The 116,109-nt window shown below is 47.3% G+C and overlaps 1 protein-coding gene and 1 long non-coding RNA gene across 2 annotated transcripts; one reads left to right on the top strand and one right to left on the bottom strand.

Moving 5' to 3' along the window:
- Nucleotides 1–31,250: 31,250 nt before the first annotated feature.
- Nucleotides 31,251–115,019, bottom strand: LOC119394921 (neurofilament heavy polypeptide-like). Its single transcript, XM_049416019.1, has 5 exons — nucleotides 114,878–115,019; nucleotides 93,737–93,802; nucleotides 38,602–38,655; nucleotides 34,533–37,040; nucleotides 31,251–31,357 (listed from the first exon to the last, which is right to left on the bottom strand). Exons 1-5 carry the CDS (start codon nucleotides 114,915–114,917, stop codon nucleotides 31,251–31,253), a joined length of 2,775 nt encoding a protein of 924 aa, XP_049271976.1. The 5' UTR covers nucleotides 114,918–115,019.
- Nucleotides 83,096–90,611, top strand: LOC125758445 (uncharacterized). Its single transcript, XR_007416080.1, has 3 exons — nucleotides 83,096–83,106; nucleotides 85,543–85,599; nucleotides 90,505–90,611. It is a non-coding gene; the product is annotated as an uncharacterized LOC125758445 (long non-coding RNA).
- Nucleotides 115,020–116,109: the final 1,090 nt, after the last annotated feature.

Genomic DNA, 116,109 nt, shown 5'->3' with positions numbered 1-116,109 from the left:
GCATGGTGGCCACGCATGAGCGCTCGAGGCAAATTCACGCTGATGATACTGTCGTGCTGTCCGGTTCACGGCACGAAGGAAGGAAAGAACAGAGGAGGGGCCCTGACGTCACTCTCGGTGAAGCCCAAGGAGGTTAAAAAAAGTTTTTTAACCTCCTTGGTGAAGCCTCGATGAAGCCGGAAGTCGGTCATATTAACCGGGCAGGTCCTCCTCTCTTGTTTACGTGCGAACAGCCAGCGCCCTGAACAGCGCAGTAGAAGGCACGTCGCCCTCTCCGGCTCGAAAAGCACATGGGCTGCGCGGCGCGCGTGCCATGGCGATCCGAAACCAACTCAACGGAATTCAACATGCTGGGCCAGCGCGATACCGCTGGCGAAAACATTTCGTGCATTGCAGTTGCGCACGAGCCCACGCGTTCACCGGCTCGTCTGTCCACCCTCCGAATGCCCTTCCTCAGCGTCCGAGGTGAAAACGCAAGGAGCGCGCGGGCGTCTGTTCGTGGTTTAGGGGTCTGGCGTTTCTCGCGTCGACTACGGCGACGGCTTCCGTAAATGACGAAACGACTGTAGTGAGTTTACGCAGTACGGAACGTTCGACTAGCCATATCGTTCGGTTGGCAAGCTGTACGAGGGTAAACAAGTAGAACCAAGTAAAAAAAACTTTCGCTTGCATAACCGAACTTAGCCTAGCTAAGCCGCAGCCATTATTTTAAACGCTTGAGTATTACGCTGTTGCTTTGTTTTCCTCTATTCGGGCTATCAGCCCCAATGCGAGCTTGACGCGGCGATAGAGTACAAATAAAATCCGCGTAATCTCACGGCACTTAAAAATCGGTGATGACCGACAGAGCACGTACTTCACGTACTTCACGTACGTACGTACTGCATACATTCCGGCATACAGACCCATAGCTAAACGAACGGAAGTTTACGAGCACAGACACGTATTTTCGTCATGGCCAATTGAGGAATCGCTTTAACTTAATGAACAAGGCCGCCACGCACCGGGGAAATGTGCTTCAAATACGTACGTCATCTGCTTTATCCGCTGCACGGTACGTGAATACGCGCTTGTTCCACGCACTGTTGAGCTCCCGTGGCTACCAACAGGATTTTTAAACGTTGCTCGGTACATTAACCACCGGTTTAACATTGCGTAACGAACAACGCGGCACAAAAAATGGATATCCGCCATGGTTCGGTACGAGATACATAGAAGTGCTCAAGCCGCCGCCGCTAAGCCAGCTACATTGCACAACACGGCGCGGCACGTAACCATATAACGCCGCCGTTGTGCCCTGTGGATATGGCCGCCATAACGTCATTTCCTCCACACTTTTCTGCCAGCGCACCGCCTGGGCATGCCCTCTCCTCAGTTCTTTGCTTCCTCCGTGGGTTCACAGCGTGTGTGTGGCTCGCGCGATTAATTGGAGGGGTTTCAGAGACGCGGGCAGTATTTGGCTGCGGGAAGGGCAAGGCGAAGCGGATCCACCATCAATGCTACGCTGAACCACTTCAGCGTCCGATCAAGGGTAGTTTTGTGCTATCCGCTGCTACCATGAATGTTCCGCGCACGTACAAAATACCAGAAAGTTTGAGAATTGCGGCCCCAAGCAGCCCCAAGACGTTTGCGAGCCGCAGGGCTCATGGGCAGAACCGAAGCCACTCTTGGGCTCTCGCACTCGTGTTGACCTAAGACCCAAAAATCGAAAACTAGCGTCGGTCCCCAAGGCGTCTTGAGTCGCCAACGAGACAGCGCAGACGCAGCGCCGGGGCCACAAAGCAGCATGGCCCGCGTCTCGCATGATTTTAATTTCGCCACGTATGGCGCCCCGTGCGTCTGACCAAACGCAGCTTGCGTTTGACCCAATTCTCAAACTCTCATGCTGCTCCGAACGCAAGAGCAGCCTAACCAACGCATCTTGGGGACCCAGTGTCTTGGGTCATCAATTCTAATAGACAGTTTTAGAATAGGGTACGCGAAGCTTTGCGTTAGCGTTTGTCGCCACTGCGCATGCGTCATAGGCTATCCTACGCTACAACCGGAAACACTAGCGTTCCTGCCCAGCTTCTGTAGATATGCACTTGTCAAGCCAAAGGAGGTGTTGGTCAAGCTAAAGCTATTTCCCTGAGCTCCGACCAACGCTTTTTCCGTCCGTCTCATCCAAAAAAATTCTGGAGTGGAAGCTCTCACAACGCCTTGCCAACAAAAGTGAAGCCAGCTTTTGCCCACGAAAGTGCTCGGAAACAAGCTTTTCTGGTGGTGCCAGCTTAGAGATCAAATGGCTTTGATCTGTTAGTGCAAATACTACGTTAATTATGAAATAAAAGATCGTTGTTGCCGACAAAATTAACCCGTCGAGAGGAGTATTGGCGATTGATCTCTAATTGATTTTGCCAAGACTTTGAGGCTTCATAACAAAAACCGATAACACAAAGACACACTTGGATCAGTATCTGACCCGTTTTAAACTCCTTTGGCGTGCGCGGAAAACGCTCGCTTTTTGCCAAACGCTGATGCTTTATCGTGCCCGTACTAAGATAGCAGGCGCAGCCGCCATCATTTGGCGGGCACGGCTTCACTCTTGCGCAATAATCGCCACTCCAGCAATATTTTAGGGGCGAAGCTCCTTAAGGCGGCACCCGTTCGTCCCTCGTCGTGCTCGTAGTAGTGAGTAACAAGTCTTACCCTTTGACCTCCAAGGTGGTGCCGGTGGGAGATTTCTCCTGTGCGTTGTTGAACAATAAAAAATTCGCAGCGTGCGCGTTAACTAAAAGCCGAATTCTTCTGTCTCTGTAGAAGTGTAAGTGTTAGCTAAAAGCCGACTTCTTCTGTCTCTCATTCCCATTAGCAGCCATTGTTTACCTCCAAGGTAGTGCCTGGTGAGATTTCTCCTGTGCGTGATTAAACAATAAAAATTTTGTTCAAAACGCCGTTGATTGATGAAATAAACCAACGAAAGACGCCAGATGTTTTGTAAAAACAAAACGAAAGAACGCCAGATGTTTCTAAAGCAAAACGAAAAAGACGCCAGCTGCTTAACGAAAGACGCAAGGTGTTTTCTAAAGCAATGGTTTTCTAAACAATCAAAATTCACAGCGTACATGTAAAATTAAAGTGAGCTGCAAGTCGTCATAACTCATCGAACCTTTAGTATAAACGCGCCCGATCTCACGTCGGTGATGATGTACTGGGCAGAATTCACGGAAGATTCACGGTTTACCGATGAACCTCCGCAGCTTCGCCCACTCATCATCATTCACTCCGTGGATATGCTGTGATTTTTAGACGCGAAGCTTCTTATGGCAGAGTTCAAATCGGTGGTGTGCGGCGTTACCACCCTTACTGCGCATGCGCACACCCTCTCCCCACACCTCCTCTCCGCTCCCCCTCTCCCATCCCCTTCTCCACTCACTTCCCCCTCTCCACTCCCCCCTCGCCCTCTCCACTCCTCCTCTGAAACGCGGGCTTGACGTGCCGAAACACTGCTTCGCATCACCTGATGGTCCCCTTTAGCGGGAGATGGTGTAATTTTTAGGGGCGAAGCCCCTTAAGGCGGCACCCGTTCGTCCCTCGTAGTCGTCGTGGTCGTAGCAGAGAACACCCATACACTTAGAGAAGGGAAACTGTACCTTTGACAGTGCAACGGAAATAAGGGTAGCGGTGGCGTTGCGAACTAAAGTAGCCGACCAAGAGATGCCGTTGTACAACAGGAAACGGAAATGAGTTTTATGCAATATGGCTGCCGTCGCTCGTTTTTGGTTGCTGTGCAGTGCGCTCCGGTCGCCCGTGCTCCTACAAAAGAAATAAATGTATATGCCACGTTTTGTTCACTTACCGAGCCCTGCGAGTGTCGTAATGAATCTTCTGAACTGTCTTTCGTGTGTATTCCGTGCCCCAACTGTGTGAAATGCTACGAAGGTGCCAGGAGACGCCAATGCCTCAACTGGCATTAACGCACACAACACCGGCGATGTGTAAGCCTGATAATGTTTTATTACATATTCATAAATCATTACAAGAGAAAGTACACCACTGAGCGTTCACACAAGCAAACAACGCGGTTACATCGTGAAGTAGTGGCTCATAAAACGCGAACGCACGAGCAAGAAGAGCTACGAAACCTATGTATACGCTCGTGTACACTATAATTATTTTCCTATTTCCTCGTGCCAATTTTATGCAGCCTCTTTGGGACATTACCTGGCCGGTAGCCTTGCGGAGAGAATACGATAGCTTGCAGCGCAAAACTCAGTGGCTGGCAAAACTCACTTCTCCAGACCTTTTGACTTCACATTGTGAAACCACCCGAATACGTGTTTTCCTTACTACTGGCTTGTTTCTTGACAAGCTTAGCATAGCAGGTAAGGTGCCGCGCTGGTAAATGCGAGGACGTGGGTGTGAATTCCCTCCACGACGGCCGAATTTGTTTTGTTTTATCACTTAAATAAACTAGGCGACAAAATGGATGCGGCCGCCGTGACGGGCATTTCGGTGGGGTGCGAAAACCGAAAACACGTGTACTTAGATTAAGGTGCACATTAAAGAGCCCCAGGTGGTCAAAACTGATGCGGAGTGCCCACTATGATGCGCGTCATAATCGCATCGTGGTTTCAGCACGTAATTCTCCAAAAACAATTCATATATTAAATTTCTATGGATTCAAAACTATTTTAACTGGTGGAGCGAACCTACAATAAATTCGCCCTGGATGAAAAATTATCCTAAACTCTAGTTTCTCTCTGCAGAGGCAATCGGCTAAGTTGTGTCCAAAGAGGCAAGTAATGACTCGGAGTAGCACAAAATTTGTTTCAGCTTGCAGCTGACCGCAGACATGTGGGCTGGGAAAATTCGAACCTTTCTTGGTAAAGAGCCCACTTGACAGCACGGCAAGTGCCCAGAAATTAATAGGTATGGTCTAATCATTCCGTGCGTTCCCACATTGTAAGTAACCAGCTTAATTCACAACACAGATACATAACAAACACTTCATGGTCCCAACAATACTGTAGGAAATATCAGTACATTGCTTGTAAACACATGGACAACAAGTAAAATTGTACAACCAAGTCATGAGCTCCTTGGATTGCTTATCCTTTTTGCTTAGAACAAATATAACACAGCAGTGCATGAGCACAAAAACAATAGTCTTGAACTGCTAAGTCAATTTTTGCAGCAGACTTCCAAGTCTTTGCGTGGCTTAATTCTCTATTTTTGAATTCCAAATACCAAAGAATCCTAATATGTACAAACTAGGGGTGTGCGAATATTCGAGTGTCGAATTCGAATCAAATAGTACCTAATCGAATAATTCGATTCGACTTTCGAATAGCTAGTATTCGAAGTTTCGAATAATTCGACAGGACAAATATCTAAAGCGCGACAAAGGCCGATGGTGCAACTTGGTTAGGGTGGGGTGGCAGAAGCTAACGCTAACGTCGTTACACTAGGCCTTCCTTTAAAACTTTCACTGACATCCTGGTTCAAAAGCGAGCGCACGCTCATCTTAAAAGAGATTGTCATTTCCGCACGTAGGAAAAGACATGAGAATACTGTCAAGCCCTTCACAACTTCGTTCCCAAAACGAAGGCATGGACTTCTTGCGCAGTTCGGTCGCGTATGCTGCAAGTGCCGTAAAACGTCCCGACTTTGACCTACGAAACCCTCTGTCATTGGCTTTGCTTGTAAAAGTTTGTTCACGCTGGGCAGTCGCCACTGCCACACCGAACCACTCGTTCAGAAACTTCCATCGTTGCGGCACGCAGTTGAAACGCTGCTGTGAACGGGCGCCCGAAGATTTTTGGGCACGGAGCACCCATGGCGATGAAGCGCAACATTACCGTTGTCAGATGAGCCGTATTGCGCGACCATGGGGAAATAACTAGCCACCATACCCCCCTCTCTTAGTCTTTAGGAGGTTCGGAGTGGCGCTGCTGACTGGAATGGCGGCTCTTCTATCAACATGCTTGCGTGCCCATAGAAACTGAAACAAAAGCCACTCTCGAACAAGTGCGTAATGAAACTGTCGGCACGCCGTAGCGTCCCTGATTTGTCCTTTGTCTTGCCGTAACTGGCGGTACACATTTTGTGTAAGTATACTATTCGATATTCGATATTTTTGGCCACTATTCGATTTGATTTGAGGTGAAATTTCACAATTTGCACACCCCTAGTACAAACATTTGCAGAAACAATTTGCGACAGTGAGCACTGGCAAATGGGCCATTAGTCACCTCCATCATAATACGAAGCAGTTTCTCCGACACCCCTCTCAAGTGTGCTACAGCACCTATTTGAACAGAGAATGCTTCTTCCAATTTTCTGACAAAATTGAAAGCTGCTTCTGTGGGCACTGTTAAATTACCTAGAGTCTTGTCATGCACCTCCACTGCTTTGAACATCATGGAGATTTGGTTTGGTGAAGACAAATCTTGGCTTTTGTCTTTCAAGAGATCCTTGCACTGTAAGCATGGTGCTCTTTTCAGAAATGCTTGTACTAGGTATACTGACACGTAACAAACTATGTTTGATTCAAGTACATCTGCTGGTTCTTCGGTGTCTGAAAGGTTTGAGCTGAAGGTGTCGGCCACAGTAGGACTTTCTTGATCGAGTCTTAATTTCTTTAGCTCAGTTAGAAGAACAGCCTTATCTGCTTGGCAGTTGCTGCCATCTGAAAGCTTGAAGAGCTTCCCGACAATGATATGCCTGAGACCGGCAAACTGGAATGCGTTTGCAGTCTCGTTACAGCTGTGCTGCTGCCGAATGATCCCAAACAAGTTCTCCAAGGGATCCTGATTCAGATGATGAGCAAGCAAAAACTTGAAGTTATAGGATTCCTGCAGATCTGCCCACAGCATACAAACCGCTTTAATTGTCACCTGCCAGCCCTAAATGGTTCTTGGTTGCCTAGGTTCTTTGAATTTCCAAGATTTAGTCCATGCAATCCAAGAATGCAAGAATTCAATGTGCCCTGTAGAAGTATTAATTGTATACCTCATTTTCTCTCAGCTATCTTTACACAAGAACTGTTTAATGAATCAAACTGATCTATTTTCACAACAAACTCAGCTCTGCTTGTGGCTTCTGGTGGAGAACATTAAATGCTGTGAATGCTTCTATTGCTAGATAGACACTGTTGCTGAGCACCCACTTTACTTTCATGTTACCAAATGCACTTTCATAGATGTGCCCTCAGTCAGTTTAAGTAGGCATTTTAGTTTCAGGTGATGTGTTGATTCATACAAAGTCTTAATATGCCCCCAGGAAGCAACCTTATCACCAACAGGAATATCATGCTTCCTCAGATTATTCCTCATACATTTCAACAGGTGGGGGACGTCAAAAATGAAGGAAATCTTCTATTTATCAGCAATAAAGAAAGGCCTGTCAGGGCTCACACCCAGTGTCCTTGCAATAACGCAATTGCTGCTACCCTGGTCACAAACCAATGCTTTGACGAAGAGGCCACATGCCTTTAGCTCAATGATTAGCTTTTTCAATGACATTAAAAGGGGCCCTGCGTGAACTGTCCCCTCTCTTCTCAAAAAGGCTACTGGCTGTATCCATTTCTTCGCTATCCCAGAGACCACAAGTGCTGCAGTGTGTGCTGTGCCATTTGTTCTTTCTCTGGCATTATCAACATATCCATGTATGATGTCTTCCTTAGGGTCATACTGCAGATTTCTTTTTAATGAAATTTTGTCAAAAATTAGGCAGCAAGCTCTGTCTTGAATTTCCCAATTTTTTTTGCCTTTTCTTTGAATAACTCGAGAATCTGAGGCAGAACTCCTGTCTTTATATTTACGGCCGACAGCCACGTCCTCCAGAACTTTACTGTGGGAAGGCTCAGTACTAGGGGTGTGCGAAAATTTGAGTTTTGAATTCAAATAGAATACTAACTAGCCGAATAAATTCGATTCGACTTTCGGATAGCTAGTATTCAAACTTTCGAATAATTCGACAGTACGAATATCTAAAACGCGACAAAGGCCAATGGTGCAACTTGGTGAAGGTGGGGTAGCTAAAACTAACGCTAACGTCGTTACAATATGCCTTCGTTAAAACTTTCACCGATTTCCTGGTTCGAAAATGAGTGCGTGTTTACTTTAGAGGAGGCTGTTATTTCAGCACGTAAAAAAAAAGAAAGACAAGAAAAGTGGCAAGCCCTTCTCAACTTCACTTCCGAAACAAAGGTACGGACTTTTGAATAGTTCGGTCGTGTATGCCGCAAGTGCCGTAGAACGTCCCGAATTTTAGAATAACAGAGAGCTGAGCTAGTTGGTAAGTATTCATTCTAAATAAGAAGAAACGTGTCGTAGGTATACCGTACATTCATCGCGTATCTCACAGGCTAAAGAAAGTAGGAACTAGATACGGCGTTAATGTTGTTTTCACGGCTGCCAATAAGCTAGGTAAGATTTGTGCCGCTGTGCAGAGGAAGAATGAGGCAGTAAAAGACAAGAAGCGGACCGATATTTGTTTCGTGAAACACACCAACAAATTCACTGATTGCCGTACGAGTGTGGTGTATAAGATCCCTTTTAGCTGCGGCCGCTTCTACGTAGGACAGACGGGCCGATGCATCAACCAGAGATTATAGAACATAGAGATCGCTAACAGGAGGCTCACCTTCTAATCTATCCTTACATTGTCGAGATTGTAAGTGCACGCCAAAACTTGATGAATGCGTAGTGTTGTACCGGCATAGAAATGAAGAAACGCGCCTGATGATTGAAGCATGGCATATGGAGAATAGTGGTAGCGCATGCGTGAGCGTCGATTAACTTGCATAAAGATGAAATCAAATGCCTTAACAGTTATCTTCCACGTAGACCGCCACGCGTGCCGGATTGATAGGTTCGCCTGTTGGATGGGCATGCGCAGATAAGTTTTCGTGCCTTCTTTCTTTTCAGCCGCTGTGCGTCTCTTCAGTTGTTAGTCGGCGTTTGTGGTGTCCTGACTTCTTTCTTGTGTCCATGTTTGCACGCCCTGTCTTTTTAGAATGAGTCCCGAATTTGGCATGCGAAACCCTTGAGGATTGGCTTCACATGTGAAAATTTGATCATGCTGCACATTTGCCACTGCCGTACTGCACCACTCGTTCAGAAACTCCCATCGTTCCGGTGCTCCAACAAAACGTTGCTGTGAACGGGCGCCTGAAGATTTTTGGGCCCAGAGCATGGCCATGGAGCACAATAACGTGACAGTTGTCAGATGAGCCGTATTGTACAATTATACGAAAAAAAAAACTAGCTACCGTACCACCACCCTCTGTTGCCCAAGAGGTTAAGAGTGGCACGGCTAACTGGAATGGCAGCTCTTCTATCAACATGGTTGCGCGCCCATAAAACCTGAAAAAAAAAAAACTCCCGAACAAGCACCTAACAAACCTGTCACCACGCCGTAGCTTTCTTGATTTTTCCTTTCTCTTGCCGTTACTGACAGTGCACTCTTCGATACTATTCGATATTTTCGGCCACTATGCGGCACTATTCGATTCGACATGAAATTTCACTATTCACACACCCCTACTTAGTACCTTTGATAGATATTTATATGCCTCAGGGCTTGTAAAGTAAAGACTGAGGGCAAACTGTCTAAGTTGCATCGGCCATCGCCTCCCATGTTTTTTCAGTGGTTGCAGATGCATTTGCACTCTTAGAATTTCCAAAAAGTCCTTCTTTAGGTACCTGCCTGCTTCAAGAAGAAGCTGCGCATGAGATGCAATTGGTTTCTTGGACTTTTTAAGTCTTGCAACAGTTTGATAGAGGTGGGAGTTCTCGTCGCAGTAGTGCTGAAGCCTCTTCATGTAACATGGAGTGAGCACTTTCCGGGTCCTGGTCCTGGCTCTTGGGGTTCCTGGAAAATCAAAAAGCCACATCACTAATGTTAAGTCTAAGCAAGAGGCTTTAACACCTACACTTTGGTTAAATGGTTTGCTAAGTTTGGTACACTAGAAACACATACATTTGTATTTTATTGCAACATATTACCTGGAATTTTGTGTGCATCCTTTACAAAATTTGCAAGTTATGCCCAAATTGAAATACCAGGTCAGGCTAGTGTAAAAGGCTAATTTGGTATTTTTGCATGTTATGAGAACAAAATAAACACAGGCAAAATGTATTTTTTGTCACACAGCCACGTATATGACTGGCCAAAGGTAGGCACACACCCAGTGGCGTATAGTAAAACGTTAAAACAAAAGTGCATTTATTTAATGAAAACATCTATTTAATGTAATGAGCTGTATCATTAACCAGTTGTAGTGCCAATATTTATATATTGGGGACGCATGTGGGAATAATTCCTTTTGTTTTGTAGAATGAAGACACACTTACTGGAATTACTATGTAATCTTGCATTAATCTTGCTTTAATAAGAGGAAGAATACCTACTCTGTGTAGTTGGTGCTGTTGGCAATGGCTCCTGTGCCCCCTGGGATGCTGGCTCTTGTATTGGTGGAGAGATATTGAGGGGCACTGGAAAAGAATGCTGTATATCACTATATAAATTTAAGCAGGAACAATGGCATTGTGCTTTATTTTTGGAAAGCTCCCACTTACTGGTCTCACGCCTTGATTCTGAGAGCTCTGGAGAGAAGTCGGGCAAATCTTGGTATTCTGAAAGTACACATCATTACATTAACTCTATATCCGCTTTAGAAAAAAATACAACAGATGAAATACACACTTTCGATCAAGTAAACAATGAAAATTACCATCTATGGAAGCAGCGAAACGAAGCTTCGACACTTGTGACATAAGAAATATTATTCGCGAAACCACTGCCGTTACAGGGTGGAAGGTACAAAATACTCATGAGGCAAAATTCGTTACAAAATTTAGATTTTATAGTAATCGTGAAACCAAGGAAAATGATAAGAGTTTCTGAACAATCTCGACGGTCCGAACACACACACACCCCTACATTCTGGCAAGGTGGGTCTTAGATCTCAATATCGGTGGCAGGGGCATAGCCAGAAATTTTTTTCGGGGGGAGGGGGTTCAACCATACTTTATGTATGTTCGTGAGTGCGTTTGTAGTGCGCCTGTATATATACGCAAGCAAAACTGAAAAATTTCGGGGGGGGGGGGGTTGAACCCCCCCCCCCCCCCCGGCTACGCCCCTGATCGGTGGAGGGGTATAAGACCCCCAGAGACCGCATTAACTTGAAGCCCCCTTGACTTTAAGGACTGCTGATAATAATCTAAATGTTTAACACAATCTAATCATTCATGAAGAACCCCAAAGCACTTAAACGTTCTCTTTCACCTAATGCAATTACCATTACGTTCAATAATCACCGCTGTTCGCGCCCCTCGCAGATATAAAATCTCGTTTAAAAAAACTTGTGCTCGATTATTAGAAACGCTGCACGCATAGCCACTCCAAATTGCCTAGGCGTCCTATTGAAAAATCACGCGCAATCCCTTTAGGTACAGTATACCGAAATCACAGACCAGACGTGTCGCGTGTGCAAGTTACACGGCAATGCAAAGCTGACACTGAACAATATGTGGTTTATGTATTCGTCATTATAGCAATATATTAGTTGATGTAAAAACTATGTCAAAGAAACGACGACGGACCATTGAACAAGAGCATAACTGACGCTCCGGCTTACCTGTTTACGGTGCGGAATCAACAGATCGACTCCATGAAAGCGTCAAACGTACCCCTCGATCTCGATCGCTGCGGCATTCCTAAATTCGCGGGTAAACTGAGTCAGCTACTATTGCTGTAAAGATAAAAGGGCGTCTGCGAACTGAAGCGAAAGGTGCTTCCGCATCATGTTCCGCATTTACGTTGCCGCCGAACAATTTGAACGCCAACGGCCACGGAAAAGATGGATACAAATTGGATTTTGGTCCAGTTAGTCATCACTGAAGTCTTAAAACGTTGACACTTCAATCAAAAAGCAGCTATACATATTAAGTCTAAACATAAGTAATTCTCTAGCTATCCAAAGCAAAATAACATGTTTGAATGATTCATTGGCTTGCGCAAAACAATTTCTTAAAGTGTAAAATTTGGGTGGTTTAGCGCCCCTAGCAGGGAAAATGCAAACTAAGATAGCCGACCGCTAAAAGAGGAGTCAGTAGCTCCACTCTGCGCGCATATCGATGGAACTCGCCGCGGTCGATTTTTTCGCCCTCTACGGCGATCGCTAGAACTTGAGACTTTCCGGGGCCTGGTCGTAGTAGTGAGTAACAAGTCTTACGCTTTGACCTCCAAGGTGGTGCCGGTGGGAGATTTCTCCTGTGCGTTGTTGAACAAAAAAAAAATTCGCAGCGTGCGCGTTAACTAAAAGCCGAATTCTTCTGTCTCTCATTCCCCATTAGCAGCCATTGGCATGTTCCAGTAGGAAACGTTAGTAGAAGTAGAAGTGTAAGTGTTAGCTAAAAGCCGACTTCTTCTGTCTCTCATTGCCATTAGCAGCCATTGTTTACCTCCAAGGTAGTGCCTGGTGAGATTTCTCCTGTGCGTGATTAAACAATAAAAATTTTGTTCAAAACGCCGTTGATTGATGAAATAAACCAACGAAAGACGCCAGATGTTTTGTAAAAGCAGAACGAAAGAACGCCAGATGTTTTTCTTAAAGTGTAGTAGTAGTAGTAGTCCACCTCGCCCGATCGTCAACGGGCGAGGTGGACCGGCAACGGCGCGAGGACCCTGCCGTACGAGAGTTAAATCACACTAAAAGACATACTTTGCGGGCGATACACTCTAGTGAGCTTTCAACTTTTCGTCTTAATGTACATGATAAAGAAATTATTTCTACGAAAAACGCAAGGCACACCTTGAGCAATATGTTTGGTTTTGGGACGCTAAATGGAACCATGAGGCGATGCGAAGCCGGAGCGCTTGCACGATCGCGTTCCGTTGGCTTTCGTTGGGCATGCCACCGACCTCGCGTCGTGGAACGCGCGTCCTGTCTTCCCTCTAGCCTTGCCTTTAATTCGCACAGGGCGAGCGGGGAATGCGGTCGCTCTTGGCGCTCTTTCGCTCGGGAGCGGACTTCTTCCTTGCATTTCACCGATCACAAGTGATAATGAAAGGACCACGTAAACCAACAGTACAGTAAAAGTTTGATGTTTAATATATACACGATGTTTCACACTCTTTATATTATGTACTGGGCGCATTTCACGGAAGAGTTTCACGGTTTACAGATGATTCCCTCCGTAGCTTCGCCCCACTCATCATCATTCACCCCGTGGATATGCTGTGATTTTTTTTTAAACCTCCTTGGCCTCATCCCGTGCACCATCGAGGCGCGACGCCTACAAGGACGCAGGTGACGCTCAACATGCCAGCGTTGTGAGACGCTTGGTGGTGCTCCTTCTATGCAGCAAGAGCTGCCCTGCGTGCTCCTGAGTACTGCCACATTCGTTCCTTCGGCTGGCCGTTTTCAAACACTCTGAAACACTTCTTATGGGCCAAATCGTTTTTTTTTATTCACTGAAATGACTCATGCGCGAAATGTTCAGACTAAATTTTCATGTTTTTTTTTTTCGATGACTGAGTTGCTATTGTTTGTGCTCGTGTAACTAATCGATCCTCCAGGTGGTGCGCCAGTGTTTGTATGGAGGCAATATCAACATCGCTAAAATAATTTATTTTATACAAAGAAACATGTAACCGTTCGCAAGTCAGTGCCCCGGTTATAGTGTACTTATTCTAGTACACTATAGCCCCCGGTAATTCCTGGTTCTTCTTCTTCCTCTGCTGCATACCATAAACTTCGTCGTCTTTATTGGCCGTCGTCTTGAGTATGACCTATAGCCAACGGAATATACAAACGTGCTTTGTTTCTGCTTAAGCCATAGAGATTTAAAAGCTTACAAGCGGAAATGGACACGAACTATCCATCTCACGTTTGAGCGCTCCCTCTTCAGTTAATCAAACCGCAATACCAGCACGTTCTCCCTCTCGCTACACCGTGCATCGAAATCGCCATCATGCTCGTGACCTCGACTCAGCAAGCATCATCATCAGCAGCAGCAAGCACAGTGTCTCAAAGCGGCCACGTCTCCGAAAGCTGCGGGTTTGTCTTGAAGAATCCCGAATACTCGTTGAAAGTCTAGGAGCGTAACCGGTGGACCGATTCTCTACTCTTTGCGCTTGCAAGACAACCGCAACCGTCATGACGTCGCGCCGCAGCATCGCCACCAAGACAAAGGGCAAAGAGAGGGGCGCCCCGAGCGACGAGGTCGAAGACATCTTCACGTCGCTACGCGGCCGGGACAGAGTCCTGGGAGTGATCGCCACCACTGCCGATGGGGCTGTCATCAAGTCAACGTTCGAGGATGCCGAGGAGACCGCCCGGTACGCGCAGCTCGCCGCGGGACTCTGCCGGGAAGCCAATGACAGCGGCACAGGGCCGAGGCCCTCGTTCTTCAAGATTGAAAGTGGGGACCGCGAAATCCTCATCACTCCCAGCAAGAAGTACATGCTCATAGCGGTCGCCAAAATCCCGAGTCCACCCGTGGAGAGCACTCAATAAAGCGTAAACGTCATCTGTAACGATTCGGTCTCTGAATTTGTTATTCACGTTCTGCGCACATTGCCGTAATTGTCTTCATAGTGGTGGGCAAAGCCTAACTCCGTGAAACTTCTAAACTTCGACAGTGGTTCGGGTACCCACACCAGGGCTGTGAGTAAGCCATTGGCACGCGCTCTTTGCGTGGTAAATCTCGTTGTTCAAGGAAAGAGTTAGCTGATGAGTGGGCTGCTGACAGCATGAAGTGTGGGAACGATGCTTTTTTAAGCGATGTGGACTTGTTGGGGCAACTTTACAGTACTGCTGAAGACTATTTTTATCTTCTTTTGTTTTTAAGTTCATTTTCAGCGGCGAAGGTTGCACAGCAATCGAGAAGGCCTAGAGCACTGCTGCGCTGGATGAAACGCTGCTTCCGCATTCGATCCAGCAAACGCATATAAGCGCTGATACAGCACGGCCGTGCATAGGCAAAAAAAAAAGAGTGTCGCGTGTCCCGAAGCGCCCGAGCCCGGAGATCCTTCTCTGCGCTCGTTCGATCGGTTACGGCGAGGGACTAGGGATTAGTGATGCAGAACTATTGGTAGATTGACTATCGATAGCAGCGACTGTTTCTTTTAAACTACTGATACTCTAAAGAAAGTATCGATAGTACTACTATCAACAAACTATCGATAGTATTACTGGCAGTGAAATCGAGAGTACCATCGGTGTATTACTACCGATAACGCTATCGACGATGCTGTGAGTTATTATGCTGTTGTTGGCCTTCGATATTGCCAAACATTTCCGATAGCCTACACTATCAGAAATACTCAGCTCGTTTGATTCACGAGCAATTTTGTGGTGAAAGAAATAATTTCGGCTGTTAGAATGCCGTAATATGTCCATCAATAAATTCATATTCAAATGTAACCAGTGACACCTTACAATTAACAAACTTAGTTCTTGATATCCTTATTCTGAAATAAAAAAAAAGTCACAGTTTTGCCGCAATGGCGAAGCAATGAATGCGATAGCAACAAATTGGAATGTAACGCGAAGGACGGAGAGCAGCTCGAATTTCCATTGCGTCGCTCAAGCCCAAAGGACGCACGAAAAGAACACACACAGGACGAGCGCGAACTCTCATGAGTCACAGCTCGACACTTGAAGCGCGCTGCTCAAACATAAAGCAGGACGCACGAAACGAACGCACAGGCACATACAGGACGAGCGCGAACTAACAACTGTCACAGTTGTTACTTATTTCTGTTTGAACAGCGCGCTCCTTTCGCACACGCGGCCGCTGCAGCGAGTGAAGTGACCTTCGTACGCTCTGTAACTTCAGCGCGGACATCGCGGGAAAAGCACAAGACATACAACCCCTCCCCATCCCCCGAGATAAGCGCGCGCGAGGCGACCACGCCTCTAGGGCGAAGAGCATCGGCGTGGCAGGAAGAGCGCACGCAACGCAACGAGCGGGGCGACGACCTTTAAAGCGCGCCCCGCGCGCACTTCGCGCCATCTCGCTGGTGACAAAGAAAGCATGCTGAAGTAAATGGTGTATATAAATAGCTCACAGTTATACATGCTCAAAAGACGTATTTCTCGTTCGATTCCTCGCTTCCGAAAAAGCTTTTCTGAATTATTTTTCTTTGTGTCTTTTATGTATATATACATACATATGCATATACGGGCCCTGACGACGAAGGCGCCGACGGACGGCGACGGTGACGGCAAAAACAAGCCTAGAGTGTCCATGTAATTGCTATCGCAATAACAAAAATTCACCGACGATTATGAAACTCCCTAATGCGAATTCTGAGCGCTGCTTCGCAACGCCAACTGTGTTTGAAGTTTCCGCTATCCGCAGTTGTAGCAATGTAACTATCATTAACATGAACCGGCCCGCGTTCGATGAATGCCCAAGCATTCCGTACAGAAGTTTACAACAGAAGCTGAAACGTGCCCACCAGCTTTGCTGTGACCCAGCCTTGCGCGACTTACTGCAAGCTGCGCAAATTTTTTTTTAAATATGAGACATCATTTCACACTTAGGTAAGAGAAAAGTGACAGATGTGAGACGGAATTTGAAACTATTAAGGCGAGATAAGTAGGCAGGATGCGATAAAGAATTTGCGGGATGAAGAAATTGAAAAAGGCTTCTGTCCTCGACTCACTGCACTTTGATCTTAGCCAAAAGGCTAAGAGTGAGAGAGAGAGACGAAACTTTATTTTTGTCCTTGCTGGGGTCAAGGGAGGCGATGGTCGTCAGACTAGCCCTTCCGAAGCCTTCTTTCCTCAGGCGGCGGCTAGTCCCTGAGTGTTGGCGGCGTCTTCGGCCGGCCGGACTGCCCAGAGTTTATCATCCGGGCACGCGCTGAGCAGCATAGCCTTCCACTGCTCGAACGTGGTTATCTTGAATGTAGGGTTGGTTCTGTGTTTAATGGTGTGTGTCGCTGCGGGACATGCCCAGATAATGTAGTTGAGGTTGGCGCGAGCGATTGTATGTTTAGAGAAAATGGAGAAAAATTAGAGCATTATGCGCTCTACCATGGGAGAGCTGTGAGCTGTCCCTCGATGACGCTGAGTGTGGGAGTTCTGTTTTTAGAAAAACATTTTTCCCGATCTAGAGTACTGGAGAGAGAGAGAGAGAGAAATGTTTTAATGAAAACCTGTAGATGTTAGCCTGGCTATTCACCTGACATGCTACTTCAGATGCTGGGTGATGATTAGGATATATACAGCTGATAACCACACAACACATATAGCCGAACACACACATAGACTACACTGTTTACAAAGTTTCGTTCAGGCCTGTTACCCGCAAGAAAGTCAGCAGCGCTTTCGTGGCGCGTAACGTACATGTGTTGCTTTGCCATGCACTCTAAGAAAAAAAAGAATATGCGTGACTCTTTTCGGAGAGTTCTGACTTGCCACGTATAGGACTCTCTTTAAGTAGTCACGGTGACTCTCTTGGTGGGTCAGGGTCGGCTCGCTCTAGGAGAGTCCCCTGACCCTCTAGGAAGAGTGCAAAGACTCTCGTCGGGAGGATCACGTTACCACTTATAGGGAGTCAGACGACTCTTGCCGGTAACGCTCCTAGGGGGGTCAAGGGACCCACACCGAAGCATCAAGCGACTTCACAAATATTTTAAGCTACTCATTTGATCCTTGCTCTACTTTTGCGCGACTACTGTTGAAAATAGTGGAGTATTCATTTTAAGCAAGTCCATTAATACTTGCCGTTCTGCCCAGCGACTGTAAAAAAAGAATAGTTCAGTTTTAGCATTATTTAAATAAAACTCGTCAAAACAACACATATTTTCCAGCAAAGTTATATAGAAAGCGCGAAAAGATGGTCTGTGATTTCCAATTAAAAAGCTTGGGTATTCCTCATTTACATGCTTCTATGAGTATAGCCAACTAAAATGTGTGACTGTGATGTGCACAGTGTCATATGGTGCTAAATGAACAGCAGAAGTCGCCATCATGTTTCCATATTTATTCCTTGTGATTAAGAATAAATCAAGAAGTGGTGACGGCTTGAGGCATCAGACTTGTGGCTTGCTAGGTTGTCGCTCCTGTCCAGCGTGAGCACCATGAAAAACGGTATCTGAAAAGCAGAACGTGATATCATTATGAGAAAATGAAATTGCAGAAAAGGCTTGCAAAACCTACACAATAAGTGGTTCACACAGACATAATAAAGGCTAACAACAAAACAACAAAGCACATCCTCCGGCAGCCAGGGGCATGCCGTGAGCGGTTATTGACCGCATGTTTTACAAACGTAACCCATCCTTAAATACTCAGATAAACAGATGCGAGTACTAGGGCCCGAACGACACCCAGCGCGTGCGTACGCCGTCTACGTCGAGGTCAGACATGTCATATGCTAGAATTAGCGCACATAACTCCCACAATCACGTACACTCACTCGATTCTGTTATAGCGCCCAACGTCCTCGCAGTGTATGCAAACCACGAAAACAGCAAACAGAAACGAGGGAAAAGAGTGCACGCCGGCGGCCGCAACAACGCGCGCCGTCGAAAGTCTAGAGCTTTTTCACTTTACCGGCGATGCGTGTCCAACTTGAATGACTACCGAGTACGTTCTGGAAGCCGCCGTACTATATCTGCACCTCAAACTACCGTCTTTAAGCCAACAAAAACCATTACATATAGTGCGTCTGAGCGTTCTGTACACAGGCTTTTTTTTTTCACGTTCCCACGCGTGGAAGCACGCTGCACACTCAAGGTCGATGGAAATGTTATTATGAAGTAGACTAAAGTGCATCTCAAAACGACATCTTGCACCTTCAGTAGTGCAGACACAACGTGCGATCAGCGAGAAATGACCCTCGATAATTGTTTGCATCGCTCACTTTATGGGAGCTTGTACAGCAACGCGCATAACGGTGGCAACTCGTTAACTGACAGCTTTAGTTGGGCATCCGCAACAGCCCCGCGGATACAGGCTGCTGTTGGAAATGGCTGGCAGATTCCGCAGAGCTGCTACAGACGCCCAGCTAAAGCTGTATAATTAGTACCTACGAAAGCAGTACACTCACCGTTAACTGGCGCCCGTTGTCGGTGTCCGCAGCTCCATGAATATTCCGCCCTCCAAGCGTCACTTCGTGCACGGAGCCGGCGTCAACACCACCGAAGACGCGCAACCAACGCAACCACGCAACGCATTCCAATATACCAGGAGATTGAGATTGAGACGACTGAGAGAGGAGAGCGGCGCGCCACCCCGGCGTCAACCCCGTCTGCAAGGCGCCACAACGGCGCCAAAGGGCGAGCGTGCGATATGTATGGCGTATACGGCGGCTCTTCCAATCGAAACGCGCTTCAGGAGGGTCCAGTGACTCCTTCCCAAATGCGAACTCTTTTTCTCTGCCTGTACCTTCCAAAAGGGGTCAGATGGATACCCGAAGAGAGTCACGGTTCCATGACCCTCTTTTGACTCTCTTTTTTCTTAGAGAGTGGGCCCAGGATATGTCGCAGTTGTAAACAAGAGTCCCGTTGAAAGTACAAGGCCGCCTTCAGAGATCGTCTCTCTGATGCGTATCGCCTGCATTCAAACAGAACGTGTTTCAGGTCTTCTGGGACGTTACATTGAATGCACAATGGTGAGTCCGACAGCTTGATTATGCTCTTGAAGTAATTAGTGTAGGCGACGTTTAATCTGATGCGGTGCAAGCATGTTTCCTCTTGTCTGTTAAGGTCTCGCGGCATATCGAACTCACACGATGGATCAATTTTGTAAGAGGCCCATACTGGTGACTAGCATCTGTCCAGAGGGATCGCTGGAAGAGCCAAGCATGTGCCGATACGAGTGTCGCCGCGTCTTTTCTCGAGAAAGGTATTTCAACCATTTCTCTCGAGGCGCGGTGTCCAGCTTTGGCAGCGTCATCAGCCTGGACGTTGCCTTGTATTCTGCAGCGGGCGGGTATCCACTGTAGAACAATGCGGTGATTCAGTTCGCAGGCTTTCTTGCATAGGCGTTTGATGTCCATTACGAGCTGTTCCTGCGTGCTTGGGGACTTCAGAGACTGCAGCGCGACCTTGAGTCGGTGAAGATGACCCAAGACTCGGCTGTCTGGCCATGGTCTGGCCTACGATGTGCGAAAGTGGTAAGCTGTCCCTGCACGGTGCACACAAAATTCGTGAACGCATACTGGATCATAGATCTATGACTGGATTCCAAATGATAGCGTTGGTGTATAGCTGCAGTGTGGGCGTCTACTGCTATTATATCCTACATTGAAAAGCCTCCATGATTGATTTGGTTGGTCTGCAGATTTTGCCGGCCGAGTTAAATAAGACTAGGGGCAAACAAAGTATGAAGGTATAGTAATAAAGGACTTCGTTGTTACTTCATGTTCTTTAAGCTAACCGCTGAAGAGTGCCTGAAATAAGGTGACAAAAATTTTTCGAATGCTTTAAATCCAGGAGATCCCCTTGAAGCTCAGTAAAGTGAAAACATGGTTGATCCCTCTGTCATAGGAATCGGTATATCACGAAAGTGAACCGTGTCTTCACACAAGTAGGTTATTGTTTATTGTACATTGCTATATGAGAGCTTGCACGATGTGTATTGGTGTTTGGCAGCTACAACACCGCTTGACGTGGATGTATCCCCGTTGATGCTTAGAAGCACATCTCCATCCCAACGACTAACCTCCATCGTCATCACTAAATATTTGTGGTAGCTGAAGTAAATAAAATACACCTGGAAACAGCATATGGGTGAATTCCGCGCAAAGATGGCATCAACAAGCACATAATAAACGCTTGTACTCGATACGCACTCATTAAAAGCGTCGTCATCTGAGGAGAGAGACTCCAAGGTGTGTTCTCCCCAGTAATAGGGTAACTTACGCATGTGCTCATCTACATACCACACATCACTTCAGGAACGCGAGGAGCAGAGTTCCCGCTGGCCTGTTTCTCTAAACCACGGTGTAAGATATATACTCTTTCGGTGAGGACACTCGATAGTCACGATCGAACACATAAAGTAACGACACCGAGCGCCCGTTATGTCCGCTGACGGCAGCGGATACTTATCCACGACATGACGCAACTTCAACACAAAAACGCGTTACCGTAGCAGCAACTGGTGCTTCGCGGGAAGTCTGAATTTTCTAGTCAGCGAATGCGGCTATCACACGCCAGCAGCTAAAGTTGGAAGCGCATATTGCGTTTTCCGAGAGCGAAAAACGAGACATGCGGCGGACGCCGGCGTTGCCGCCGACGACGTCGCTTGCTATAGGAACGGTACAGAAAGCATTTTCCCTCTTTAAAGCGAATTGCAGTTAGACGCTGGAAGTTGTTGTGTGCCGAATGAAAAGCAGTATGCTGCAAGAATTTTTCAAACCGGTTCATTACGAGCTGAGAAAAACAATAACTTGTAGCGGCGCGAAACCATGATGCGAGGAGGCTAGTTTCATACCCATGCCACTCGCCCCCCCGCAGCCTTCGCAAGCCAAATCCCTTCCCTGCCCTCTTCACTTGACACATACACATGAACACGTCATGCGCATGCATGGTCACGTGCGCATGACGTGTCCGAGCCAGCCCGAGCACGCGAGCGGTGTTGCACGGCCGCTACCTTTTTTTAAATGCGAAGCATTTCTTAGCGAACCTCTGGCACTTTGAGCGTTTCTATCTATCTATCTATCTATCTATCTATCTATCTATCTATCTATCTATCTATCTATCTATCTATCTATCTATCTATCTATCTATCTATCTATCTATCTATCTATCTATCTATCTATATAGCCGCCTACGTCTGGGTGCTCTCATGATCGCCTCCTTAAAGGGCCCCTCACCAGGTTTGCCAATTTTGAGCTAACGAGCGCAATGCATCCACTGGGCGTTCACGATCACGTCTGCCAAAATTTGCAATGCTACGCGCCGCGGAAATGGGTCAAATTTCAAGGTGAAGGCTGCTTGCCCTTCCTCTCGCGGGCGCGCGCTTTAGAGAATGAGGGGATGACGTAAATGAGAAAATGGCCCTACGTAGATGGTAGTGCTGTGACCTCGCTCCTCTACGTAGACGACTGTGCTCTGACGCCGCCAACAGTAGCGCGTGACATTGCGATAATTATTTGACACGGCATGTGTAGTTTGTGTAATTTGTTGCTTGAATAGATTAATAACACTTGAGAAAAATAATGAGACACACAAAGGGAATGTGTGCGTCTTTTTCAATTTTTTTTTCGTGAATTGCAGCGAGATGCGGGGCTAATGTGCCTCCCTCTCCCATGCGTTCGTGTTCCCGCGGTTAGCGCATCGAGCAGACGCCAGCCCTGGAAACGAAAGTAATGTTCTGGCGCGTTCGAACACTAATTATGCTCATTTATTATACCGCGTCCAAGTAAACGTTAATGCGGCACTGGATCACGATACCGCCACTCTCGTGCCCGTACAAATGTCTCAACGTTCATGCCCGTCATGCAGAAACAGGCAGTACACCACAGAGAACGCCGACAAAACGCCCACGGCCGCTACATAAAAAAAAAAGGTAGCGGCCGTGCAACGCCGCTCGCGTGCTTGGTCTGGCTCGGGCACGTCATGCACACGTGACCATGCATGCGCATGACGTGTTCATGCGTATGCGTCAAGTGAAGAGGGCAGGGAAGGGATTTGGCTTGCTAAGGCTACATGAGGCGAGTGGCAAGGGTTTGAAACTCGCCTCCTCGCATCATGGTTTCGTGCCGCTACAAATTATTGTTTTTCGCAGCTCGTAATGAACCGATTTGAAACATTCTTGCGGCGTACTGCTCTTCATTCGGCACACAACAACTTCCAACGTCTAACTAAAATTTGCTATGTGGCCTGGTGAGGGGCCCTTTAACTTGGTGTAGACATAAATTTGCATGGGAGGGTAGGAGGATTTGACAAATATGATTGCCGGGTCATGACATGAATAACAATAAAATCCTGTCGCGTACGTCGTCAAACCCTTTCCACTAAGCACGTGCGGCACATACCCGTTTACCACGGGCCGCGGTGTACGGGTATGCGCCACAGGTGATTGACAGTTTATATCTACCCAGGAACGGCGAGAACAGACATTGGTAACTTAAATGCTAGAGCGTTAAGAAAAACCAACATCGGCAGCGTTGACTCAACGAATGGAAAGAATGAAAATTAGGATCCCAGCAGGAATCGAACTCAAGCATTCTGCGTGGCAATTTGGTATTCTACCACTGAGCCACGCCAGGTCTATAAACTGGTTTGGAAAAACAGCCTACGCAGGCGTAATATCGGTGCAACGTCAATTGTGGTTGTGGTGCTGGCTATCTAATTTTACAATAAAGCAGTAAACACTACATGATACTCCTACGATACAGGCGTCATATCAGATTAACGTCTGTAGTTTCAGTGTTGGCTCCGCTTTTAGAGCAGTCTAATAAACATTACGTTTGTATTCCTATGATTCAGCAAGCTATATTGCTATGATTCAGCAAGCTATATTGCTCGACCCCGGAGGAATACATTAACGAAAGTTACATATGATATCAACATCACCGCACCGTAAAGTGCACTTCGTCCACCAGAACGACGCAGTGTCCTCTTCATTTCTTACGAGGCTGGGCGATGGCCTTATGCTGACCGAGGTTGATGCCAGATTGATTGACAGCCGCTTTGTAGACTAGGCTACGTAGGCCACATACGCCCAGGTAGTCTACGAATACCACAAACACCATCCACTGATGTTGGTCTACGTAGCACTATCCAGGCCTACCAGCCTCGAAGGCCTATACCTCACCAGCGCGAAGGGTGGCTTCAGGTTCCGACATGTCGCCGGCTCTGTCCACAGACAATTTGTCGACGAAATGACCGAGGCATCCTCGAATTCCGACAGCTCTACTATACCACATACTTCCCTACACATGGACCCCTCGTCACCACGATCACGACCGGATCCTGTAACAAGTCATGACCAGCTGCTGGTGCTCACTGATCATGGTGATGATGGCCTTGTTCAAGAACTGTCAACAACTTATTCCACACAAGCACACGGGTTCGTGAAACGTGTGTGCGTTCTCCATCATAAGGGCCAAGTATAAGCACTACATATCAGCTTAAGGCTTCGGGTGTTGGTAATGCCCACGTTGCCGTTGGCAGCGTTGCCCAACTGTAAACAATTGGTTATATAACACATATGCGGAAGCTTCAACATATATATGTGTGCGTATAAAATTTATACAAATCTTTAGCGTCATTTTGTAACGTGTCGCTCAGTAAAAAAAGTTACGCCACAGTCACCAACCCGCCGCATGCTTCGCATAACATCGACTCCCACGGTACGTGGGATCTGCCCAATTTTTTTATGTAGCGGCCGTGGGCGTTGTGTCGGCGTTCTCTGTGGTGTACTGCCTGTTTCTGCGGGACGGGGCATGAAAGTTGCGACATTTGTACGGGCACGAGAGTGGCGGTATCTTGAGCCCGTGCCGCACTAACTTTTACTTGGACGCGGTAGAATAAATGAGCATAATGAGTGCTCGAATGCGCCAGAACATTACTTTCGTTTCCAGCACGGTGTAAGAAAAATAATTTAGGTGTGGACACTCTCCGCCCGCCGCGAAGGAGAGCGCGTCCAGATAATGTTCGCCTTTAATACATGCGCCGGCCGCAGTTTCGTGGGGGGCGCTGCGACATGGGGGCTTAAGAAACCTGTTGCGACGAGGCGAACGCGCGTTTTTCTTCATTTTTTTTTCACCTCATTGCATTTTTTCACGGCGAGTTTTCATACGGCCACGGTGTAAACGGCACACCCGACGCACAAAGCGTCCCTAACAGCGTTGCGTACGTGAAAGCGCGGCGTCTTGCTTAGAGCGCGTGAGCAGTCTTTCTGCTCGCTGACTTCTCACGTGCGCAACGCCGTTACGGACGCTACGCACGCAGCTCGTCTTCTATAGTACATGCGCCGGCCGCGGTTGCGTGGGAGGCGCTGCGACATGGGGGCCGAGAGGAGGAAAGAGGCGAACATTATGTGGACGCGCCGTCGGGCGGAGTGTCAACACGTAAATTATTTTTCTTACACCGTGGTTTCCAGGGCTGGCGTTTGCTCGATGCGCTAACCGCGGGGACACGAACGCATGGGAAACGGAGGCACATGAGCCCCGCATCTCGCTGCAATTCACGGAAAAAAATGAAAAAGACGCACACATTCCCTTTGCGTGTCTCATTATTTTTCTCAAGTTTTCCTAATCTATTCAAGCAACAAATTACACAAACTACACATGTCGTGTCAAATAATTATCGCAGTGTCACGTGCTACTGTTGGCGACGTCAGAGCACAGTCGTCTACGTAGAGGAGCGACGTCACAGCACTACCATCTACGTAGGGTCATTTTCTCATGTACGTCAACCCCTCATTCTCTTGGCGCGCGCCCGCGAGAGGAAGGGCAAGCAGCGTTCACCTTGAAATTTGAACCATTTCCGCGGCGCGTAGCGTTGCCAGTTTTGGCAGACGTGATCGTGAACGCCCATTGCATGCATTGCGCTCGTTAGCTCAAAAGTGTCAAACCTGGTGAGGGGCCCTTTAAGTTGCGTCTTCCCGCCGGTAGATACCCGCTGCCGTCACCGGACCAGCAGACGCGTGCCATTGTTACTTTATCTGGTCGAACGCTCTTTGCATGCTAGCCGAAAAGTGTGCCCATCTATCTCTGAACCAGATCACTCACTGCACGACATTCGCAAGTCGACGTCGTTGCCTTTCTGTGGCACTTATTGCAGCGGTTTTATCAGTCGGTGCTATCCAAGGAGCATTAAATAAATGCATTTTCTTATCCTCCTTGATGCTCGAAGTAGTAGGCAGCGGTGAAACATTGTTGCTGCATATGGAAGCTGCACTACTCTGGCAAGGAGTCGTCACACGCTAACACGACGCGAAAAGCAAAGCACGAAATCCATCGTCCCGTACCGAACGAGCACATACAACGCATTGCACCCACCGTAGAGTTTCTTACAATATTGCACCGAAAGCCTCCGTTGCGCTGAAACTACCGCAACGTTCCTTATCGGCGCTCGTTAGTCTCATGATGCAGTACTTCACTTCCCCGCTACCAGACTTCAGCACCGACCCCGCCAACCAAGAGCACGGTGAGAGGGAGAAGGTGTCAGAGATAAAAGACCTGTTTGTAAATCTTCGTGCATGTGCGTCGGTAGCTCAGGGGGAGAGCGCCCGGCACCTATAATTGCGGACAGACAGGTCGTTGGTCCGACTGCCAGGTCTTTCAGGTCAACGAATATTTTTTTTCTGATATTTATTTCTTAATTGATCCTGTGCATTTTACGGACGTCACTTCCGGGATGGAAATAACGTCAGTGAAGTCTTGGTGGACCCCGGCATAAAACACTTTCGTGTTAAAAACATAAAAACAATGTGGTAGAAACAACAACAAACAGCAAAGAATGATTTAGAGCTTAAACATGTTTGATCCTGTTATAAAATTCGTTAAGGCATCGCCAACCTTCCCGTTGTTGTGCCCAAGGGTAGAGGACATCAAGGTGTTTAGCTTTGTCGCCTAGGTAATCTGGCCAACAAGATGGAGACCGCGAGCTTGCACTCAGCCCACCTCCTCTTCTCCACCGATTACTTTCTTGGACTGTCTTTCTTGTATATGCTGTCTGGCAGGCCCGTAGCCAGGAATTTTTTTTTTCGGGGGGGGGGGGGAGGAGGGAGCCCACTTTGCTGAAAGCCTTGGCTACTTGAGAAAAACGCCTATTTTCATGATTTAGTTTCGATAAGACACCATGTGTCGTCAAAATTTCGGGGGGAGGGGGCGGAGCGTGGGGAGGTGGGGCCCCGGGGACCCGCCCGTAGCCAGGGGGGCGGGCCCCCGGGGCCCCACCCCCTGTCTACGGGCCTGCTGTCCCGGCACAATATTTTACAGCGTAAGATGTTATGGGCTCACAAAGGTCGATTTTAGTGGCGCAGCGCTCTGTTGCCGCTGCCGGCAGTGTCCGTCGCTGCTATCGCGCAAATTGGTAAAAATATTAAGGCAGCTTCGCGCTATTGGTGCCAAGCCCGAAAGAAGTGCGGAGTTGGGCGGGCTTCCTTGATTCTCTTTATTTTACAGCGAAAGCTGTTATGAGATCATTTCACCGGCCGTTTTGGGCGCCGTAGTTGTCCGCCGCCGCCGCCGCCGGTGTCCGTAACCAGTACCGCTCGAAATAAGAAAAAAAAAACTAAATAAGAAAAAAATTCCAGCATGGAACGAGGTTCGAACCTGGGCCCTCTGCATGAGAGCCCAGTATTCAACCTCTGAGCCATGCCGGTGCTTGAAACTGCTTTGCAAAAAGGTCCTATACAGGCTTCATGTCGGGAAGGAACCACATTAGCATATGCAATATAGCGTGGTAGAAGAGTAAAATAAGCACCAAGCGTCGCACAACGCGAATTCTGTAACCAGGCGTCACACAATGCGAATTGCGCAACGTGTAGGTTGTTGAATGCTTCCAACCCATTACAAAGGGTTCTGCCATAATTCTTCGTCGTCATCAGGCACAGCATCAACAAAGTGCACATAATGCCTTACATGTGTTTAGCAGGTACCACGGCTCTCCGTAGAATGACGAAAAATGGCACAGTGTCTGCTGCCCTACTTCTCAAAAACTACAATGATTTATAGCGTAGTGGGTTTCTCGCAAGTGCACTTGTATTGGTTGCCAAGGAAGCCCATAAGCGCATGATCCATTTCCTCGGGGTCTCAGTAAAATTACAATGATTTAGAGCGTAGTGGATTCCTCGCAAGTGCACTTGTATTGGTTGCCAAGGAAGCCCATAAGCGCATGATCCAATTCCTCGGGGTCTCAGTAAAGGTCTTCGCCCCCCCCCCCCGTCTCTCTCCCACGTCAACGTATGTTATACAGCATGACGGGAGAGGGAAATAGCGACTGGGCGTCACCCAATGCAAATTGCATAACTGGTGGGCCGTTTAAAGCTTCCAACCCATTACAAAGGGCTGAGCCATAATTCTTCATCGTCATCAGTCGTCGCGTCAACAAAGTGCACATAATGCCTTACAGTGTAGCTGGTGCCTCGACTCTCCGCAGAATGACGAATGTCTCAGTAGGTGCTTCCAAACTTCACAAAAATTGTGATTTATGGCCTAGTAGGTACCATTCTAGTGTACTTCTATTGTGGTCCCAAGAGAGCTTACAACGGGCTCTAGAAACGCCGCTCTTCCAGCTTTCGCTGTGACTGTGCTGCGATTTCAGCGCAGGCCTGGCGTTTTTTCTCTTTCTTTCATAATATCTTTATTTATTTTTCGCTCTTCTATTTTTTTCTACATCCTTATTGTGTCTATTTCTATTTATTTGTCTCTCTATATATGCATATATCTCTTTCTCTTTTTGCCTTTTTTTGTATCTTTCTCTTTATTTCCCTCTCTTTCTTTGATTATTTGCCTTTCTTTATCTCTATTTGTCTCGTTGTTTCTTTCTTTGCTGTGCTTTACTGTCTTCCCTCCTGCTTTTCCTCCTCACCCACAGATCTCTCCTCCCCCTTACTTCACTATACTAGACAAGGCTATATAGCGTGTCTGGACGCGGGTTCGAATCCTGCCTCAACAAACTTTTTTCGGCAAGGATGTCTCTCTCTGTGCTCCGGACAAATGGGCGTTCGTGCTCCGTGAGCGAAGTATAAGGTTAAGAGGACGGACATAGCACGTGCTGGTTCATGATAATTATCTGTCGACAAGGGCCGTAGCCAAAATCTTTTTTTTTTCTTTGGGAGGTGGGGGGGATGTTGACCCATACTTTATGTATGGCTTTGTATGTGTGCGTGTATACATACACAAACGAAACTGAAAATTTTCGAAGGGGCTATGAATCCCCCCACCCTGGCTACACCCCTGCGGTCGACGACTAACGGCATAACGCCTTTTACAGCTGAGCCTAACAGCTCAACTGTAAAATAATCGACAGTTTCAGGCGGATTCGAATCCAAGACTTCTTCGTGGCATGCAGGTGCTCTACCAGAGAGAGACACGAGTGCCTGAATCTTTTTCGGAAGGCGACGATATTCGCTTAATCGGAGAACAAAGAAAACAATACTTCTGGTAAGTTGTTTGCAGTAATTTCTAGTTGCAAACTACAACGCAGCCTGTCCTATGTCGTGCAAAATTACAGAACTTGCAACTTGCATTGGAACACCTAGCCTTGTTATGGAACGTTTACATCATTAGCTTTGCATCATATTTGCTAAATTGACTTATAAAGTAAAATAATTCATCTGGGCTGTTTCATGGTGAGACACCGACTTATCGTCAGTCGAATACAAATTTCCCTCACGCGTGTTCTTAGTTAAAACAAGCATTTATTACACAGAAATGTACAGATTGTCACACTCAGTCAACACATTGCGACGTCTAGGGATTATGTCATTAGGATTATACGCTTTTATTAGAATGTACACTCAGAAATAACGCTGCTGCGATTGATGGCGCCGGAGCGTCTTACGCTGTGGCCATCGTATCGAGCGTAAAGTGGTTTTTCTTCCCATGACGTTCTGTATATCTGAAAAAGTAAGCGAAAGTGAAGTATTACACACGGAAACACACAGGGATCCTGTGTGCTTTAGGAAGCTCTCCGAGACCGTCGAAATGAAATATATCAAAGGTCTCCTTCACATCAACGACACGCAGGGATCACATGCCCATGTTGGTCGCAATGCATCGAGTAGCGACTATTTAGGGCCAGTCGCTCACTGTTTAGGTTCCTTTAGTCGCGTGACTGCGATTGCGAAGCCCTTGGAGCATTCGATATGCAGAAACAAGACGTCAGCATAGGTTGGCCCCTATTTTACGTGGACATATAGCGGTACGAGCTGGCGTCATCAATCGCGAGACATTTTAGGGACGACAGACGAATCACTTTTTCTGGCGCTAACATCGGTTGTCGTGAGACACTGCTTACTCGCTAATGACAGTCGGTCGCGGGACCCCTGTGAACTGCGAGACTAAATGAGCCTTAAGACAGTTTTCACATTGGCAATTTCATACATAAACGTCATAAACCTGCTCCAAGTGCGGGTTGAGACCCCGAATAGACACAGAAATGTGCGCCACCTTTTGTAGTTGCTAGGCTGCCTAGGATCTTGTGTGGAGTGGTTGGTCCAATCTCCCAACACCGTCTTCAGAGACTTCTGAAATGAAAAGATAAGACAAACGTCGGGAGGCATATTAAAAAATAAGGCGTTCATATCGGGTCTATGCAAACGAAGCTTCAGTTCGAGATAATTTTGTGGCAGGAAAGAGGTTAAAGAGAGAGACCGGAGAAAGAAGCAAAGTTTTGTGTTATTGCCCCTGTTATTGCTAGTGCTGCCATACTACGTTAAATCCGTGAACACGCGCCAGACTTCGTATCGTGAAAATTCTTTTTCTCCCTAATACTACCATTTTGGCTTCTGGAAAACAAATCATCAATAGAACTGCACAGGACCTCATACAAACGTGCACCACTGATGTCAGTGAAGACAGAAGACAATAAATAACCTACGCGCTCCTTTCCAGGCAGCACATACGTGAATTTTGACCTGAAATACCAACTGTCGCCATTATCTGAACTCGCGCTAGCAAGCTGCATTCAATATAGCCTTGATAACGCCATTCATTTCTGTAAACATTATATTGAGGACCAAGGCCATGTTGCAGAAGTGTTGGCTGCGTTTAGTTTGGACTAAAACTCGCAGCCAAAAACAAATATTTGCCTAGTGTTTTTGCTTGTTACAATTACTTGCGTCAACTATAAAGCCAGGACTTCTGCGTCACACCAGGTGTCAAAATATGTGAATTACGCAACGAGTGGTTGTTTTGAAGGCCCAACAATTACAAAGCGCAAAGGCATAATTAATTATCATTCTCAGCAATAGCCTCAACAACGTGTGCAGCTGGGCGAGTGAGCGTGTTGCGTTACGGACGCGTGGTGGTATACCCCGCACACTCGCAAAAAGAACTATGTCGCAGTGGGCACCTCGCAACTGTACTTGCACAAGGCATTCTAGGATAGTTTGAAAAGGGTCCAGTGTTACGTGCACAGATGTTCCTTTGCTTGCGGCATGGTTCAGGTGTTCACCGAGAAGCGAAGCGAGGCTAGCGATTGAGAAGGCGATGCGAACGTCGTCGGATTACGCTATCGCGTTCTACTCTTGAAGGCGAAGCTAAAGCGTTCACCAAGTTTGTTTGTTTACTGCGGGCCAGTGTAATTAGTCTAATGAAAGAGCATGTGTTTGCCTAGGTGATTCTCATAAGAAAACGGGGCGATGGGGAACACTTGCCAATATTTTCCATATCGTCTGCTGCAGGATCCTCTTCATCAGAGGCCGATCTCCAGTAGACTGCTGCGAAATGAAGGGATATTTCATGAAGAAACTAGCGACATCGCTCAGTAAACAGATTCAAATGGTAGAGCTGCATTGCCTACCGGGAATATATGATTCGCTGTAGCTTGGTCCCTTCCGAGTCATCTTAGGCGCGTAACCGGCTTTGTGCACTCCATGATTCTCGAAATGGCTGGGGGCCATTGGATGGACCGCAGGATGTCTGTTCGGCTGTGGAGCGTGGTTGGGTACGGCGGCATTCTGCGGGTTAGAAACCACTGGCGGGAAGTGCAGCTGAGAGGTGTGAGCTTGATCGTCCACATGGCGCCTGTAGCCTCCGTGAGCTGCGGTTTGGTGTCCCGGTCGTTTAACGGCAGGATGCTTGTATCTGGGCTTTACCACCGGCAGTTGGTGTGCGTGGTACGCTGGTTTCATTGGTACAAAATAGCGTCGTTTGTTTCGGTAAGCTGGTACGGCGTACTGAATGCTTGCCGAAGCTGGATATCTCGGCTGATAAACTGGCATCTTTGCATGATTGTGCTGGGCTGCGTACGGAGGAGCGTAAGCTACGCGGTGGTTGGCTTGATTTTGAATGTACTGTTTTGGTGGATATGCAGGTACGACTTGATATTGTGGAACGTAGATTACGTGCTGCTGCTGTGGCACATACCTTGGCGCGTATGCCGTATAGTAAGCTGTATGCTGGGCTTGCGGATAAGCAGGGGCATTGACGGGATTGTATGGGGGTTGGTAGACAGTATGATAAGGAGTTTGCTGGTAACTGGCGTAAGGTTGCTGATATTGGGTTGACTGGTACGTGGGACCTATTTGCTGGCTTGGTTGGTAATGCGATGGGGGCCCTGGTATGTAGCTCGTGTGAGGGGCAGGCTGATAAACTGGCTGAGGTACGTATACGACCGTTCCAACAGGTTGATGGTACGGGGGCGCTTGATAAGGCTGATAAGGTTGGTAAACTGGAGGTTGTTGGTATGGAGTGTTTGGATAATTTATTGTTTGAGCGGGTGGGTAGACTGCTGTCTCCTTTGGTGGCACAACTGAAACAAACGGTTAGAATTAACTTAGAAAGATTAGATAACTTAGCAAAAAAAAGTATCGCTTATACTTGAGATATTCATTAGCAATCTAACGATGAAAAAGAGGCCCATAGTGCAGTAAATTTCCCTGCTTCTTCCAGGGGATCCTTGGTGCAAAAGGGCAGCACTAAATTTCTCTGACATGTTGAAGCACTCTTGTTTCTGTTCGCATAAAACATTGGCAGTATAAATATAGGCGTAACATGATACCCAAAGCACACTGAAAAAAAGAAACATTAAAGGCAGCCTAAGACAGATAGCAATCGTCTAGTTTTTGAATCTTAGAACGTAGAATGTTGAGCTTGTTGGTTGCGATCTGTATTATAAAAACTTAGGCTTACAGGTGTTGACATGACAAGGGAAACAGACAGCACAAAAGGTAACGCATTTGCTCGAATTGCTTACTCATAGAATGGGACATTGCCTGACGTGATATCCAACTGACTTCTGCTAATTTAGAAAGTCTTGCTAACTAAGTCAAACTAATTAGTACATGCATTTCAAATTGCATCTTGAGCGAAGTAGGTTTGCGAGTCGTACGCATTAGATAATAATCCTCAGAAGGACACCAGACTGAAGATATTCGCCTTACAGCTCGTAAAATTACATTGTCTTTCATCTTGCTGTATTTTCTTTTTCAGAACCGGGTGTTATGGGTTCAAGTACAGGAATAACAGGTACGCCAATTATTTCCTCACACACTTTGGGAATGAATGTTTATAAGCTGGTGTCTTCCTCAGACTACACCAGCATCACCTAGAACCCAGATGGTGACACCTTACAGCTTTAAGCCTGAGAAGTTGACAATGCTTTCCGAGTGGATAAGCCTTGCGGACTTGTCGCTTGCAATTTGCCAGCAGTATATGTCGTAAGGCCTCAAGTGAACACGCGCCAATTTAAGAAAATCTTGAGGCTAACCCAATCCTTGACTTAGTGTCTGGTATAGTGGCAATCCCACGAAAGAGTTAGTGTGTCCTGGTGTATTCTTTGGGTTAACGGTGGTTCGCGGCTGCTGAAGCAGATCTCAGAGGCCACCTAGAAAGAGGCACGTGTTTCATATCCACTCCGCCAGGTGCCGCAACGATCCCAGCTGCTCGCAATCTTTCAATGAACTAAAACTAATTTTTATTAATTGAGCAGACAGCCCTTATCTTATGTAAAAGAGTTCTCCAATAACAGATGTATTCAATGTAACTCTTAACTTGGACGAGAACCACCGATTTCCGTTTTGAGAAGACTTTTTGAATATTTGGAAAACTGGAAGTAAATGCTCCACTGGAAGTGCTTGGAAGACAAACAATAATGACAGTCGGTGGTCATGCAATTAAAAACAAGACCCATAAGGCAGTGGTGAAAGGCATGGCATGTGGACGAGGAACAGGACAACGAGCCGGCTGGCTCTCCTGGACCAGACACACGAAGCCGCTAAAGCCAATGGGTAGCGGACATGGAGCCCCACCCACATTTTATTTGTTGCTTCATCTCGAAGTTTTACTCTCTCTCTATCTCTGTGAATACTATGAACTGATGATATAAAAGCATAATGAGTGTAAATGTGATGACGAGTCACTATTCTTTTCCCGAAGACGCGTTTCCAACACGCACATTTCGGAGTAAGCATCCTGTGTTGCTCCTAGTAGGATATTTCATGCCTTCAACAGTGTTAAGAAACGAGGCACATTGTGGGATGTATGATTCACTTGCTTATATGTAAAATGCACTTTCTTTTATATAAATTCCCGTTTAACTTTTACAATTATTTACGTCCTGAAGACCCAGTGTGGTGCCATAGCGGTGAACACCGAAATATTTGACAATCTCAAGATCGTTACGTGCAGCTTTGCTAAGGGCACTAGTGCTGTTTCATTAAAACCCAGCACAACGCGGTTAGAAATTCATGGCATGACGTCGTGTTTAGCAATAAAACGCCACAGCCACTACCAAGACATCTTTAACTAAAGGTTCATTTTTACAAGCTGCCACGTTTTTGAACCGCCGACGTCAACATTTAAATTGCGCATCAGATTTTTTTCTTTTCCTATAGCACAAGCAAGCATTCAGAAGAGTAACATGACAGCACAGCACATGAGCTTCAGTCTTACCTGGAACAATTTTATCTGGCTTGGAGTCCGGAACATCTGCTTCTGGTACCACTTCAACTGTTACGTTTTTAACCACTAGCACTGTTTCTTCGCCTTTGTCCTTACCGTCATGTGGTTTGCCCTCTTGAACAACCGCAGCAGTCGGTTTTCTCTCTGGATTTTCGTCAATTGAAATGTGTGTTTCGGATTCTGTAGTCTCAACTGTTTTTGTTGGTCCGGGTTTCTTGGCCTCCTCTTTGCCTTCTTTCTTGTCTTCAACAATCACAACAGTTTCTGGGGCTTTACCTCCTTTAGCCTCTCCTCTACCATCCTGACCTGAGCTTGATGGAGCAGGTATTTTCGGAACCACCGTTCTCGGAGTTTCAGGTTCGCTGTCTGCTCTGCCTTCGCTGTTTTTGTTGGTCACTGGCATCACGATGGCGGGTGGGTTCTGCTGCTCCGACCTCGGTGACTCCGGGCTGCCACTGGCCTTTCCTGGCACTTGCGCTTTATTCTGTTCTGATCTTGGAGATTCCGGTTGACTAGCTTTGTTGTTTCCGACCATAGGAACGTCCGAGCTTCTGGGTGGCTCCGCCGACTTATTTGGAGGCTCAGCTCCACGACCAGATACACCGCCACCAGCCTTGGGCTGTTCTGCTCTTGGAGATTCTGGCTGAGTCACCTTGCTGTTTCCCGCTGCAGGGGAGTCTGGACTTCTGGGCACTTCCGCTGACTTTGGAGGCTCAGCTCCCCGACCAGATTCGCCACCACCAGCCTTCGGCTGTTCTGCTCTTGGAGATTCTGGCTGAGTCACCTTGCTGTTTCCCGCTGCAGGGGCGTCTGGACTTCTGGGCACTTCCGCTGACTTTGGAGGCTCAGCTCCCCGACCAGATTCGCCACCACCAGCCTTCGGCTGTTCTGCTCTTGGAGATTCTGGCTGAGTCACCTTGCTGTTTCCCGCTATAGGAACGTCTGAAGTTCTGGGAACTTCCGCTAGCTTTGGAGCCTCAGCTCCCCGTCCGGATTCGCCACCGCTAGCCTTCGGCTGTTCTGCTCTTGGAGATTCTGGCTGACTCCCTTTGCTGCTTCCAGTTGCAGGAGCGTCTGCACTTCTGGGCACTTCCGCTGGCTTTGGAGCCTCAGCTCCCCGACCGGATTCAGCCTCGCTGGCCTTTGGCTGCTCTGCTCTCGGAGATTCTGGCTGAGTCACTTTGCTGTTTCCAGCTGCAGGAGCGTCTACACTTCTGGGTACTTCCGCTGACTTTGGAGCCTCAGCTCCCCGACCGGATACACCACCACTAGCCTTCGGCTGCTCTGTTCTTGGAAGTCCCGGTTGACTTACTTTGTCTGAATCAGGCTTATCCCCAGCCCTTGCCATCAGATGATCACCTTGAGCAGTGCCAGAAGGTACGCCTTGCGCTCCATCTCCACCGGATGCCTTTATTGTGGGAGAGGCAGACCCTGGTTGACCCGCTTGTGGAAAGGGGTTTGCGCGGCCGCTGCTGACGGCGTCTCCCTGCTCCTCTCTCGCTGAAACAATAACAGACGGATCCTTACGTTTGTCAGTTGATGCGCTTCTGGTCGGTTCATCCTTATGCTCTCCATCTGAGTCGTCGGGTGTCTGTTGACTGTCTCCGTTAACAGTATCGACCTTCATGTTTCCGGAGGCCAAGTCTTCCTTCCCAATGGATAAACGTTCATGGCTTTTCTCTGATGTAACCTCAGCAATTGGAGCCATGCCAGACATTTGAACAATCTTCCCTTCGCCTCCTGTGCCACTTAGTTCCGGCATTTCTTCAGCTGGTGCTTTTGTAGAGTACGTTCTCGGTGATATTGCGTCCTCGGACACGACGTCCCGATACGTAGCAGCTGTCCATGTTTGTGTCACTGACGGCACTGTCACTGACGGTGAGCTTGACAGATCCGTGTGGCCTCGTGAACCGTCAGCATTTTTGTGGACTTCCGGTTCAGCTTCCGAGCTCGAAAGCGGATCGCTAGAGCCACTGGACGACATTGTGGCAGCACTTAACCTGCTCGGAACATCGTCATCTGTGTCATCGGCTCGGGCTTCGATAAGTGGCTCAGAAACCAAGCCGAAGGAGTTAATGTAACGTGCTGACTTGCTAAACATATCTCTTTGTTCCTGCAGCTGTGTGCCACTAGTACTAGCCTGGTCTTTGGCAGCTGGTTGAATCGTATCGAGATCGTCATTGAAGAACTTCCAGAAGACTTTTTCCTGCGGCTGCTCTGTCCCCTGTGTTTTCGTCATGTTTCCTTCAGACGCCGCTAAGTCTGTGGTGAGATCTTCACCGTTTCCATAGTCGACGGTATAAGCATACCGAGTACCGCCACTCTGTTCGTAATCTATTGCCGTTGGTACAGGTCGGTGTAATTGTGGTGAAGATGGCCATGTACCGGTTGCTTCGCTGGGCTCGTCCGTTCGTTTGCTGTCTTGATCAGCTTCGGTGCCTTCGGTCACACCATAATGAAAACCGCCATGATGGGAACCGTCCTTTGGTATCTGCCCTGCTGAATAGATAAAAACAAAACGTGGGCATTGGTGTAACCGTGAACGGTGTAAATATATAGCTAGTTTTTCACTTTTGCAAAGAAAGATTTCACTCAGTTTGATTTATCTTTAAATTACGTGTGTGGGACGAGAGTTTGGGACACCGTTTATGGTACCTTTTAATGTCCGCAAGGAAGCTTGCCGGGCTAGTCCCGACAACATAGGCTTGCAAAAAGAACGAATTTTTCGATAAAGACAACTTTAGTAAGAAATGCTAACACTGATCAGTGTAGCTGCGCTATGGAGTAACCAGACTACCCATAGCCTAAAAGAAGGAATGAAGAGAACGGAGTCAGCAATACTATGGTTCAACGCGACATAGGCGCACTTCTTTTCCTAGGGGTATGCATCGCTTTAACATTTGGGTTTACAGCAAAATATTATTTGGAACATCTATAAATACTGTAGGAGCACACGCAATTTTTCAAATTTCCCAAATATTTTGTGTAAAAGAAGTACTACCAATAAAGCACGGCACGTTAAGTAGTCCACAATATAAAAGTCCATGTGACGCCTGACATGCGTACTATCGATAGGTATATCAATTTATTAAACTGTGTGAAGTGAAGATCGTCGTTTTACAGGCCGTGTATATACTGCCGTAAACGTCAGCTTATACTGATCACATCAGCAATATTGCGTCACAAGCGCACAAACAAGTATGAACAGGCTTCGGTCGATGACGACGCACATTTGCTGTCGCATTGCTAGCGTCGCGAACAGCGCAGGTACAGTTGAGCAAATGTTTCGAATCGCCTCTCGCCTTAACGCATCTCCGAAACGTAAAGATAACACCACATCCAACATAGGTAAGAAGAACCGGTAGTCAGTATTTTGACATTTGGCTGAAGGGTTATGAATGGAACAATTGAAAACCACTCGTTTGTAGCCCGAAGCCACAAGAAAGTCCACATGCATTTCACAAACGAAGGCCTCTTAGTTGAAAAAAAATTCGCGCTGGTCCGAGGATAGAAAGCGTAACAGACTGCTTTTAGGCGCGTTTTCTCCGGAAAGAAATTCGTACGGATTTCCTTGTAGCTTCGCGCTATAAACGGGCTGTCAGTTATCCCTTTCATAACCCTTCCGCCACCTTGGGGGATTCCGCATAACTCATTTGCAACATTCTGTGTTCATATGCTTCCAGTTGCTGACTAATTGACCCTAGCGCTGCAAAAAATTTCTGCCACCCTGGTTAGCCCGACTGGTAGAGTGACCACCCCGGAAAGGCTTTGTCTTGGAATGAGCCCTGGACCACGACGAATTTTTTGTTCAAGTAAGAAAAATTTATTTTGTCTCTGAGAAATCCGCATGGATTTCCTTGTGCATTCATTGTTACAAACGCCTGGTTGTCAGTGATCCCTTTCATATCGTTCGAATAGGTCTTTGTGTCCAAGTAGCTCGTTCTACCACTGTTCGCGCGTGTTGCCGGTAGCCTCTAAGTCGAGCTATCATGCTCAATGCAACATTGAAAGAATAGAAGACGGAGAACAATGGCGTGAGGCGTATCGAGTTCCTCTTTACCTTCTGTGGTGAACGCGTTGTCCGAGGATGATACTGCTTCTGTTGAAGCTTCACCTGGAAAGGCCTCCACTGTCATCGCTGTTGGCATGCCTCTGGCAGTGGCGACGATAAACGCGAGTGCTGAAACAAGTTTTCGTGATGCAACCATTAGCCGTATTTTTCTTTGTTTACTACGCTGGGAGGCATGCTTTATGTGGGCTCCTGTACCCTCTGTTAGAAAGCCGAGCAAAAGCCGTCAAAAGTAAGCCGGTCACAAAAATTGCACGCCCCAGACTCACGTCTTTGATGAGTTTTTTTCTTTGTTTTCTTATTGAGACTATTTGGCCCACATATCGGGAGGAATTGTGCTGATCCCACCCTCTGTGGGTATCGGCGTACGTGGAGCTGTCGTATATGAATGCGTGAACATTCCATAAACGGCTATTGTTTACGCACAATGACAGAGGAAATGTGGAGGGAGCAGGCTGACAATAAATGCCACATTGAGGGACACAATACGTGCCATACTCTTTCGGGAGGAGGGAATTTACAGGGTGTCCCAACTATCACGCAGCAAGATTTTATAAAATAGGAACGACATTACGCGAACATATTGTTCCCAGTATACTGGAGTATCTACCACTAGTTCTTTCGTTAATGAGCTTTAATTAGTTAGTCATAATTATATTAGTAACTACTCAAAATGCCAGTGAGGCATATGTGGGCATGTTCAAATGACATCTAACTGCGCTATATACAACAACGTACTAATTGCGCGACCATTTCTTTTTTCGGTTGATAAAGAAAGCCCACAAAATCTGAAAGATTACACGTGACTAGACTGCAGCGCGCATCAGGAAGTAGCGCCCTCAAACAGGTTGACTGTGAAATAATGTATCAAGGAAAAAAATGCAGAAAGGAAAAAATATGCTTCGCCCTATCTGTCCGTAATTTCCGGAGCCTTCCAATGCGGCGTGCCTCGTAATCATATCGTGGTTTTGAGAAGCCCCAGAAATTATTATCTGTAGAATGTGGCAAGGAACAAGACGCTATTTTGGCTACCCGAGTGAAAAAGTAGGGTACTATCTTGTTGCATTTCACTACACAATCCGACTTCCTTTTCGCGTGATATTTCACTCAGTGCTTATCAGTGAGATATCATACAGCCGTTCATCTGACGCAAACGGAATGTGAAGATAAAGAGATTGTGTCGCACGTGGCACGTCGTGGTCGTTTTATAGCGTCATGCATGCATCAGCCTGTTTATGAAAAGAACTTTATCAAAGCACAGCTCTAGATTCGCGGCTTCATAGCCTGCATCCAATGCCACCAGGTGCAAAATTCCGAGCCAGCAGTGTTGCAAATGTTCCTGGCAAATATATAAGGTCCGTCATATTTCTGCTCTTGCGCAGATGACAGTTCTTCTCGCCCAGTCTGCATTGAGTACGCAAGGACGGCTTTCATAAAAAGCTGCTTCTTTGAAATGGAAAACCGACTAGGCAAAACTACTCCTCTTCTAAGTTTATTATACAGAAGTCTTCGCGAGCGGCTTGTCATGGCGCCTGCAGTAGCCTCTTGAGGTTTCTAGATTGTTGAAGATGTCACTACTATTTTTAGGAGTATCGTACAAACGTGTAAAAGTATCGCAACTTTCTTTCTGCGGCTGAGTGACCAATCACCTTTTTTTTATTTATCGGTGTAAGACAAACATGCCTGTTTATCATTTTGGCTAGAAAACTGCTTATTCTGACGCTTAGTTGCGCTTAAAAATCACTAGTGTTCACGTCTATGTGTTATCAGTTTTCATGTGTCAATTTTTACCTTGCTACCGCGATTAGATTGCTATCGTGATAAAGCACAGACAACGTCAGGTTTTTTTGTTTTTTTGTTTTTTTTACTGCGGCGCACTATTTCTTCCCATAGCTTCACTGCGTGTCTTCTGAAACGCTCGGTATTTCTGAGCAGCCAGAAGGATGCGAAACAAAATTTCCAAGAAATTCAAACACATATTTCAGCGAGTTCCAGAGGTACGCAAGCCCAGCTGCACGGTTCATTTTGCGTCCTGTGCCACTAGTAATTTACTAATTGACATTAGTACTCCGCAGCTAAACGCCCTAGAACAATCACGGAGTGGATCCTGCCAAGACATTACGAATGCAATTTAGCATAGGGGAAAATAGGCAATTCATGTTAGGTAATTAATAAATAGATGATCGGTCTTTTGCATCATTTGCCTTGTTACCATCGATTAACAATGCCTTGGTAGCGATGAGTGCAAACTTCAGTCGCACTCATACGCAGCCATAAAGGGCAAATTTAAGCTGTTGAAACTGCTAAACGAGCGTCGCTTTCCAGGAATGCGCTTCGCTTTCCTAGAACCTTTCTCGCGGATGTCAAGTCCACCATTCTCTCTCTCTCTCTCTTGTTTTGACTGCTTGAGTAATACAGTATTTTGTGCGTCAGCGAAACCTATATAGTTTGCCCTGCTTGTCATGGCTAAATTTGCTGCGAATTGTGACAACGTGTTGCAATCATACGCTTACTGAAGGTAAAACAGGCATGGCCCTGCACTCAAACGCATAGTGGAATCGCAGAAAACACACTGTTCGACTCACAAAAACGACAGCGGACTAGTAATCATGCAGCTGCTTCGCGCATATACAAGTTAAGGTCTCCTTAATAATTACGGGTTCGAATATCCCGAAACAGGGTACGGTAGATAACGATGGACGTCGCAGCGGAGACCAAAGGAGGAGGTTCTTTAGCGTGTCATCAAAGAGTAGCACACAATCGGGCCCGTCAAAATGTCACCGTTGTGGTCGAAAACAGAAATTATGTCGTGGTCAACCGAAAAAGGCATAACCACTGTGCCACCGTGGCAGACCAAGAATACTTCCACTGATTGCCCGTTTCTGTTGAATCAGTCTGCGGTAAAATAAATCTTGAGGAAACGATGCATGCATGAATAGCCCTTGCCGATAGGTAAGTTTCAAATAAGCCGTGTACTTACCTGCTGCCAAAAGCATCGCGAAGCATCGGCGACGTCTCATGGCCCAGCCGTGTCGTTCGTTCGCTGCGACCCTCCTGTGCTGCGACGGAATGCAGGTAGCGCAGCCCTCACGACGGTAAGCTCACGACGTTTTAGCCAGACACGCACATACTTTGTGATGGCTATGCGAGCCGCAATTTGCGAATTTGACGCTCCTTGCGCGCCATGTAAACCGGCCCTCTAGCGGCTGTTTACATCCGCCCCCCTTGTTGATTTGTTACTTGAGATACTGGAATGTTCTCCCTCGCGCAGCCAACGGGAGTGGCCCGCCGATGCTCGTAGTTAGTTAGCTGATCGGCTTTCGAAACGGAAGGTTTGGGTCATGTCCGGCAGGTTTCGCGATCTCGCGTCGGGTGCATGCAACGCACACCTCTGACGTTTTACGGGAAGTTCGTGTGCCTTTTGTCGGAGCAAAGCGACGATGCTGATATCCCCGTACTGTTCTGCTTCGCTTGCGCATGCGCGGTCTTTCTCTTCTAAATACTACTGCGTAATCTACACCCAACAGCAAAAGCTTGCGGTGCGCGAAATGTTCGCGAAAGCTATATTGTCGCTTTGTCTGGAACGTATCATCCCAATAAATGTCCAAGCTTGTAATTAGTATTGCAACCTGTGCAATCACCAGCTATATTTGAAGCATTACGCACTAATAAACTTGAAATTGGCTTTTTTTTTCGTGGAGTCAGCGTTCCGCAAGCATTTGCTGCTTGGTGTACAATATGTTTAAGTAGGAATCGTTCGTGTGCGAGTGTTAGGCCATGACACGCCAGCCCCATGCCAGACAATAAAAATTCAATCAAAAAAAAAAGTTTTGACTTCTTGATAGATTAAACGTTACCTCTCAGACACAACTTCTTAACGTACGGCTACTACAACGGCGCAGCTATTACGACGTCGATGCAGCGTATTCGCGGTTGTTGGTAATCTGCTTCAACGCCACATAGGTGCGGTCGGTGCGTTATTGGCATATGTACCTGAATAACGAAGGAACCTGTGGGCGGTGTACTGATCACATTCAAGTGACGCCACGAACCTAGCTTCACAACCATAGGCTTGCGCAGAGATGGGCAGGGGGCGCCCCCCCCCCTCCTAGTCACCTAAGAAGAGGGGGGCGCAGTGTCTGCCCCATACGTTGAGTTAATAGAGAGGGGGGGGGGCGCCGCAATGAACCTTCGCCCCCCTGAAGGGGAACCGTGCGCACGCCTATGTTCACAGCTTGTTGGTAATTCGCAACGTGTTCAGAAAGGCCATTTCAGTAGACCGTAGATTTAGACAACCCGGACACAAGGCCGCCACCAAGTGTTTTATTTACACTGAAGAGATACATACGCAGGCAATGCAACAACAACAACAACAACAACAACGACAATAATAATAATAATAATTATTATTATTATTATTATTATTATTATTATTATTATTATTATTATTATTATTATTATTATTATTATTATTATTATTATTATTATTAATGGGGTTTAACGTCCCATCACATACGCAGGCAAAAAACACGTGGTGCGTGCTGTAGTACTTAAGGCACACCGTCAACTCATGCTCCTCCTCGTGCACCCTCACGGTGGCCTAGTACTTATGGTGCTCAACTGCTGACCCGAAGGGCGCGGGTTCGAATCCCGGCCGCGGCGGCCGCATTTTTGATGGAGGCGAAAATGCTTGAGGCCCGTGTACTTAGATTAGAGCCCCAGGGGGCCTAAATTTTCCGCAGCCCTCCACTACAGCGCCCCTCATAATCATATCGTGGTCTTAGGACATTAAACCCAAAACGTTATCAGTATTATACCACTCATGCATTGTACTGCAATTGTTGTTGACGGCATTAGATGTTTGGCTTGTGCACACTAGACGGAACCTTTGAACGTACAGAATTCCCCCACTAGTTCGTCGGCTATGTTTTTAAGCAAAAATATCGTTTTCTTAATTGCCAAAGTGGATTGACATCAGTCCCGAAAGTTGCATCGAAAAGCATTCGAAAAAGCATTCGAAAGTATTGTCACAGTGTTACACATTACCGAAGCGCCATTAGATGCGGTGGGGACCAACAATAACACAAGAGCATTCCTATGAAAGACAGTACGATAATGATGAATAAACATCATGACAAATAAAGTAATAATTAATTTTGAGGCAATTACAGCATTTGAAAGAAGCACAAAACATACTATTCTTGCTTTACAATGCACTAAATGTTTCTAGCGGCCTCTAAAGAACTGTGTTTCTGCCACAGGAAACAGCGCAAATGTGCAAGCCCATGCGTACTTTTTGATGCCGTGCAGATGTGGAACCTAGAGATGGGAATGGTGATGCTTGTATTGTCCCTAACAGAAGACGAAGAGGAGCGGTAGCGTCAAGAGAAGCCGAAGAAGATCGAATGTCGAGATTTAGTATAGTTAACAACAGCAACAGTTGATCAGTCTCGGATCCCTATTTTATATTTGGCGCAGCCGACAGCATGTAGATAGAAGTAAGAGTTGTTACTACTGCTGCGGGACAACCGTACGTCACGTCCTACAAAGCTGAAGACGAGCAACAAGTCGAACTCCAGGAGTCAGCGACGTCACCAAGCCTGCTACAGTTCATCGCAAGCAAGGCGAATGTCAGCGAGGCGGACCTCATGAGCCGAGGTACGTGGAAAATCAATATCAAGATGTCCGACTATGAACAGCACTTCAGGCAGCTAACCCGTGACGAGCCGTTTTCAACTGGCAGAAACCAGCACATTGCGGTGCTTATGGAGCAGATGTTGCAAGTGCAGGCATTACAAACTGAGCAACGTGGACAATTACTTGCTGTGCTAACGGAGACACTGCGAGCTAACGCCGGTCCCGAAAATGGTTTAGTCAAGCCGGACTTGTTCGATGGGGCGTCCTTGTCAGCAACTACATGGCTAAAATTCTTCGAGTACGCTTCTGAGAGGAATAGTTGGACGACGTCACAAGACAAAGTGCAGAATATGACGTTGTTCCTCATTCACAATACCAAGAAGTGGTACGAGCTCCGAATATTAGACGATCAGGACGATTCCTGGGATCTGTGGAGAGCAAGTTTCATCTCGGCTTTTGACCAAAACCCTGTCGACCGGTGGGACAGGGCTATATTTTTCAAGCAACGTTCAGGATCACTAATTGATTACTTCTATGAGAAGAGACGGCTATTGCAGTTAGCAGACCCTGAGCTGCCTGAACCATCTATTGTACCTTTAGTCATCCATGGTATGACGAAGGAATGTCAAAAGCAAGTGCAAATAAGATCGCCCAAGAATGTTGAAGAATTATTGGGATGTCTTAAGGACGTTTTCCATGAGACGTCTAGGCACGCTGCACAGCATAACTGGACTCATTCAGTGAGAGTTCCTGCAGATAATGCAGCGCCAGCAGTAATAACAGCCCCAAGAAGTACCGCTTCATACTATATATGGCCTAGCAACGGAGACCCCCAGGAGACAAAAACTAATAGACGTGGGTGTGCAGCCCCACCCGTGTAACCAAAATGAGGCTGGCTACTTGATTCAGTCAAATGTTTTACAAACTGCACTGATTATAATTGGAAGAAAAGTAAATGCATTAGTTGACACAGGAGCTTCAGTAAGCCTGATCAATGAAATCATGGTGAAGCCAGAGGAGATGCGACGAGGTAAAACGATAACAGTTAAGAGCTATGATGGATCATCTCGTACACTGCATACCTGGACTAGAGCTGATGTACATTTGGCTGGGGAAGACTTCACGATAGAAGCACTGGTCATGCGTGATGTCGCATTTTCGTTTATACTGTCAAGACCCGACATGAAGAAGCTAAGAATGAACATTTCTTCGAAAGATGAAGTCACTCTAGATTCCATGGTTTCATCTATCCAGACACCGACGCAGATGAGAACTGTCAAGTGCGCTCGTGATGTATGGACAGTTTTTCCGGAGCTTGTATGCATGGACGCATATCCACCTGCAGCTTTCGTACCCGAAGTACCTTTCGAACTTTGTGACACGACTATTGTGCGAAAAAGAGCCTATAGGATATCCCATGAAAAGAAGACATGGCTGAAGCAAGAACTGCAACAAATGCTAAACGCTGGAATCATAAGGCCATCGACGTCACCGTTTGCGTCGCCTATAACTATTGTCCCTAAAAAAGATGGTTCACTGCGACTCTGTACCGATTACCGGCAAATCAACGCCCAAACAGAGCTATATCCATACCTTATGCCCTTTGTTGACGACATCATTAACGACAGCGGAGGCTGCAAATGGTTCTCCCGAATCAACATGTGCAAAGGTTACTGGCAGGTACATCTCCAGGAAGAATCGAAGAAGTACACGGCATTTAATACGAATACATACAACCGCCTGCCACAGTGGCAGTTGCAGCAACAGTTGATCATTCTCCGATCCCTACTTTGTGTATATATATATATATATATATATATATATATATATATATATATATATATACAGCATGTGCTTCTGCAAGACGAGGCGTGCGCTTCACCTCAGATTTCGCTGAGGTAACGCATGTTCTGTGTGGGCAGACGAAGGCGTTACCACAGACTGTTCGGGATCGTGCACCTGGATGTCGCCACAGCTTACGTGTTGTGCACCGCCGTGTCGATGGAAGCAGAGTGCGACGTGAGGAAACGCCGAGCGGTGTTTGTTCACTTCCCCCTAAAGCAAGCACTGATGACAGTACAGGCTGCATAGGCGGTATGTTAAAATGTAAATTACCATACGGTGTAACACTGTCTTCCGTTATAACTGTCGATATCAATGCGTGGCGCGGCACAAAGATTTTAGTGATTCAATGATCACTGAAATGAGTAAACAGTTCTCGCATAGACGGCTGTATCGTGCTGCAGTGTGCCCTGCTCTTGACCTTTCATCCATTGAAACAAAATGATTAGATTCGGTCGCGTATAGTCCGCTTATGTTTTTCCAAGTAAAATTAAGCTGTCTTCCTTAACTGCTCTGACACTGTCATTGATCCTAATACCGTGGCTTCACATTCCAAAGCGAAGTTCGCAACCATGCACGCTCGCGCTTAAGCGTACGCGAGCCGCATTAACAGCTAGAGTGAAAATAAATAAAAAGTGTGCACGTTGGCCAATACGCCGGTGCTTAAAAGATTTCAGACATTCACGTCAAGGAACGTATTATTTCATTGTAATTTTTAACGTTCTCCTTCACCAAGTTTCTCCCACAACCATCAGACGGGGGTGTTTACATTACGCCACACTTTTCTTTTACATCTGCCTCATTTTTTTTTCTTTTGCGCTGTGGACAAGAAAACCGCAGTTGCCTTTTTGCTTCACTGTACAGCGTAAAAATCAGGAGCAGCCACTGCGCTGTTGCTTCTTGCAGGTAATGCGGCAGGCGAAGGAGTGCTTTATACATGGCCTCCGAGATTTATACATGGCCTCCGAGATAGCGAGCCGCAGGCGCGCAATCTCTGACGTTATGATTTATACATAAAGTTTCTTACAATACGTACTAGCGCGAACTCTAGCGCTGCGACAGTTCAGCCACCATGGCAATGGTGGTTAGAACACGGATGTGCCTAATCGTCGTGCTTGCGGCTTTGTTTATTGTTGTGTCTTGGATTTTGTTCCGGATAAAATAATGGCTCGTTGTGAACCTCGTGAGCTGATTTGAATTGGTCAGCCTAAAATGGTCAATATGATGAAGTGGGACTGCTGAACCATTGCTGAACTTCGTCTTCTGACAAAGCGGCTGCAGGCCACCCGGAGCCGAAAGAACAGAGCTTAGGCAAAACCATGTACTACCCATCATTCCCATGCCGTCTGGAGTGGCAAACGTTGCAGCTCCCATAGAGACTAGCGCCATACTTCCCTCTACTGTACTATTATGAAACTCCTATGCATTTAGAGGTTAAGAAAAAAAAAGCAGATAAGGGCCACACGTCGCACGTAAAGAATAAGCGGTCCACTTGTGTATTTCAGACGAGTCGCCGTTTTTCCTGACCAGATTCTGCGGCGACGCGCCTTCGTTCAAATTGCTTCCCTTTGATCATTGGAAGTTCCGGTCGGACGTAGCACGGCGGCCGCATTTCCTGCGCGCCCAGCGCGCTCGGTTCCGATATCGCGTCCTCGGATCGATAATGAACAAATCAAATTACCTGTTATTTTCTCGATTTCTGGAAAATCGACATGCCATATATTATGATGACTCACAACTATACCGTGTAAACAACTTCGCTAAATTCAACAATAAAGAGTTAACACGTTTTAATGAATCTTATTTACTGACAACTTTCGCCTTGGCAGGGTGTTTCTGCGTCGACGTAGAGTTCATCTGCTTTACTATCGTACGACTTTCATGAAAGATCTGTATTGCCTAAAAAGATTATTTATTTATTTATTTATTTATTTATTTCCAATCAAGCACTGACGCATTTCGTACCACATAATTAGTGCTATCGAGGACATCGCAAGATAATTCATTTTCGACTCTGTTGTGATGCACGCTTATCACTGCGCAATGTTCTTGAACACTGTTTCACCTTTACACGCGTCAAGGTGAGTTCTCTTTCTTTGCTTCGAGTAACCCCATCCTAACGAAAGCTCGTGGGATTTGCTTCTTTCGTGTACCGTTTTTATAGTTTTCTTCTTGCTTCTTTCGGCATTTAAAGTTGTACATTGATGTGAGCACATTCTTTTTCTGCACATCAGTGGCACAATTTATCATTCACCCTAATCCTCAGAAGACGATTGTCAGGTATTTCTCGACGGCAACACGATAAGCTCTCGCTGAAATCGTCATCTATCTATCTATCTATCTATCTATCTATCTATCTATCTATCTATCTATCTATCTATCTATCTATCTATCTATCTATCTATCTATCTATCTATCTATCTATCTATCTATCTATCTATCTATCTATCTATCTATCTATCTATCTGTCTGTCAGCTTTAGTTTTATATACATCAAACTACTCATGTTTTGTCTTTGTCAACGCGTGACCGGAAAAAAAAAAGAGAGCAAGAAACAAAAGCGGTGATATTATTCTCGCATTCTCAAATTTCGCATCATGTCAGCGTTTCCTAGCTTGCTTGCAAGAGCGTAAACGTTCCGTCATACCACTATGCACTGCAGTGTAAACGCGCGTGCATTGCACATGCGCAAACATATGCGTACTCGTTTCACTTGCGTGTGCAACTATTTCCGTGATCTACGATCAGCATTTACAGAACAATTTCTGAAGAATTCTAAATACGTGCGCGAATAGAGAACACCGAGCTATAAAGAACAACATTTGCTTTTTTTTTTTTTGCTTTAACGACGGTAGACAGGTCAGTTACGACCGTAGACAAGTTCGCACAAAAACTCTACTAAAGACGATTATTGTGCGAATTGCTAACAAGTGTACCATACTCATATATACACCACGCACGGACGTGCTACTGTTAGTACTAGAAGAGAATATCGGAACAGGGTTTGTCTTGGTCCATCAGGGACAAACGTTAAAGACGTTTGGGGCGCGCATTCGAGTGCGAAAGCGAAGAGGCAATAGTCTGCCATTTCAGCAAACTGTGTAGAGGTTCCTGCACACCACCTCTTCCTATACCGCCTCTTTCCTTCCTTACGCCGCCATTATCTTGGCGAACTACATCGTAGGAAAGCTGTCTTTACAATTAAAAATAGGGTCTGCCGGAAAATGTTCTTTTTTTTCCCCTTTATTGTCATGAAAGGACGAGACCTGGTACTGAAACCTCAGTTTATTTCCCATATATAATGCTCCGCATTTGTAACGGGGGTTGAAAAATGAAAACTTTACACCGAGGACTTAACAAGTTGATGGGCGAAGCGAATTTTAAGGGCACTCTGATACTATGCTAAGTGCCGTGAACTTATTGTAGTTACAGGGAGCCTTCAGCAAACACATGCACCCAAGAGAATCGTGTAGGGCGTAGGCGTGCTTATAAAGTTTCCCTAGCTGTAGTTCAGGTAGGCAGCGCATTCTGGCATCGATTGCGGAAAATGAAGGCGCGCTGGTTTTCGCCTCCGGGATTGGCAACGCCAGTTTCTCGGAGGCCACACGCATTTGGCGCACCGACGTAGTACGTCTCGCTTGTTTGTGGTGAAGCCTCTAAAGTGCTGGCGTTTGTTAGGATATTAGTAAACTGGTTAAAAAACGTCATCACTTTCTCTGGCAGCCACGTACCGCATAATTCCTCGCACATAGCGGGAGGAATTATACTGACCCCACCCACAGTGGAAATCGGCGTAAACATGGAGCGTTCGTATATCTACGTGTGAACATTCCATAAACGCCTATTAGTGCGATAGCGTTAAAGAGCTCGTTTCGCAGAAATCCCTGTGTCGGCGTCGGTGTCGGCGTCTTTGGTCGTCCGCGAAAAATCACCTTGTCCGTGACCGAAAAATCGAGAAAGATGCAAACAAAATAAATAATTAAAATATTCGGGTTCGAGTGGGAATCAAACGCAGGCCGTCGGCGTGGGCAGCATGTGTTCAAGCACAGAGCCACGCTATTGCTTGAAACTGCTTCTGAACAAAAAAAAACACTCTATGAATGTCATGTAGTGGAAGGAGTCTCTTTAACGAATGTAATATTGCACGGCAGTAGCGTAGAATCGCGCAAGGTGTCAAAACATGTGAATAGCGCAACGATGGGCGTGTTTTAAAGGCCCACCCAAAGCGCTCAGACATAATTGATCATCATCAGCTGCAAAAGTATCAACAAAGTGAGCCGCTGCGTAGGTTCGCGTGCTCCTTACGGACGCGTAGTGGGCCCTTGGCTGATTCGCAAAAGGAAGAATTATGGCGTAGTGGGCACTTAGCAACTCTACTTGCAATAGGCATTCTAGGATAGTTTCAAGCGGCCAATGTTACGTACAGAGTTGTTCGTTTCCTTACGGCACGGTTGAGGCATGCACCGAGAACAGAAGCAAGGCTAGCAATTCAGAAGGCGATGCGTAAGGGGCCCAATTACGCTGTCGCGTTCTACTCTTGAAGGCGAAGCTCAGGCATGCTCCAAGTTTTAGTTTAGAGAGCATCGCTTACTAGGACCGTGCAAAGCCCCCGCTGATCACTAGCGTATATCAACCGTTTAAATTCGTTTATTGCAAGTAGGACTGGCTATTGGTTCAATTTGTACGGATTCATCATTACGAAACTGCGACACTGAATAGGACGAGAGCGCTGAAAAACACATGAACATAGGCATTTGTAGTTCATGTCGTCACTCAGTATTACACTGCTGGAAATTCCAGTCTTTCCGCACGCAATTAATACGAAATACTTAGTGTGCATGCAAGTGCCAACGACAACACGCTATTACACAGTTCTTACACAAGAGCATTCACTGCTGTAGGAGGTCCCGATTCTCCTGTATACACAAATTTGCGTTTAGAAAAAAAAAATGGAGACGACCCAGGACATTACATACTGCAACATACACATATTTTTTAATTCGTTCAATGCCTAAATAAAACCACTTCTCGCTAGTCACTGCATCTATTTTAAGATAGCCGGATTTTACAATACACATATACATTTGTATTGCTGGTTTTAAATAAGAAACTGGCACTTCTCGACAAACTTCAACATGAATTAACACGCCACTGCTCAGCCTAACGTAAAACTTTAGGTAGAGAGGACCAACTTTTATTTTCCAATATCTGTAGCATTTACGTGAACACAAAGAGAGTAAGTATAGGCTGTGTCCAAACCAGATCGAACACGAGGTCCAGGTCACCATTCCCGATTTTGGTGAAATTTGCTGTAGGCCTAGGCATTAGACCCAGAACAATAGTTCTGAAGTTAATTTCGTGAAAAAAAAGTTGGTTCGCCTGAAAAATATTTATGTTGGCCGCAAAAAAAAAAAAACACTTTCCCGGCTATTTCGCGATTTCTGAATTTCGAGCGCACCTAGGGAAAAAGACGGTGCACTTCTTGGTCACAATAATTATTTTCCTCAAAGAACAAGTGAAATACAATCTCATGAGCCTATTATTTTATTTGATTGTTGAAGCACGTTTGAAGAAAAAAATCATAAACATGGCAAGTCGCACAAGATACCTGTATTAATACTCATGTAATGTGAGCGCCCGCAGCATCGAGCGGCCGCAGCTGCTAGATTGTCAAGCGGCAGATCGCAAGACAAAGCTTGCTGCACTATGACACCTGGCTGCGCAGTTGTTGCGGAGTTGCTGCTTTGTGATTACGTCGAGTACGATTATTTTGGACAGCTCATATACGATTTTCAGCACATAACGAACGGCGCGGCCGCTAGGCTGACTTGGTCACATGTGACGCATTATAACTTATTAGCAAGGAAAATAATGCAACTTTTTTTTACGCAGTATGGTAGATGACGTCCTTGACTTCAATCAGAGGGATTTTTAAAAAATTAAAAACGGCCTTTTTGAGAAAACTATTTTTAGACTTCGGCTTTTTTGGTACATCACTTACGTTTCAGCACAATTATCAAGTGAAACGGAGCGCGATAAAAGCACGGAAATTATTTGAAAAGAACGCAAATATCCAAGTTAATATGTACCGACTTTTATTATCCTCACTTTAACTTGTTTGCAGTGTTGTAGGCGTTACTGAAAAAAGTAACTATGTACGTTACTCGTTACACGATAACAAATGGAACGCGTTACCGCCCTACGTTACCTACAGAAAAAGGTAACGCGTTACCGTTACCGAAAAAAAGTAATTGACGTTACCTCTGCCGTTACTCCAAAATCAGAAATTTTAATCAATGTGTCTTTGCTGCAGGAATCCACAATAACAATTTTTTAAATCTCAAATTTATGTTTCACATCAAACTTCTAACCCAAACAACGTTTGTACCCAAAATGCTGATTTAACGAGAATTATTTGCACAAATGTACCGGACCTTAGCAATGTTATAGTGGCTTAATGTTGCCTGTAGAGTTACATGTGAGGGCTTCTGACTCTGGCGCATGGTGAAGCCATTTTTCTCGATGCGATATTATACACAGTATGTAATTCAATCATCAACGCTATTCGCAAAGAAAGCATCGTTGAACACTCAAGAAATTTACAGTAATTCTGATGGCATGCTTCTAGTTGCAAAATATATGCGCAAATTTTGTAGTAATAAAGAAATGCTTTAGTGGCCTAGTCACGGAAAAAATATTTGTGCATAAATATTTTTCGTTCACTTTAACCTGTATAATTACCGCAGAAATTGTCAGCGCTTATGTAAGTGTGTTCAAGATCAGCCTCGCTCGCTCAGGAGTTCAATAACCAGAAACTAGCTGTAGCTGCAGATAGAAAAAAGCAAAATTTATTTTCAAAAAAAAGTTGATAAGCCTCATACTTTGTACAAAGATAATGAAATGTCCCATACTTTGACATTTATCCAAAATAGTTTCATTCGCTCTACAAGTTTCAAAGAATGTTATTTTACTCTTTGTTGCGCATACATTTCATACACAAAATGTCTTCTTGTCGTGAACCTTCGAGAATGACAGGTGACAAAATTGATCCCTCCATATTAATTATGTTCGACATTTTTTCCTCGTAAATTATGCAGTTAATATGAAAACTAAGTTCCTTTTCGGGCTACTCGGTTGTTAACCCGAAAAAAATATAAAGTACTCAGTCAAATGTGCATAAAATATGAAATACTCAGTCAAATCTCAAATATTCATTTTCGGAACCGTGTCGATCTCGTGGAATCACCCGTTCGCGATAACCACGGATAGGAGAATAACTGCGGTTATATCTGCCGTGTAGCTACGTGTAACCGTGCTGTAACCGCAGTTAGCTTATCCGCGGTGAAGGCTGTTCGGGTGGTAGCAGTACTAATGGGCTTTGGTTGAAACAGAGGGATGCCAACCAAGATAATGAGTAAAAAGATTTTTTTTTTGCGTTACAATACAAAATCTGACGTTTCGAGTCCCACGCGCACTCTTTTTCAGGGTTTTCTTCCTGCCGTGGGGTCACGCCTATTCTCCATGATGTGCATCGTTCCGCTGAGGCAGACTCTCGATCGGCAGCACACCTGTAGCCCGGTTGACGTTACCGGCTGTCGCCTCGACGCGTCAGGATTCCACAAAAAGCCGCTTATAGTAATTGGCTGGTCGACGACGCGGGAATTGTCAAATTCGATGCGGTTGTCAAATTCGATGCGGTGGACCACGCTGTGCTCAGCGAGTGTACTCCTTTGTCACTCGAACTTGCGGACGTAGTTTTTATGTTGTCGCAGCCTCTCGGGGAAGTTCTTCGTTTCCCTCAAGTTCGAAGCGTCACTATCAGCACATGATATGGAGTAAACCAGCCCTGGCGCTTTCTCTTCCGGCGGCCTGTCTGTTGGGCACGAAAAGGCGCAGGTGCCAGCATTCCACCTGCTACAATACAGTTCCAAGAAAAGCATGTCCATACAGTTTCTCATGACAGATTCCGCGGCTTTCTTCATGCTTTGTGTGGCGATGGCCCAGCATAGGGAGATGGCCTCCCCACAAGGAGTCGGCGCATCTTAAGAAATTGGTCCCCGCAATTTCCACAAACAAAACCGATTCCGCCCACGCTTTCTTTGTCAATGCCTGGCTGGCCGACAGCAGTCCGACGCTATTACAAAAAATTCGTCAGGGCGAGCTCTGGGAAAACGGCACCTACAAGATGAAAAAGTAACGAGTAACGTGACACCACATGTTACCGAAAAATGTTAATGTAAGTACGTTACCCGTTACAGTTCCAAAATTGTAACGAGTACGTTACTAAGTTACCAAAAAAGTAACGCGTTACCGGTAACGCCGTTACTTGTAACGCCTTACCACCAACACTGCTTGTTTGCAGCAATAAATTCCTGAAATACAAGTATTTTGTGCAATTTGCCATGTTTGTGATATTTTTTTCTTCAAAAGTGCTTCGACCGGCAAAAGAAATAATAGACTCGTAAGATTGTATTTCACTTGTTCTTTGCGAGGAATAAATATTGCGACCAAGAAGTGCACCGTTCTTTCCCTAGGTGTGCTCAAAATTCAGAAATCACAAAATTGGCGGAAAAGTGTTTTTTGCGGCCAGAATTTACATATCTTTTTTAACCGAACAAATTTTTTTTACAAAACCAACTTCGCAACCATCCTTCTGGGTCTAATGCCTAGGCCTACAGCAAACTTTATCAAAATCGGGGATGGTGACCGGGACCTCGCGTTCGATCTTATCTGGACCCACCCTACTTCTACTTAAAACGAAAACCTGCTTCTACGCTCTCTTTACAAGGCCAGTCCTTACAAGGCTTCAATAACATAATGGATTCCAGTCAGATTTAAGACAATCACAGAGCAAATTGGACTCTAAAATATATCTCGGTTGTGGCTGTCTGGGTGTGCATGGTGAACGCTGATATGTGTGCGGACGTATCACTTTTTCTCTCTCTCCTTTTCTTTCTCTTTCTTTTTCCTGGTAGGGCAGCAAATCGGGTACAAACTGATTAACCTCTCTTCCTTTCATTTGCCTTTCTCTCTGTCTCTCTCATTAAAATGTTCCGTGCGATCCCCACATACAGCTATCTTATCGGACTTAATTCGTACGTTATAATAGCTAGTCATCATGCAGAGCAAGAAGTCACATGGCCACAAAAAGTCTCACTCTGTCATTGGAACAAACTTGCTTCAAAATGAGCAGAAAAACGAGCAAGATGGTGGGAAAGGGAACTGAGGGTGAGGAGGAGAGAAATGAGGAGGGTAGAGGGTAGAGCATAGCATAGTTTTGTATATAATAGTATCGGAAGGGTGGGAAAGGGAAGTGACAAGAAGGAGGGAAAGGAGGAGGGTAACGCGGCCAGCTCCTCTGTTTCTTCAGCCTTCGCAGCACTTGTGCGTAGCTGCCCCAATTCTTTTTTCTTTATTTATTTCTATCGCATTGCGCAACGTTCCCTGCTAACTTCTTCCTTCCTCCACGCCGGGGATTAGACCTGCACCCACGTGTTCGACCGCACTACACTTCTGTTGGCAACAACGACGGTCATGCGTGAACGAATGAAATGCAGCGATGAAATGTGACGACGTGAAATGACAGGTGACCTCGATAAAAGATAAGAATTCCATGTCAGAAACGGCTGATTGCAGACAAGCCGACGAACGAGAGAGAGAGAGAGAAAAGACATTTATTTGGTCCGGATGGAAGAGTATCAGATGTTTACACATCCAACTCATGGCTGGTCCCATGTCGGGACGGCGAGGCCGAGCCTCTCCGCCCTCTCACGGGCCTTCCGGACAGCCAGGAGCTGGACGTCGTGAGCATCAGTTATTGGGAAACGGTTTATACAAGTGCGCACGTTGCTCGCGCACCTTCGAGAACTTATTTGTGTACGCCCGCATTTCTGTAAGCTCGCCGGTGCCGGGTATTTCGCGAACTATGCCGCCGCCACCATTGAAATCTGATACTTCACTTAAAAAATCACAGCATATCCACGGAGTGAATGATGATGAGTGGGCGAAGCTGCGGAGGTTCATCGGTAAACCGTGAATCTTCCGTGAATTCTGCCCAGTACATCATCACCGACGTGAGATCGGGCGCGTTTATACTAAAGGTTCGATGAGTTATGACGACTTGCAGCTCACTTTAATTTTACATGTACGCTGTGAATTTTCATTGTTTAGAACACCATTGCTTTAGAAACATCTGGCGTTCTTTCGTTTTGCTTTTACAAAACATCTCGCGTCTTTCGTTGGTTTATTTCATCAATCAACGGCGTTTTGAACAAAATTTTTATCGTTTAATCACGCACAGGAGAAATCTCACCAGGCACTACCTTGGAGGTAAACAATGGCTGCTAATGGGAATGAGAGACAGAAGAAGTCGGCTTTTAGCTAACACTTACACTTCTACTTCTACTAACGTTTCCTACTGGAACATGCCAATGGCTGCTAATGGGGAATGAGAGACAGAAGAATTCGGCTTTTAGTTAACGCGCACGCTGCGAATTTTTTATTGTTCAACAACGCACAGGAAAATTCTCCCACCGGCACCACCTTGGAGGTCAAAGCGTAAGACTGGTTACGCACTACGACTACTACGACTACGACTACGAGGGACGAACGAGTGCCGCCTTAAGGAGCTTCGCCCCTAAAAATCCTCCTCAACCAAGGAAGTTTAAAAAAAAAATTCTGGAGTGGAAGCTTTCGCAATGCCTTGCCAGCCAAAGTGAAGCGATCTTTTGCCCACCAAATATCTCGGAAACATGCTATTTTCTGGTGGCGCCTACTTAGAGATCGAATGGCTTTGATCTGTTAGTGTAAATACTTCGTTAATTATAAAATAAAAGAACGTTGTTGACGACGAAAGTAACCCATCGTGAGGATTATTGGCGACTTGATATCCAATAAAATTTGTCATAACTTCAAGGCTTATTAAGGAAAACTAGTAACACAAAGGCACACTTGGAGCAGTATCGGACCCGTAAAAGCTGACACGTTAAACTCGTCTGGCGTACGAGAAAAACGCGCCCTTTCCGCCGAACGCCAATGGTTTATTGTGCCCCTACTAAGATGGCGGCCGCAGCCGCCATATTTTGGTGGGCACTGCTTCACTCTTGAGCATTAATTGCCACTCCAGCAATTTCTTAGCTGTAACCATAGCTATTGGGCGACTATGCTGTAACTAAGCAGAAACCTTTCTTTTATTTTTTTAATCCTCCTTCGTTCTAACTCGTTGGTTGTAACGGACTATGGAACCCAGCATAAGTTTGTGTTCAAAAGGTCCTGCGTACATACTTTTTTTAATATTAAGGCGAAAGCCTTAGATGTCTCATCAAACGCGAAAATTGACTGCCGGCGACGTCAAGGCGAGTGATGAAAAAAATTATCAAAACGTGATGACTTCATGATGACGTCACATATCACCAAAACTTGTGACGTGCCCTGATGACGTCATCACATGACATCGTCGCTTGGTCAAATGTAGGCCGATCACGGAGAATCGTCATCACGTGACGACGCCACATATCATCAAAATTTGTGACGTCACCTGATGACTTCACAAATTGAGGCGAGTTTTGGAATGGGGAACCCGCCCTTGACATTTCCCCTTCTACACTGTAAAACCAGGTGAGGTGCAGAAGCAACGCCTCCGATTCTGGAGGCAGTCCAAAGGGCGTTATGTGCAGAAAGTTTTCGCGAGAGGACGGGGGAGGGTTAATGATGAGGATGATAAAACGTTTATTTCGAAGAAAAAAACGAAATTGTAGAAGGGGGAAATGTCAAGGGCTGGTTCACCATTCCAGGGCTCGCCCTGCTTGATCCAGGAGGCCACTTCCGGTCTTCAGGTCATTTCGGGCGAGGACGGCCTCCCAAGGCTCCTCCAGTATCGTATCAGAAGCTGCGGTGCCTCCAAAGGTTTCCTCTGACATTCCCATGTGACGTGCTGCAACGTCGGTCTCGACTCGCACCACGGACATTTGTATCGGGCTTTACACCGACTAAAAAGAAAAAAAATCAAATCATATCCACGAAGTGAATGATGATGAAGGAGCTTGCTCCAGATGTTAAATCCGGTGAACCGTGAATCCTCGTACATCTGCTCAGTCATCATCATATAAAGAAGTGACACGAGAGTTGTTGTGGTGTGACTGTGTATACGCATTATATACACAATGTTTATAATTTACATTTTGATGCACTATATACTCAAATTTACGTATTCATGCAATATATACATTTTGTTCAAGAGCCTATTTACGGATCACATAAGCTCGGGGGAACGTTTTCCTTTTAGTATAATGGCTTCTTCTGCTTTGCGGGCTCTCAGCTCGCGAAGCGGCGGCAGCAGAGAGGGCTCGTGATGCCGGTGTTCGTGATGAGTAGCGGTAGCAAAGTGCATTGTGCGATGTCCGGCGAAAGGGAAAGGCGCGACCCTCTAGCGGTGTCCTATCAAGCTAGAGATTTTTTTTTTCAAGTGCACGATTCAACGGCGCGTGCTCCGCCGAGAGCGGAGCATGCTCCCTTGAATCAACAGAGTACAACGGAGGGCACAGCTGCGCCTCTAGCAGGAGCAATGAGAACTAGCGCACACGGCAGGAAGGACAAGAGACAACCCCCCAGCAAAAGGAGCAAGCTCCTAAAAGAAGATGATGATGAGTTTCGCCCTTGAGTTGTCTTAGGCGAATGTATAGGGGACCCTGTGAGTTTTAAATGCGAATGCATTTCTTAGTCGGGGCATGTCAGGCGTCTGTTGGTGTCCGCGCGCCGGCAGGTGTTATCTCTCCGCTCTCACTCCCTGTCCCATAGTAACAGCTGCGGGCGCGCGTGCTTATCCTCGCCCCTAGCAACCGGAGCAGGTGGTGCGGGCGGAGTAGCGGACAGTGAGTGGAGAGGAGGAGCGCGCTCTGGCGTGTGAGGGCGCTAGCATCGCGGGAGCTCGGCGGAGCTCCGGCGTGTGTGGAGAGAGTGTAGGAGAGGGTAGGGGCAGTGTTTCGCCGCTCCTTCTCTCGCCTTTCGCTCTCTCTCCTCCCTGCGCCCCACTCTCCCGTCCGCTCGCTCGCACGTATGTATAAATGGAGTGAAGCGATTACTACGCCGTGTACTCTCGGCGCAAGAAATGCATTCGCATTCCCTCACGATTCCCTTCGGGGAGGTGGGGGAATTTTTTTGAGCTTCAACGACGTCCTCTGCATTTACTGCATGCGAATAATTCTTCTCTCCTATTTCAGGCATTCTGGAGCGGTTAGCTTAAAGGATATAAAGTAACTACAGAGACCTTTAATTCTATACTTTCATACTCTTTATTATACATAATGTTAGTTAACTCGGCAGGTAAAATCTTCAAATCAACCAGATCAATTATGAAGGCTTTTCAATGTAGGAAATGATAGCGGTTGAAGGTTTAATTCAACTCTATCCCAACTCTACCTGCCGCTATTGGCCTGGTGTGCGACCGATGGCGGCGCTGCGAACGGCGCCTGTATGACGTCAGAGCGGGGATTCGTGCGCTTTCGTCTGCTACGCAGGCCCGGCGCAGTGTTGAAACCACCGTTGTGGTAAATCTCAACAAAAAAGCAGCTATATTGGTTATCTTGCGTATGGTGCCTACTGACGCTGTTCGCACAACCATGGGACTGCTTTTAACGTTCATTTAGAACTACAACTCTTTGTTCTTTAGAATTGGGGCCGCTTGTCACCGCGGCGAGTGCTGCGCAATGGTGAAGTACTGCTCTGTGCCTCAGTGTACTTCGTCCGCTCGTGAAAAAGGCGTTAGCTTTCAGAACTACCCTAAGGACCCAAAGCTGAAGAAGTGCATCGCAAGCTCAGAATGGGAAGCTTTAGCGCCCCACGCCTTCATCGACTGTGTGCAGCAAGCACTTCGCGGACAGTGACTTCTGCTACCCACCGTACGCGCGACTCTTAGGTAAGCTTGTGACCGTGTTTAAGCGCCCCGCCAATACTTAAGGCGTTTATTGCACGCAGGCTGTAGCATAGGCGACTTACACCAGGTGTGGTGCCGTCCCACAATCTGCCGCGAAGGCCCTTAGACAAAGAGCCGACGACGCGGCCTCCGAATCGCCTCGCAGGAAAGCGCGCCTCGTGAGCTCAGCTGAGCGGCGCAGGATATCTGAGACTACGGCTGCATTTGGGTGGCCTACATACGTATTTTACTTATGAAGGCAAGCGCGCGCCTAGCGGACTGCTTATCATAATGTCATAAGCGAAACCTGTTGCTGCTGTGTGTGCACATTCTCTAAAAGTTTTCACCTGAGGCAGTGCAGACGCTTTTTTAAAAGCGGAGTTCTTTAAGCTTTTCGTTAGGCTGCGTGGCGTGAAACTGGACCCATGTTGCCTTTTCCACGTTCTCTCTGTGGCCCTGTGCGTGGTATAATCAGCGTTAACTATTTGTTATATTCTAATACTCATGCGACGGCCCTGTGCGGTATTAATAGGGACTACAACGTAGTATCGTTCTCACTGAACCAACATTACGGGACAAACTGCAATCATGGGCATCGGCAGGGGGGTGTGCAACAAGGCGGCACTTGCGCACTTGTTTGCAGGACGAAAGCTGCGGCGGTGATGCGATCTCCGTTGACGGCCTCGACCGCGCATTCAACAACGTGGCCTGCGTCGTACACTGCCTCGATTAGGCACCGCTACCTTTCGCAAGCTTTATCTACATACTTGTAGATGCTGGAGAAGGGCACGCTTGCTGAAATATCGAAAGCACCACCCAAACTAATCAGTATCGTACGGCGGAAACAAGATAACGAGCGAGAACACTCACACATAGTTTCACTTTCTAACCAGCAAAGCGGCCGGTGGCATCGGCGCACTCGTCGACCATCCGGGGGATTTCTTTGCCCTGTCGATTGGGCCGCAACTAAAACAAGTTCAAGATTACACTCGAAAACATTCGTTGAAGGCGTTAGTTGACCGTCCCGAGGCTGTTCGTTCGACAAAGTTCCCGCCTGAAGCAGACGATCCGCATACAGGAGCAGCGGCTGCTGCAGCGCGGTTGAGAGCGGAGCCCCCGCTCTGACGTCACACGCGGGAGGGCGCCACTCCAAGATCTCGAGGCCAATAATCGCCTCTCGGCCCTTTGGCTAAGATCAAAGTGTTCTAAGCCAAACTCGTTAGCGTCTCAGGGCGTCCCTGGGCTGGCGGGCGCCCACCATGGCGAGCCAGCCAACGAAAAAGGCCTTGGCCTTTGATGTTGTCGTCCCCGAGGGGACAAGCATAGAGAAAAAAAAAAGTTAAGAGAGGACACTTCGCGAAATCTGGCCTCAGGAAGTACGTCACGACTACGTAACGAACTTGTGCTCTCACCAAACGCCAGAGGACGCAAGCGCGAAAAAAGAAGTAAGTTGTCATCAATCCAACAGAATTGTTTTTACAAAATAATAATTATACGCCCAAAGTTGACAGGTTCTTTATACATAAAAACAATTAACTCAACACACCTCACTTGGTTATTTTCATTCAGCCGTACTGTCATAAACACCATCTCAAAGCGACAAACCCAAGCATGACAGCGGGAAGGTTTCGTCCACGTCGGCTGCGTCGGTGTTTTCGTGTGTGAGGCAACAGGTGAGGCACGTTTGCAAGAGAAGCTTGTAGAATGAGATGTTTTTGGGGTAGTTGGGTCATTCATTCAAAAAGAGGTTACAACTGCGCGAATAAGACACCACGTAAGTAACATAGAAGCTCGCACACACACACACGTTGCTCTTCGTGTGTGTGCGTGTTTCTGACCCGGTGTCTTATTCGCGCAGTTAAAACCTTTTTCTGAAGGTTGTAAGGACGGCGAGGTTCGCTAAAAAAAAAAAAAAACAGTTTGCGGCTCTATGCAGCAGCTAGACGTGAACATTGTGCAACGTATGCGTCAAGCCAAGGCGACGCGTGCTGCGTCTACCACCGATGCGAGCGTCTCTGCGCTGAGCTCGGTGCGAAACATTGAGGAGTGTTCGCTGGTCCTCGCATGCTTCACGGCGCGTTTCCCGAAGCCTCAGACCACGAATAAATCCTGGCTTTTCTGGTATATTGTGTCCTGTGGTTTCTGTACACTCTTTTTTTTTCAGTACTATATTTCGGTGAAACGCAGTCGTGACTCGCGACTTGATTGTTATGTGTATTTGATTTCTTCCTTCTTCAACTTTGTGCGCTGGGTTTTTGCCAGAGATCCTTACGGCCCAGTGTGTCATTCTTCACCAGCTTCTGCCAACTCTAGCGATGTGTGCGTTGTCTGTGTTCTCTCTGTATTTGTTACAATTTATTTGTAAGCCGAGATGCATTTGTTGTCTACCTTGCATTTCTGTGCGGTGCTGTTCTCATTTTGTGCTTTTTATATGCGCAGCCTCTACCGTGCCTTGTAATAAAAACATTGCGGATACACTGTGTCTTTGACTGATATATAGATTGACCGCTTGTTCCAAAAGAAAAACACAAGCGCGATAAATGAAGCCGTAGTGAATTATGATTTCCTGCATCTCTTTCTATTATAACTTAAATGAAATAAAAATTACGTCACGACATCAGTTCGCACGAACCATTGAACTATACAAAATAGGGAATCGCTAATTGAAAACGACAAACAATAGCTTTGCCATTTGGCCGAAGAAATAAGTAACTTTCGCCATAGCCAAACGTCGGTTACGCACAGTAATTCAAAATTCGCGCCAGTGAAACCGAAACAGGAAGCGCAGGCCACTTGCTCTCACCAACCACCAGGTGCGCTAGGGTCGATTGGGCCGCTGGGGTCTATGGGAGTGTCCACTTTTTTCTTTCTATATGACAAATCCCGAAGACGTCGTCGATGCGACGTCTTCGACAGTAGGCCTAGAAGAGGTATACTGTGTCCAGCATTTTGGTGGTCGGAATTACCAAGTCACCGTCAACAGTGAAGCCGCCCTGGCTCAAATCGTGGACGCGTCACACCTTATCATCCGAGGCGAACTCGTTACCATCGTGCCCCTGGGACCACAAGTCACTCAAGTCACCGTCCTGTTCCTGCCTTGCCGCGTCCCCAGTGAGGCCCTCGCGCAAGCATTTTCCCCGTACGGAAAGGTACTTCACATCACCAGAGGTCTCATGGGGTCGCGTCCAACCGTCACTACTGGGACGCGGTACGTACGCATGGAGATGAAGGCGTCGACTCCTGTGCCCAACTACCTCAAGGTGGCTGGTCACCGCGTGACCTGCGACTACAAGGGCATCCAACGAGTGTGCAGAGGCTGCGGAGACAGTGGCCACTTCCGAATGAATTGCACAGCTCCGTTCTGTAGAAGGTGCGGCGTCCATGGCCACGATGGGAAAGACTGTTCGTTGCCGTGCCGCCGCTGCGGTGACCCGCACGCTACCGTCGCCTGCACCATCAGACAGTCGTACTCGGAGGCAGCGTCCAAGAATTTCCCACCACTACAACCAGAAACGCCGGCTGAAATAGAGCGTGAGGGTTTGTCGACGCCAGCCCCGGTCACCTGCCAAGACCAAGCTGTGCAAATTGCAACGCTACGCGAAACGCCCACTGTGTCCCCGGCCAGCCCGGACCCGGCAATTCCCGAAGGCAATGAGGACCCACGCAGCACCCCGCGTCCCACAATCATTTCCACGGAACCGCAGGTCGAGCCCCCGCTCAACAAGGCGCCTCTTGGTGAACACGTAGCAGAAGTCGACGGGACGTCGGACGCTCACCACGTGGCTGCCCAATCCGCCGAAAGTTCACCTGTCATCGAGGAGACTCCGTCCAGAGACGACGACATCTCCGTCGACGAGGACTCTAACAGCGCGACGAGTGAGACGCCCTTGCGAATAGACGAAGACACCACCCCCAGCGACGTCAGCCGGGACAGTTTAGATGTCTTTGTACAGTCCTCACGCAAGAGCCCTAGCACCAAACGCCACAGGATATCCAGCAGCGACTCAGAAGCCCCCAGCAGAGACAGAAGTCCCCTGCGGGCTTCAACGTGGCCCCGGAAGCCCCGTGCCTCCGGTGGGTCGCCTGGCCGTAAGAAGTGACTGAGACGCTCGCAGGGCACCCGCTCCCGCACCTGCTAAAGTACCCCTGTCTTTACGTGACCTTATATTGGGTTACTCTTTTTTTTCGACATGGCTCTCACTTTAAAAATTATCACTTTTAACGTTCACGGCTTCCGCAACCCACAAAAACAGGCTGAGATATCGGCTTTCGCGCGTTCAGTGTCTTGTGGCTTACTGTTCGTGCAAGGAACAAATTTTTTTAAGCTGTCCGATGTACTCGCTTTCAAACGCGCATTTAATATCGATTGTTTCTTTTCGTACGCCAGCACGCGTTCGACCGGCGTCGGTGTCATAACCGCAGTTTGTTGCGTGACCATCATGTTTCTTTCGATGCATTCGGACGCGTGCTGGCGTTCGATAGCACTTTCTTTTCCTTGCGTATAAGATTCGTCGCCGTCTACAGCCCGGCGGCGTCCGTTAACTCTAACGCATTTTTTCGCTCACTGGATGTATATCTTGAATTCTCAACATGTAGTACTCTTGGGGGATTTTAACTGCGTCTTGCACACGCATGCAGACGTATGAGGTCCGGGTCGCGGCCGTTCCAACTGGAATGCCAGAGAGCTGGAGCGTCTCGTGCAGCAGTTAGCATTAACCGATGTACATAAGAGTCTTAACGGTAATATGTATGACTATACTTGGCGGTGAGGAGCGTCTAGTAGTAGAATTGATCGAACATACGCATCCCCCGGCCTCATGGGCTTTGTCCGCGAGGCTGAAATAATGTCGTTGCCGCCTACACCAGTATATATTAGCGACCATCGGCCGGTTAAGCTAACTCTGCACCTCCCCGCGAGGACGCCGACAGTTCAGAAACCGTGGCGTCTAGATTGCCGCGTCCTCCAGGATTTTCAGTCTACGCAAGGGCTGTCTCGAGCGCTACGAGCGTCGCTCGTCGGCGCAGGTATAACTGATTGGGACCACCTCAAAGAACAATCGCGCCACCATTGCAGTGCGTCAGGTAGAGCGCTTCGCGCCCGTGTGTCCAAGGACGCTTCGGTCTTACTTCAAAAAATACGCATCGCCCACCATGATCCGCACCCGTCCTCCGCTATACGTGCATGGCAAGAGGAGCTCGTTGACCGATACCAACGTATCATGTGCCCTTCTTCGCTCTCGGCTGCGGCATGGCGCTGTAGGCGTGCGCCGAGTAAAGTCCCTGAAAGCGCCGAGTGCGCACCCTGAGGTGCTCAGGTATGCACGTCGAACTCTACTCCGTCCGCCAGGCTCACCTGCCCATTCGCTCAATTCTACCGCACCACCTGCAGCTGATTTACGCGATTTTCACGCGTTTACCCACCACTTTCGGCCAATGGTCCAATCTGTCGTTAGTATCATTTACCCGGGACCTGTTACTGCACATCCCCTGCTACAAGATTTACCACGCGATTCCAGTGATGCCTACGCGGTTCTCCTATCACCGCCATCGGATGATGAAATAAAGGAGGCGTTAGATGCAATGAAAAAGGGTTCGGCCCACGGGCCTGACGGCCTTCCTGTTGAGTTTTATGCACAGTTTTGGCCTATCGTTGGTCCATTTTTGTCACGCGTTATCCGCAAATGTTTCCAAGACCTTACCCTCCCGAATTCTTTCCACAAAGGCCGTATTACTCTAGTCCCCAAGAAAGACTCATTGTCCACGCGACCGGAACATTGGCGCCCCATTACTCTTCTTAATGTAGATTATAAGCTCTTCGCCAACATCCTGGTACGTCGAATCAGTCCGTCTCTTTCATCTTTAATCAACCCCCACCAAGTTTGCTCTATTCCAGGGAGAGAAATTCATACTCATAGATGGTTAACGCGTGACATCATCCAGTACACTAATAGTCGAGGTGCCAAGGGCTGCTCATTTCCTTGGATCAAGAAAAGGCCTTCGATTTCGTTGAGCATGGTTACTTACTAAACGTTTTACATGCATTCGGTTTCCCGGACAAATTCATTCACCTTATACGCGCCATGTATACCAATTCAGAAAGCAACCTTTTCCTAGATTCCCGTGAGAGTCGCCCCTTTCAAGTCACGCGAGGGGTCCGTCAAGGATGCCCCCTCTCCCCAGTTCTATTTGTTCTCGCACTAGAACCCTTCTTAAGGGCCTTAGAACGGGACCCACAAATTCGAGGCTTACCCCTACCTGGGAATACGGAAGTATAGGTTACAGCATATGCTGATGATATTACCCTCTATGTCCATAATGAACAATCGCTACAACATGACCTTAACACTTTCATTTCGGCATGGTCTCAGGTGCACGGTTAAACTTTTCTAAAAGCCAGTACTTCTTCATTGGTAATCCCAATGGTCGTGTTAGTATCACGTCACCTTTACAATGGTCTCCTACCATTACGATCCATGGAGTCACTTTCAATGCATTTGGTGTCCGTGACAACATCTGGTCATCCGATGTAAAAACTCTTGAAAATGATGTCATGGCTGCCAAACACTTTCATTTTCCCCTCTTGGAACGCTGACACTTATCTCAATCGGTTTACCTTGGAAAATTTTGGTACCTTTGCCGTACCGTAAAGCCCCCTCTCCGCATCTCAAGGAAAGTACAAAGTTGCACCACTTCGTTTTTCTGGTGTGGTGGCGCAGAATTGTTATCTCGTCCGACGTTAGCTCAACCGAGAGACTGCGGCGGCTTTGCATTCCCCGACGTTTCTGCCACCGCTTCTATCTTGTGCCTACGCACTTTATTGAGAATACTAAGTTGTGACGATACGCCCGCTCAGACCCTCCCGTTACCAGCTTGGGCCATTCCTACGTGTTTTAATGCCGGACAGCCTTATAAACCGTGGCCCTCAGTCAACACAACTACAGTCCTTGTATAGAGCCCTTCTGGCATTTCACCGACGTCTAGAGGCTACGTGCCCAGACATAGAGGTGTCTGAAGTTAAAGTTGTGGTCACAATGGCCGCCCTTCTGCGACCTTTGGTGTCCCAACACCGTCACACTATAATGGACCGCCCATGGAAACGAATAACTGTAGCTGCATTGCCAGGCCACCTCCGCGACTTTGTCTGGCGGTTGGGCTGGGGCTTACTCCCCACTCGAGATGGGTTGCAGCGTTGGCAAGTGGTGCGCGTTTCCACGTGCCCCAACTGCACGGCGGTGGAAACTAACCGCCATGCGACCCTTGAATGCGCGGTAGCTCGCGTATTCTGGCGCACAGTTAATGCAGGATTCCGTGGACAAGGTGTACGACCATTCGTGGCCAATGGCCGATTTCCACGCGGGCGCTTCGCAGCGCTTTTAGTAGTTGCAGGGCTGTTCAGCCTTTGGCGAAACCGATGCGAGGCCGTGGCGGGAAACTGCCGCCGGCGCGCGTTGTGGCCGATACTGGGGCGAATGAGACGCGAGATCCTCGCGTTCCTCTCTGAGGAGCTCTTCTTCCTAGGGGAGCGCGAGTTTCTGCGGCATTGGTCGTGCCCCTTCGTTGGTGTTAAACATGGCAGGGTGCAACTTAGTTTTCGACCGACGTGGTGCTAGACAGCGCCCGTCGAGCAGTCGTTTATGCTTTTGTCTGCCCGCCCTCACGATCTGTGTTTGCCGCTTTTTCCTGTAACCCATTGTGTTTCATAGTATCCATTGTATCATTGTATCATTTGTTTATAACTCATTTATTTTCCTTTGTACTCCATGTCACGTCTGTCATGTATGTTATAGGAATGATGCATTCATTACACGATAGTGATGTTTGACGTGGCACAAAACTGTGCCGATGTGTATGTAACCCCGATTAACGAAATGTCATCGGGTTCTAGTATATGTGCATAGTGTAAATAAACTTTTTCTAAACAATACTACATCGCACACGTTGCGGTGATGCCGCGCCGTTTCGCACAGCGCCTCAGGACACTTGCCGGAGCATTTATATGGGAACATAAACCTGCGAAGGTGAAGACTAGCTGCCTCAGTCTGCCCGTAGAGCGCGGCGGTCTAGGTCTGCCGGATATTAAGATCTTCACTAGAGCATTGGCAGCGAAAACAATCTCTAGGTTGTTTGCTGATCCGGACTACCCAGGAAAGAGCCTTCTAATGTACTGGACAAGTACTCTAAAGACTAGGTTTACAACGGAGAGATACAGTGGACCGCACGCTCAGAAACCACTTGAGTTTTACAAGAGCGTGTGCGACTTTAGGCGCACAGTAGATCAAAAAACGGAGGGGAAAGGGTTTGAAGAACTAGCGCCAATAGATTTAAGTTACTTGCTGATGGAAAAGACACTAGAAGACGATGATAAAAGAAAAACCAACCCAAGCCGATGGAAGACATGGAAGAAAAGCAAAGTCCCTGAAGTGGTTCGCGAATTTGACTGGCTGAGAAGATGGAGCGTGTTACCGACGCGTGAACGCCTCGCCAGATTCCACTTGACACCAAATGATAGATGCGCCAATTGTGGGCACTCCGAGACCACTAAGCATGCATTATTCGAATGCGTTGCTATTAAGGGTGTATGGCACCTTGTTTGGCGCACCTTTCGAGCTAGAGCTACATCGCTGTCGCGAAAGAATAACGGCAAGTTTGCCCAATTGATACTCTTGGTGACAATGTACGTTATCTGGAGACGTCGGTGCCAGGCAGAAGCTCGTCGACAACCACAGCGTGCAGCGTTCCCAGCCATGCACCATATCTATCAAATTGTTTTCGTTTACTTAGTTGACGAGCTGGAAGCGAGTGGTGTTGACGCCTTCTTAAGGCGCTGGCACATTCGGTTTTTCGCATTACGTGGGGAGAAACTTGAATTTCCAGCAGCGCCATACTGAGTTCGGAAAAAGAAACAAGTTATCCGACTCCCCGTGCCACATTTCCCACTCCCCCTTTCTTTTTCCTTTCCCCCTTTGCTTTATTTTTCCCCATCACCTTGTGAAGTAAGATGCTTAGTTAATATATTTGTTGTTGTATAATTGCTTGGTAGCGTGCAGTGTATTACCCCAGTCTGTATGAGATTGCGTCTAGCGTTTGTGTAAGTTACATTGACGCAATTTATAAGTATTTAGTTTATAAACGTCTCATGCGCTTGCGTGTACAGGTTCAACAAACTTTCCTTTGTGGCAGTGTGTCTTAGGGCCACTCGCACTGAGGCCTCGCGTGGAAGAGTGAATGGCACTGTAATTTGTTCAGTATTTGTGCTAAACCTCCCTCAGGCGTATTAAATTTTGCGGCGCAAGCCTCAAGTGCCTCACGAAACGCGGAAAGTGACCATCGGCGTCAACACGATCGGTCAAAATGTGACTTGATCCCAGGTGACGGCACGCTGACGTCACGAATCCTCATGATTTGTGACGTCATCACGACTTCACTATGGCGTGACGTGACGACGTCATCACTCGACAGCGTCGCTTGGTCAAACGGGCGCCGATCGCGGAGGCACTGAAACACCCCGTTAGATGCGGGAAGCATCGGGGACGAGGAGAAGGGCGGGGGGGGTAGTGCCAACACAATCGACTGAGGTAGCTTTCTCCTTTCAGTCGTCTTAGCCCAGGGGCCTCAAGCACGTGGCCCGCGAACGGTTCGCTAGCAGCCCGCGGCTTCACAATGAATAAAATGTTTGTGACTTTGATAAATGGTACTCGCATTATTTACTCGCCTATTACGATTAATAACGCTTTGTTCGGGTAAGCTACAGAGACGGGACTGGTCTCAAGCATTTTCTTTCTTTTTTTCGTGAGGCATTCCATGCGGTCACCACGTGTTGAAACACAAACGTGGAACAAAATCTGTACATTTCAAAATCGGCGTCCAAATTTGTGTCTTTCTGGAGGCCAACATCAATATGGTGCTCGAATCCTGGCACTAAATCACCTTGAGAAATGACCCATCATATATGGGAAATGCGTTCTTTCAAATGGCAGTGTTAACTGACATACTGTTCAACCCCCTTACCGCTTCAACCTTCTTCGCTCTCCCGGTTGCTGCAAGAGTAAATTTCGCGACTGCGGACCGCTATAGGTTGTATTCACGTGATGTCATGTTGGCAGAAGCGATAGCGGAGAGTGCGCCGGCTGTGCTGGCAACCGCGTGGCCGCCATTTCGGAGGCCGTCGGTCCCGACCGGTGCATTGAACGTACGTCCGCGGCCCACAAGCTGTATTTTTTACAAATTCCTCTTGTTTTAATTGATTTCGCTCTAAAAATGCTACATTTACCGGTTGCCCCACCACGGTGGTCTAGTGGTTATTGCGCTCGACTGCTGACCCGAAGGTCGCGGGATCGAATCCCGGCCGCGGCGGCTGCATTTTCGATGGAGGCGAAAATGTTTGAGGCCCGTGTACTTAGATTTAGGTGCACGTTAAAGAACCCCAGGAGGTCGAAATTTCCGGAGCCCTCCACTACGGCGTCTCTCATAATCATAGCGTGGTTTTGGGACGTTAAACCCCAGATATTATTATTTATTTACATTTACCGGTTGTGAAGCAGCTGCAGCCATGCGTGATGAGCGCTCGGCTCGCTTGAGCGTGTAAGCTGTGATATTGGACGCTGATGTGAAACAGCGATACACGGACAAAGTGTCTCTCAGCGGTGGCGTTGACCCACTCATTCTGACGAGCAAGGAAGCCTCACCGCGCTCGTACCGAATGTGGAACTTTCAGACATAAAAGAGTACTTGGTGCACGCTACAAGTTTTGTGACGCATGAGCAACTGAAAGCAAGAAATGTTTGGAATTGTGGGTTTCTCCAGGAACCCCTGGTGAAAAGTTACGGCGACTGCGTCGTTGTGCGCCCAAAGGTAAGCCAATCTTCAGCGTTGAACTTACATTTCAACCGTAAGCACGAATGGCATGTTTACCAAACAATTCGATGTTAGTGCGATTCTTGACGAGTCTGGTTAAAGCAGCGGGGTTAACAGCGGTTACGAAGTAATGCATGTAAAAGCACTGTTACACGAGGGTGTACTTTCGATTGCAGTCGAGTGCGAACGAGACTGAAATTTAGTCCTGATTGGATCACCCACAGCTTTGATCGATCACGATGAAAAGTCTTCTCTAGGGCGTTAAATTATTGAACGAGACCAAGGAGGAAGCCGCCCGAGCCCAAGGGCTCGCGGCCGATGCCTAGGCCGGGGTTGGGGCCTACCCCAATCAAGTTCGCTGGACTTTATAAATAAAGTTATTTCTCTCTCTCTCTCTCTCACCAAGGTTGGAAATCACGTGTGCTTTGATGCAAGTGTACAAAAACTCGCAGCCAGAAGTCTCGCGATTCGCGATTTAGCGCAATGCGGCAGAAACTGAATGCGTTTACTGTGTCAATGTGATCTTTTTTCGTGTTTCGTTCGCGTCTGATTAAATGGCTTTCCTTCTTTTTGACACACAGCTGTCAGAATCTGAACTTGACTGAGTTTCCATTTGCAGGTAAACCACTCTCAGGCGCTTACCACGCATGCTTTGAGCCCGGCGAAGGCGGCTGAACCATTCGTCACAACGCTTCGCCGAAGCCTCTAGAGTACGGCTACATTGTCCGCGAATAACGTTCGCCAACGAATAAAACTTAACCGGTTTCGCGTTCTCACGTTTGTCACCCTTCGATTTGGTGCGATTGCTTCACGCAAATATGGCTCAATTTCCGAGCTTGCACTCGGCCCCCCTCATTTCTCTCCCCCGATTAATTTCTTGGACTGTCTTTCTCGTATATGCTGTCCGGCAACAATATTTTACAGCGCAAGCTGTTATGGGCTCACAATAGTCGATTCTAGTGGCGCAGCTCTCTGTTGCCGCCGCCGGCATGCAGTGTCCGTCGCCGCTATCGCGCACATTGGGAAAAAAATTAGGCAGCTTCGCGCTATTGGTGCCAAGCCCGAAGTAAGTGCGGAGTTGAGCGGCCTTCTTTGATTCTCCTTATTTTTCTCTTTCGTTCTTAATATCTTCATTCCTTTTTCTTTCTTCTATATTTTTCTACGTCCTTTGTGTGTCATTTTATTTGTTTCTTTGTCTATAAGTTTCTTTCTCTTTCATCAATTTCTTTGTACTACCTTTCTCTTTATTTCCCTCTCTTTCTTTGATTATCTGTATTTTCTATGTCTATTTTTTGTCTCGTTATTTCTTTCTATGCTGTGCTTTACTGTCTCCCCTCCTCCTTTTTCTCCTCACCTTCACATCTCTCCTCCTCCCACTCACTTCATTTTTTTCGCCCCCTTACTATACTTACTATACAAGGCCATGTTATTCTCTGCTAGCGTGTCTGGATAGCAGAGGATAGCGTGTCTGGACGCGGGTTCGAGTCCCGCCTCACCAAGAAATTCTTTTCGGCAAGAATCTCTCTTTCTTTCTCTCTGTGCGCAGGACTAATCGGCGTGCGTGTTCTGTGAGCGAAGTATAAGGTTAAGAGGACGGACATAGCACGTGCTGGTTCATGATAATTATCTGTCGACAAGGGCCGTAGCCAGAAATTTTTTTTCTCTGAGGGGAGGGGGGTACAATCATACTTTATGTAGGGGTTTGTATGTGTGCGTGTATATATGCGCAAACAAAACGGAAAATTTTCGAGGGGGCTATGAATCTCCCCCCCTCCCTGGCTACGCCCTTGCGGTCGACGACTAACGGCATAACGCCTTTTACAGCTGAGCCTAACGGCTCACCTGTAAAAACAATCGAGGGTTTCAGGCGGATTCGAATCCAAGCCTTCTTCGTGGCATGCAGCTGCTCTACCACAGCGACACGAGGGCTTGAGTCGTTTTCGGAAGGCGACGATTTTCGCTTAATCGGAGAACTAAGAAAACAATACTTCTGGTAAGTTGTTTGCAGTAATTTCTAGTTGCAAACTACAACGTAGCCGGTCGTATGTCGTGTAAAGGTACAGACCTTGCAATTCGCATTGAAACACCTAGCCTTGTTATGGAACGTTTACATCACAACCTTTACATCATATTTGCTAAAGTGACTTACAAACCTAAATAATTCATCTGGGCTGTTTCATGGTGAGACACCCACTTATCGTGCGTCAAATACCAATCTCCCTCACGCTTGTTCTTAGCTAAAGTAAAACGGGCATTTATTACACAGAAATGTACAGATTGTCTCACTCAGTCGATGCACTGCGACATCTAAGGATTACTTCATTACAATTATACACTTTTATTACAATGAACACTCAGAAATAACAACGCTGCTGCAACTGATGGAACCGGAGCGTCTTACGACGTGGCCATCGTAGTCCAGCGTAAAATGACTTTTCTTCCCATAGCGTTCTGTATATCTGAAAAAATAAGCGAGATTGAAGTATTACACACGGAAACACACAAGGATCCTGTGTGCTATACGAAAGCTCTTTGAAACCGTCGAAATCGCGTATGTCACATGGCTCCTTTCACATCAACTACACGCAGTGGTCACATGCACAAGTTGGTCGCAATGGGTCGAGTAGTGACTATTTGGGGCCAGTCGCTCATTACTAGGTTTCTTTAATTCGCGTGACTGCGATTGCGAAGCCCCTGGAGCATTCGATATGCAGAAAAAAACAAGACGTCTGCATAGGCTGGCCCCTATTTTACGTGGACATAGCGGTACGAGCTGGCGTGATCAATCGCGAGACATTTTAGGGACGACAGAATCACACTTTCTGGTGTCAACATCGGTTGTCGTGAGTCACTGCTTACTCGCTAATGACAGTCATTCCCGGGACCCATGTGAACTGCCAGACTAAATGAGCCTTAAGATAGTTTACACATCGACGATTTCTTACATAAACGTCATAAACCTGCTCCACGTGCGGCATGAGATCCCGAATAGACACAGAAATGTGTGCAACCTTTGTAGTTGTTAGGCTGCCTCAGACCTTGTGTGGAGTGGTTGCTCCAGTCTCACAACACCGTTTTCAGAGACTTCTGAAACTATACTCAGGGCATAGTAGAAGACTACCTAAAAATAGCAACAGCAATAACAGCGATACACAAAACCTTGCTTCTTTCTCCCTTGTCTCCCTTTAACCTCTTTCCTGCCACAAAATTATCTCGAACTGAAGCTTCCTTTGCGTGGACCCGATATGAACGCCTTATTTTTAGTATGCCTCTTGACGTTTGTCTCATATTCTCATTTCAGAAGTCTCTGAAAACGTTGTTGTGAGACTGGAGCAACCACTCAAAGTGAGAATACATTCATATACGACCATATAAGTCCCGGTCTCGCCGAGCACCAGAGCTAACATTTTACTTGGGAGGATCCCCACTCAGAAGAGTTAACACCCTTCAGATACTCGGCATGTACATTCAAGAAACAACGAGCGTCAAGGTAGCCCTGGATAAGCTGAGGTATACGATAAAACGCCTGACAGGACTTATTAGAAGAATCTCCAGAGGAAATAATAGCATGACTGAACACGACACGCTGAGGCTTGTGCAAGCACTGGTTTTGAGCCGGATTACCTACGCCCTCCCTTTCCAGGTAACCCGGAAAACAGAGCAGGAGCAAGCCGACATATTAATTCGACTTGCGACTAAAGCTGCCCTTGGACTACCTACCAGTACAAGCACTCAACATCTGCCAGCACTGGGGTTGCACAATACTTTCGAGGAGTTGGCAGCGGCCACACTCATCTCCCAGCGAGAAAGGCTCTGCGGCACACCACAGGGGAAATTTCTCTTACAAAGACTCGGATTTCCAATCTCACTGCAATATTGTTCAGAAGCCACCAACCTACTCTCACAAAATCTCAGACAACGCATCGTGACGCAGCCCATCCCCGCAACATGCATCCATACCACCATAAAGGACACCGCAAAGCTCGAGTACAGAAGCTGCAACGACTAAAGGACCACCCTGACGTTTACTATACAGACGTTTGTCTCTACCCAAAGCAGCAAGGGCAAGCTCCCGCCTACGCTCTCGCTGTAGTCAACCGGGTCAAACTTGCCGACTCCGCGACCATACTTACTTCATCCTCCGCGGCAGCCGAGGCAACTGCTATCGCTCTCGCCATTCGAATTGCAGACCAACAAGGTATCTCTGCCTACCTGGTCTCAGACTCGCAGGCAGCTTGTCGAAGGTACCTCAAGGGCATATTACCAACAAGGGCCATCCAGCTACTGGGAAGCGAACTCCTCTTTGATCACGGGATAGTCTGGTGTCCGGCCCATACGGGCCGGGATGGCAATGAACTAGTTCATTGCTAAGCTCGAGTACTCAGCGGCCGAGCCCCAGGACCACCCGCCACTGAAGAGGACACAGATGGTGGGGTAACACGGCATGGCATCCTAGACAAACAAAGATTAGATCGCCGCATCGGGGCACCACCTCACAAGGACCTCGACAGACACCAAGCGCGAGACTGGCGCCACCTGCAGACCAACACCTTTCCGAATCTGCGTAGGCTTCACGTCATGTACCCAGAGCGATATCCCAACGCATGCCCGTGGTGCGGCGATATTCCAACACTCACACACATCACCTACCGCTGTCCCGAGCGACCGGCTACAGTTGACACAGGACATATGCACCCAATACACACGTGGTCGTGGGAGGCGCGACTCGCTGAACGGACTCTGGGAAGCCAACTGCCAACCCTAAGTCAGGCCCGCCGAGCCGCTATAGCCAGTGGAGCCTTGGAAGAAGGGCCCCACTCGCAGTGAACCACATTTTTTTAAAATAAATGTTGTTTCTTTCTCTCTGTTGCTATTGCTGCCATACTGCGTTAAATCCGTCAAGACGCGCTAGACTTCGTATCGTGAAAGTTCTTTTCACTGGCGACAGCGACTATTCTGGCCAAACGCGCGGATACAGCCGAAGAGGCCGCTATAGCACTCGCCACCCAAATGAGCGAGGATCCCATAGTGGTATTTACCAACTCCCAAACAGCGGCACGCAACTACCTGAAAGGAAGGATCTCCACAAGAGAGATAAAGATACTGAAACGCATCGACACTCCTCCCCCTTACACCTGCATGTCTGGGTTCCGGGTAACGAGGGCCTCAAGGGGAATGAAGCGGCACACGCCGCGGCCCGCGAATGCATCAACCAGTCTTCCCCACAAGAAATTCGAGGCACCTTCTACACAAGAACACCGGCAGAAGGAAGCGAACCAGTACCCTTAACATAACACGAATTGCTGCAACACTATCGGCTTGAACGGAGGTTCTACCCTCCATGCCAAACTTTCAAGAGACGAAGGCACGGACTACAGACGACTTCAAAGCAACACATTTACGCACGGCGTTCTATTGCATCCCCTAAAACTAACGTCATACGACTACATCTGCCCACACTACAAAGGGCGAGACAGACGGTACGATTTTTCATGCGATTCGACGTCCGACACGGCGGAGGGGAAACCGGAATGGTGACCTTTCATAGCATCGTACAGCCACCATTCCCTCTCCCCCACCACCGCGTTGGCCGTCGGATCGCATGGAAAATCGGACCGTCTGTCCCCGGCTTAATGCGGCAGGCACCTTAGCACACCTTCTGCTGCAATGCAAAGGCAGTAACCCAACCACAGAAGCAGCAGCAACAGATGCAGACCCAAACCTCCTTAGTGAAGCGTGGGAGGCTGCGATCTCCAAGCCGGACCTGGTCGACCAGCGCCAACTCGTCGCGCGGCCCCGGCAGGCGGTCCAGGCCAGAGGGTTCCTGGAGTAAGGGACCATCCCACATTCACTTACTGGCCACCCAATTAACGTTTTCCTCTCTCTCTCTCCCCTACTACTACCATTTTGGCTTCTGGAAAACAAATCATCAATAGAACTGCACAGTACCTCATACAAAAGTGCACCACTCATGTCAGTGAATACAGAAGACGATAAATAACAACCTAGGCGCGCCTTTCCAGGGAGCACGTACGTGAATTTTGACCTGAAATGCCAACTGTCGCCATTATTTCAACTCACGTTAGCATGCTGCATTCAATATAGCCTTGATAACGCCATTTTATATTGTAAACATTATATGGAGGACCAAGGCCACGTTGCATAAAGTTGTCGAAAGTGTTGGCTGCGTTTAGTTTTGACTAAAATTCGCAGCCAAAAACACACATTTGCTTAGTGTTTTTTCTTGTTACAATTACTTGCGTCAACTATTTCATTGTTTTTCGTAGCTTTCTGTTACGTTACGCTTTACGGAAAACGCTGCATAACAAAATGCACAGTGCTTCTCCAAGACTTACACGACGCCTAAAAGGCGTATTTCAAGGTTAGTGCTCCTGTGTATGCTCCCTGCAGGAGCATGTACAGTGACATGTAGTAAATGTATATGACTACCACGATGGCGCCGCCTTCAGTAACGTTGTAACGGAGTTAGGAAGTTACTACCGCGACAGCGTTAAAGAGCTCGTTTCTCTGAAACTCCGGTATCGGCGTTTTCAGTTGTGAGCCAGCGTTGTCCATGATCAAAAATTCGAGATATATGCAAATAAAGAAATAAAAATCTTCTGTTCAATTGGGAATCGAAGCCAGGACTTCTGCGTCACACCAGGTGTCAAAATATGTGATTTACGCAAAGAGTGGTTGGTGTAAAGGCCCACCAATTACAAAGCGCAAAGGCATAATAATTATCATTCTCAGCAACAGCCTCAACAACGTGTGCAGCTGCGCGAGAGCGCGTGTTGCGTCACGGACGCGTAGTGGTATACCTCGCCGAACTCGCAAAAGAAGTAACTACGTCGTAGTGGGCACTTCGCAACTGTACTTGTAGTAGCCGTTATAGGATAGTTTCGAAAGGCCAATGTTTAGCGCACAGACGTCCCTTTCCTTGCGGCACGGTTTAGGTCTCCACCGAGGAGCGAAGGCCTTGCTAGTGGTTGCGAAGGCGATGCGAACAGGGTCGGATTACGCTGTCGCGTTCCATTCTTGAAGGCGAAGCTCAAGCGTCCTCCAAACTTTCTTTTTTTACTCCGAGTCAGTGCAATTAGTCTAATTAATGAGTGTGTGTTTGCATACGTGCTTTTCATAAGTGGACGAGGCGAAGGGAAACACTTGCCAAGTTTTGCTGTATCGTGTGCAGCAGGATCCTCTGCATCAGAGGCCGATCTCCAATAGACTGCTGCAAAATGAAGGGGGATTTCATGAAGAAACTGGCGGACATCGCTCAGAATACAGACTTTAAAATGTAGAGGAGCATTGTATACCGGGAATGTTTGATTCTCTGTAGCTTGATCCCTCCCGAATCATCATCTTAGGTGTGTGACCGGCTTTGAAGATTGGCTTTCCTACTGCTTTGTGCACTCCATGATTCTCGAAGTGGCTGGGGGCCATTGCATGGACCGCAGGATGTCTGTTCGGCTGTGGAGCGTGGTTGGGTACGGCGGCGTTCTGCGGGTGAGCAACCACTGGCGGGAAGTGCAGCTGAGAGATGTGGGCTTGATTGTCCACGTGGCGCCCGTAGCCTCCGTGAGCTGCGGTTTGGTGTCCCGGTCGTTTAACGGCAGGATGTTTGTATGGTGGCTTTACCACCGGCAGTTGGTGTGCGTGGTCCGCTGGCTTCATAGGCACAAAATAGCGTCGTTTGTTTCGGTAAGCGGGTATGACGTGATGAATGTCTGCCGAACCTGGATATCTCGGCTGATAAACTGGCATCTTTGCATGATTGTGCTGGGCCGCGTACGGAGGAGCGGGAGCTACGCGGTGGTTGGCTTGATTTTGAATGTACTGTTTCGGTGGATATACACGTGCGACTTTAGATTGCGGAACGTCGATTACGTGCTGGTGCGCTGGCTATATCTTAGCTCGTATGCCGGATAGAAAGCTGCATGCTGGGCTTGCGGATAAGCAGGGGCGTTGACGGGATTGTGTGGGGGTTGGTGGACAGTACGATAAGGAGTTTGCTGGTAACTGGAGTAAGGCTGCCGATATTGGGTTGACTGGTTCGTGGGACCCATGTGCTGGCTTGGTTGGTAAGGCGATGGGGGCCCTGGTACGTGGCTCGTGTGAGGGGCAGGCTGATAAACTGGCTGAGGTACGTCTACGACCGTTCCAGCAGGTTGATGATACGGGGGCGCTTGATAAGGCTGATAAGGTTGGTAAGCTGGACGGGGTTGTTGATATGGAGTGTTTGGATAATTTATTGTTTGAGCGGGTGGGTAGACTGCTGTCTCCTTTGGTGGCACAACTGAAACAAACGGTTAGAATTAGCTTAGAAAGATAAGATAAAGTAGCAAGAAAAAGTATTGCTTATACACGAGACATTCATTAGTAATGTTACGATAAAAAAGAGGCCCATAATGCAATAAATTTCCCTGCCTTTTCCAGGGGATCCTTGGTGCAAAAGGGCAGCACTAAATTTCCATGACATAATCAAGCACTCTTGTTTCTTTCCGCATAAAAAATTGGCATGATAATAGTAGGCTTAACTAAATACCCAAAGCACACTGTGAAAACAGAAAACTTTACAGACAGCCTCAGATAGCGAGTTTCCAGTCCTTTAAGCTTAGAGCGTAGAAAGTTGAGCTAGTTGGTAGGAATCTGTATTACAGAAAACTTAGGCTCACAGGCGCTCACTTAGGCTCACAGCGCAAAAGTTAATGCATTGCTCTAATTTCTTAGTCATAGAATGGGACGTTGCCTGACGTGATATCCAAATGCACCTTCTGCTAATTTAGAAAGTTTTTCTGATTAAGTCAAACTAATTAGTACATGCATTTCAAATTGCAACTTGAGCAAAGTAGGTTTGCGAGTCGTACCCATTAGAAAATAATTCTCAGAAGGGCACCAGACTAAAGATATTCCCCTTACAGCTGGTAAAATTGCATTGTCTTTCTTCTTGCTGTATTTTCGTTTTCAAAATCTGGTGTTATGGGTTCAATTACAGGAATAACAGGTACGCCAGTTTATTTCCTCACACACTTTGGGAATGAATGTTTATAAGCTGGTGTCTTCCTCAGACTGCACCAGCATCACCTAGAACACAGAAGGTGACACCTTACAGCTTTGAGCCTGAGAAGTTGACAATGCTTTCCGAGTGGATAAGCCTTGCGGACTTGTCGCTTGGAATCTACCAGCAGTGTATGTAGTAAGGTCACCTCAAGTGAACACGCACCAATTTAAGCAAATCTTGAGGCGACCCCTATCCTTGACTTAGGTGTCTGGTAGCTGGCACTCCCACGTCAGAGTGCGTGTGTCCTGGTGTACTCATTGGGTTAACCGTGTTTCGCGGCTGCCGAAGCGGATCTCAGAGGCCACGTAGAAAGCGGCACGTATTTGAGATCTGCTCCGCCAGGTGGCGCAACGATCCCAGCTGCTCACAATCTTAATAAACTCATACTAATTTTTATTAATTAAGCAGACAGCCCTTATCTTAAGTAAAACAGTGCTCCGATATCAAATGTATTCAATATAAGTCTTAACTTCGACGAGAACCATATATTTCTATTTTGAGAAGACTTTCTGAATATTCGCACAACTGGAAGTAAATACTCGACCGGAAGTGCTTGTAAGAGAAACAATAATGTCAGTCGGTGGTCGTGCTACTAAAAAAAACGCCAGGCCTCCGCGGAAAGCGCAGCACAGTCACAGCGAGAGCTGGAAGAGCGACATTTCTGGATCCCGTTATAAACTCTCTTGTGGCTACTAATACCAATACACTAGCAACGTACCCACTACGCCACACATCATAATTTTTGTGAAGTTGGGACGCACACACCACGACATTATTCATCATTCTGCGGAGAAGCGAGGTACCATCTGTAAGGCATTGTGCACTTTTTTGATGCGATGATTGATGACGATGAAGAATTATGGCTGAGCCCTTTGTAATGGGTTGGAATCTTTAAACGTCCCACTAGTTACGTAATTCGCATTGTGTGCCTGCCCTGTCGTTATTTAACTCTGCCACCACGCTTTATAACCTGCGTTAACGTGAGAAGAAGGAGAGAGAGGGAATTAACATTATTTAGATCCTGAGGAAATGGACCATAGGAGCCTTATTGGCTTCTTTGGCAACCAATAGAAGTGCAATTGCGAGGAAGACACTACGCTATAAATCATGATATTTTTTTTTTTTTTGAAGTAGGGAAGCAGGCACTATGAAATTTTTCATCATTCTGCGGAGAACCGTGGTCTCCGCTTAACACCTGTAAGGTATTATGTGCTAATTTGTTCATGCTGTGGCTGATGGCGATGAAGAATTATGGCAGAGCCCCTTGTAATGGGTTAGAAGCATTAAACAACCCACTCGTTGCGCAATTCGCATTGTGTGACGCCTGGTTACAGCATTCGCGTGGTGTGACATTTGGTTGTTATTTTACTCTTTTACCACGCTACATTACATATGTTAATGAGGTTCCTTCCGGGATATGACGCCTGTATAGGGTCTTTTCGCAAAGCAGTTTCAAGCACCGGCATTGCTCTGAGGTGGAATACTGGGCTCCCAGGTTCGAACCTCGTTCCATCTTGAAATTTTTTTTCTTATTTAGTTTTTTTTTCTTATTTCGAGCGATAGTGGTTACGGACACCGGCGGCGGTGGCGGCGGACAACTACGGTGCCAAAAACTGCCCTTATTGTGATCTCATAACAGCTTTCGCTGTAAAACAAGACGTCCAAGGCAGTGGTGAAAGGCACGGCCTGTGGACGACGAACAGGACAATGAGCCGGCTGGCTCTCCTGGACCAGGCACATGAAGCCGCTACACTGGGCACTGAACATGGAGCCCAAGCCATATTTTATTGTTTGCTTCATCTCGAAGTTTTACTCTCTCTCTCTCTCTTAATCTCTGTGAATGCCATGAAGTGATGAGTTAAAAGCCTAATGAGTGAAAATGTGACAACGAGTCACTTCAGTTTCTCGCGCAATTAATGTCTGCCTCTTGAAATAATTGCGCTTGAGACTCCATGGCTATGGGCTACTGTACAGTCCTAAAATGCCATGTATATTACCCAGCGTATGCAAGCTTCGCACTGTAGTAGTCGATATTGTGTTCAGCTTAACTGATTGCCTTGCTCTGCCAATATATTCTTTGGCCCGAAGACGCCTTTCCAAAACGCAGATTTCGGAGTAAGCATCCTGTGTTGCTCCTTGTAGGATATTTCATGCCTTCAACAGTGTTAAGAAACGAGGCACATTGTGGGATGTATGATTCCCTTGCCTATATGTAAAATACACTTTCTTTTGTCTAAATTCCCCAGTTAACGTTTACAATTATTTACGTCCTAAAGCCCCAGTGTGGTGCCATAGCGATGAACACCGAAATATTTGACAATCCCAAGATCGCTACGTGCGAACTTTGCTAAGGGCGCTAGTACTGTTTCAATAAAACCCAGCACAACGCAGTAAGGAAATCATGGAATGACGTCATGCTTAGCAATAAAACGCCACAGCCACCGCCAAGATGTCTTTAACTTCAGGTTCATTTTTAAAAGCTGCCACCTTTTTGAACCGCCGACGTCAACATTTAATTTGCGCATCAGGTTTTTTCTTTTCCTATACCACAAGCATTCATAAGAGTAACATGAGCAGTACAGCAGATGAGCTTCATTCTTACCTGGAACAACTTTACCTGGCTTGAAGCCCGGAACATCTGCTTCTGGTACCACTTCAACTGTTACGTTTTTAACCACTAGCACGGTTTCTTCGCCTTTGTCCTTCTTTCCGCCATGTGGTTTGCCCTCTTGAACAACCGCAGCAGTCGGCTTTTTCTCTGGATTTTCGTCAATTGAAATGTGTGTTTCAGATTCTGTCGTCTCCACTGTTTTTGTTTCTCCAGGCTTCTTCGCCTCCTCTTTGCCTTCTTTCTTGTCTTCAACAATCACAACACCTTCTGGGGCTTTACCTCCTTTAGCCTCTCCTCTACCATCTTTACCTGAGCTTGATGGAGCAGGTACTTGCGGAACCTCGGTTCTCGGAGTTTCACGTTGGCTGTCTGCTCTGCCTTCGCTATTTTTGTTGGTCATTGGTATCACGACGGCAGATGGTTTCTGCTGCTCCGACCTTGGTGACTCCGGGCTGCCACTGGCCTTTTCTGGTGCTTGCGCTTTATTCTGTTCTGCTCTCGGAGATTCCGGTTGATTAGCTTTGTTTTTCTCGCCCGTAGGAGCGTCAGAGCTTCTGGGTGCTTCCACTGGCTTATTTGGAGGTTCAGCTCCACGACCAGATTCACCGCCGCTAGCCTTCGGTAGTTCTGCTCTTGGATGTTCTGGCTGACTCGCTTTGCTGTTTCCCGCTGTAGGAGCATCTGCGCTTCTGGGCAATTCCGCTGGCGTTGAAGCCTCAGCTCCCCGACCAGATTCATCACCACTAGCCTTCGGCTGTTCTGCTCTTGGAGGTTCTGGCTGACTCGCTTTGCTGTTTCCCGCTGCATGAGCGTCTGCACTTCTGGGCACCTCCGCTGGCGTTGAAGCATCAGCTCCCCGACCAGATTCATCACCGCTAGCCTTCAGCTGTTCTGCTCTTGGAGGTTCTGGCTGACTCGCTTTGCTGTTTTCCCCTGCAGGAACGTCTGCGCTTCTGGGCACTTCCGCTGGCTTATTTGTAGGCTCAGCTCCCCCACCAGATTGGCCACCAGCCTTCAGCTGTTCTGCTCTTGGAGGTTCTGGCTGACTGGCTTTGCCGTTTCCCACTGCATGAGCGTCTGCACTTCTGGGCACTTCCGCTGGCTTTGAAGCCTCAGTTCCCCGACCAGATTCACCACCGCTAGCCTTCAGCTGTTCTGCAGACACCTCTGAAGTTCTCGGTACTTCCGCGGGCTTTTGAGCTTCAGCTCCCCGACCGGATTCACCAACGCTAGCCTTCGGCTGCTCGGCTCTTGGAAGTGCCGGATGACTTGCCTTGTCTGAATCAGGCTTATCCCCAGCCCTTGCCATCAGATGATCAACTTGAGCAGTGACGGAAGGTACGACTTGCGCGCCATCTCCACCGGACGCCTTCATTGTGGGAGAGGCAGACCCTGGTTGAACCGTTTGCGGAAAGGGGTTCGCGTGGTCGCTGCTGACAGCGTCTCCCTGCTCATCTCTCGCTGAAACAATAACAGACAGATCCTTACTTTTGTCAGTTGATGCGCTTCCCGTCGATTCATCCTTATGATCTCCGTCAGCAGGATCGACCTTCACATTTCCGGAGGCCAAGTCTTTCTTCCCCATGAGTAAGTGTACATGGGTTTTCTCTGACGTAACATCAGCAATCGGAGCCATAGCAGACCCTTGGACAATCTTCCCTTCGCCTCTTTCGCCACTTAGTTCCGGCATTTCTATAGCTGGTGAGGTTGTAGAGTACGTGCTCGAAGATAGTCCGTGCTCGGACATGACGTCCTGATATGTAGCAGCTGTCCCTGTTTGTGTCACTGACGGCACTGTCACTGACGGTGTGATTGACAGCTCCGTGTGGCCTCGCGAAGCGTCAGCATTTCTGTAAACTGAGACCGTCACTGAACCGTCACCATTTCTAAGACTCGCCTTGCTGTTTTCCGATGCAGGAACATCGGCACTTCGGGGCACTTCAGCTGGCTTGCTTGGACGATCAGCTCCCCGACCAGATTCACCACCGCTAGCCTTCGGCTCTTCTCCTCTTGCAGGTTCTGGCTGACTCGCTTTGCCGTTTCCCGCTGCAGGAGCGTCTGCACTTCTGGGCACATCCGCTGGCTTTGGAGCCTCAGCTCCCCGACTGGATTCACCACCGCTAGCCTTCGGCTGCTCGGCTCTTGGAAGTGCCGGTTGACTTGCCTTGTCTGAATCAGGCTTATCCACAGCCCTTGCCATCAGATGATCAACTTGAGCAGTGACGGAAGGTACGCCTTGCGCGCCATCTTCCCCGGATGCCTTTAATGTGGGAGAGGCAGACTCTGGTTGAACCGCTTGCGGAAAGGGGTTCGCGTGGTCGCTGCTGACAGCGTCTCCCTGCTCATCTCGCGCTGAAACAATAACAGACACATCCTTACTTTTTTCAGTTGATGCGCTTCCTGTCGGTTCATCCTTATGCTCCCCGTTAGCAGGATCGACCTTCACATTTCCGGAGGCCAAGTCTTTCTTCCCCATGAGTAAGTGTACATGGCTTTTCTCTGACGTAACCTGAGCAATCGGAGCCATAGCATACCCTTGGACAATCTTCCCTTCGCCTCCTTCGCCACTTAGCTCCGGCATTTCTTTAGCTGGTGCGGTTGTAGAGTACGTGCTCGAAGATAGTCCGTCCTCGGACATGACGTCCTGATATGCAGCAGCTGTCCCTGTTTGTGTCACTGACGGCACTGTCACTGACGGTGTGATTGACAGCTCCGTGTAGCCTCGCGAAGCGTCACCACTTCTGTAGACTGAGACCGTCACTGAACCGTCACGATTTCTGTAGACTGAGACCATCACTGAACCGTCACCATTTCTGAGACTCGCTTTGCTGTTTCCCGATGCAGGAACGTCTGCACTTCGGGGCACTTCCGCTGGCTTACTTGGAGGTTCAGCTCCCCGACGTGATTCACCTCCACCAGCCTTCGGCTGTTCTGCTCTTGGAGATTCTGGCTGAGTCAACTTGCTGTTTCCCGCTCTAGGGAAGTCTGAAGTTCCGGGAACTTCCGCTGGCTTTGAAGCCTCAGCTCCCCGACCAGATTCACCACCGCTAGCCTTCGGCTGTTCTTCTCTTGGAGGTTCTGGCTGACTCGATTTGCTGTTTCCCGCTGCATGAGCATCTGCACTTCTGGGCACTTCCGCTGGCTTTGAAGCCTCAGCTCCCCGACCAGATTCACCACCGCCAGTCTTCAGCTGTTCTGCTCTCGGAGATTCTGGCTGACTTGCTTTGCTGTTTTCCGCTGCATAAACATCTGAAGTTCTCGGTACTTCCGCTGGCTTTGGAGCCTCAATTCTCCGACCGAATTCACCACCGCTAGCCTTTGGCTGCTCGGCTCTTGTAAGTGCCGGTTGACTTGCCTTGTCTGAATCAGGCTTATCCCCAGCCCTTCGCATCAGATGATCAACTTGTGCAGTGACGGAAGGTACGCCTTGAGCGCCATCTCCACCGGATGCCTTTAATGTGGGAGAGGCAGACCCTGGTTTAACCGCTAGCGGAAAGGGGTTCGCGTGGTTGCTGCTGACAGCGTCTCCCTGTTCATGTCTCGCTGAAACAAAAACAGACAGATCCTTACTTTTGTCATTTGATGCGCTTCCCGTTGGTTCATCCTTATCCTCTTCGTTAGCAGTATCGACCTTCAGGTCTCCGGACGCCAAGTCTTTCTTCCCCATGAGTAAACGTACATGGCTTTTCTCTGACATAACCTCAGCAATCGGCGTCATACCAGACGCTTGAACAATCTTCCCTTCGCCTCCTGTGCCACCTAGTTCCGGCATCTCTTTAGCTGGTGCGGTTGTAGAGTACGTAGTCGAAGATAGTCCGTCCTCCGACATGACGTCCTGATATGTAGCAGCTGTCCGTGTTTGTGTCACGGACGGCACTGTCACTGATGGTGAGGTTGACAGCTCCGTGTGGCTTCGCGAAGCGTCACCATTTCTGTAGACTGAGACCGTCACTGAATCGTCACCATTTCTGAGACTCGCTTTGCTGTTTCCTGATGCAGGAACGTCTGTACTTCGGGGAACTTCCGCTCGCTTACTTGGAGGCTCAGCTCCCTGACCAGATTCACCACCACCAGCCTTCGGCTGTTCTGCTCTTGGAGGGTCTTGGTGACTCGCTTTGCTGTTTCCCGCTGCATGAGCGTCTGCGCTTCTGGGCACTTCCGCTGGCTTATTTGGAGGCTCATCTCCCCGACCAGATTCGCCACCAGCCTTCGACTGTTCTGCTCTTGGAGATTCTGGCTGACTCGCGTTGCTGCTTCCCGCTGCAGGAGCGTCAGCACTTCTGGGCACTTCCGCTGGCTTTGGAGCCTCAGCTCCCCGACCGGATTCACCACCACTAGACTTCGGCTGTTCTGCTTTTGGAGGTACTGGCTGACTCGCTTTGCCGTTTTCTGCTGCAGGTGAGTCTGCGCTTCTGGGCACTTCCGCTGGCTTATTTGGAGGCTCAGCTCCCCGACCATATTCGCCACCAGCCTTCGGCTGTTCTGCTCTTGGAGATTCTGGCTGACTCGCGTTGCTGCTTCCCGCTGCAGGAACCTCTGAAGTTCTCGGAACGTCCGCTGGCTTTGGAGCCTCAGCTCCCCGACCGGATTCACCACCACTAGCCTTCGGCTGTTCTGCTTTTGGAGGTACTGGCTGACTCGCTTTGCCGTTTTCTGCTGCAGGTGAGTCTGCGCTTCTGGGCACTTCCGCTGGCTTATTTGGAGGCTCAGCTCCCCGACCAGATTCGCCACCAGCCTTCGGCTGTTCTGCTCTTGGAGATTCTGGCTGACTCGCGTTGCTGCTTCCCGCTGCAGGAACCTCTGAAGTTCTCGGAACGTCCGCTGGCTTTGGAGCCTCAGCTTCCCGACCGGATTCACCACCACTAGCCTTCCGCTGTTCTGCTCTTGGAGGTTCTGGCTGACTCGCTTTGCTGTTTTCCGCTGCAGCTGAGTCTGCGCTTCTGCCCACTACCGCTGGCTTATTTGGAGGCTCAGCTCCCCGACCAGATTCGCCACCAGCCTTCGGCTGTTCTGCTGTTGGAGATTCTGGCTGACTCGCGTTGCTGCTTCCCGCTGCAGGAACCTCTGAAGTTCTCGGAACGTCCGCTGGCTTTGGAGCCTCAGCTCCCCGACCGGATTCACCACCACTAGCCTTTGGCTGTTCTGCTTTTGGAGGTACTGGCTGACTCGCTTTGCCGTTTTCTGCTGCAGGTGAGTCTGCGCTTCTGGGCACTTCCGCTGGCTTATTTGGAGGCTCAGCTCCCCGACCAGATTCGCCACCAGCCTTCGGCTGTTCTGCTCTTGGAGATTCTGGCTGACTCGCGTTGCTGCTTCCCGCTGCAGGAACCTCTGAAGTTCTCGGAACGTCCGCTGGCTTTGGAGCCTCAGCTCCCCGACCGGATTCACCACCACTAGCCTTCGTCTGTTCTGCTGTTTGAGGTTCTGGCTGACTCGCTTTGCCGTTTTCTGCTGCAGGTGTGTCTGCGCTTCTGGGCACTTCCGCTGGCTTATTTGGAGGCTCAGCTCCCCGACCAGATTCGCCACCAGCCTTCGGCTGTTCTGCTCTTTGAGATTCTGGCTGACTCGCGTTGCTGCTTCCCGCTGCAGGAACCTCTGAAGTTCTCGGAACGTCCGCTGGCTTTGGAGCCTCAGCTCCCCGACCGGATTCACCACCACTAGCCTTCCGCTGTTCTGCTCTTGGAGGTTCTGGCTGACTCGCTTTGCTGTTTTCCGCTGCAGCTGAGTCTGCGCTTCTGCCCACTACCGCTGGCTTATTTGGAGGCTCAGCTCCCCGACGAGATTCGCCACCAGCCTTCGGCTGTTCTGCTGTTGGAGATTCTGGCTGACTCGCGTTGCTGCTTCCCGCTGCAGGAACCTCTGAAGTTCTCGGAACGTCCGCTGGCTTTGGAGCCTCATCTCCCCGCCCGGATTCACCACCACTAGCCTTCGACTGTTCTGCTCTTGGAGGTTCTGGCTGACTCGCTTTGCCGTTTTCTGCTGGAGCTGAGTCTGCGCTTCTGGGCACTTCCGCTTGCTTATTTGGAGGATCTGCTCCCCGACCAGATTCGCCACCAGTCTTCGGATGTTCTGCTCTTGGAGATTCTGGCTGACTCGCGTTGCTGCTTCCCGCTGCTGGAGCATCTGCACTTCTGGGTACTTCCGTTGGCGTTGAAGCCTCGGCTCCCCAACCAGATTCATCACCGCTACCCTTCGGCGGTTCTGCTCTTGAAGGTTCTGGCTGACTCACTTTGCTGTTTTCCGCTGCAGCTGAATCTGCGCTTCTGGGCACTTCCGCTGGCTTATTTGGAGGCTCAGCTCTCCGACCGGATTCGCCACCAGCCTTCGGCTGTTCTGCTCTTGGAGATTCTGGCTGACTCGCATTGCTGCTTCCCGCTACAGGAACCTCTGAAGTTCTCGAAACGTCCGCTGGCTTTGAAGCCTTAGCTCCCCGACCGAATTCACCACCGCCAGACTTCAGCTGTTCTGCAGACACCTCTGAAGTTCTCGGTACTTCCGCTGGCTTTGGAGCTTCAGCTCCCCGACCGGATTCACCACCGCTAGCCTTCGGCTGCTCGGCTCTTGGAAGTGCCGGTTGACATGCTTTGTCTGAATCACGCTTATCCCCAGCCATTGCCATGAGATGATCAGCTTGAGCAGTGACGGAAGGTACGCCTTGAGCGCCATCTCCACCGGATGCCTTTAATGTGGGAGAGGCAGACCCTGGTTTAACCGCTTGTGGAAAGGGGTTCGCGTGGTTGCTGCTGACAGCGTCTCCCTGTTCATGTCTCGCTGAAACAAAAACAGACAAATCCTTACTTTTGTCATTTGATGTGCTTCCCGTTGGTTCATCCTTATGCGCTCCATTAGCAGTATCGACCTTGAGGTTTCCGGAGGCCAAGTCTTTCTTCTCCATGAGTAAACGTACATGGCTTTTCTCTGACATAACCTCAGCAATCGGCTTCATACCAGACGCTTGAACAATCTTCCCTTCGCCTCCTGTGCCACTTAGTTCCGGCATGTCTTTAGCTGGTGCGATTGTAGAGTACGTGGTCGAAGATAGTCCGTCCTCGGACATGACGTCCCGATATGTAGCAGCTGTCCGTGTTTGTGTCACGGACGGCACTGTCAGTGATGGTGAGGTTGACAGCTCCGTGTGGCTTCGCGAAGCGTCACCATTTCTGTAGACTGAAACCGTCACTGAACCGTCACCATTTCTGAGACTCGCTTTGCTGTTTCCCGATGCAGGAACGTCTGTACTTCGGGGAACTTCCGCTGGCTTATTTGGAGGCTCATCTCCCCGACCAGATTCGCCACCAGCCTTCGATTGTTCTGCTCTTGGAGATTCTGGCTGACTCGCGTTGCTGCTTCCCGCTGCTGGAGCGTCTGCACTTCTGGGCACTTCCGTTGGCGTTGAAGCCTCAGCTCCCCGACCAGATTCATCACCGCTACCCTTCGGCGGTTCTGCTGTTGGAGGCTCTGGCTGACTCGCTTTGCTGTTTTCCGCTTCAGCTGAGTCTGCGCTTCTGGGCACTTCCGCTGGCTTATTTGGAGGCTCAGCTCCCCGACCAGATTCGCCACCAGCCTTCGGCTGTTCTGCTCTTGGAGATTCTGGCTGACTCGCGTTGCTGCTTCCCGCTGCAGGAACCTCTGAAGTTCTCGGCACGTCCGCTGGCTTTGGAGCCTCAGCTCCCCGACCGGATTCACCACCACTAGCCTTCGGCTGTTCTGCTCTTGGAGGTTCTGGCTGACTCGCTATGCCGTTTTCTGCTGCAGGTGAGTCTGCGCTTCTGGGCACTTCCGCTGGCTTATTTGAAGGATCAGCTCCCCGACCAGATTCGCCACCAGCCTTCGGATGTTCTGCTCTTCGAGATTCTGGCTGACTCGCGTTGATGCTTCCCGCTGCTGGAGCATCTGCACTTCTGGGCACTTCCGTTGGCGTTGAAGCCTCAGCTCCTCCACCAGATTCATCACCGCTACCCTTCGGCGGTTCTGCTCTTGGAGGTTCTGGCTGACTCACTTTGCTGTTTTCCGCTGCAGCTGAGTCTGCGCTTCTGGGCACTTCCGCTGGCTTATTTGGAGGCTCAGCTCCCCGACCGAATTCGCCACCAGCCTTCGGCTGTTCTGCTGTTGGAGATTCTGGCTGACTAGCATTGCTGCTTCCCGCTGCAGGAACCTCTGAAGTTCTCGGAACGTCCGCTGGCTTTGGAGCCTCAGCTCCCCGACCGGATTCATTACCGCTAGCCTTCGGCTGCTCGGCTCTTGGAAGTGCCGGTTGACTTGCCTTGTCTGAATCACGCTTATCCCCAGCCCTTGCCATCAGATGATCAGCTTGATCAGTGACGGAAGGTACGCCTTGCGCGCCATCTCCACCGGATGTCTTTAATGTGGGAGAGGCAGACACTGGCTGACCCTCTTGCGGAAAGGGGTTCGCGTGGTCGCTGCTGACAGCGTCTCTCTGCTCATCTCTCGTTGAAGCAATAACAGACGGATCCTTAATATTGTCAGTTGATGCGCTTCCCGTCGGTTCATCCTTATGCTCTCCGTTAGCAGTATCGACCTTCACGTTTCCGGAGGCCAAGTCTTTCTTCCCTATGGATAAGCGTACATGGCTATTCTGTGACGTAACCTCCGCAATCGGAGCGATGCCAGACCCTTGAACAATCTTCCCTTCGCCTCCTGCGCCACTTTGTTCAGGCATTTCTTTGGCTGGTGCTGTTGTAGAGTACGGGCTCAGTGATAGTGCGTCCTTGGACACGACGTCCTGATATGTAGCAGCTGTCCTTGTTTGTGTCACGGACGGCACTGTCACTGACAGTGAGACTGACAGCTCCGTGTGATCTCGCGAACCGTCACCATTTCTGTAGACTTCCGGTTCAGCTTCTGAGCTCGAAGGCGAGTCGCTAGAGCCACTGGACGACATTGTGGCAGCACTTCGCCGGCTCGGAACATCGCCATCCGTGTCGTCGGCTCGGGCTTCGATAAGTGGCTCAGAAACCGAGCCGAAGAAGCTTACGTAAGGTGCTGGCGTGTTAACCATATCTTTTTGTTCCTGCAGCTGTGCAACGCTAGTACTATCCTGGTCCTTGGCAGCTGGTTCAATCGTAACGATGTCCACATTGGAGAACTTCCGGAAGTTTTTTTCTTGTGGCCGCTGTGTCGTCTGGGTGTTCGTCACGTTTGCCTCAGACGCCGCTAAGTCTGTGGTGAGATCTCCACCATTTTCATAGTGAACGATATCATGAGCATACCTAGTACCGCCACTCTGTTCGTAATCTATTGCTGTTAGTACAGGTCGGTGTAATAGCGCTGTAGGCGACCATGTACTGGTTGCTCCGCTGGCCGCATCCGTTTGTTCTATGTCTTCATCAGCTTCTGCGTCTTCGGTCACGCCATTCTGAATACCACCATAATGGGAACCATCCTTTGGTATCTGCCCTGCTGGAGAAATTAAAACAAAACGTGGCCATTGTTGTAGCTATCAGCGGTGTAAATATATAGGTAGTTTTCTACTTTTGCAAAGATAGCTTCCACTCACTTTGATTTTAAATTTACATGCGTGGGACAATATTTTGGGACACCGTTTATCGTACCGTTTAATGTCCGCAAGAAAGCTTGCAGGACTAGTTCAGATAGCACACGCTTGTAAAAAGAACGAAAGTTTCGATAAAGACAGGACTTTAGTAAACACTGTTAACACTGATCAGTATAGCTGCGCTATGGAGTAACCGGGGCACATTTCCCAATAGCCTTAAAGGAGGAATGGAGAGAAGAGAGTCAGCAATGAGATGGCTCAACACACCTTAAGCGCACTTCTAACGTATCATGTGTGTTTACCGCGAAATATTATTAGGAACATCTATAAATATAGTAGGAGCGCACGCAATGCTTCGAATTTCTCAGATATTTTGTGTAAAGAATACTGCCACTAAAGCACAGTACGTTACGTAATATACAACACAAAAGTGCATGTTCCGTCTGACGTGCGTACTATTGATAGGTATATCAATTAATTAAACTATGTGAATTAACGATCGTCGTTCTACAGGCCGTTATATACTGCTGTAGACGTCAGCTTTCTAAGCACATCAGCAATATTGCGTCACAAGCGCACAAACGAGCGTGAACAGACTTCAGTCGATGGCAGCGCATATTTGCTGCTATGATGCTAGCGTGGTGAACAGCGCAGACACGGCTTAGCAAATGTTTCGTATCGCCTCTTGCATGCACGCATCTCCGAAACGTAAAGGTAACGCCATATCCAACACTAGGTAAGATGAACCTGTAGTCAATATTTGAACATTTGGCGGAAGGGTTATGAAGGGAATAATCGACAATCACCCTTTTGTAGCCCACAGCCACAGGAAAATCTATACGGATGTCTCAAACGAAGGCGTAGTTGAAGAAAAATTCGTGCTGGTCCAGGACAGGGGCATAGATAGACAGAATATTTCTTCCCCGCGCGGGAAGGGGGGGGGGGGTTTCCGCCATACTTCATGTGTGTTCGTGCGTTGGTTTGTGGTGCATATATACGCAAGCAAAATTGAAAATTTTCGGGGGATTTGAACTCCCCAACTTCCCCCCCCCCCCTTGGCTACGCCCGTGGTCCAGGGGTTGAAACCTTAACGAACGTCTTTCAGGTGCAGTCGCTCCGGAAAGAAATCCATATGAATTTTCTTGTGGATGCATGCTATACACGGGTTGTCAATTATTCCTTTCATAACCCTTCTGTCACCTTGCGGGATTCCGCAGAACTCATTTGCAAGATTCTGTGTCCATATGCTTCGAGTTGTTGACTCATTCACCCTAACGCTGCAAGAAATTGCTACCATCCTGGCTAGCCCGATTGGTAGAGCGATGCCCCGGTAAAGCGTTGGTCCCGAGTTTGATCCCTGGACCAATACGAATTTTTCTTCAAGTAAGAAGCTTTCTTTTTTTGAGAAACCCGCATTAATTTCCTTGTGCTTTCGTTGTTACAAACGGCTTTGTTGTCAGTGATTCCTTTCATATCGCACTAACAGGTATTTCTGTCAAAGTGGCTGCAGGCTAGAGATTTCATCGTTCTACCACTGTTCGCGCCGTGTGGCCGGTTACCGCTAAATCCAGCTGTTATGTTCAATGCAACATTGAAAGAATATGAGACACAGAACAATGGTGTGAGGCGTATCGAGTTCCTCTTTACCTTCTGTGGTGAACGCGTTGTCCGAGGAGGATGCTGCTTCCGGTGAAGCTTCACCTGGAAAGGCCTCCACTGTCATCGCTGTTGGCATGCCTCTGGCAGTGGTGATGATAAACGCGAGTGCTGAAACAGCAATTTTCGTGATGCAACCATTAGCCGTATTTTTCATTGTTTACAACGCTGGGAGGCATGCTTTACGTGGGCTCATGTACCCTCTGTTAGAAAGCCGAGCAAAAGCCTTCAAAACCTAGCCGGTCACAAGAATCGGACACGCGAGACTCAGATCTCTGATGCGTTTTATTTTTATTGTTTTCTCATTGAGACTATAAGGGCCACATATCGGTAGGAATTACCGTATTTACTCGAATCTAGGCCGGCCCCGATTCTAAGCCGACCCCCAAAATTCGCAAGACCAGAAAAAAAAACCTTAGTTATTGTACTCGAATTTAAGCCGACCCCCCCCCCCACTTTCGCACATCGTTTTTTCGAAAAAAACATCGGCTTAGATTCGAATAAATACGGTATGCTGATCCCACCCACTGTGGGAATCGGCGTACGTGGAGCTGTCGTATATGAATGTGTGAACATTCCATAAACGGCTATCTTTGTTGTTGTTGTTGTTGTTGTTGTTGTTGTTGTTGTTGTTGTTGTTGTTGTTGTTGTTGTTGTTGTTGTTGTTGTTGTTGTTGTTGTTGTTGTTGTTGTTGTTGTTGTTGTTTACGCACAAGGGACAGAGGAAATAAGGAGGGAGCAGGATTACAATAACTGCCTCATAGAGGCACACAACACATGCCATACATATTCGGGAGGAGGGAATATACAGGGTGTCCCAACTATCACGCAGCAAGGTTTTATAAAAAGGGAACGGCATTACGTGAAGCAAACCTTGTACACATTGTCTCCAGTACACTGGAGTAGCTACCGCTAATATTTTCGTGAATTAGCTTTAATTAGTTAGTCATAATTATATTTGTAACTCGACAAGTACTAACGTAAGTCTCAAGATGTCAGTGAGGCATATGTGGGCATGTTCAAATGACACCTAACTGCGCTATTTTCAATAACGTTCTATTTGCGTGATCATTTTTTCCGGTTGTTAACGAAAGCCCGCAAAATCTGAAAAATTACTCGCGACTAGACTGCAGCGAGCATCAGGAAACAACGCCCTCAAAGAGGCTCACTGTGAAGTAATGTATCAAGGAAAAAATGCAGAAAGAAAAAAAAAAGATTGGCCGCGCGTATCTGCGTGCTTCGCTGCAAATGTCATCTAAAGACGATAGAAGAGGCGCTGCGTGAGATATGGACGCCATCTGGCAATACGTCGGGAAACATGAGTGCTGTGTTGAGGGCTGGTAGTCCCGGCGCAGCGGCAGGCGAAGACCGGCGGTGACCAACGCGACCGGTGGGGACGCCGGCCAGCCCGAACACGCTGTTTGGCGCGATGCGCCGAAGGAGAAGAAACGTCCGCACTCAACGAGTACTCTCCACAAACTCTCTTACTTACACATCGCCTGGGTAAAACAGGAATGCCAGAGCGGCGCCCCCTGTCATTCGTACAATGCAATACTGAACCGAAACCGAAACACAACATAGCTTGTGCAGAGGGCACGGAGGAAGACAAGTTTCAGCGCAGTCGCATTTTCAGCGCACCTTAAGAAACTAGGGTTGTAGCATTGTAGGGCGAGTAGGCCCAGATGGACCGTCACGACGAAAACCTGCCTCCTCAGTCGTATTCACCTGGAACGTTGGTGTGGCTTCGCGTTCCCTCCTCCGCTCCTGGCCTTTCCACAAAGCTACTGCCTAAGTACGAAGGCCCCTACCGCGTCCTACGTCAAGCATCCCCAGTTAACTATATGATTGAGCCTGTTCAATCATCTACGGACCGCCGTTGTCGCGGCCGCGAGACTGTTCACGTCGATCGACTGAAGCCGCATTATGACCCACCAGTTGTACCTGTTCCTTAGGTCGCCAGGATGGCTCCTTTTCCGCGGGGGAGTGATTTGTAACATGGTAGGGCGCAGACAAGAACGCCTGCGAAAGAAGAAGACGAAGACGGTTGCTGTTGGCGCTCGCGCTTGCTCGGCTTGGACCGCTGATCGCTTCAGCTGTGGCAATCTTTTAATAAGCGCGTTACTGTCTCAACGTTGAACGCATACCATCAAGGTCTTTAAAATTGCGTATCTATGTATTTTCTATTAAAGGAACACATCACCTAATACTTACCTAATGATGTTACGCCTCAGATATGCGTAATATTTACTTTTTGATCGACAACATTCACAAGTATGAACAGCCGTACCAGTTCAAGATGGGTGGACGGTAAGCAAGTGGTTCAACTTTGGCCAGTTGGCTGAATCGGGTGACGTGCCGACAAACAGAAAGACAGAAAGACAGACCAAAATTTCTGCGATTAAGTTCCCCAAGAAAGACTATCGTCTTTAAAAATGCATCGCCCTATCTGTCCCTCTCCGGCCGAAGAAACGTGTCGCTTTGGTCTTACGGAGTCTGCCGTAATCAGAACAGTTCTCTGGCCACGCTATCAATGAGAACAGTCGGTCGTGACATATGGATGGTGATAGTTGCGTACAATCGAGCCTAGGCAATCCCTGCGAAATTGCGACGCATGTCGTTGGCGCTCGTCCTGTAGACTTGCCAAAGTGCGGAACACTATCTCTGGTAGTGGACAACAAGCAAAGCGGTTGCTTGCAGTAAGCCTATTATAGGGTGCTGTTTTCTTTGGCGGGTGGCAGCGTGGTCACATGTTTTCCACAGGCTTTGTTTATCAGCCGGAAAAAATTAGCACGCAATTAGTGCGTTGTTGACAATAGCGTAGTTAGATGTCATTCGAACATGCCTACGTATGTCTCGTTGACATTTTGATAAACAGATGAGTACTTCTCGAATTAAAATATAATTATGGCTAATTAGTTAAGCCTCATTAGCGAGGGAGTTTTTAGTGGCTCCTTCAGTGTACTGGGGACAATCTGTACTATGTATGGTTTGAGTAACGCCTTTCCTATTTTTATAAATCCTACTGCGCGATAGTTGAGGACACCCCGTATACAAGAAACGGAACCTGCTTATCCGTAGTCACAGGCGCTGCCCGTGGCGCCAGAGGGGGGACGGAATAGAAGAAATTAAGATGCGAGGAAAGAACAAGCAACAAAAATTGGCAATGAAAACAATGACGTAGTAAGTCGTAAGCCAGAAAAAATGTTCATAAAGGGGAGGCCAAATCAGTTTTGTACGAGAAAGAAAGCAGGATTCTGTGGGCGTGGTAACGTCGATCAGCACACACTCTAGAAAACAGGCAATCGTGAAGGGTCGCACACTTTAGTCCAGTTTGTATACCTTAATTAGCAATCGCGATGCCACAACGAGTGTGACTGTCCAGAAATTTCGTGTATGTTTGATTTCGCTGGTATGCTGATTCGCCGACACATCCTAAAGCAGCCCCCGGACCAGCGAGTCGCAAGCGTGTTGCCTTTTTTCCTGTGTTCGTGGTCGTGGCTTGCTTCCTGGTTCTACGACACGCTTGCATAAGCAAACGCTTACACCGCCAAAGACGTGTGGACAGTCCTCTGTGTACATATTATGACTCTCAGAGACAGTCGAACACCTTATCTTACAGTGTCCCGCATTCGTTACTCAGCGGTCATTGATAACGGCTAGACAGAAATATAAGTCACAAAGTGAGGGTATAGATTCAGAGAAACCTATCGCTTTAAAAACACCTTAAATAATATCACTGTGGCGTGCCGGCACTGTGGTCCCCGTACTAAATAAACATCGGATGTTGACCATTTGTTCTGCAAATAATCGACCTGTTACCTTGACCCTTAGATAACTAAAGGAGTCATGAACCACTTTGCCAAGTAATTATCGTATGACCTCAATATCGCAGTTAATTGCCTCACGAATCGATTGCCGCAAAAAATGATCGAATCCGCCAAGAACGAGCGGAGTTACAGGGGTTGGTTGCGCGCTTGCAGCGCTTTCTCTCCTCTCGTCCGGACTAGCGCGCTGGATGCTCTAAGCAGGGAGCGAAAAGAAGTTACGTCAGCGCGCGTCATGGCCTTGAGCGCGCGTGATGAAACGCGATTGCTCTCTCCCGTTGCGATTCCTGTGCGTGAGTGTGGCTCACTATGTAATGTTAGCAGACTATTGATAGTTGATACCTGTGACGCGCTGTCTGAACACGAAGAAAGACGCACAAAAAACACACGTAGTACACAACACGAGCGCGAAAATGTCGCGCTCGTGTTGTGTACTACGTGTGTGTGTTTATGTTTTTGTCTTTTTTCGTGTTCAGACAGCGCGTCACGGGTATCAACTATGCACAACCAACTAGCCCCCACTCTGGCCTTTCTAGACTATGAGAGAGAGAGAGAGAGAATAAAACGTTTATTTGATGTTCTTGAGAAGATCGATGAGTGGGATCCTTAGTCCGGGATCCCATGAAGCGCGACGCCAGTGCGTGGCGGCACCCCGTGGCAAGAAGCGCATCTGAATCAACGCCACTTTTGGCTCATGTCGGCCACTGGGCAACAGCATGCTACCCGCTGTTCGACGTCAAATCGCGGGCGCCGGTAGCTCCGAAGCGACTGAAGACGGGTCTTTGAATGAAAAGAGGGCGCCTGAGGAAATGGCGATTTCACGCTCCGTTTCTAAAATCTCCTAGCCGCGCACGACTGCAAGATTTGGCTGAGATGTTCATAACAGCGTCTGCTATGCGCAGGATGTGTTTTCTCACCAGGCCCGGGAGGTCATTCACCACCACTTTAAGAGAGCGAAAATTGGCACACTCGCAGCCACGCGCACACCCACAGTGTACGCACTACAGATACCTCTACTACACACAGTGTTTCTGTGTGCGTGCGTGTGCGCCGATTTTCGCTCTTAATTATCTATCTAGGACGTGTTACCATGTAGCATAATTCGAAGCGTAATTCGAAGGTTGTGGTTCGAGATCCCACAGGTGGAAAGGGTGATATTTCTTCCACATCATTTCAATTTACGTCACAGTTAGAACGCTACAGTAAAGACAACAATTAACATCCTCCACGCTTTCCCTGGTCTAATTGTCTGTTCTATTCCTCTCCTTGCATCTAGCACAACAGCAACTTTTTATTATCTAGGCATTAATGAAAATAAAGGTCTGAAAGGGAATATCTCATAGAACTCATTCAGTTTTCTCTCATTTGTATCCCTTTAGGCGAAATTTCTTTCGGCTCCCATCATCATCATCGTGATCGCCTTCGTCGTCAACCTAATTCATGTTTGCTGCAGGACGAAGACCTCTCTTAATGATATCTCATCCAATATGTCCTGGCTGAGCTGAGTTCACTTCGTACCAGCTAATTAACTGCTTCACCCACCAAACTCTTTGCTGGGCTTCGGCCTTGTATCCCATCTCTTAGTATCCATTCCGTCACTCCAGCCGACCATCAGGTATCTGTCCTCACTGCGTGAGCTGCCCAAGTCCATTTTCTTTTCTCTTTATTGGAAATGAGGATAACGGCTGCTCCTGTGTGTTCTCTGATCGACACTGCTGTCTTTATATCTGTCGGCCGCCGAGGTGGTACAATGGTTACGAAGCTCGGCTGCTGACCCGAAAGCGGCGGGCCCGATCCCGTCCGCGGCGGTCGCATCTCGAGGGAGGCGAAATGCTAGAGGCCCTTGTAGTTAGGTTTAGGTGCACGTTAAAGAACCCCAGATGGACAAAATTTTCGGAGCACTCCAATGCGGCGTGCCTCATCATCATATCATGGCTTTGAGAAGTAAAAACCCCAGAAATTATCATCTATAGAATGTGGCAAGGAACCAGACGCTATTTTGGCTACCCGAGTGAAAAAGTAGTGTATTATCTTATTGCATTTCACTACACAATCCCACTTCCTTTTCGCGCGATGTTTCACTCACTGCTTATCAGTGGGATATAAACAGCCGTTCATCTGACGCAAGCGAAATGGGAAGATAAAGATATTGTGTCGTGCGTGGCATGTCGCAGTCGTTTTATAGCGTCATGTATACACCTGCCTGTTTACGGAAAGAACTATATCCAAGCACAGCTCTAGATTCGCGGTTTCATAGCCTGCATCCAATGCCACCAGGTGCAAGATTCCGTGCCAGTAGTGTTGCAAATGTTCCTGGCATATATAAGGTCCGTCATTTTTCTGCTCTTGCGCAGATGACAATTCTTCTCACTCAGCCTTATTGAGTACGGAAGGACGGCTGTCATAAAAGATGCTTTTTTGAAATGTAAAACCGACTAGCCAAAACCACTACTCTTCTGAGTTTATTATGCAGAAGTCTTCGCGAGCTGATTGTCATAGCGCCTGCAGTACCCTCTTAGGTATTCGTTGTTGAAGGTGCACAGTACTATTTTAGGAGTATCGTACAAAGGTGTAAAGGTATCGCAACTTTCTTTCTGCGGCTGAGTGACCAATCACATTTTTTTTTATTTATCGGCGTAAGACAAACATGCCTGTTTATTAGTTTGGCTAGAAAACGGCTTATTCTGACGCTTAGTTGCGTTTATAAACCACTATTGTTCACGTCTGTGTTATCAGTTTTCATGTGTCGATTGCATACCTTGCTATCGCGATCGAGGCACAGACAAGTATGGGTTTTAATTTGTTTTGTTTTGTTTTGTTTTTACTGCGGCACACTATTTCTTCCCATAGCTTCACTGCGTGTCTTCTGAAACTCTCGGTATTTCTGAGCAGCCAGAAGAATGCGAAACAAAATTTCGAAGACATTAGAGCACATATTCCAGCGAGTTCCAGGTGTACGCAAGCCTAGCGGTGCGGGTAATTTTGCGTGCCATGCCCCTCGTAATTTGGTAATTTCACATGAATACTCCGCAGCTAAATGCCCAAGAACAATCATGGCGTGTGTCCTGCCAAGGCATTATGAATGCAGTTTAGTATAGGGGGAAATAGGCAATTCATGTTAGCTAAATATTAAATAGATTGGCCTTTTGCATCATTTGCCTTGTTACCATCGATTAACAATGCCTTGGTAGCGATGAGTGAAAACGTCAGTCGCTCCGTTACGCAGCCTAAAATGCAAATTTCAGCTGTTGAAACTGCTAAAACAGCGTCGCTTTCCACGAATGTGCTTCCCTTTCCTAGAGCCTTTCTCGCGCATGCCAAGTCCACCATTCTCTCTCTCTCTTCTTTTGACTGCTTGAGTAATAGAGTATTTTGTGTGTCAGCGAAACGTTATATAGATTGCCCTGCTTGTCATGGCTAAATTTGCTGCGAATTATGACAACGTGGTTCAATCATACGCTCACTGAAGGCAAAGCAGGCGTGTCGCTGCACTCAAACGCATAGTGGAATCGCAGAAAACACACTGTTCGACTCACAAAAACGACAGCGGACTAGTAATCATGCAGCTGATTCGCGCATACGTAAGTTAAGGGCACCTTAAATATTACGCGTTCGAATATCCCGAAACAGGGTACGGTAGATAACGACGGACGCCGCAGCGGAGACCAAAGGAGGAGGTTCTTTAGCGTGTCATCAAAGAGCAGCACACAATCGGGCCCGTCAAAATGTCACCGTTGCGGTCGAAAACAGAAATGATGTCGTGGTCAACCGTAAAAGGCATAGCCACTGTGCCACCGTGGCAGACCAAGAACACTTCCTCTGATTACCCGCTTCTGTTGAATCAGTCTGCTGTGAAATAGATCTTGAGGAAACTATGCAAGCATGAAGCCCTTGCCAATAGGTCAGTTTTAAATACACATGTGCGCCGGACCCAAGATCACCGGCGGCGGCGCGCCGCGGGCGGGGGGGGGGGGGGGGGACGAAGCACTGAATGCGACAAGTACACGCCGTAATGTTACATGAACGAGGGCTAGCAGCTAACTCTTTTTGAGCCGATCTCACTTAACTCTACGAAACGCTGGTGTATGGCAATACGGCCGCTCCCGGGAGAGAAGCGGTTTTCGGTCAGTTTGTCGTATCAGTGGTCCGAGCGCGCGAAGCAGTGAGATCACAGCGCTCACAGGGCGTAGAAGGTATACGAGCCATTCGCTGGTGGATGTCTGCCGAAATAGCGCGCGCGCCAGCGCTCTCGACCGCGCCCTTATAGTCAAAGTTCACAGTAGCGGCTCGAGTTACGCAGTCCCTCTCCCCAGACATCCCTTCCTACTCCTTCGCCCAGCAAATGACGGGCGGGGCGTTTCTTTCTACTTGAGGAGCAATTGACAGCAGGCCTCGCACGCGGGTTGATGTCATTCCGTGTGACGGAGATGACCAGCTTGTTTCGTCTCTGCTTTAGCCATGTTCCTTGCTAACGCTCGCGAGCTTTTACTCGCGGGTAGAACATACAATGCGCGGAGCGATCTTATCGATTTAGAGTTTATACGGAACATGACGGCGACAGTGAAAGCCTCTCCTGAGTGTCCATACAATTGCTAACGCAATAAAAAATATACAAAAAACCAGTGCTGGGCAGTATCGAAGATACATGTATCTTAGATACTATCTTAAATACTCTATGGGTATCTTGTATCTGTATCGCGATACTACTCGAAAGAAGAGTATCTGTAACTGTATTTCCGATACATTCGATAATGTATCGTGTATCTTAAAATACAAGATACTTCTATCGCAACACAACCGTGCGAAACAAAAATCGCTGGCCAAGCTGCGCTTCTCAAGCTGGCACTGGTACCACTAAGCCATCTTAATAAATCTTAGGGCAGTGACGCAATTTCATTTTTCCGCCAGAGTACCCCAGTGAGGGCACAAGATGAGGAAGACAAGCGCGCGGACGTCTACGCCCAGCCCACGTACCTTTTGTTTGCTCGATTTCTTTTCTTTTTAGTTGCGCCAATGCCGCAACACTTGCTCTTAGCCACTGTCCGGCGCCGCGTCTATCGCGCAAATTCTGATGTTGCTACAGTGTCATTATTGAAGATTCTCTTGCGTCTTGCTCCGTAACGAAATGTGATGCGTGTAAGAATGGGATTCCTTTGCGTCGCGTGGATTTTACATATCAGCGATTTGAATGATCTCGTGGATGTAAGTTTGACTTGCATGCTATGAATTAACTTATATGAAAATAAGAATCTAAAAACGTTAGTGCCACTGGTACTGATGCTAGACCTAAAAGAGCAAGCGTTTACCTAACAGAAACTATCTTGGCGTACCGTATTTTTCACTTCTTGCTACGTTTATTCAAAGAATTTATGAAATCATAATTTGATTATTAGCACAAGTGCTTTCTTAGCTGTCATTTTACATCCCTTCATTACCTAAGTCTCTGCACTGTTTTTCCGGTCTGGTCACTGCAGTATGTCTTTTGCAACGCGCTCCCAAAATAAAATGTCTACTTTATTATTCTGTCTACTTAATTCCCATTACTGTTTACACATTTACACGTTGCCAAAACGATTTTGAAAACAACTACATAATTATGTGGGCGTACCTTGAGTAAACAGTACAAAACATTCTGCTTACCTCTTAGGAAAATAGAGAAATTGAGTTTGCATTATAATAATGGAAATCATAAGGAGCCATCTTAAAGATGTTAGGAAGAAGATTCGAGAAACTTTGTTTTGCTGAATGCTCTGTTTTGCTCATGAGCGTCCCAACGAGCAGTTTCAGGCAATTTTCCATAGGCACTGAATTTTCTATTGTCTCAAGAGCTAAGCTGACAATACTTCATGCTCATAGCTATTAAGGGCACCGTCTGTATCGTGTTTCTGTGCTCAGTCAATGTGAATGTTTGATACACAACCACCTCTCTATTTCACTTATATTTGTTTTCCTGTTTCAGGCCTTCTTAAATATTTTTCGCATTACTAATAGCCACGTAATGGGAGCTATAAGTGGCAATAGCGGCGGTGTCCTTCGACGCTTTATGGAAATATACAATACGTCTGAGACGTTTCTGTGTCGCACATGTTCTCTTGTTGAAGAATAATTGCTAAAACGATTGCACGTTAGTATCTGAACAAAGAATCCTTTACGCCAGCAGTTAAGTAGAATATGACAATTCATTGCAGTTTTACGTCATCTACGTATACACCGGGGGTCTCAAACTGTGCTTATAGCTAGCGGGCCGCCGTCGCGAAATTTAGTTGCAAAGGCCGGGACAGTGAAGATGGTGGGAGAGAGTTTGAACAAAATGACGTTTGAAAGGAAGTCTTTCCCATATCTCATATATAGGTCATTTCTGAAGGGGATTTGGAGTCAGGATGCGAGAAACATCGATAGCGATGTACAGAATGACTGATATCTGGACGCGAATTCTGAAATATAGAGTTTTTGTTCCATGGTTATGTTTTAGCACATGGTAACCACATGTTCCTCACGAAAGGAATGCTTAAGACCAGTCATGTCTGTGCAGCTCACGAACATACTTATTTAGAAAATAAAAACAAATGAGACGAAGACCGTCATGTGTGCGGGCCAGGCGGCTAGCGAAATGGCTCAAACCCCTAGTATACACCATGCCCCCCCCCCCCCCCAAAAAAAAAAGAGAAAAAAATGTCGCTACCAGCGTTATTGCTGCTGTACACATGTCCGGATATACGGTATTGTGAAAGCTGTCTTTTACGGACAAGGTAAAAGTCCACATTGGTATTTGCGCCGTCGTGGGAACCCAGACACCGGAGGACCATTTGCACAGCGGTGGCGGCTACGGAACAGTGGCTCGTCACTAACTGCGCCTGTCTGACTTTGCAGCCCCGGCGAAAGCGCGTTTACGGATCGGCGCTAGCTGCCACCTTACCTTCTTCGACGCCATATCGAGAATACCGGGTCCATATCAAGAATCGACAACGCCCCCATTGTGAACTACGTCATCGAGACGCCCCTTCAAAAGACACAACCTAGACACCGGAGGACCATTTGCACAGCGGTGGCGGCTACGGAAGAGTGGCTCGTCACTAACTGCTCCTGTCTGACTTTGCAGGTTGGTGTAAACTGTATTTACATTTGCCTAATCTGACGCTGTTTACCACCGCCGCCACCGCTGTCGCAAGAATTTCCTGCTGATGATCATTATAACTTCCTTTTTGTGACCGTTGATACTTTTAAAACTGTGATTTTGCTCAGTCCGAGATGTCCGAGTCTGATGCCTGCTTAGTCTGTAGTGAGCCTCTCTTAGAGAGCGGCACATATACAACCTGCTCTGAATGCAAATATGGCTATCACTTGGGAGCATGCTCGGGAGTCAGCAAAACGACCTTCAAAAAAGATGATGCCGCAAAGAAAACATGGAAGTGCCAGACATGCCTTGTTTTGGCAGCCCGAAGTGCACGTGGCGATGAGAGCCACACCGGCGAGCATAATTCGACCTTCGAGAAAGTACTGATTGAAATTAACAAGAAGCTGGCCCAAATACCAGACATACAGAGAAAGGTGGATGCACTAATGATAGTGAAAAATACAGTCGACAAATTGGAGCTGTCAGTTCAGCATTTGTCTGCTCAATATGATGCGGTGCTCGTTGAAATGCAAAAGCAATCAGCTGAAATAGCAGTCCTCAAAAAGCAGGTGCATTCTGCCCAGTCGTCCGACACCAGCAAGAACGTCCATGAGCTGCACAAGAAGGTTAATGCTCTTGAGCAATACAGTAGACGCCAAAATATTGAAATTCACGGCATGCCTGTCACGCAGAATGAAAAGTTGCTCGGTAAGCTCAATAACTTAGCAGCTAAGCTTACCCTTCCTGAACTGACGAGCTCTGAAGTCGAAGGCATACACAGACTTCCACCGAAAAGCGGCAAAGTTCCTGTTGTGCTTGTTCGTTTCGTGTCACGAGCAACACGTGACCAGTGGATGGCTAAGAAAGTCGAATTAAAAACTGCTAGCTCTAACTTGTATTTCCTTGACAACCTGACGCCACAAAACAAGAAACTTCTTTGGCTAATGAAGTTTGTGCGCAAGGTGCCTGGTGATCGAGCATTGCGCATAGACAGCGAAAGCGACCTAGATAAGATTCACTGAACTGTTTTTCCTATCACTTACGTCACTTCTACTGCCAGTTTTCCCCCGCAATGGCTATCTTCCATGAAGCCATATATCATGACGCTGAAACTTTTAAATCTTTTTTGAAGCGCCCTTCTTTTAAGGATCCGGACAGAATGTCGATATTTCATTTAAACATACGTAGTATGAGAAACAAGCAAACTGATGTACTGTTTGATTCTTTAGATCATACGCTAGATTTTTTGGCCTTCACTGAGACTTGGTACTCTTGCACGTCCGATGTAGTGTTCATCGAAGGATACAAGCGTGAAAGCGTGCATAGACCAAATCGTAGGGGTGGTGGTGTGTCGCTATATATACACAAAGATGTTACATATGCCGTGCTTCCCGAATTTTGTTGTGTCAGCGCACATTATGAATCCATTGCCGTTAAATGTGTAATGTACCTGATTGTCACAGTTTATCGGCCCCCATCGGGGGATATTCAAGAATTTCTGTGTTTTATAACTTCGATGTTTGAATACACGTCCTTGAGAAATTTACATATTGTGCTTGTCGGTGATTTTAATATTGATTTGTTACTTCTTACTCCACAAAGTAGAGAATTAATAGATGTAATCGAATCATTTTCGTGTAGGAACTTAATAAGTTTGCCTACCAGAATAACAGAAAGTGAAACTCTGCTAGACCAATGTATAGCTAACTATGATAGAAGTGACGTCCGTGCTGGTGTGCTAACAACTGATCTGAGTGATCACTTGTCAATATTCTGTTTTTTTCCTGCAGCTAAGAAAGATAAAAATGGTGTTAACGATGCTCCTGTTACATATCGCTCTTTCAATGCCAATGACTTGTCAACATTTCGTGCTAGTATTGAGAGCATCGACTGGGATATTGTCTACAGTGAGCAAAACCCTAATATATCGTATGATCTATTCCTGCAACATGTAAGAGCTGTTATGATGCTGCCTTCCCACTACAATATTATAAAAAGCATGGAAAGTCTAGGAAACCATGGATTAACAGAGGCCTTTACAACAGAATCGGAGAACGAGATAAACTATACCATAACTTCATTAGAATACGAGTCGTATCCATATTCCACGAATATAAAAAAGTTCACAACAAATTAAACTCCGATTTGCAGAGAGCCCGTATTTAGTATTATCAGGCACGATTTGCGGAGGTCTCTTGCAATCCCAGGAAAGCATGGAACGCGTTACGTACACTCATAGGAAGAACAAAAGGTTGTCTTCCTTCAGCACTAACAATTGACGGTGTTGAGTTTAGAGAAGCTAGTCTCGCGGATAAACTTAATAATCATTTCTTAACTTCAGGTGCAGCAGCTCAGACAAGTGACGCAGCAAAGGACTGCCAAAAATACATTTCTTCTTCCTCTGCGAACTCTATTTTCCTGACTCCTTGTAGTCAATCAGAAATATTTACGTACCTGAAGTCATTAAATAAAAATACCGCCGCCGGTTACGATGACATTAAGGTAGAACCAATTAAACATGTCGCCGAATTACTGTGTGGCCCACTGCAGCATATTTGCAATCAAGCTTTCACCACTGGTACTTTTCCTGATGGCATGAAGATAGCTAAAGTGGTAGTCATCCACAAAGGTGGCTCTCACGACGACTTGAATAACTACCGGCCTATTTCTGTGCTACCTTTATTTTTCCAAAGTTTTAGAATACACTCTAAAATCCCGACTAATGAAGTTTCTTGGTGACCATCAAATGCTTCCAAGGCAACAATTTGGTTTCCGTGAAAAGAAATCAACCGAAATGGCACTCTTGGATATCAAAGAAAATTACTTAGTAACATTGATCATAAGCAATATACTCTTGCAATATTTTTAGATTTCAAAAAAGCGTTTGATTCCATAAAGCATTTCATTTTGTTTTACAAACTCCCTTACTACGGCATTAGAGGTACCGTATTAAATATGATACGCAGGTATTTATCTGACAGGGTGCAATTCACTTGTCTAAATGGCTATTGTTCTCATTCTCAACCAATAAAATATGGCGTTCCACAAGGTTCCATTCTGGAACCTTTATTCTTTATTCTCTACATAAATGATATTGTATTGAACTCCCGACATAATTCTCTATGCAGATGACACGAGTACTTTTTTTTTTCAGGTAAACATCTACTTGAACTTCCAAATATAGCTAATAGATGGTTAACTGATCTGTCACACTGGTTGCATCTAAACCAACTTCAATTTAATGTAAAAAAAAACTAAATATATTATTTTGAAAAGCCGTAACAAGCCTGACGACCATAATGCTTGTATAATATTTCAAAACTGCGCTATCGAACGGATTCTTAGTTATAAATTTCTAGGTGTTGTTTTTGAAGAGAATATGAGCTGGACACTTCACGTAAACAAGATCCATGCAAACATGTGCAAGTCACTCTCAATACTGTATAATATTAGCTCCTTGGTGCCTAAATGTTTGAAACTGCAGTTATATTATGCCCTCGTTCACTCTCATTTGCAATACTGTCTCCTAAGCTGGGGTACGACTACCCAAACAAACCTTGATAGATTATTAATTTTACAAAAAAGAGCTGTGCGTTACATCGAAAATCTTAAGCGAAATGACCACACAGCGCCATCCTTTTCCAAGCTTAATATACTCAGAATAAATCAGTTATTGCAACTGAGACTCGCTATGCATACACATAGGCAAATTTTGCATGACCCCCAAGTCCTGTCCCTATCATCGTTATCTGACCATTCACAATATCACCTAAGGCAAAATCGACTCAGAACGCCTATGTTCCGAACTAAACATGGTACTCAGACACTCGCCTATTTATTACCACATTTTCTAAATAATAATCGAGAAATTGCTAATATGATTCGGGACAACTCTTCGACATATAGTTTCCGGAAAAAAGTTAAAGATTACCTTATGTTTAGCTCCTAATCTTCACTTTATATTGTGCATTTGCCGTCTCTTGATGTTTTTTATTTGTGTTTTATGTTTTTCTTATCTTCGTTTTACTGTTTTGTAACATTTATCATCATCAGGGCTCGTATAAACATTTCCATGTCACGCATTATTATTAGTGTGTACCGAAGGTAACTACTTTACTTATTCTAGTTTGATCGCCTGTATGCCTGTGTTTTGACCTTCTTTTCTTGTTACATGTACTTGCGCATGTGCCGCGGCTTTACACCCCTGAGCAATGTATGGGTAGGGGGGCCCTTGTCAGGCAGTTGCATCTGCCTTTAGCCCCTTCATCTCAGACAATGTCTGTCTGAATAAAGTTCAAATTCAAATTCGAAAAATTTCAAGTTATTGTGATTATATGGCAACCTGCCAGATGGTCGGCAAGCTGTGCAAAGCAAGTACCGCTGTCAGCGAAGTGTACAAAGCATTGTCCTGTGTAGAAGCTAAAACAAACCGCAATAAGTTATTTTGGAAGGAAACTAATGTACTTTGAGCAAGAAGGGCAAAACTTTTGAGATACTAACAGACATTTCATTCAAGTGAAACAAAATAGGTCACAGTTAAGAGATTTTGAAGCAGACATTTTCGTGCATAGGCGTTTGCTGCTACATTATATGGATCTATAATAACAAATTTGAGAATGTATCGAAGTATCTTAAGATACAATTGCCAAGTATCGTATCGAATACAATTTTTGCGGCAGTATCTTGTATCTGTATCTCCAATACTTCTTGCCTGAGTATCTTGTATCGTATCGCGATACAATTTCAAAGTATCTTTGCCCAGCCCTGCAAAAAACCCTCGAAGCGGGCTCGCCTTTTTCCTGGAAAGCTCCATCGTCTCCGCTGTAAAGAGTTCATCCGTTTGAAGAATCATATAATTCGGAGCCTTTTCCATTGGTTTTAATTGTTCTCGCCTTCAATGCCCTTCTTAGACGAGACATCTCCTCGCCATTTATTTCTTCATAAAGCACGCGTAAAATGTCAGCACTATGCGTTGAACCTATCAGGATTTCGGGCTTGTCGGCTACAGTCTGTTATCTCTGCATGCGCGGTCGCAAACGTACAAAATGGAGCGAAATCAGTTAATCGCGCACGATAGTCGTGCGAAAGAAGCAAGAGTGGGTGGGCGGCTGCATAGCAAAGCAGTGTGGGAAACAATTCACAACTGCTATTTCTCGTATATGGACCAGTCGAGAGTATGTACCCTGATGATGTCACGTGAATCACCGTTCTAGCATCACGAAGTGCACCAAAAGACAAGAAACGCCAAGGGAGAATAACGCGCTCGTTGTTTTCGTGTTTTCTTGTATTTTCAGAGGCTGTTTAGGGGCCCTTTATAAAAACAGGGCGCGCAAACACGGACACAAGAGAGTAGTCAAGACACCGGAAACGCCGCTAACAACTGAAAAATCACACAGCGGCGGAAACGAGGTAGACACAAATATTTATCTGCGCATTCCCACGTAGGAGGCCATACTTATCAATCAAATGCGAGTAGTGGTCTACGTCAGAGATAGCCGTTCACTCTATCTACTTTTCTCTTATGTCCGTGTTTCCACGTCATGTATTCTTAACATGAATACCTACCAACTAGCACAGCTATATTCTAAGTTTGCCATTCTCTTTACTTCTGTATTTCTTTATCGATTTACTCGAGTAAGAATGAAAGGAAAATGCCGGCAGATCCCACGCATTGTGGGAATCGATGTAATGCGAAGCAGCCAGCAAAGAGCTTCATACATCGTCTTTTATGTCACTAAGGAAAATGCGCCTCATGGTCTTCATGTTAACTTGTATTATTTATTTTCGTCATACAGTAACGTCGCGCAATACTAACTTCGGGGTAGATCAAGATAGCGAAACGGCCGCCAGCGCACCATGAGCGTGTTACGTAAGTCATGCTGTACATGCCATGTGTGTCATGACTTTCATGTTAACTCGTGTTATTTATGTTCGTCACACAGTCACGTCGCAAGATACCAATTTTGGTGTATATCAAGCTAGCGAAACGGCCGCCGGCGCACCATGAGCGTAGCACGTAATTCATGCTGTACATTACATGCGTGTCATGATTTTCATGTTAACTTGTGTTATTTATGTTCGTCACACAGTCAGGTTGCAAGATACCAATTTTGGTGCATATCAAGCTAGCGAAACGGCCACCAGCGCCCCATGAGCGTGGCACGTAAGTCATGCTGTACATGACATGCGTGTCATGATTTTCATGTTAACTCGTGTTATTTATGTTTGTCACACAGTCACGTCGCAAGATACCAATTCTGGTGTATATCAAGGTAGCGAAACGGCCGCCAGCGCACCACGAGCGTGGCATGTAAATCATGCTGTACATGACATGCGTGTCATGATTTTCATGTTAACTCGTGTTGTAATGTTCGTCACACAGTCACGTAACGCAATACCAATTCTGGTGTATATCAAGGTAGCGAAACGGCCGCCAGCGCACCATGAGCGTGGCATGTAAATCATGCTGTACATGACATGCGTGTCATGATTTTCATGTTAACTCCTGTTATCTATATTCGTCACACAGTCACGTCGGAAGATACCAATTTTGGTGCATATCAATCTAGCGAAACGGCCACCAGCGCCCCATGAGCGTGGCACGTAAGTCATGCTGTACATGACATGCGTGTCATGATTTTCATGTTAACTCGTGTTGTTTATGTTTGTCACACAGTCACGTCGCAAGATACCAATTTTGGTGTATATCAAGCTAGCGAAACGGCCGCCAGCGCACCATGAGCGTGGCACGTACGTCATGCTGTACATGACATGCGTGTCATGATTTTCATGTTAACTCCTGTTATCTATATTCGTCACACAGTCACGTCGGAAGATACCAATTTTGGTGTACATCAAGCTAGCGAAACGGCCGCCAGCGCACCATGAGCGTGGCACGTACGTCATGCTGTACATGACATGCGTGTCATGATTTTCATGTTAACTCCTGTTATCTATATTCGTCACACAGACACGTCGGAAGATACCAATTTTGGTGTATATCAAGCTAGCGAAACGGCCGCCAGCGCACCATGAGCGTGGCATGTAAATCAGGCTGTACATGACATGCGTGTCATGATTTTCATGTTAACTCGTGTTGTAATGTTCGTCACACAGTCACGTCACGCAATACCAATTCTGGTGTATATCAAGGTAGCGAAACGGCCGCCAGCGCACCATGAGCGTGGCATGCAAATCATGCTGTACATGACATGCGTGTCATGATTTTCATGTTAACTCCTGTTATCTATATTCGTCACACAGTCACGTCGGAAGATACCAATTTTGGTGCATATCAATCTAGCGAAACGGCCACCAGCGCCCCATGAGCGTGGCACGTAAGTCATGCTGTACATGACATGCGTGTCATGATTTTCATGATAACTCGTGTTATTTATGTTTGTCACACAGTCACGTCGCAAGATACCAATTTTGGTGTATATCAAGCTAGCGAAACGGCCGCCAGCGCACTATGAGCGTGGCACGTACGTCATGCTGTACATGACATGCGTGTCATGATTTTCATGTTAACTCCTGTTATCTATATTCGTCACACAGTCACGTCGGAAGATACCAATTTTGGTGCATATCAAGCTAGCGAAACGGCCACCAGCGCCCCATGAGCGTGGCACGTAAGTCATGCTGTACATGACATGCGTGTCATGATGTTCATGTTAACTCGTGTTATTTATGTTTGTCACACAGTCACGTCGCAAGATACCAATTTTGGTGCATATCAAGCTAGCGAAACGGCCACCAGCGCCCCATGAGCGTGGCACGTAAGTCATGCTGTACATGACATGCGTGTCATGATTTTCATGTTAACTCGTGTTATTTATGTTTGTCACACACTCACGTCGCAAGATACCAATTTTGGTGCATATCAAGCTAGCGAAACGGCCACCAGCGCCCCATGAGCGTGGCACGTAAGTCATGCTGTACATGACATGCGTGTCATGATTTTCATGTTAACTCGTGTTATTTATGTTTGTCACACACTCACGTCGCAAGATACCAATTTTGGTGCATATCAAGCCAGCGAAACGGCCGCCAGCGCACTATGAGCGTGGCACGTACGTCATGCTGTACATGACATGCGTGTCATGATTTTCATGTTAACTCGTGTTATTTATGTTTTTCACACAGTCACGTCGCAAGATACCAATTTTGGTGTACATCAAGCTAGCGAAACGGCCGCCAGCGCACTATGAGCGTGGCACGTACGTCATGCTGTACATGACATGCGTGTCATGATTTTCATGTTAACTCCTGTTATCTATATTCGTCACACAGTCACGTCGGAAGATACCAATTTTGGTGCATATCAAGCTAGCGAAACGGCCACCAGCGCCCCATGAGCGTGGCACGTAAGTCATGCTGTACATGACATGCGTGTCATGATTTTCATGTTAACTCGTGTTATTTATGTTTGTCACACACTCACGTCGCAAGATACCAATTTTGGTGCATATCAAGCTAGCGAAACGGCCACCAGCGCCCCATGAGCGTGGCACGTAAGTCATGCTGTACATGACATGCGTGTCATGATTTTCATGTTAACTCCTGTTATCTATATTCGTCACACAGTCACGTCGGAAGATACCAATTTTGGTGCATATCAAGCTAGCGAAACGGCCACCAGCGCCCCATGAGCGTGGCACGTAAGTCATGCTGTACATGACATGCGTGTCATGATTTTCATGTTAACTCGTGTTATTTATGTTTTTCACACAGTCACGTCGCAAGATACCAATTTTGGTGCATATCAAGCTAGCGAAACGGCCACCAGCGCCCCATGAGCGTGGCACGTAAGTCATGCTGTACATGACATGCGTGTCATGATTTTCATGTTAACTCGTGTTATTTATGTTTGTCACACAGTCACGTCGCAAGATACCAATTTTGGTGTATATCAAGGTAGCGAAACGGCCGCCAGCGCACCATGAGCGTGGCATGTAAATCATGCTGTACATGACATGTGTGTCATGATTTTCATGTTATGACTTGTCATTTACGTTCGTCATACAGTCGTGTAACGCCATACCAATTTTGGTGTACATTCGATTAACCAAGCGACCATGAGAGCACAAAGTCGTAGGCGGCTAGATAGATAGATAGATAGATAGATAGATAGATAGATAGATAGATAGATAGATAGATAGATAGATAGATAGATAGATAGATAGATAGATAGATAGATAGATAGATAGATAGATAGATAGATAGATAGATAGATAGATAGATAGATAGATAGATACGCTCAAAGTCGCAGAAGTTCGCTAAGAAATGCTTCGCATTTAAAAGTGTACTAACGCGCCGAGATATATATATTACTTATCTATTTTATTTATTTATGCACAGTGTACTAGGTCCAGGACTCCAAGAATGCGCTATCCAGTGAGTTGGGTCGTCGCCCTTTAAGGCTGGAGGACGCGGCAGCGTTAAGGTCAGACAATACTCGTAATATTCTGGAGAAGAAAAAGATACCTCAACTTTCTGGGAGCTATTCTCGATGCGTTCATCCAAAGGAGATGTCCGCAGTCCATTTCGGCAGAGCGCATTTAGTGATTCGAAAAAGCGGTGAGCCGTGATGTCACCTCGCTCTTGACCACGTCGCCGCACCAAACCCGCCAGCCCATTCCTAGCGTAAGAGAGTGGCCAAAATGCACAGAAACAGGAACTTTTCAAGTCTGAATTTGCATATCAATGTGTCCCAGATGTTTGAGAACGATGCTGGGAATGCATACCGACCTTACAGCTGCGTTAGACGGGCGGCTGCAATAAACCTTAACACGATCAAATGACATGCGCACCGAAAATCGGATCTCTGAGGGCTGCGTTCGTTGCATTGAAGCGCATTCGGTCCCTATCATTTGTGTCGAGAGTGTTGGAAAGCTTCGTGATGTCATGATGGCACTGTAGAACAAGAACCGGAAACAGGGGTCGCGCTTCTCGCCGAGCTCCCGCTATTCAGCGGCCGCTGAAATGGACAGTCCATTACATGGACACATCGAGAAGAGCTCCTCCGGCGAAGTGCTGTATATTATTTCCAGATTCCCCATTTGGATTAAAAGAAAAGACTAACGGCGGCGCGCCGCAATTATTGCGCGGCGGAGGCGGCGTGATCTCTCTTGGGACTTCTGCGGCGGTGCGAGCGGCGTGATCAAAAACAGGCGCCGGTGGCGGCGGCGGCGCGGTGCAGCGGTGTGGCGGCGCACACCTCTAGCTTCAAATAAGCCGTGTACTTACCTGCTGCCAAAGGCACCGCGAAGCATCGGCGACGTCTCATGGGCCAACTGTGTCGTTCGTTCACTGCGACCCTCCTATTCTGCGACAGAATGCAGGTATCACAGCCCTCACGACGGTAAGCTCACGACGTTTTAGCCAGACACGCACATACTTTGTGGTGGCTATGCGAGCCGCAATTAGCGAACTTGACGCTCCTTGCGTGCCATGTAAACCGGCCCTTCACCTGCTGTTTAGATCCGCCCCCATTGTTGCTTTGTTACTTGACATACTCGAATGTTCTCTCTCGCGCAGCCAATGGGAGTGGCCCGCCGATGCTCGCAGTTAGCTGACCGGCTTTCGAAACGAAAGGTTTGGGTCATGTCCGGCGGGTTTCGCGATCTCGCGTCGGGTGGATGCAACGCGCACCTCTGACGTTTTACGGGAAGCTCAGGTGCCTTTCGTCGGAGCAAACTGACGATGCCGATTGCCCCGTATTGTACTGCTTTTCTTGCGCACGCGTGATCGTTCTTTTCTTAATAATATTGCGTAATGTACACCCAACAGCAATAGCTTGCGGTACGCGAGATTTTCGAGAAAGCTATATTATGGCGTTGTCTGGAGCGTATCCTCCAAACAAATGTTCCAGCCTGTAGTTAGTATTGCAACCGATACGGTCACCAGCTAGATTAGAAGCGTTGCGCAATAATAGACTAGAAATTTGCATTTGTTGTGGAGTCATCGTCCAGCAAACATTTGCTGTTCGGTGTACAAATTTGTCCAAGTCGGAATCGTTGATGCGAACGTGTTCGGCTATGCCACGCCAGCTCCCATGCAAGGCAATAAAAAGTGAATAGAAAAAAATGTGTTGACTTCTTCATAGATTCAACGTTACGTCTCAGACGCAGTTTCTTGCCGCACGGCTGCTACAACGTAGCAGCTATTACGCCACCGCAGCGTATTCGCGGTTGTTGCTAACCTGCTTCAGCGTCACATAGACGCTGTCAGAACATTGTTGGCCTATGTACTTTAATAACGAAGGGACCTGAGGGCGGTGTACTGATAACATTCAAGTGATGCCACCAACCTAGCCTCACGACTTGTTGGTACTCCGCAACGTGTTGTTCAGAAATCTCTTTATAGTAGGGAACAGCGCAGATACACAAGACAAGGGAGACTGACAGGACTTGGCACTGGCCAACAACATGAGCGTTTATTTCGTATGTGCACAAATATATACGCTTCTTGGGAAATGG

Source organism: Rhipicephalus sanguineus, chromosome 5 (assembly GCF_013339695.2).
Source record: "Rhipicephalus sanguineus isolate Rsan-2018 chromosome 5, BIME_Rsan_1.4, whole genome shotgun sequence".
NCBI lineage: Eukaryota > Metazoa > Arthropoda > Arachnida > Ixodida > Ixodidae > Rhipicephalus > Rhipicephalus sanguineus.
Note: the sequence above shows the minus strand (reverse complement) of the source record. Positions and strands in the feature narration are given on the sequence as shown.

Coding starts and splice junctions, on each gene's coding strand:
- LOC119394921 (XM_049416019.1), bottom strand. CDS start 114,917: ATGAGACGTCGCCGATGCTTCGCGGTGCCTTTGGCAGCAG. Junction 37,041..38,601: donor CAACGCGTTCACCACAGAAG/GTAAAGAGGAAC, acceptor TTATCTATTCAG/CAGGGCAGATACCAAAGGAC. Junction 31,358..34,532: donor GCCAGATAAAATTGTTCCAG/GTAAGACTGAAG, acceptor TTCATTTCGCAG/CAGTCTACTGGAGATCGGCC.